Genomic DNA, 144,179 nt, shown 5'->3' with positions numbered 1-144,179 from the left:
TGCTTGATGCTTTCTCTAGAAAAGCTGATATTCAAAATCCTGTTTCAAAACATACGCATGAAATCTTTTGAGTGGATCATCTCCCAGAGGACTTTATTTTTTTAAATTGGCACTTTTGGAGGTTCATTTTTGACATGACGTGAGGTAAGGGACAAAGTCAGTAACTGGAAAATTGCTGTGGGGCAGAAGAAGCGCCTCTGTCCCAGACCCCTGTGTTAGCCGCAGGCTACTGGAGCTGTAAGACCCGTCAGTGGGGCTGGGTGAGCCCACACGTGCCCAAGGCGCTGCTATGAGCCACAGACTGATATCATCTTCCCATTAAGCTAATCACCTCACCCCATTCTTCAAGATTCTATCTTCTCCTCTGAAGGCTCTCACTACCCTACATGTTCTCAGGGAAGGAACTCCCAACATGGAAAAGGAGGTTGAAGTGACATTCAGAAGCACAGGGCAGGAATACACATGGTCATCATCAGGGAGGGAAAAGCCACCAGCATTCCTGAGCTTCAGTTCAAAGAGGGCTGCAGCTAGTGCTCAGTCATTCCAGCCTATCAGACTAAACTGTGTGAGGAGGTAATCAAAGTGGCAAGCGAACCAAAACTGTCTTTGGGGCTGATTCCTAATCTCACCGCCCACTCTCTCTTTTTTTTTTTTTTCCCATATTTCCTTTTAGATTCCCACAGAAGGACACCCCACTGAAGAAAATGTCAGCTTTCAGCATACGAAAACAGCCTCCTAACCAAAGCGGTAATGCCGACTTTCCTTCATCTTCTGTCCCCGGGGCACTTACAGAGGCCCGGCCTACCTCCTTTCCAAGCATTGCCACGCTCACTGCACAGCTCCCACACAGGGCACACCACCGCTCTCTGGCAGCAACAGGCTGGTTGTTGGATTCACAGTAGGACCTGCTTTAGACAAAAAGCTAGAGGTGTTGTACATAAGCTTTCTCTGGCAGAGATTTGGGCCGAAACACCGCAATGGGCAGTGTGGTATGGTGGAGCAGTGGAACCAGGTGGCAATGGTGCTTCCCTATGCTGAGTGTGAAACCCCACAGGAGCATGGGATAGTAATGAGGAGACAGTGCATCCATCACCCTCAGCACTGCCTCTTTAATTCGCTTATGGGGAGAAATGGAAGAAAATTAGAAGGGAGGGTGGGAAGAGAAAGGGTATTTAATCATTGCCAGATAGGATTATTCATTCCTCCAAGGGGACAAAACTTGAAGAGGGTTGGAGTTTGTGTTCTGTGCAGAGCAATGACCAGAGGCAAACTGGAAACATGATGAAATTTTCCGTTTCCCTCAAGCCCACAAAATTCTTCTCAACACTGAAAGGTTTTGAGGTACATGTTTACCTAGCTTGGGTAGGATGTGCCAGGCCTAAGTACACCAAAATGAGCTCAGCCAGAGCAGGGAGCAGCTTGGCTCTACCATGTTAAGGACATAAACTTTTTATTGCCAAAATAAGAAGGGGCTAAGCTCCATCTGCCTGTGCTCATGTGACCCGAACTGTTGTATCAGATCTATATTTAATTTTTTAATTGAAGTTTGGGAAGCAATTCATTAGAGCAGAAATGAGCGCTCTTCAGCAAATCCAAGGTGTCATGCATTAGCAAATTGCTTGTTATGTTTCTTGAAAACAAACAACAATGTATATTCCTTAGGTACTACCCTTATAGATGCTATTGGAGAAATCCCAATATTGTAAATGCAAGGTTTATTTTAATAGATGATATATACTGAGGACTTCTTGAATATATATAAATTCCTATTTTATGCTTGTGTCATTGAAGAGTTTTTCTTCAAGATTCAGAAGTTATGGCTTCTTAAACATTTGTCAGTTCTCTAGCAGCTCAGTCTTGGAAAGACCAAGTCCTATAGAGAGCTAGGTTGTTTGCAACGAGGCAAACATGAATTATGAGTCTAATCTTTTAATTCCTTCACTGTCCTTCTTTTATTTGGCAGTATGGATGTATCTACAGTGAATTGCAACAGATAAGAGCAGACACAGTTTGGGTTACAGTCAGATACATGTGTTTAGACTGGATTTTATCTGTGTGCTTGCAATGGTTTTCTTTCCTGAGAAAACTTTATTTTAAAAAATCAATCTTGGCCATTGTCACTTAAAATAAATGTTTTGGTGTTTTACTATGATTTGGTCTTCATTCTCTGTAGCTATTTGTTATTTCTCATGTTATCAGTACATCTTAAGTCCTTGGATTAAAAGCAAGAGCAGCGTTTTCCTATAAATCACAGCAGAAAGCCAAAACACAGCTCTGACAAATGACATAATACTGACTACATGTCTCTTCTGTGAAGTGTGGTCTCTCTATGCACAATCTTTATGGCAAATTGTTCTTACTAAACACCAGATAATAATGTCTTATTAAATCTGGTGGTGCTGAACAGCTTTTGCGTGGATAGTCAGAGAACGAGGACAAGAAAATGGATAAATCACAAAGGTTTCTAAAGGAAAACCTAGGGACTTAGTGTTCTTCATCAGTCAACCTCGTGTTGATTAATTGGACACTATTAACAAAGGTTTTGCATATTTAAATTTTCATCTTCTCTTGACTGGGAAAATTTGGGGCAAGTGTAACAGTTTAAAAAATTCGTTTCTATTTGGGTTCAACGTCCAGTCTTCCATTTTAAAGGGGAATGTTAAAATGGCACAACAACATTCCCCTTAACCAAAAACACACTAATGATATGAAAATTAGGTGGGAAGGAAAAGAACTGAGAATGCTGGACAATAGCCATTGAATATTTTCACTTGCTTCTGGGCCAAACCCCTTGTAAAGTTAAACCAGAGGAGATATACATCAGCACCTCTCCTATAAAAATAGGCTGAGAGGGTTGGGGTTGTTCAGCCTGGAGAAGAGAAGACTCCAGTTACACCTCATAACCTTAAAGCAGCCTTCCAGTACCTAAGGGTACTACAGGAAAGCTGAGGAGGAACTGTTTACAAGGGAGTGTAGTGATAGGACGAGGGCTAATGGCTTTAAGCTGAAAGAGTTGAGATTTAGATTAGGTATAAGGAAAAAGTCTTCACTGTGAGGGTGGTGAGGCACTGTAGCAGGTTGCCCAGTGAAGTTGTGGATGCCCCCTCCCTGGGAGTGTTGAAGGCCAGGTTGGATGGGGCTTTGGGCAACCTGGTCTAGGGGAAGGTTTCCCTGCCCATGGCAGGAGAGTTGGAATTAGATGATCTTTGAGGTCCATTTCAACCCAAATCACGATGTGATTCTGTGATTCTACGATTCTAATACACGGAATAATCTATATTCTCACAAATCAAGCGAACCTCATGTTGTTAGCTACTAAATATCAGCATTGTTGGGCAAAGACATTTTAGGTTGTTTCCATAAGAAAATAAGGCTTCTGTGGTGAATGTGCATGTCTGTCCATCCCTCCCAATAATATTTGAAACCATGCACCTATTTTAGTCTACATCTAATGTAAAGATGTAGACCTTAAAGTTATTGCTTTTATTAGAAGTTCATTTTCAAGACATGCTTCTCTGCATTTGCAGAAAATAAGAGCCCCTCTGTTGCAATTAAAGGCAGACAACAGGCTACTCATGATACTAATAAACGACGGACCCTTTTGCAAGATAACAGCTGGATAAAGAAGAGGCCTGAAGAGGAAAGGTAAGAAAGATATGAAATGCATTTATTCTGTCTTTAGTCTAGTATGCTATGTTCCTTTTCTGAGATAGATTACTTTTTCATGAATGGTATCAACCAAAGTTACATACATTTAATCAAATAGCTATCTTGATGAGGTATTGATTGCCTTTTGGAAGTATTAGTCTGCTGGACTAATACTCTGACTCTTTTCCATTGGGACTTTTGAGTGCTGAGCATCTCATGAGATGTCAGGTTTCTGCTCTAAAAAAACAATCCCATATTTTGTAAATATAGATTTTTGGAGTATAATCTGACTTTTTACAAGCATGAAGATTATAAATCTTGACAAGCCCTTTTAAGGACCTTAAGTCAGAATCAGTTGAAATTTAATGTAATGCAAGCTACTACTTGTATCAAAGTAGGAAGTCCACCTTGAGACCAGGCTTTTATTATTCAGTCCATGAACAGCATGCAGGATGAGATAATTCTTACTCCCAAGAGTGTAGAGTCATCTAATGCAGAATCTGTATCTGGTGTGGTTACAGTGGTAGTGGACAGTTGTGAAAACTGATTGAGGACAGAAATATTTTACCAATAAATGATTTTCTATTTATAATATCAAAATTTTAACTAACTATTGTTTTTCTTTTGCTTGAAGTGCTGATGAAAACTATGGAAGGGCTGTGCTTAATCAGTACAAATCCCAAGATAGCCTACACAGGTAGAGTATCTGAACACTTTTCTAATTATATTGCCAAAGAAAATCAAGTATCCTTTTACTATATCTTGTTTATAGCAAGAACTTGCTTTGTTTAATTTTAGCTTATAGATGTTTCCCCTGTAAATCTGACTTTGATGTTGATGCTTGTTAAGTCAATGATTGCAATAGATGCAGGGTTGAATCCACTGACATCCAGATGATCTGGAATACTGTATGATACCTAAATTCAAGACTTAAATTCTGTTTGACTGGTGATGAATTGTTTCATAAAAACAGCGACCAAAGTGGCGTTTCTGATCTTTTTTATAGCAATAGCACAAATGAAAAGGAAGATCAGAAAGCTGTACTTGGACGATACAGGTCTGATACTACCTTGGACAGGTAGGGCTTTTTTCTGTATGTCTTACATTTTGTGATTCTCAGGCAGGTAAGAGGTCTAAAAATGAAAGCATGAATGAAATTGCTGAGGTTTTAAAATTTTGTTATTTATTGTCTAAATAGAGAACTTTGAATTATTTCTGTATGAATTGTAAATGGGGCAATGAAAATGTGATTTGAGGAAAGGTTCTTTCAATATCTTGCTCTTCTTTTTCTGTATCATTTTCTGTGTATTCATGTCTTCAGTTGTCCCCATTTCCTCCTTTTTAAACTATAAATCAAAGTCCTGTCTCCAGTAGTTAAGTACAACATGGCAAACCCCTAGTTCTTTGCAAACCCCTGCTAATACTCCCTACCATGGTGGGTACAAATATCAGAACCATATGCTTATCATTCAGACGCTTAATTCGAATGTCCGCTTCAGCTTTGACCTATTTTAAGACATTACCCATATTGGAAGATTCTTTCTATATCACATCTTTAAAGTTCAGCCCCCACTAACATCTGGTATCTGCATCATATGAGTACCAGCATTTAAATGCACATTGTGGAAAAAGGTTGGATATCCAACTCATCTGGTTGGATACCAGCACTGTGTCATTATATTTTTTTTATGATCCTTATTTATTTTGTAAGAAACAATGAAAAATTATTACTCAAAATGTTCCTTCTCCATGATAGTTTGTAACAGAATAGGCTGCAGAGCTGTGTAATATCACCCCTTCCATCGATTATTCTACAGGTCACTGAACCCTCCTGTATGTGTTCACTCATCACGAGGAAGCCATTCCATAACTTCAATTTACCTTCAATTGCTCTTCTTTGCATCTCTTATATTTCCATATCAGTCTTTCTCATGTTGGGGTCCAAATCTCCATGCAGGTTTTTAAGAAGAGAGCACCCCTTTTATATATAGAAGAGTATAACAATGTGGTTCATTTCCTGTTCTTTACCTCGTACTTCATAATATTGAATTTGTTCTTTTGAGTGCTGCTGAGAATTGAGCTTTCATTTGCATAACATTATCAATACAACTCCAAGACCTCTTTCCTGAGTGATAATAGGTGGTTTAGAGATCAATTGTTTTTCTTGGCAGGCATTACTTTGTATCTAAGAAAAGTGAATGTCATCTGCCATTTTAGAAATCTGACGTGTTCGCAGATGACTTCTGAAAGCCTTACCAGTAGGCATTTGTTTTGACTACCAAGAGTTAGTGTCATTGGCAAGCAACATCATCTCACTTTCCTTCTTTTCAAGATAATTTGTGAACATATGGAAAAACATAGGTCTTGTTCAGATCCCTCTTTCCACTCTGAAAGATTATTTATTCCAAGTCTTTGTTTCCTACTTTGTAGCCAGTTATTTATGAATGAAAGGACCTCCTTAAAGCAAATTTCTATGAAGTTCTTTGGAAATTCAAGTAGAATATATCAACTATAGCAGTCATATCCACATGCTCATTGACTTCAAAGCAATTTTTAAGGCTAAATTTTCATGCTTAGAAGCCGTGATGACTAAACTAGAAGGCATAGGACAATTCCAGTTTCTACAGTGTCACTGAACAGCACTGTTCTTTTGCACTCTGTCTTTGCTTTATGTAGAGATATTAAGAAGCCTGAATTATTACAGGTTCTAAGCTGCCTTTGTGTTTTCATATCCACAAATATCTAACGTGACGAGTTCTGAATATGTAACAGATGACAGAGAATGCAAAGAAAGGATTGTAAGTGTGAACATACCTAGTGTGTCCATAGATGGAGTGAACAACGATCATTCTGTCTTGTAGTGGTCACAGTGAGGAAGCTGCAGTCAAGTTACTTGATTTTCTTCACTCATCACTGGTCTTCTGCAAACCGTGGAATATAGCCATTCCAGGATTAATTTGTGCACACCCATTGCCAGCAGGCACTTCTGTAAAGGATGATCATGTGTTCTGCATCTCCTCAAACTTGCAACCTAAGGCATAAAAGGGTGTGGTGACTTATATTCTATTAGCACTTTTTTGTAGCCTGCAGTCAAGTGTGGCACTTCCGCTTCCTCCGTGAAGGCTGTTCTCCACCATGTACAATTCCCTTATTTTCTTATAAATTGTTTCTGGCAAGTATAACTACAGAACAGAAATCTCCAAGCCTAAAACAGAGCAGTCTGCAGAACAACTACATTGGTCAGTTGCAGTTGTGAAAAAGAAGCATTCCTTTTATTTTTTCTTCCCTGTTCAAAAGAAAACAAGGGCAGAATTGAATATGAAGCATGTTCCTAGAATGCAGAATAAAGTGTAAGGGACTGCTCCTAGAAGACAGTTCCTGAGAAGAATTACTTAGGTATTGGACATGTCTCACAGCTGTTTACAGAATTATTTTAAGTCATGTTGTCTATATGGAAAATAAATTTTGTATAGCTAAGATGCTGTAAAATGGTAGCCTTCTACCCTGCAAAAGGCCTTTAAGAGTTACCTGTTTTCAAGGCAAGGATTAGAACATCTTTCCACAATTCCAGCCATTACTGTAATATTCTAAAAGACAAGTATTTAAAGCATCTGGATATATCTGGATGAATGTCTTTTCGATAGCTGGTCTTCAAAATGGCAAAATAGTCTATTTAAAAAAAAATATTTAAAAAATAAACTATTTGAGGAGTATAGGAGTAACTTTGAGTTCTTCACTGTATGTGTAAATATGACGGTGAAAACATATCTAAAAGCCATTTCAAGTACAACTTCTTGCTTCCTGGATACTGCCATATCCATGTTCAAAGGAGGTATCATTTGCTATGAAATTTGCCTAACCCAATACCTACAAAATTTGAACATCAGTTTCAGTATTACAGATCTGGGAGAGATGTTGCAGGTGGCTGCGTGCAATTGCACCATTGGCTGCAAGCATAAGGAAACACCACTCACTGTTGTTAACAGAAATCCAGAGCTTGATGGCAGCAGATGCACATATACCTGCACTGGAGTGTCCAAATACACACAGTAACTGAGACAAGAACTGCATTATGCACATGATCACAGACAGCCTACATATATAAAATAATATATTTAATTATATATATCACATATATTATATAGTATTGTATATAAATATATAACAATATGTATAATTATATATTTTAGATATAATGATATATAGTATATAATATATATATTTATCTATTGTTTCTATTAACAACTAAGTAACAACTAAATACCTATTTGACAAAAGGTGTGAGAGAGCTTAAAATTCAAATAGCAACCATGAAAATAGTGACCATTGCTATTTTTCCAAGTACTCAATGTTACTAAGTCCAGAACAGTTTCCAGGAAGAATTAATCCTAACCAAGTTCATAGCAATCAGATCTGAAGGGATGGGACTGAAGTAAAGAAGACACATCCATTGTCCGCTTTATTAATAATCTGACTCTCTGGAATGGTAGAAATGATGAGAAAATGAACTAAGAGCAAACCAGAAACCACTGCTAAATTGTGGTATGAACCTGTTTCTCACATCTTGAGCACCACATGTGGTATTTCACTTACGTGAAGAAACTACAGTAGAACCAGAAAAAAGGAAAATAAAAGAGGAAGGTGAGAAAGGATGATCAGAAGGATGGAATAGCTTTCATATGTGGCATGTCTGAAGAGACAAAGCTTCCTCAGCTTGGAGAAGGGTGATATAGGGATAGGAGGGAATATTTTCTGTTTGTTGCACTGTAAGAATGAAGTGATACTGTATGAAATGTTTAAGTAATTATTGAAAAAACCCAACCAAACAAAAAGAGAGCGAAAAAATGAAGAAAGAAAGAAAGAAAGAAAGAAAGAAAGAAAGAAAGAAAGAAAGAAAGAAAGAAAGAAAGAAAGAAAGAAAGAAAGAAAGAAAGAAAGAAGAAAGAAAGAAAGAAAGAAAGAAAGAAAGAAAGAAAGAAAGAAAGAAAGAAAGAAAGAAAGAAAAGAAAGAAAGAAAGAAAGAAAGAAAGAAAGAAAGAAAGAAAGAAAGAAAGGAAGGAAGGAAGGAAGGAAGGAAGGAAGGAAGGAAGGAAGGAAGGAAGGAAGGAAGGAAGGAAGGAAGGAAGGAAGGAAGGAAGGAAGGAAGGAAGGAAGGAAGGAAGGAAGGAAGGAAGGAAGGAAGGAAGGAAGGAAGGAAGGAAGGAAGGAAGGAAGGAAGGAAGGAAGGAAGGAAGGAAGAAAGAAAGAAAGAAAGAAAGAAAGAAAGAAAGAAAGAAAGAAAGAAAGAAAGAAAGAAAGAAAGAAAGAAAGAAAGAAAGAAAGAAAGAAAGAAAGAAAGAAAGAGAGAAAGAAAGAGAAAAAGAATATGTGTTTTTCCCTTAACATACGCATTAGTTACAGGACTCAGCACCACAGGATACTGTGGAGGCCAAATTGGTTCAGAAAAACATTAGATGAGTAAATGGATCATTGATCCAAATGTGTCTGTGGCAGACAGCATTCTGGGTGCAATCAGGGGACATTTTTTGACCACTGCTTATCAGAAGCTGAAAATGTGTACAAGAAGACATTAAGAACATACATATCTCTCTTCTTTCACTTTTTCCCAAAGCTTCTGCTATCTCTGGCAGCAGTGGAGTGGGATGCCAGGCCGGCTCTTTAAGTATTGTGCTGAATTTTGAAAAAAACTATGCAAACCATGATAGAAATGTGGGTTCATTGTCTCGTGGCGCATGAGAAGGCTGATGTTTGCGCCCGAGGTAACACTAGCAAGTTGAGCGAGACCTCTAGTGATCTCCCGAGTAACTGTAACTGCCGGTCACAGGCACAAGTTCCCCGTGGTACCAGACAGTTACTCACACAACTAAATTCAAGGTTTGAGAAAGGCACAGAGCCCTTGTCCGTGCAGACTGTGTCCCAGAGCTCCCTTAAAGGCTTTTCACTAAAGAGGACAGTATTCTGTGGCACATGGCTGAAGGCAGGATACAAAATGTTTTGTATGTAGAAGATTATAGCTCCAGGATTAATTGTTCTGTAACTACAGATTCAGTTTACAGATGAGAAAGCAATTTCTATGTGTAAATAAATTGCAGCTGTTTTAGACAAATATTTAAGATAACCCTCTCAACTTGGCATTTGTAATCTCTGTCAACATATATCACTTTTTATTTGAGCTTTTTGGAGTTCTTCTGTTCTTATTAAAGGATATTTCATATCTGGGAAGAAAGCTGAAATAAAATAAGTACTTAAACTATGATAGCTACATGGTGCTTTCTGTGAAAGTTTGGAAGTGTTTTAGCAATTTCATGGCTTAATAAAATCAATTTAAACACAAATACACTACCTTCTTCAATAGGTTTTATTCCTGTAGGTCACTACTATACTTTATCAGGGATTTTACAGCAGAGTATTTTCCAGTCACATTGATCTCTAAAGGATGTAAAGAAAATAAGACTATTGCATCTTTCAAGGGCTGATGAGGGAAATGGAAAGGGAACAGCTTTTGCACTGCTTGACTGAAAAACAGCTCTTGCTTTGTTGTATTCTGATCTAATTAAAATGGAGTTGTAATAAATTAACTGTTAATGGTAACGAGACTTGATACATTCTATCAATTACTGCTTGAACCTAAACTTGGAAAATTTTTTTTCAGTGAGCTACTTGGACTCTTCAGATAACACATTAGAATTTTGTTAATTCAGCTTCTTTTCTATACCTATTTTGAATCTGGGAAATTTGTTCACAGGTGACACTGGGGAATTTTTAATCTGTTTACAAGACAAAGTGATAGCTCATCTTTTAATTTTATTGAAAATATTTTTTAAAAAACCTCAAGTGTTTATTGTAAATATTTTCTGTGGTTTTGACAGAATTGCAGCCAGAAGTGATACTGATAAAATAAATCAGTCTCCAACACTGAATAACAAGCAAAGTGACAGGTATGAGTTTTGGAACCTACCATCTGAGTATTATGTATTGTAACTTACCATGTATCATGTATCATGCATTATCATCTAAATAATGTATATTATCATAACTTTTTATTATGTGTACATAGCAAGAATATATAGAGAAATAATTTCTGGCCTAGCATTGGGCTTTGTTTCACCACCCGACATCTGGAATTCAGTTGTTTATATCTAGGTTATCATACTCTTCTTATAGCCAGTGAGGAGAAAAAGGGTCTTTTGGAGGACAGCTGATGTGTCTCAGATATTTTCTTTAGTATAAGAGGAATTTTCCTTAAAAACACCGATTTCTCAACATTGATTAAAAGGGAGACCAGTTCAGATTACACATTTATACAACATAGAAATTGTTTCAGAAACACATAACTTGAAAAGCAAAAGAGAAAGAATAAGAGTATTTTGAAAACAGTTGTGTATGTGTTCTAAACCTTCTGCATGAATTAATTCTATCAAATACAATACAAATTTCTGAGGAGAGACTATATGAAAGAGCATCTAATTAAAGTTTTCAATGGACAATGCCGTTGAACATTGCCAATTGAAAACCTAAGTACCAAAACAGAAAAGTACTTTTCTGATGGACAGGATCACTGATTTTTCCAGTGGAAAGCTTTTCTTTTGTCAGAAGATGAGACTTTTGTTTAAAATAGGTTGAAACCAACTCTTAATTTAAAATGTTAGCACTACGTCTTTGACAGTTTTTTTAAAAAAGTTCTTATGATTCAGACATGGCCACTTTATATATGCAGCCTGACTACATAACACTGAACATTTATTTTCTGAGGAACTTACAGCTCTTACCTAACTGCAAGTTTTGTTTCAAAAATGAAAGTCAGAAGGGCTCAATCATCATACTTATAATTGTAAAGGGACCAATATAGACCTGTGTGCCTTCAACAGTGTCAGTAGTGTTCTACCAGTAAAAAATTACACTGAATATAGTTGCTACTGAAGAAAGAGCACAGCAGTTAAATAACATCTTGCAAAATATTGAGATCTCACTCTGAAGAGCAAATTAGTATCTCTGGCATTTGAAGTTCAAGTGAGGTCATTCTTTGAAATTATGATTTTGCACCATTATGTTGTAAATCACAGTAATGATGACACATGGAACATCATGTAAATTGGATTTTATGTTATCTTGTCCAGAGATAATATTTTAGTAGGCCTACCGTGTATTCTGAAGTGGGTCTTAAGTGAGACTTAATGGCATATACTTTTTCCTGTCCAAGAGCAATAAAATTGTTTGTAAAACTCTGTTCTTCATTTATTCTCATTACATTAAGAATTGCAGAGGAAAAGACAATAACTATTTGATAAACTTTATATGAAAAATCACTGGCTTGGAATTTATATAGTTAGAAGCATGAGCAATACCAGCTCATTTTACAGGCACATCAGAAATAAAGAGAGCACTGCCATAACTGAATAAGAAACATAACCTTGAAAGTATGAAAAATAAAGATACTATTATTTCAGTGCTTGGAGACTGAAGTGTAGGTATAGAAGTCAAGATATTAAGCAGTCAGAAATTACTCTGGATATCAAGTAAAGACACATCTGTTCTCTAAGCATCAGAATACCATTTACCAAAACCAGTTGTATCATTCTGATAGTGGAAATATGATTTTTTATAATAAGCTGGGAATTTTTTTTTAATTTAAAATTATTCACTTATTGAAGATTCATTAATTATTTACATGTATTTCCTTAACAGACAATCTTGGACTCCTAATGCATCATCCACAAACACTGCTGTGACTTCTCCAATCAAGAAAAAACGGTATCTATTACCATTACATGCTCTGACTTCTCAACAGGCTTCAACAATTTGTACTTCACATGCTCTGGCTTTTTCCATGGGACTACTGTGTCCAGAGGTTGCTTCCAGTTTTGTGAGCCTGGCAGCCATAGCAAAAGAGATGTTAACCCTGCTGCAGCCCCTAACTCAGCAAGAGTATGCCTGTTTTCAGTGTCGAAATTTAAAGCTCAGTGTAATTACTGCCAACAGGAATCTCTGATGCCAAACTTGACCCGGTGCTATTGCAGTACATATGAATCACACTCCCTTCTTTTGCATGACACACAGCTATCAGATAGCATTCTCTGGCCAAGAATAAAACTAGTAGGGCGTAGAACAAAGAATTGCATTTTAATTTAAAAAGTACTGCTGATGATAGCCATGTTTTTATACCTCCTTCACAGGCATAAATCCTGTCCATCTATGAATTTTGCTTCCGTATTTCATGCATAAAAACATTGTGATCAGTAGAACTATGGAAGCAGAAACTAAAATGTCTTCATTTTCTTCTTAACAGCTCTGCTTACTCAGTGGAAGTTTATAGTGTTTTCAGCCCACTAGTTCTTTTCAGGCTCTTTGAAGATCATAGAATCACAGAATGGTTTGAGTTGGAAGGGACCTCAGAGATCATCTAATTCATCTGGGACACCCTCCACTAGACCAGGTTACCCAAAGCCCCATTCAGGCCATCACTGAATTGCACTGTTTATGGTGCAGTTGGTTTTTCCTCACAAATAATTGCTGCATTGACAGTTTTATTGGGTAAAAAAATAATAGAAGAACTGAAAGTGCTTGTGATGTTATGTGACCTCTAACACCAGCCCTGAATGTGTTTCTTGGGTTGATACTTGAGACCCTTTCCTTTTTCCTGTCTGGTTGTCCTTCCCTTGATTTATTTCTACCATTCAGGTTGTAGCAAAGACCACCTACAGTCAGAGAACACATTTTTCACAATAATTAAAACTACTATATTATTTCCAATTCCATTCATGTATCTGGAAAAAAATTGTCTAAAAAGTATCTGTATGCCATATTTCAAAATGCTAATAATTTAAGAAAACTTCTGGTTAATTCTACAGTACTTCTAAGAGTCTAATATTAGTATGCTGTTCAGCTCCATAGCATTGAACTAATACTCAAGAATTAATATCTTAACGCTGACAGGCAATCTTGGATGCCTCCCCCAGTTTCGAGTAGTAAGACCACGACAGAAACAGTGGAAAACAAACAGTAAGTACTAATAATCATTAGTTATTTCCTAATTCTTGGCTAGAGCTGATTTTGAGAGTGAGCCAACAGGGCAATTCTTTGAGGGACTGAGGTAGAAGAGTTAGGTGGCATGGGCAGAGAAAGTTTCCCATTCCTAAATACTTGTTTGGCCTCTTAGCACCGTGATGCGCGGCATTGACTGAGGTCTGAGTATGTCAAGTGCCAGTGACTTGAGGTTATATAAATGCCCCTAGAATTCTTTCTACAATGCTTTCTTCATGTTTTTGTGTAGGAGTATTTCAGTTAACTCTCCACAAAACAAATCTCCTATAGAGAAACTAGCCATAATGACATCTGGTCTTACAACCAGAGGTAATCCTAGGCTGGTTTGGTTTTATCCTAGATGCTAAAGTTTATTTTCTTTTAAATCAATGTTTACTTGATATTTCTAGTATGTCAACTGGATAAATATATCTGGCTTCATTTCAATATCTCACTCCCATCACGGTAATTTTGAAAGCATAGGATAGAATGCATCCTCTGTACAGCATCTGCCCAACTTCCAACAAAATGCTGGGATTCCTGCGTCCTCCTCAAGACTAATTATCCAGTTATGCCTCCACTCTCATAGTCCAGAGAAGACTGAAATACAGACATATTCTTTATGAAACTTTCGTGACCTTTCCTGCATTGTCTAACAATGATGTCACCAAGGGCAGCTGGTTAAATAGGATGTCCATTAAATGATTAATTTGTTTATCTTTTAAAAGTGCTTTGAAGATGTGAAAGCTATTTCAAATTGTGTATATTACTATAACTAATAATAGTCACCAAAGCAAAGCCTTTTACTTGACTGTGACTTTCAGGAAATAAAATGCTCTGCATAGTAGATGCTAATAACCACAGTTTTATAAGGTCACAATCAGTCTTAATGACAGGTGGAGCAAAGACCTGTGTCTTTTCTTCAAATATGAGAATGGCTGATTGTTCTGCTATCCTCAGGGAGCTCCGCAGTCCTGGGTTTGTGGGTTGGGTGGGGTTTTTTTTGGAAGGGTTGATTATTATTTACTTACCTTTTATGAGACCTGATTCTAGCCTTTTACAGTGGAGCATGACATGTAAACTTCTGCAGTGCTTTGCCACAGTTCTGAGCTGATTAAGCATACTTTACAGAACACTTAAAAGAAATTGCAGTTGCAGCTAAGAATATATAAGCAGCTCACTGTAAGTGAGGGTTCTTTTGGTTGTGTGCTGAAAACAAAACACTATAGATCAGAGTGATTGACTGGGGAATGTTAATTGAAGAATGATTGTCTTAGCAACATAAAAAGAATATCATTAGAATTTAGATTTATGCTACTTGAGCTAGACACATTATGTTCCACATTAAGAAATAAAGCTACCATCTTGGAAGGAGTGAACAGTAAAATTAGTTGCTGTTTATCGATCTAAAATCTTGCAAAGTGCTTTGCTACTAGCATTTTCCTACTTTGTTTCTGAAATGTTTACCCTTTTCTTTCTCTAGGACCACTTCAGAAAATTCAGAGGCTCCAACAACGTATGTCTTGCTTACTTTGCTTCTTAATAGATTTAGAAATGCATCATGCATAAGCCCTGATTATTATTTTGCATTTATTTATAATACGAAGACTGTATAATTTACTTGGAATGGTTCCTCCATAATCAATGTCACAGGAGCACATGGAGACGACTTCCTTCCCTACAGAAATGTCATTGTTTTCACAGAGCTTAGAACATTTCATTGGATATTTATGCCAACTGAAAAACTAACTGTAACAGCATAAAAAATAAAACCAGCTTCAGTTTTAGTTCCACAGTTATATATGTTGCTAATGCAAATACTCCTTTATATTAAACTGCTGCTTCAAAGACAGAGTAGAAAAGAGAGCCTAAGCAAACTGAAGTAAAAGAAAGTGGTAAATTAAAAAGCTGCACACATGAAAAGGCTTGTAATAGACAACTTTAACATAAGATGAATTGACGTAAAGTACTCTATACTTATCTGAGTGTATGCAAAGGTTGCTTTAATTTTAGAAAATATATTTTTTAAAGTAATTCATTAATTAAATGTAATTTCAACATGGTCTAAATTAGGAAAAGATTACTTAACCAACCTGCACTCTGATGGCTTTTAATTAAGACAGCTACACAGCTTGTCATGGTTTAGTTGCCATCCTCATAGAAAGATTCTCTAAGTCATTTAACTCTTGTTTCCAAATGTGTCAGCCACCTTCTCTCTTTCCTTTAATGTCTTATAATTATAGTATTCCTCTAGTGACCAATCTGACCACGCAAAAAACATAAAAGCAGCGAAGTGTCATTGTTTACTTACTTTAAAAAAATCAGTACTTCACTAAATAAGCAAAAAAATCGTTATTAAATAAGTAAAATTTATTTAGTAGGTAGTGAAAAGGATTTAAAAGTTCCTTTGTTACTGAAATAATTTTGAAACTGTAAAGAAAATCCAATTTATTATTATACTTGTACTAGTGAAACGGCTGATCTTGGTATACTAATTTTTCAAAAGGCTCAATGGATGCAGTAACCTAATGAACTAAACTATGACATAACTCTTTATACATATTCTTTGTGTATATATATACATACATTAGTATATACTATGAGTTTATATATATTTAAAGAGAAAGCAGACTAAAGCTCCTCCAAGGAAATCCAAACTCACTGTGTCTGCACTTGTAAGAAATATAATATGTACAGTGATAACCCATTTAAATAATATAATGTGTTCCCAAATATCTCCTTGGTCATTCAGTATGTTCTCACCTTTCATACTACAGGGCTGCCTTTTCATCAGAACGGGTGACCTCTCAGAAATCAAAGACTGATGCGGATGATCGAGCTGCACCAAGGTAACATAAGCAGATGTAATCAAATCCATGTTTCGATAAACACTGAGAAATGTGGTTTAAAGTACTCAAGTTGTTTGATTTCCATATTTGATAACTCGTTTGGACGCATTATGTGGTAATGCAACCTTCATTTGTTCCTAATGATTGGCCCAGAAGTACAAGTTTACAGCATACAGACAGTTGCTGCAAATGATTGAAGCAGATTAACTGCAGTAGTACTGATTATAGCATATATTCTCTTTGGCCTTCAATAAAGTGTGGGAGAGAGGTAGTACCTACACACTACTATGTATATAAAAAGTCCCAACTTGTGCATCGCAGTGTTAATGTTTTAAATAGTAAATACCCCAACATATACCACTTAGAGTGACAAAATTAGTTTCTTTAAACAGATAGGTTTATTTTTGTGGTGGAAATTAGATGTCACTTGCAGTAATGTATCTTGGAAAGCATACAGAATACCATGAGAATTGTTGATGGAAAAGAGATAGATTTTTTTTTCCTTAACTGTAATTCCAGCAAATTTTAAGGTTCTCTATTAATGGAGATGTTATAGTCTTCAAAACAATCAGCAGTAACTGTTAGAAAAATAAAATTACTCTATGACCTTCATCAGAATAAAATGCCTGCATATGCAGTCAAAAAGTGAGTGAATTGGAACTAGATGTCTTGATATGCATCAAGAATTGTGGTAGCTCATATGGTAGCAGTTATTACCTGGAAATATGAAATGTTGCAGACAGTAAAATTAGTTTAAATTGGATAATTTTATCTAATCTGATTCATAAAGTACAGTTTTCTGAATGTCTGAAGCCACCATCTATATTAGTTTGACTCATGCCACCCTCCCCCAGAATGTAAAACCAGTACAAAATAATTAAGACCAGCATCCAAAAGATGTCTGGCTGTAATCCCTAGGAAAAGAAGCACTGCTTCAAGTGATATGTTTTCCTGCCAACAAATGTGGGAGATCTTGGAGAACTAAATACAGCCCTGCATTAACTTGGGAAGTGACAGTCATTCTTCACTCCTAAAGGCTTGTTAAGGTCTTCCTTAATCCCCACCCTCAATCAGTTCACATTCATCATCCCCCTGCGGCTCTCATTACAATATCAAGCTTCATATTCCCCTCCCATTGGCGGAGAGCTGGAGGAATATTTTACTGGTCCACAAGTTTCTATGGTAACACTGCACTCCTACAGCTATTTGTGACAGTATATAAACTATAAGTAGCCTGTAATCTTAGCGGGCAAAATTCAGCCCTCTCTAGTGCTGCTATAATTCCTTTACATTTGGCTGGTGCTTCAGATGTCACCCATCTGCTGCTGACGCGTCAGCTTCACAAAACTGCAGATTTTTGTTAAATTTAAGCTAAGCACAAATGCATTAAGCAGCTGTCAGCGATATGCCTTTTTTATACTAAAGATGTCATATAAATGCTACACTTTCTTTTTTTTTTTTTTTTTTTTGGCAAAGATTATTGTGCCACATAGGGGAAGTAAACAGCTACAGGAGAAGTATTTCTAGTGACACCGACATTTACTTGAATCACATTTTTTTCTTACGTCCTTAAATTTCCTTCATTTTTATTTAGAATTAAAAGATTTTTCAGGTCATGCTTTTTAAGTCATAGTTAATAGTTCATTTGTCTTTTGCTCAGTATTTGGATAGGGATGTTAAAGGAGTAATGAATTACTTTCAGTATAAAATACATGGGAAAAGGCAATAGGTTTTCTATCAAACTGTTCAACAATACAATCTTTTTTTTACCCAAAAAGGATGTCAGATACTGTTTCTTTTGGCTAAAAGTATAAGCTCCAGCATGTATGGTTCCATGCAAGGTCTAACACTGATTCTGTTAACGTAAAAAGCAATTTTTGCATTGTTTTCAAGCAGATAGATGTGGCATCCATCTTAAAACACAGAGTATACAGTAATAGGTATAGCATATCCGGAGGCATAAAGATACAGAGGTCCACCTTTCCGAGATGATTAATAGAATGGAACAGGCATCTCATTACTACCTAGAGCATCTATAGGTACCCTAGACAACATGGCTGGGATCCAGAAAAAGCAAAGATAGCCACTGTGTAATTTTAATAGGTCATCCTCAATCGGGTCTCCTGGTATTTTACAAATACAGCAGCATGTGAGCATTGGATACATTCAAAGACATGGCTTATTCAATGGGTCTTTTATTCATTACTTATCGAGTCCTTTTTGCATTTTATTTCTATTTTGGTGGAGATCCAAGATTCCCACCCTGCAGTTTTCCATTACAGAACTGTAGCAACCTTCAAACACAAGTGTTTAACAAACTGTCTAAGAGCCATGGTCTGTGGGCAACCCTGTTAAATTACCTCAAACAGCCTGAGACCGTTTATCACATTCATTAATGATTACAGTTAGGCAGCAAAAATGCTTTTATGTGGGGTTCACTTATATTTTCCTTTGCATATGATCTCTACAGAAAGGAACAGCATTAGGCACAATGGGGCACATTTACCAGAGCAGTAACAAAAGTACTGCTGTCAAAAGATACATTATAATCAAAAAGCCACTTTCCCAAGAGTTCAAAAATTGTGGAAGCAATGAATTGTCTTTTATTTTGCATAGATATATTAGAATTTGTGTTGAACATGCTTGAGGAGAAGCGTTTGAGGTGATAGACATGTGGGTTATATGAGGACTTTGAGATCTCACTCAGCTCTCACATCATCTGTAGTGAGGTTGCCTGCCACTAAGCAATGGCTGTTAGTCTGTAGGGGCACAGGGAATGCTGCAGAAACTTTTTACCATGTCTTTTTGGTATGCCATCAACAGCAGAGTTAGGTGAAATAAAAATGTTTCAGTTGTGCATTTATATGTATCTGGGTGAGAGAGGCAATTTCTAGGAAACTGAAACAAGGGACTAGAATATTTTTCTGACATAATTAAGCAGATACTATATTCTTGGCTCTTCAGCATTTTATTTTCTATATAGTACAGTACACTGAATGTCCATTCTGTACAGGGTTTTCTGATACCATATAGGGTAGTTCACTGTAAGTACTGCCAGATAAGAGCTAATTTAGACAATGCTTTGAGTATGTTCATATATGATCCTTCTTAATGACTTTCCTATTTGGCCTTAGAGGTGTTGCCAGTTTTCATCATAAAAGATGGTGAAAGAACAGCACATTAATTATCCATGCTTAAACTGCCTCTTGTAACAAGGATGTATTTTTCTTTGTGTATCAACATTTGGCAACTCTGAAGAGTGGAAAAAGTAAGATACAGGTTTATTTCAAATTATTTTAAAACTATGAGTAAACTGGTATTGAACTGTAATTTTCCAAACCAATTGAATTAAACCCATCATTACAGGTCTCCTAAATGAATATTTATTGATAAAGTGGCTTTTGTTCAAGAGCTGCAGAGGACACAAAGCCTAGAGAACACACAGGTGCATTTTGAGGCATTGGCCAACTTTGTGTTCCCATTACACCAAAAAGAGAAATCTGGTCTATGAAGAGAGACAGACCATTCCAAACAGCTGCTAGAAACATCCTAGAGAATTATCTTAGGTTGGGCTAAAGTTTAGATGACCAAAATTAGAAGGCATGACTCCCACACCAGGTATTCCTGTGAGACTTTTCCTCTGTGATGTCTTTATTATTTGCTTTCAGTTTTTTAGTGAGACTTTCAGGACACATCTTAAATGTTCTGGAGGACACTTGTATGATTGTTGGAAGCAAAACAAGGATATTAAACCAGAAGTCATGTAGGCATACCCATAATTCAGTAGTTGTAACTGCAGTCAGATCATGCTTTGAGTACAATGATTTTTTTTTTCCTTTTTGGTAAAGTTAATTGGCTTTACACTTCCTAATTGTTTTGATAGTACAAATTAATACAGTTATTTTTGATTATATGTTTTTGCATTTCAGCAGAAGGGACTTCCTAGTGACAGGGATCTTCTGCCTCCCAGTTCTGGCAGATTTGGCATTCGGTGGAATGCTGGTTTACAGCTTTTCTGAATGTTGATATAAATTATTTGCTGTTGCAGAGTTTATGTGAAGAGATCCAAGCCTGATATTCTTAACTGAAAAGTTAATACAGTGTTTACAGGGTCATACATATCTTCCAAGCAAAACTAAGTTGTCCCTTTTTCAGTGATTGTTCCCAGCCCAGCTCTATAAAGCATTCTGCTCAACAACTTCTCCCTCCGTATTTAACTGGAAAATCCTCTGGGCTAAGCATGACACCGGTTTTGGCACAGTATAAATTGGCTTTTACAGTTGACTGCAGACCTCTTCTGTTCCCTCATCCTTGGCTGTTATTGATGAAAAGTCTGAATGAGGGCTCCTGGCACTGATGGGTGAGCATAGCGGTGTGGAAGGAAATGCACCCTGCTTCAAAAGAAATCCCAGCCTTTTCTCAAAGGGCTTCTTTATTCATTCTCAATTACACACGACAAAGTCTGGTACAGGGACAGCAAAGTGGCCATGAATTGCAGATGAAAATTCAGCTGGACCCATGATATTAAGCTTTATCCAGAGAGATGCCTGGCTTATTTAATATACTCCAGTCCAACTGTTTTAGTTCAGATTTGGAAGGTCCAGTTTGGAATTGGCTGGTTTTGACTTCTATGTTGACTTGTAGGTCAAAAATGCCCTTATTTTTCTAATCCTGCTCAGGCCTTTTAGTCAGGAAACAGATGGAGATCTATTAAAAACACTGTGTATGACTCCTTCAATAGATCTGCCTCTGGATTGCTGATGATGATGATGACAGAGTGAGTCGATCTTAAACATCACTGAATATCCTCACTGTATGTCACTGATTAAAGACATTACAGCAAATCTTCTGAAATTTGCCTGGTCCTTCAGTTTTCTGGTCCATAAAACAACACATACAATATTGCTGCTTGGTATCATGTGAGCTGTTTGTGTATCAGTGAAGGGGCATGATGAAGTGCTAGGTAACAAGGCAAGAACAGCAACTGAGGAACATCTCGAAATGGGCTCAGCAAGACTTTCATGAGTTAAACAAGCATTCACTGAATGACTAGAGGGTTGTGGTTACATACTCTGCTACCTGATACTTGTTCAATAGCATGGCTGAGGGCTGTTTAAAATTTTGTTTCTCATTCTCTTTACCACACATGTCCAGGATCAAGCTCAATTTTGCCTCAATGTAGGGACAGCCAGAAAAATGTGATCAAAATTTTTAAAATCTATTTTTGTTGACTCTTACTCATTGCCTTCAGAATTTGCAGATACAATCAATAGAAAGGTTTTCATTGCTTTCACCAAGCAATTAATGACATCACTTAAAGTCTCTTGTAGGCATGGTTCACGTTTCCTGTTTCTAAGTCATTTGAAACTTTATCTAAATATTTTCAAGACAAAAAACCAACAACCCCACAAAACAAAAAATTATTAGCTGTGCTTGAATATCTGCATGGGATTAATTTGTGTCCTCCTTTTTGATGGTGATCTGACATGTCACCAGTTAAACCAGAATTGCAGAACTTATTAGAAATAAGTGATATTCCTAAATCATATCTTTATGAAAGTCAAAGCAAAATGTAGGCAACTCAATTTCTGTAAACTTTTAATATAGACCATAAAAGGGAGAAAAAACATACTTTGTGATTTACATCATATGTTCATTTTTATACCTTTAAAGATTATTTACTGAATATGTCTGTAGGTCTTCTGTATATTAAATCAAGAAAGGCATTAGATACCTAACATTAATAAAATGAGACAATGCTAAAGAGAATGGATCCAAATATCAAGGAACATTTGTTGATATTTATACAGGGTCAGAGATATTAAACTTTTGAAATTTAGCTAATTTCAGGAGACCTTGACACACGAGCCCTAAATAATTTCCCTTTTTATTTGTGTCTGAGAGACACAGGAGTCCAAGATACAGCAGAATAGGAGTGTCTGGTTAAACTAAGCCATAAATTCGGCACACAGCTTGCCTTGACAGCTTTTTTTAAAGCTACTTTACTTCTTTGCTAGCCTTTTATTCTGCTAGACTCTCATTAGTTGTCAAATTTCTAATCCTATTTTACACAAGCAGATAGAGGCAAAAAAGCAGACAGCAGCAACAAAATTCATGGTTAACAAGTTTATAGCATGAGGCCCACTGTGGCCCAGTAGCACATAGTTTTTTCTTCCCTTCAGAGTGGGGCTTTCTTGTAGATTAATAGTGCTATTTTAAGAATTTTTCTGCAAGGGGATGTTAAAGGCAGAATAGACTTTTTTCTGGAGATTGTCACTTAGAAAGGCAAAAGTAAATTAATCAATAGGATCGTCTTCCATACTTCAGTGATGATAACAAGCACACCTACATCTTAATCTAGGAGTCTTAATTTTTTAATTTTTAATAAATTTGCTATTTTTTTCAATATTTGATCCTCTTGTACACACGAGGATCCTCTTTGATCCTCTTTGTCTGACACAAAGTCCTCTGTACTGCTTTTCCAAGTATTTTTATGCAGAATAATAATAAAAAAATGTATTTGTTATCCTTATTTAGGTGCTCCTAAAAATTCCAGTCATGTTCCTGTGGCTGTATTAAAATATTTCATCTCTTTAATTTATGAGCATACTATACGTTCTCCTCCTGGCAGGCTGTCTGACCTACCTCATTCTCATCTATTTTGAAAAATACTCACCCCAGGCAAAATGTTCACAGTGATGCAATGGCCGTCTGTGAAAATGCTGTGCTTGGAGGTGGCATCCTTTGGAATGACCTATGAAAAATGTCAGCATCTATTACAAGCCACCCACCACATTTGAAAGATACTCTCCCAAGTTTATCTAACATGCTTTGTGTATGAGTTTTATGCTACTGCTTTCCATCATCATCTAGATTTTAAAAAACTGTTGGCAAATTGAAGAAGCATGAATTCAATTCAGAGAGCCTTGGACACTGAAATAGTTTATTTTTTCAAATGACAGTTATATCTGCAACTGGAAAGACTTTTCCATAAGTCTTTCACTGCACGTGATAGTCTGATATTCAAGGAGCTTCTTTAGTGCATGAACATATAGGTTAGTCTCTTCCCCACTATAATACTTGACATCTATTTTAGAAGTATTAGAAGGGTGTAAATTGCATTGCTGATTTTTAGCATGCTAAGAACTCTCAAATGAAACCTAAACTGAAATTCTGATTAGTCTCTGTATTGCATATCCACTCTAAGTTTTAGTGCCAAACTGAGTTATGTGGTGGTATCATCACTGGTACCTTCCATGTGGCATTTCTGAAGTAAGTGTAGCTTTGCTAACAATGAGAGAGGAAAAAAAAGACATCTGAAGTATGCCTGGAACCAAATCAGTTAAATTCTGACTTACCCACTGAGTCTTGCAGCTTGCCCTACTTTACATTTTATTCTTTCACAAATAACCGCTCTCAAACTTTAAGTTCAGCTGTTAATAACCTGAACTACACTTGAACCAGTAGCGTGAGGTTGTGGTTATCCTATGACCTCTCCTTTGCACCACCCAGCCACCTCAAGGCAAAGGACTTGGGAGACGTCAGCCCTGATTACTCACAGCAGTCGTGCCGAGCAGATGGTGAAAGCTCGAGGAGTGTTGCCAGTGCAATAAATTAATACCTGCTAAGGGTTATGTTTTACAGAAGTTGTGTTCCATAGGAGCCATAAAGCATAGCTGAACAGGTCAGTCAGCCTGTAGTTCTCGTGCTGAAATCTGCAGCTACAACTGTTTCTCTTCACTCACTAGGACTCCTCAGTGTTTGCATTCTATAAATCAGGCTGCTGGTTGTCAAGTAGCGTACATGCAGCCTAGACTTTTATTACTTTTGCTACTGTCCCTTTGGACAGCAAGGAGAATCTTCCTTGTGAGCCAGTCAGTGCACTGTGATACTCAAAGCACTGGAAATAATGTATGAGGAAGCAAAGAAAGTGCTGTTGGCTGCAAAGTCATGATGATTTAAAATCTTCAGAAGGGAAGTAACTCATCTATCCCTCGGCTCACACCAAGGATTAATATGGGCCAATAAACACCTTTCTAAAGGAAAGATTCTTAAATTATTGCAAGTTTGTAAATCTATTATTTTTTTTTTTACCAATTGCACAAAAGGCAGTAGGTCAAGGTTTAACTATTTTCACTTTCTTTTGTTGTTGTTTGAAAACTCTGTGCAAAGTGCATGGGGAAATTTAGAGTAAAGCAAGCCTGAAGGTACTTGGAAAGAGTATTAAAACACATGTGAAAAGTTAAAACATATTGTAGTTTAAAGCCAGAATCTTTCCTGATGATCTTGATGGACTTTCTCCTGTTGAGAGAAAAATCTTACTAAACGAGAACAAATGTGTAAGTGGTCTAACTTCCCAGTGCTCTGCAATCATTTTCAATAGTATTACTAATTCAATTGTGTAGCATTTGATATGAAAACACTAAAATATTTTAAGATGTCTTACAAAGATTAACACAGAAAGTTCTAATATTTGGGTCTTGTGGGAGCATATTTATCTCCTAAGCATTTGATTATTTTTATAAGAAGGTGGTTTCAATTTATTTATCTGATTCTGAAAGAAGAACCGCCAGGAATTATGAAAAAAATTTACATTTAATTTTTTTTTTAATTGAATATAGTATTTAAGATCTATACCACGACTATTAATTTTACATGTATCTGTTTTACTGAGCTAAGTCTCATAAAAAGCATATTGGAATTTGGTTCCCTGGTGCTAACATTCCTTTGAAAATCAGACATAGGAGCATACTGGCCTTCAGGGCACAGCATTGCTGCTGTCATAGCCTTTGTGTTGCCCCATGCTGTGCAAGTCAGCAGAAGTTAAGCAGAAAGGCTACTCACTGATAACCCTGCCGAACAAACTGCCTGTAACCCCATGATTGCAGCCAGAATGAACAGGAGTCCCAAACCTGCTTTCTGTGCTTTGGGTGAATATGCAACACAGAAGCCAACGTATAAATGTAAGGGTTGTACAGCCCATAAAGATTGTAATGCAGGCAACTGCAGTTGCAAAGCCTCCATAGGCTTACAGAAGATTTGAGATGCACATTTTAAATACTTCTAAGAACATAAAGGTATCACAGAATTGTAGGAATTGGAAGGGACCTCAAGAGATCATCGGGTCCAACCCCCCTGCCAAAGCAGCTCCCTAGGACATACCACTCAGATAGGCATCCAGACGGGTCTTGAATATCTCCAGAGATGGAGACTCCACACCCCCCTGGGCAGCCTGTGCCAGGGCTCTGTCACCCTCACTGAAAAAGTTCTTCCCCATGTTGGTGCAGAACTTCTTGTGCTTCAACTTACGGCCATTGCCCCTTGTCCTATCCCCACAGACCACTGAAATGAGGCTGGCCATTTCCCCTGTGTCTCACACTTACGATACTTATAAACATTAATCAGATCCTCTCTCAGTCTTCTTTTCTCAAGTCTGAGAGTACACATGAACAATAACATAGATTTTATTCAAGCCAGGCACAGGCAGACCTGGAAGTTTTTTCTAATAATAAAAACTGAAAAAAATATAAGTTAGCAAAGTAACTACTTGACGTCTTATTAGACTTACTAACTTCTAAGTGTTGCTCTTTCTGAGTACTGAGGAAGCATTTCGCTATCCAGTTCATAAAGGAAAGATGTTTTTGGATAACCACAAGACTCCAGCTTCTGGAGGAAAACTCTGTAAAGTGAAATCTGTAATATAAAGAGAATTTGCAAAAGTATATAATATGTAGATTTATCAATGACCGGTATGGTTATCTAGCTAAATGGCAGTAGAGTCTGCTTGCAGTGAACTGGTTTTGTTTCATTCCTAAATAAATGGTAGATCTTGATAATCTCATCAAAGAGAGACCCAAAGCTGACACACATGACCAAGAACAAACCTGTAAAGTCTGTCTTTATCTTTCACTGCCATGTTCATGACAGACCTGTTCAGAATGAAAGGTCAGTAATGAGATGTATGGAATATTGTTGACTATATTATAGAACAGGTCCTGCTATGTGGGGACTGTCATACCATCACAGACATCACCCTTTTGCCATTGCTTTCTTCTTAGGAGCCAATTTTTCAGGTGTTTTTGTAGTGAATGAAGGTTACTAGATGGTAAATTTTTAGGTAATTTTAGAGTTTGCCGTTGGAAAATACATTTTCACAGAAACACTTTTATAGAAATGTTAACACCAGCAAAATTCTTTGAAATGAAATAGTCAAAGTAAGATCCCATGTTCTGACTTGACAGTACTGAATGTTCCATTCACAGAGTATAAAAGACACTGACTTACATTTCTGGTTTTTATACTAATATACATTGTGTGTTTAATAAACACATTTTGAAAAAAGGAACTTAATTAATCAACACGATCTAATTCAAGAAGATTTTTTTTCCTGATATCAGATAATAATAAATCACCTCCTATCTCTTTTATGGAAGTTCAAGAATCAGTGTATATAACTAGTTCTCAGTAGCCCTTAGTTTAACCATGAAATTTCCTATGAGAAGGGAGAGTTTATCCTGGAAGGACCTGGTCTAGATAGCCTACTAAATAGATTAATGGACTTTTTTGCTGATTTAGCCAGAAAGACTTGCTCCATCGTTATTTTTTAGGTATGAAATTGTATCTGCACGTGTCAAGAATACTTGACTCTTCCTATTATCTGGTAAAGATTCTTCTTACAGAATGTGAGAGGTCAGGCACTCCTTGAAGTTGTTCATGATGCATGTTCAGTAGGAATTACCCTTTTTGACATAAGTATTAGATATAATTTGGTCCTGTTATTCCAGGAAGTGTGATTATGTGCATATGGGGGGCATATGGATTTGTCTATGAATAACTTTGAATCACTGAAATGATGTATGCCTTGAACTATTCACCAGTTTAATTTTGTCTTTAACAAGGAATGTGTCGATTAAAATTTCTCATTAAGTGAGTATTTAATTTGGCTAATTGACAGCCAGCTATACTGATTGTGATTTGATCTGTTTTTTGTTGTCTCTACAGGAACCAGGATCGTGATAACCTCATCAAAGCGAACCCAAGTTCTTTCACACGTGACAAGGAGTAAGTCTTTAAAGCTTCTCAGGCCCTGCTTTTTTTAAGGCAGTGAGTAGTTTATAACTATGAGAATGTCAGGAAAGGTAATGTTGCAAATTTGTAAAATGTTTATAAATTAGTAAGTAGAATTACTTATACAGAATGATCACTATAAAAATAGAAATTAATTAACTGGCATGTGCATTACCAGCTGAACAAGTAACATCTATTGCAAGCTTAGATATCTGGCTTATATGCTTCCTCAATAAAACTATAAAATAAATATTTTATTTTAGTTAGAGAAAGGGCATCAAACAAAACATTGCAGAACTCAGGGATGATGTGTTGCCCCAACTGGGTGTAACAAAGCATTTCAGTCAGCAAGGGCAGTGATCCATAAAGAACAGCATGAACTTAGATTTTGAACAGCACATGAGTTCAAGGTTTTTTAGTTCAAGGTGTTTTAGGCCAAGTTTCTTGTGGTCTGTGAGCATACAGACCGGCGGGAACTGCCAAGGTTCTGTGCTAGTAAGAGCTAAGTAGTATGTGTCACACCTAACACCAAAATTCTGCAGGCAGCTTGAAGAACAATGTTCTGTACAGCAGCAGCACATAAATGTTGGCAAAATGATCATCTGTTTTAAAGTAGACAATCTCACATAAATGCATACATACATATGTGTGCGCTCAGCACTAACCTGTAAATTGAGTATGATGTCTTTGGCAAATTTTAATTCACAGAGAATGTAATAGGATAGAGTCCAAGACTTTGAGATGCTACTGAATTTTAGGAGGAATCCAAAATTTTAAGACTAATAAGCCTATTATGGATTGAAGTGACTAAGTTATCAGTTTCACAGAGCCAACTCAGCCTTTTCCTTTTGCTCCCTTCTTCTAACTAAAGAGAATCAGGTATTTTTTACATTAGTTAAGAGTGCTTTTCATTGGTCATTCTATTCTCAATTCACTGAAACATTTCAAAATGGTTTTTAAAATATCCAGAGGAAAAACTATCCACGAATTTAACTGTATTTATGAAACTAAAAAAACCCCCAGTTTCCTTACATGTAAACTTTGTGAGTCTTTGGATGCTTACACTTTCTGTATAAATACAGACATAATTGGTGCTTTAACTGTTAACTATGATGACACATGAGGTAACTACTCCTATTACAGAAGCAAAAATATGTGGACATATTTCTAGGCGTCATGCTAAGAAGTACCTTAGCTTATATAAAAATGTTTTTATTTTTTCAAATTAATGATGCAAACAACAGTTAAGCTGCTTGAAGCTTGTAATTTAATCCTAAATTCTTTGAAAGTTCATGTTTCTCCATTATCTTTACTGGCAAGGAACGATCTTAAACTATGGCATTGACTAAACAAAGGTTTTTATTTTCATGGCACTACTAGATAGACAGTATTTTTTATTTAATTGTACAAAACTTTGTAGTGGAAAACTGTAAATATATTTTCTTATTACAATCAAAACCATATATTTTCAAATTCTGAACATAAACATAGCTAACAATTTACTTTTTTTCCTTTCAAGTGTGTGTATAAATATATTTTTATCTTACTACACTTTAACTTTTCCCAGATAGGATGAATATTTCAACAGTTGTATTTGCTTGTTATTTCAGAGGAAAAGACCTTGAGGATTTTACTGAAATAAATACTGCTGGTCAGAAAAATCAGAGGCAAGGCTGTCATAATCTTTCCCTTATATGCTAATGAAATGTTTATGGTTGATTTCATATTAGAATTAATAGGTTCTGTTCTGTAAAAGTCATTAGAGGAGTCAAAAGTAATATTTTTATTTGATTGCAACCACAGAATTTAAACTTTTTAAAAGTCCTCACTGAATATGTGCTAGTAAATAAAAATAATTCATTGTGAAAGAAATGCAGGTAGTACTTTATTTTATTGGAATTCTAAATTGTCAGTGGGTGACCATCAAAGTACTTTAAATTAATGAGAAATGCTCCATTGAACTTTGTCTTTTAAATACAAAAGAGGAGTATCATAAATAACTTTTTTAATTCTATTTTCTTAGTATGATTATTAATTTTCAAATGAGAAACAGCGTGACCTTTTTTAATCTTAAGCAATTTTTCAAATGTTAACATTATTATTTGTAATTATAGACCATTTGATATAAAATATGAATGTAAAATTATATAGATGACCTTCGAAGGTCCCTTCCAACCTAACACATTCTATGATTTGTTAATATATGAAATTTATTATATGATATCAGCTTTTTTGGAGCCTGTGATTTATGATTTACTAGTATAAATATGTCCAAGAGATTATATACAACTTCAGAAAGAGCAGTTGTAGGAGGCATGTGGGCTGGGTATGACAACAAAACAAGTAACACACTTTGTCAGCCATTTCCATAGCTCATGGTGCTGGTGCCTGGACTGAATGAAATTGTGTTATCAAGTTAAAATGACAGAGCCATAATCAGTCTAGACGATGCAGGCAGCCCCTTCACCGATAGCGTGGCAAGGCAATGCGACACAGCAGTCACAAATTGAAACAAGAGAGATGCAGACTCAATACAAGGAGGACTGTCCAGCGGTAGAGTAGGTTGCCTGCAGAGGTTGTGCCATCTCTGGCCTTGGAGGTTTTCTAGACCCAGCTAGAAAAACTCCTGAGGATCCTGGTCTGACCTCAGAGCTGGCCTCGCTTTGAGCAGGTCAAACTAGAGACCTCCCAAGGTCCCTATCTTCCAACTTGAATTATTCTAAAACGCCATAATGAACTTAGCATGTTTTGAGTAGTTTGCCATACTTTTGGAGTGTCACGCTGGAGAGAAACTGAAAAATACAGAGATTTGAATTGGCATTTTTTATTTCATAACTAACAAAACACTTATCATATGAAAAAATTGTCGTATGTACTCCATGTAGCCAGGAATCTTCCTTGTGAAATGCATTTTATTTTTTTCTTCAACATCATAACTCAAACCATTTAATATGTCTATATCGAATCAAATAATTTGATTAATACTGAGATCTTTCTCATTTTCACAGAGATGAGGACCTTGGTGATCACCATGAAGTAAAGCCTGCTGATAACCAAAGTAAAAAGCGGTGAGACTCAGTTCACAGTTCTCTATAAAATTTAAAGAGCTAACATCAAGAGTTACAGTTGTTTGGTAGCAGAAAATGTGAATTCCTAATAATAACTAAGCAGAATTACTTACTAACTTAAGTAAGATATCAATATTATTTCTAAAATGTGCCTGATTAGCCCAGCATAGGAATATGACTGTGTGTACTTTGATAAGCAATGACTCAAACCTATAATCTCTTGTAGTGGCAATGCCTGGTGACAAGATATTCATACGCATTTTTAGGCTTATCTGATTGTTCTGTGAAATATAAGTAAATGCAGTGATAGTTTAAAAGATTCACTATATTTGATGATTTGGAAAATCCAAGATCCATTTTGGCCAATTAAGGTGAAATTATCATCATGTTTTCAGGTACCACGCTTGATGGTATCTTTTTGAGTCTTCCATTTATTTGTGTAACTAAATGAAGAGAAAGACTTTAGATATCTGTATTCACAAGTACTTTCTGCTGGTATTTAACATAAAATATTTTTACCCTAGCAGTTGTATTTGACAGTCTGACCAGAGAAGCATATAGTGAATATGTACGGTGAATGAGTTTCTCTTTTATTTCTGAAATGGGGCCTGCCAGATTAGGAATGAAGCACAATAGAGGGTGCTGCTTCATGCAGCATGCTATGCATATAAAACAGTGACCAGCACTGAGCAAGGTTTGTTTAGCAAAGCTTCGGATCTTGGCAAGCTCACTGAAATAAATCAAGATGCAGCCCAAACATCCAGAGTTAAGGCTTATAACCATCCAGTTATTTTGGAATATAACCTCTGGCAGAACCAAAAAAAGAGCAGCCTTTGTTTGAGCTGCTTTGTAAAATCATCAAAAACCATTATCAGCACTTATTCCTTAAATCCTGTAATTTGCGTGACGAGGTTTATTTTTATGTTTGGTTGGATGTCATGTTTGAGGCAGGCAAAACTACAGGAGACAAGGTTTCTTTTGCTTTGAATCATAATCCTGTTTTCTGAAATCAGAGTCTATGTATCTGTTTAGGGCAGTCGTTTCTAACAAAACATTGCTGTTGTATATGAAAGAAAAAATTGTAACCAAACTATAGCAAGAACAACAATAAAACTTCATAGAATACTGCCAAGAACATGTAGAATCCTATCAACCACTGAGACATTCCTGAGCTGTTGAAAACCTCAGTGGGCACTTTGAGGATGCTAGAGTTCAATTAAGTATATATCTACCAGAATAAGCCAGAGATCAGTGGTTCCATTATGTTTTACAAGCAGAAGTTTAACAATAGTAAGAAAAAGATAAATTTCTTTTTCCTACTTTTACTAGCCCAAGCTTTTACATTTATGGCTATAACTGTAGCTGAAAGCTGTGTAGTTGAAAATGATTTCTAAAAAGCTCTTGTTTTCTTTTTGTGTTGTTTGTTGTTTGCTTTTTTAAAAGGCTAAATGAGCAAGTATATGCAAATCGTCCAAGGGCTCCAAATAATCTCTCAGAAACAAACTACTCCAGTGACAGTGAAAGAAAGACCAGGTACTGTGGACAATTAATTGAGAACTATGTGTAAAGTGTCATTTCTGGACAATATATATATATATATATACACATCTTTCTGCAAGAAATTTCAGTGATTTTTATAAACCTCACACTTGTCTCTGGTATCATGCCAGCCCCCTTCCAAATTCTGCTTCCAGGATCCCACAAAGCCCACAAAGCATAGCTCTAGTGCACAGACTGGGGATCACAAAACATACCCTGCATAGGTCTAGAGATGTAGCTGAGGCATTAAATTTATGATAGTGAAGCCAAAATTCTTATAGAATCAATAGAGGAAAGGCATTTCCTGCATGTTAGATGCACCATGCTCTCAGGGAGCTTCTCTTTCAGAGGCTGTAAGGAAAACGTGATGCTTTTCATTCAGGTGCCTTGTTAAGTTCCTAAAACTATGTGGGATGAATCTGAATCTATGATCTCCTATAACAATCACTGAAATTGTAACATGGGTTTCTGAATTTTTGACCAGAAGAAACTATTTTTAAAACCATTTATCTTGCAGTACAATTGCTCTAGCTGGATTCTGTCTCTACAAGCATATGTATGCCAAATCTGAGTGAAAAATGTCCTACAGCTAACAGGACTAACTAAACACCAGGTTATTTGGTAACAAGAAATCATCAAAATAAAGGAAACAACATATTTTTATTTACAGCCAAAATATATTTTCAAGAGATATGACAACAACAAAAAAGCCATATCATTCTGAAATGAAGGACCTTTTTGAATTAGAAAGATGTCTTATCAGTACAAACACACCCATCTATGTGGATTTAAGCACAGTCCTGTGGATTAAAGACAGTCCTATATGCAAGGTGTAGTATTGCTGTATGGTGGTCATGAATTGCCAGAGTCAAGGCTGATGACTTGGAAGGGAGAGGAGAAATCTTCTGAGCCTTCCCAATAGAGAAAATAGCAGTAGCAGTCTGGTACTTTATGGGAACTGTGGCTGATGTCCCAGTCCTTAAACTTAGGCACACTTGAGCCTTGGTGTGGGTATGACTGGGCACCAGGTCGTTGCTCTCTCATTTGCTTACATTTGCTGTAGGAGGCCTTGAAGGCCAAGCCCGTAAATTGGCTGATGATGAAAGAAAAGCTAAACAGTGTAACTGTTCAAGACTTTAAAAGAATATTCAACACAAAAATTAACCAGTATTTTGCAGACATGAAGCTTCTGAGGTATAATATTCTGATTATCTTTGAAAATTAAAATAGAGAACAATAGCATAAGAGTGTCAGGGAAAAGAATGTGCTTCAATATTCAGAGTTAACTTGCACTTAACAAAATGTGTGGCCCCTTATTTGGCGATATAATCCTGATTTAATTAATGAAAGCTTACTAAATTAATGGTCTTTGCAGGTTATCCTTTCAGGTTTTATGCAGTAGGTTCTACAGAGTACTTATTTTTAAGGAGTTTGCTGTATAAACGAGTCAGACCGTAGCAAGTGAAGGACTGAGTGATATGAACTGAAAGAAGGGACTCGATCAGACAGGCAGTTCTCAGGCTGCATTGTGGCTCTGTTTTAACTTTGTGCCTTGTCAAGCTGTCAGCCTATCCATTTATTTGAAAAGGTTCCGAGTTTCCTCACACTTTCAGTTGGCAAGACCAGAAACTGATGCTTAGGAAATGTTTTTGCTGTAGCTTCATAGTGGGTTTTTTTTTTCCTACACAGTACAGTTTGTTTTTCAAAATGTGGTTATATATATATGTGTGTGTGTGTGTATTTCAACCATAATACTCTAGCCAGTTATTAAAATCCAATTGACTTTTGTCCTCTACACTGGGATACTTGAGGACAGTACTTCTCTCTCTGCAACTTTCTATAAGATAAAGTATTATTTTCAGGCATGTTGCATTTAAATACCCGTATTACGTTGAATGCACAATGCACACTGATCTCAAGCCTGATTTAATTAGATCATTTGAAATGTCAGCCTGACTCAGCACTAGATTCTGCAGCCAAATACAATGAGTTGTATGGAAGACTGGGGAAAAAAAAAGCTTAACAACAAAAGCAAGCACAGGCAGGCCCATACTTAGCAGGCATAGAGAGGTGATATTCCTATGCCAGTTTTCACTATAGCAAGAAACTTTAGGTACTTGCACCATCAATATACTCCACACTTTAACATGGGTTGTGCACTTGTCTATCTTGTTCGGAGCAAATATATCCAGAAAAACAATTTCAAAAGGTGATCACTTAGGTTCAGTTTGCTTTCCTGCTTAGCAAGCTTACTTTCATCTTGCCAAAAACACAAATAGAGCACTGGGTGTTCATTTGAGAAGATAATCCCTGTGGTGAGCAAACCCAGGTTTGCTACATTACTACTAAATAACAAGCATATTGTTATGTTCTCTGTAACATTAATAAAACATCTATTATTTAAGCTTCTCATTAACTGCAATTTGAATACATTTCTGGTCTTGTATACAAATCAAATAAGACATAGAGACATTACAAAAGACAGGTAGAAAGGTGTATCTGGGGTGTGTAACAACTTACAGAATCAAGTTACCAGTCTGTTAAACTTTCTGGAAGCAAAATGTGCATGATTTTTAAAAAATGCTCCTAACAGTGCTAACAATTATTAAAGACTGATATAAAACAGGCAACAACTACTATACACCTTATAAATTTCTGGAGGAATAGGATAATTATACAGTTCTAAACATGTATGGCAAGAAGTGTTCTTCAGCTTTCAGATACATGTTCATGGCTTTCATGCAGACAAAACTGATGGTTAAGCAGCTAGAACAGGGACTGTTAAAAAAGGAAGCTTTAACTTCCCTGGTAGTTAAATTTGGTATATTCAGTTCCACTCTGCTGCAGGGAACAATACAGCTACTGTAGCAAACTCAAGTAACACATTGAACAGCCTGCATTATAAAGACCCTCACTCTGCTTCTAGGGACATGCTGTAATTTTGTTTGGCTTTTTGACAGCTCTTTGAGGGCTAATGAAATAAGGGGGGAAAAGGGAAAAAGAATGCAGAGTGTCACTATTTCCTGATACGTATCATTTAGGCTGGGATATCAGCACAGGTAATATCAGCATGTAGATTTTTCTCAATGGGAGGTTTAGATTAAATATTAGAAAAAAAAAATTCACTGAAAGAGTTGTCAGGGCCTGGAACAGGCTGCCCAGGGAGGCGGTTGAGTCACCTTCCCTGGATGTGTTTAAAAAAAGGGTAGATGAGGTACTTAGGGATATGGTTTAGCTTAGGGTGGGAATGGTTGGACTTGATGATCTTAAAAGTCTTTTCCATCCTCGTGATTCTGTGATTTCACTTTGCAGTGTTGAGGAATCATTCAGAAACAGCACAGAGTCGAAGAATGCTACATATTCTAATTTATACCTTTTTTATTTGCTATAGTTTGCTTGATGGTTGTGAAAATACAGAAACAGAACTCATCACCAAGCTTGATAATTTTTTTTATGAGTGTGTTACATTAGTTTAGCTTGCACAAAGTCTTCAGTGTAATGAAACCTTCAGAAATGAAAAGTACTGTTTAGTGATTGCTGTGCTCTCACTGCTTGACAGGAAATCATCGTACCGCACCTATGAGGAAAACATAACTGGAAATACTATCAAGACCGTTTATTCCACTTCTGATCGGTAGGTACACGTTAATAGCATTCTAGAGAATCACAGGGCAACGACATTTTGCATAAGCATCACAAGTGTTCAGACAAAGGAGAGCAGTGGAGGTCACCATTGGGCTTGTCAGGCAGCTTTTCATACAGCACTCCCTTTCAGTGGGACCCTGCCACCAAATCATTACCACAGTTCAGCTGCCTAATGCTACGGTAGGCTCGTCACTGCTGACATTTTAAAACAGCCCTAGAAACAATAGCCAGAGCCTTAAGTGATGGAGCTGGCTTTGTGATTCTGCAGGCTTCTACCTCGGGCAGCTGCTTACTCTGCAAGTTTTCCTTCCTCTGTGAGAAGGGTCTCTGTAATGACCAGCTCTGAGTACAGATGTGGAGGAACAGGTTCACGTGACAGTGCTGTTCAACACTCAATGTTTTCATGCCACTTTAAGATATTCCCAAATACAAGAAGGATGTTTGCTCAATCAGTAATGTGTTGCCTCAGGGGGAAAAAAAAAAAAGAACCTGCCCACTGTTTTCAGCTCAGATAATTTGGATGTTCCCATTACTTGGAAATACAGAATCAGAAAAAAATGTATCTTTTCCAATTAAGTATAAGGAGCTGTGGGAATGATTAAAAATTAGGTTAATGATTTTACCACCAAGTGGACGGGAGCAAGACCAGTTGATTTTGTAGTGCAAAACCCACACCAACAGTTGTATCTACAGAAATGACAGATTGATGTCACGTAGGAATGTAACAGGAGCTGAAAACATTTAAAAAAAAATATTGTTGTTATGAGTATCAGGGAGACTGCTCTATACATGTGCTCACTATAATTACCATGAAAGTAAAGTTTTTGTCTGCAGTGCAGGAAATTAAAAATGTGTTCGGGCACTTATGTGACTTAGAGAATTCTTTATCAGACTGATCAGTTGATGGCATTTTAAATTCAACTACCAATTTACTTTCACAATTAAAACATTAAAATCATTACACTCCACTTCATCCCCATTTAGTATATGTGCTCCCAGACATTCAGCATCTTAATGCAGTCTCATTACTGTTTGAAATTATTCAGGTAACTAGAGAAGACCGTTCTTTCTATCAAGGTATTTTTGCTACTTAACAATTATGCTCAGCAATTTGCCAGTCACAGGAGCATGTATATTATGCCTGTTAACTAGAATGGAGGGAATATACACATGACATTTTTCCATTTATGGCCATTGAACAGTATACAAATGTCTTTTCCCACGTACTGTGCTAAGCTTATCCTTGAGATTTCAGTGGTAGCTCTTTTTCTGACAGCTGATGTTATATTATATACACAGGAGTATAATTGGAAAAGATATATGTACATACTGCAGGAAGCCCTTGGGCATAGATGCCAAAATGATCTTAGATGCCTTGCAAATTTGCTGTCATTCAACTTGCTTCAAGGTAAGAAGGATTTACCTGCTTCCTTAGAAATGTGACATGAATGTAATACCTGCACTGTATTACACATATAGTAAGAGAATATTTAGGCCTTATGCCTTCTCCACCTGGGAGAAGGGGAAGGCTTGAAAACTGGAAGAGAAGATTCGTGTAGGACATACTAGCCTCTCTCTCTTGCTTCTATGCAATCTCTTTCTCTTCTCTTCATCCCCCCCTCTCCCTCTCCTTTCCCTCTCCCTGCCTGTCCTTCCTTCTCTTTTTTCTTCTGCCACAAGGAGGATAAAGGACGCAGTGAAACATATCCTGGATACCCTACACATTTATAAGCTGTCAGTTACACATGCTTCCAGTCTGAAATTGGGAATCATACCCTACTTACACTTTCCTCATATTTAATTTTTTTTTCTACTTTTTTTAGTGAAATTTTGTACATATTCTTGATTAAGTAACTTCTAAAATCATGTCTTGTGGAGAAGCCACATTCAAAGGTATCTGTAAGAGGTATTACAAATAAGGAATAGAGGTTTGACCCCGTTGGGGTCAAAGGCTTGTTTAAAATTAGGGTCCTATGGATAATTTACAGTGTAGGATAAAATGGTGTTTAAATTAGATATGTCTTTCTCTTTCATCCTATTATTAAAAATTATGTTAAAAGTCATTTTTCCTGTTTCCAATAAGAATGAGAGCACAGAAGAATAATTCTTTTGCTTCTCTTCTAGAGCCTAAGCCTGAACCTAAAATTCACAGTTAAACCTTTCTCAGGATACACCCACCAGTGCTCAGCACTGTAGTCTGTTTTCTCTCTGCCTCATTCGTCTTAATCCTGCTTGCATCTCTACACAGACTTTGTTGTTCTAACAAACAATACTCAGCAAAACCACCACATTAGCATAGCTTGTTTTTCTGCCCAGTTTGCATACCTTTTGCTTCTACTTCTGACAGCAGTTCTGCCACCTTGTTATTGCATGAAAAAAAAAGTTACATATGTTTTTGTTTCATATGGACTTTCTGAGCTCCGTGAGGACTAGAAATGCAGTTTCTTCCATCAAAATTACTGTGCAATACTTCCTCAATTCTATTGTTGCAAGTGAATATAAACTCTGGTTTGCTTTTATTCTTTTTGATGGATGAATCCATGTAAAGTGGAATGGGTTTTTTATGCAGTTAGGAGTATTATTAGCATGTTGGTATTGGCTGAATTATCTGTTAATTATTTAAGCTTATTTTTTAATATATACCCTTTTTCTACCTATTCCCAAGAGGGAACCTGTCTGCCCAGCAAAATTCAGCTTAAATTTTGCATAACTTTACATTTATGAAAGCACTGGCACAAAATTAAACAACTAATGTAAGCCTGTGGTTCATGCTTGTGGTTATGTATTTAGCTAAGTAGTGCAATTTCTCATCATTAATATTCATTTAGCTTCTTACAAATACCCTGTATCCATTAGAGATTTGCATGTAGCTCACAGCAGTATCAGGTCTTTGTTTCCTTGTAAAAGGTATATACCAAAGGTTGAGTGATGTGTAGTGGTTTTTTCTCTGTATAAAAATGCTAGCTAATCTTGGTGATCAAAGCTTTGAAAACATGCCCATTCTTTTGCTGATTTATACAAGGAAACCTAAAATGAGTGAATGGAGCAGTCTGTTTTCATAGTACCTTAAGAGTTTATGTAGAAAAGATATAGAAAAAACATATTTCTGTAAAACTTGGGAGGAAAAGCATTTCTCCAGTACTTTGACAAGTTATACTAATCAATACCGAGTGCTCAGTTTCAATTTCATAATAGCTTTAATGAACATTTGTAACATAAGACTAGATCCTTGATCAAATAATTCAGTGTCCCAAGTCCATGGTTCTAACATTACACCATTCTTTATTCATGTAGCTGCAAAGGGATGTTCTGGGTAAGATGGTTAATTTTTTAATTTTAATACAAATTTCCAGTCCAAACTGATCGGAATAGATGGCCATCATGTGAATTATGAAAAGACTTACAGTCCTTCTGGGATGGCTGGCAATTTCGTTAGAGAATTGCACTCTAAAAGTAATGCTGATTTTCACTTATCATAGAATCATAGAATGTGTTAGGTTGGAAGGGATCTTTAAAGGTCATTTAGTCCAACCCCCCTGCAGTAAGCAGGGACATCTCCACTAGATCAGGTCGCTCAGAGTCCCATCAAGCCTGACTGGGTATCTTCAGGGATGAGGGCTCCACTATGTCTCTGGGCGACCTGTTCCAGTGATCTACCACTCTCATAGTGAAGAAACTTTTCCTAATATCCAACCAAAACTTACCCTTTTCTAGTTTAAAACTATTGCCCCTCGTCCTACTGCTACATGCCCTCATGAACAGTTCTTCACCAGATTTCTTATAGGCACCTTTCAGGTATTGGAAGGCCACTATAAGGTCCCCCCAGAGCCTTCTCTTCTCCAAGCTGAACAAGCCCAACTCTCTCAGCCTGTCTTCACAGGAGAGGTTCTCTAGCCTCTATCAGTGGATAAAATATCCAAAGAAACCAGAATTCGCCATTCTTTTATTAGTTTACCAAAAGAAAAAAAAAAAACCAAAACAAACAAAACAGGTGATTCTGGTTTATAGTTTGAATTACTTTGTCCCTTGATCCACTGTAAGCTTTCCATGTGGCTTGGGAAGTCAACTTCTGTGTGTATCAGTGTATTTTCATATGTGAACTGTGGGAGTTGCTTCTCCATCTCAAATGTTAGCTTTTTGAGAAATCTGTGAAAGCAATGTCGAGACTGCAGTAACGAGAGACATATTTAATGGTTAACACAATGTATCATAAAACATTTTGCAGTAAGCAGGTTTAGATTCTTTAAGATCTACTTTGAATTGGATGATTAAATCTGACCAGGCTTTCTTTCCTCAGCAAAGAAACAAAAGGGTCTCAAAAGCATGATTCATCTTATTTTTAAATAAATTTCTAAGCTAAAATAGAGAAATTACCCTTTGGAAATGTCTGGGGAAGGGTAAGGTTGGTGAGTATAAAGAGAACGTGGAAAACCATTAGAGACAGATATTTGATTTTTAAATGTCTAAAGGTGAGATGTCTAATTTAATGTTAATGAAAACCACTCTTTCAAAAGAGTTCAGATTTGATGATACTGCAGTACTTACAACATCTATTCTGGTCTGGGGTTGCTTGTTCCCTAAAAGACAGCATGCTGGGAATGAGTTTTGTTTAAGTTTTTCTTGTTGTTTTTACATGTGTGCTGAAGTGTGAAGTTTGCAAAAGACCACTGGAAGATCTGAAAGCTGGAGACAGCATTTGGATTTACAGAAAAACTGTGCATTGTGAGCCTTGCTATTCCAAAGTTAAAGGTAAAATGCAAGATACATTATAGTGAACATAAGAAAAATAACGTAGAGAGCTTCATTTAAGTAACTTCAGTATATTACAACACAGATATCACTTCTGTTCATTTCTTTTCAAAGTATTTCATTAAGGCTGGGCTGCTTAGGTTGATAATCAAGCCCAGGTTCCAGATGCAGTAATTATCCCTTACCTGTGAGGGATGTTGTAGAGTCTTACCTGTGCAGTCAGTGGAGAAATGGCATCTGGCTCTGAGCATCACTAGAATGAACAGTAAGGCCATTGTGGAATTTCTGCAATGAATAAGCCAGGTTCCAGAGGTATCTTCACCTAATGCAGTTATTCTGACCAATAAAGAGAAGACACAAAAGAATCTATTAAATCATAATGAAAGGATTATCCTGTTATTACCACTCTTGCCTTTGTGAGGAGCAGAATGAGTGAACAAATGTGCAAGGCAGTGAAGAATGAAGCTTTTATTAATTTTTCTAGAAGCTGCTAGATTTTAAGCCTTCTCTGCTAACAGCAATGATTAATTCATAGTACTATAAACCAGCACCTGTATACCATAAAAAGGCAAATGGAAACCTAGGGGGAATGCTCTGATAAGCTGGTGTTCACCTAGGTATGTCTTTTGAGAAGAGATAATGCTAACTAAAATTGTATTAATTTATTTTGCTTTGTTAAAATACTTTGTGCTATTATGCCACTGCAAATGGGCAAAATTTGATGGGAAGAGTGTATTTTGCAATAAATCAGATTATAAAATTAATGATGCACTGCAACACCTATAAAACTGTAGAAAGACATAACAAGGATCTGTATAATAAGATTTATAAATTGACATATCCTATTTCAGCAAAAGATGGGACAGAGACTTCAGTAGATTTTCTAAAAAAATTCACTGATCTGAATTTTCCTTGTGTGACATTTATAGAATATTGATTTGCTTGGCATTTCTGATTAGTGTTTTCTCTCTTGCAGAAAAATGGATCTACTAATTTTGACATACAGAAAGCATGATAAAGAAGCTCCACTAATGTTTAGTTAAGTGTATTGGCCTGTTAATTCAAAACACTATGGAAAATTATTAATTTTTATTGCTAGGAACAAATACTGTAAATGCAGTCCTACTCCGTGGCTCCCAAAGGACTTAATTCCATGAGAATGTAGATGCCTTTTCATACACACATTCCAGGAAGCAAAAGAAGATATTGTTTTGTATATTCATCAGATCTGTGAAAATGCTAAACTGTATGTAAAGCTAAAGATAACTTATTGACATTTTCTCAACATTAGGACATACCTACACACATTTTGAGGGGACAGCACTCTCCTTACTGAAACCACATCTCAAGTATCAAGATCTATGACTGGGATTAAGCTAATCTTGGTCATTTAAAAGTCAGTTACTCAGTTTAAACTACTGTTTTCATATAGTGTGAGATGAGTCCACTCCGTACCTTTGAGGAGAGACATCAATCTCCAGGGAAACATTCCTCCCAAGCAACTTAAATGATGACTTGACGGTGGAACAAATCATTTTATGATTGGACTCGATGATCTCAAAGGTCTTTTCCAACCTAGTGATTCTGTGATGTTTGGAAAATGGATCTCTCTTACAGCAGAAGGATTCTAAATGAAAATGGTCAGAGGGTTTACATTAGAAGTATCTCACTCCATGTTTGTAATTCTGCAACTACTGTATTAGCATTTTTTAAGAAGTGCAGACTTAACACTTGCCATGAAATCCTGAAACACATACTTTGCGTGACATTATGTTGTATTTATCTTTCTTACTTTATTAAGCTGACTATCTGACCCTGGATGGATGGATTAATCTTGCCTAAATGTAAACACCTATAGTGTAGAGATCTACTTTTAAGTTACTTATCTTTTCTATCTTTACAGTCATATAGAGAAGTAGGTATTTTTAAGAAGTGGTTCAATTGGTCACACCACAAACATCCATTTTGCCACTGGGCTAACCATGCTCTGAATGAACGTCTCACTTTCGATGGTTAGCAAAGGAACCCCAAGTGAATATCTCACATTTCTAGACATCCACAACAGGCCAGATAAAAACCTTCCTTTAAGACTACAGGGAAAGCATTTTTTTTTCCTTTTGAATGGCGTATGTGTGTTAAAGCATAGAAACTGAAAGAAGAGTCCAGGCTTTGTTATGTTTCCACACCACTCAATAGTTACCTGCCTTATTTGCCTAAAATAATAAATAGTTCAGCAACATCCTGGACAAACAATAGTGCTGACTTCTAGCATCTGCCATGAGATGTTTTACATCATGGTTGCTCAGAATGGATTTTTCTCCCTTGCCTCTCAGCTGAAAAGGACTTCTTGGACACGATCATAGCAGAGCTAGCGTGCTCAGAGGCTGCTGGTCCTCAGCAAAAGCTTAGAAGGGTGGAAACTGCCAAAGCTGTAGCCTAATATTACGCTGTTAAATGGCTGTCCTAGCCAAAGTTTCTCCCCTTGCCTGCATGTTCAGTGGTGGAGACAGAACTTATGGATGCTTGTGTAAGTTAAACCATTGGGCCTGAAGCTGAATAATGATGTAATCTGTCTTGCCTGGCTTAAAGGATGTTCAGACTGATACGCAAAGAAGCCGTGAAACAGTAAATAGTTTGTTTTGTTATTTTTATTACAATTTCTTATGAGTTAGGGGCAGTAGCTTTAATAAACCTGTTATAAATATCTTTTCTGGTCTGTGTCTATTGCTATTGATGACATATTCAAGTTAAACTATACTCTATTACCCTGTGCTGCACCGGGAAACAATGACACTTGCACAACAGGTGGAGAAAATCAGTGATGAAGATTTAATGTTGGGGTCACAAATTTGGTCCTGTCCAGACAACAAGAGTTATTGTTAAGGATCAGTTCTGATGGAAGATAGAGATCTTAATTTAAGCCAACACGTGAGAATCCAAGATTTCCCAACACATGAGAATCCAAGACTTCCTGGTGTTTGAGGGGACGTGAGATTTTAGTTCGCTTCATTAGAGACCAGGAGCAAACCTTAGATCTGAGTATCTGCTACTTGAACACTCATTGACAGAGAAGTAGCAATAAGAAACAATAAATAATAATTCTGTGCTCATTAATTCATCCCCACTTAACAGCCCTGGTAATTTTGCCATGTGCTTTTTTGTTATTTTTTATTACATGTTATAAGTTTGCTCAAAAGAAACACCGGTTTTGTGGTGCTTGATATTTACCATATAAAAGCCTGGATGGCAGTACTCATTAAAAAAAAAATCATATTAACATTTCAATACCAATGTATCAAAACTTAATTGTTTTTTGTCCTCTTTGCATATCATTAGCATGTGGTGTTTTATTTCCCTTTGACTAGTGCTTCCATGAAACAATCCAAAGGAACAGTTTGCTGGCAGCTGTTTTAATGAACGCGTTCTTCAATAATGCATTAAATTAGACTGAAAAGCTGTATTGAGGGATGATGGACTAAATTATGTGGGGTTTTGTGATTCATCAGGCCCATTTTCTCGGTGTGTAATGGATACTTTATTTTACAAAGCTGGGGCATAGCTCTACAGGGGGGAGAATCAAGCAATGAGGGGAAAGGAGTGAAATAATGCATGTAATACATACTGATGCATTTAAATATGTAGATGGCTTCAAAGCTAGTGATATTTACAAGAACAAGGAATGTCAGAAGAACTGTTTTCCTGTACTAATATATTCTGTTGTATCCTGCGTAGGCTCCTACAGAACACTGAGTCTGAGCATCCCCTCCTTAGCAGTGAGAAACATCACTGTGAGTTTGACAAGACATGCTCTCTGGTACTTCGTAAAGCCTCCTTAGCTAGGTCAACATCAAAGGGGCATTGCTTCTAATTTGCAGGTCAGCTCCATTCCTTGTTCCTTAGTATGGAGATGCACATTGTGTTGGGATAGTTTTACGTGTTCAGTTTCTTTACTCAGAACATATACAGAACTCTCTCCACCTTCCTTGATAATTTAATGTAATCCTGTTGTTTAAAATGAAAAGTATCCACTTTCCTGGTTGGTTTTGCTTTCTGATCATACTTGCATGTTGCTCACTGTAGCTTCTCTGTTACACAAGGAGGTGGTTTTAACTTCCAGTCAAGTTGGTATCAGACTACCAGGGAGAAATGTAGCCTCCTTTTCTCCTTTCTGCTCCAACAAAACACATCATTTTTTTCACACCAGCATAATAGCAGACACCCTTCATTTCACAGAGACAAAGGATAAAGACATAATACTTAGGTAGGTTTGATATGCTGAAGTCTGAAATAGTTGACCAAAATAGCTCTGTTTAGCTGCCTAAGGAATACAGAATCACTGAGATGAGAAACTCCTATTTCCTTCTTTGACTTCAAAGGCCTGCTGCCATGCTATGCACTTTGCCTGTTCTGAGCAACCCAGCTCTAATCATCTGCAAGAGTAAAGCTGGGACTTAGAAACATTCTTTGCATTTCAGGGAGAAGAATCTGCAGACACGTTCAAAATGTTGTTCATCACACACTTCTAAAATCTGGCCTCCTAAAATTCCCCTGATAACTCCCACCCTGTAAAATCACAGAGATGGTGTTACCCTCTTTTCACAGATCACTGGCCCTAAAAGTGGGACAAGTTAAATTTCTCCCCCTGTATTCTTACGGAGTGGAGTAACAACAGATTCATCTAAAAGAGATGTCCCCACTAATATTTGTGCCACATTCCCCGACCTATGCAGGGTGGTTCCTTAGGGCTCACAGACCACGGGATAGCTGCTCTGCCTGCACATTCGCTGTCAACATGCCTACGGACTGCTCAGGAATGACCGCTGAACAGAAGACATAAAGACAGCCCAGGAAGCAAAGACCACATCCTAGGATTTCTCCATCTCAACTGAGCGGTCTAATTCCTAATTAAAAGCAGTCTGAAGGATTTTGTGTTCATCTCTGCAGATGCTGTGATCCTTTCTAGCCACATTAGAGGAGTTGTCTGCACTCAGATCTGTCTGGACCGACTAGGATGGTGAGGGACTGGTAGTTTGGGCCTTTTTCATCTGAGAGTAGTAGAACTGTCTTCCTAGGACGATCTCTTCTAAGCATTAGTGTTTTCTTTGCCCTTGTAGTCTCCGAGCTCTTTTGGACAGGGATTAAATCCCTCTGTCTGTGCAGTGTCCAGCAATAGCAGTGGCCTCTGGGTGGTACTGCTGTACCTGTCTAAGTGCCTCAAGAAAAAAAATCAGACTCCATCTCCTTTTTCAAGGAAGCTACTTGTAAATTCACTGTTTTCATGGAGTTTTTATAAATGTCAGTTATGAACTGACCACTACGGTCTCATAGCCTGTGCCAAGATTTAAAACTGATTGGTTTTGTCCTGTTAGAGTCAATATCTGAGCATAATCATGCCAAAAGCACTTGTCTGAGTCTTGGCATTGCTGTGCAGTCATCAGACATCTGTTTAGGGAGCTTAGACAGCTATTATCGTCAAAACAAAGGGCAGCCAACATTTAAAAACTACCTACTCAGGAGAAGATGAAAAAAAGGAAACAGAATAATTTCTGGAAAGAAAATGTTTTTCTGGCATTCAAGCCATTTTTTCTAGTAGTGGAAAAAATAGTGTTCGCATATCAAAATACCCAGAAGAAGCAGAAAAAGGAGAAAGGGTTAAGAAAAAGACAAAAGCATTATGCAAAGAAGCCAAGCAAGGACAGGTACAGTCAGTGATTTTGAAAACCAGGGATAGAAATTTTAAAAGTAGTAGTGTGCTATAAATAATGGTACCACTGAAATCAACAAACTTGACACTAAGATGGATATTCCAGAAAATGCTGGTCTAGCTTCATATCTTCTGGTTCCTCAAGTGAGTTTCCACCCATGTAACTTTAAAAAACAGCATCCCTCAAGTTCAAATCTTGGCATTAGGAATGGGAATCCAGCTAGACATACATGTAGCATGGTAATCTCAAACAGCCAAATATTTATAACACTAATATTTGGGAAAACCTACAAAAGTATACAATTGATAATGCATTTGAGCATTGCTTTTATCCTTTTAGCAAAGTAACATGTAAGTAAAAGTAAAGCCTTATGTAGTAAAATACCAGTTTCTTCACAACAAAATTCTCCATGGGAGCAAGCATACCAGTTTTGACATGAAAGATGGAGCAGGAAAGCAGAGAAGGAATAGTACTTTTTATGCCTCTTCCACTCCAGTTAGTGTGAGGCATCCCAGATGCTCAGTTTGAGGACAGCACGTGCTTTGAGAACTCCAGTTTCTGGTTTTTAACTCAGAGATTACCAGGACTGTTCAAAAATTCCCCAGCATTCTATTTCCAAATCAAGATCTCCTCAGGAGGAACATGGGTCCCCCAGGACAAGAGGGACATTGAGGTGCTACAACATGTCCAGAGAAGGTCAACAAAGTTGAAAAAAGGTCTGGACCACAAGTCATATAAGGAGCAGCTGAGGGAACTGGGGTTGTTAGATTGGAGTAGAGGAGGCTGAGAGGAGACCTTATCACTCTCTTCAGCCACCTAAAAGAAGGCTGTAGCTAGGGGGGTGTTGGCCTCTCAAGTCACAAGCAATAGGACAGGAGGAAGTGTCCTCAAGTTGCTCCAGGGGAGGTTTAGATTGGTTATTAAGAACACTGAAAGGGTTGTCGAGCACTGGAACAGGAAAACAGGCTACCCAGGGAAGTGGTTGTGTCACCATCCCTGGAGGTATTTAAAAGATGTGCAGCTGGGACACATAGGTACATGCTCTTGCAGCTCAGGAGGCCAATGGAATGCTGGGCTCCATCAGAAAAGGGGTGGCCAGCAGGGACAGGGAGGTGGTTATCCCTCTCAATGCTGCCCTCGTGAGGCCCCATCTGGAGGCCTGTGTCCAGATCTGGGGCCCCCAATACAAGAAAGTCACAGAACTGTGGAAGAGGGTTCAGAGGAGGGCCACAAAGATGATTAGAGGGCTGGAGTACCTCCCCTACAAAGAGAGGCTGGTGGAGCTGGGCTTGTTCAGCCTAGAGAAGGCTGCCGGGGGACCTCATTGCAGCCTTCCAGTACCCGAAGGGAGCAGAGAAACAGGAGGGGAATCAACTTTTTTGAAGGGTAGATAATGGCAGGACAAGGGGGATGGAGTGAAGCTAAAGGAGGGAAGGTTTAGATTAGGTATTAGGGGGAAGTTCTTTACAGAGAGAGTGGTGAGGTGCTGGAATGGACTGCGCAGAGCGGTGGTGGATGCCCTGTCCCTGGAGGTCTTCAAGGCCGGGTTGGATGTGGCCCTGGGCAACCTTGTGTAGATCCAGGCCTGGAGGTTGGTGGCTCTGCCTGTGGAGGGGGGTTGGAACTTTATGTTACTTGGGGTCCCTTCCAACCCAGACCATACTATGTTTTAGTGGTGGACTTTGCAGTGCGAGGTTAATGGTTGGATTTGATAGGTCTTAAAGGTCTTTCCAACCTTAAAGGTTCTATGATTTTATAAATTAAATTATTCTGATCAGCAGAATGGAGGTAGGAGGGACTTTGCTTCTCATAAAGAAATTGGAACAAGCACAAGGAAAAGATCTAGCTAAGAACATGCTCCTTTTGTAATATCACAATTCCTAAGTCCTTCATCAATCCAGTGAGTGCACTCAATAAATGCTACTGCTGTTGCTGTACCACGTTTCTTCTATTTCCAGACTGTCCCAGAAAAGGCTGATTACAGAGCAGCTCTCCTCAGAGTTGCATCTGACACTGCCCATATACCTGCAGCATGATCAAAAGGGACCTAGAGCCAGAAAGGCTGCTCAGTCCACCACTACCCTGGAGACCTGGCACAGCAGGAGGAATAATAAAGGTTTTTATGATGATCTAATAATCCGTTGGAAGAGAGATCTCAAGTCATCTGCAAGTTACATAGTATATGGGAGAGAAGGTCTGGAAAACAACTTTGTAGGTTTTCTACAAAGGTTTTTTTGTAGGTTAGGTTTTCTAACTGTACCTAAATTCCTCTCTAAGTATCTGCCATTGACTGGATCTTTTCATGACTGAGAGGGTTACAGATAGTGCAAGGGCAGGTTTTTCTTACCAGGCTCTTTTTTTTTTTTTTTTTTAGATCCCATCTTTGGGGAAAAAAGAAATCATAGAAATAAATTACATGGACATTTCTGCACATTCAGCAAAGATTTCTGCTTGATCAAACTGAACTTGGATGAAAGTTCAGGTACTTATTTTCTGAAACCATTCTCCCTCTGAAAAATTAACCCACCCACTTTGACACAAGAAAAAACTTCCAAGCAACTGCAAACTTTCCATGTTCTTTTGACATCCATTCAACCGTGGTCTCAATGCTGTTCAAATGCTTTCTCAAAAAACATATTTACTGCTGGACTGAGGGAATTTTGCACTATTTACTTTTTCCTGGATATATCACATAACCAATACTAAGCATATTTCGGTTTAGTTTTTTAACATGGTAATTTTTAAAGCACTTCACAATATCATAAAGCATTCAGCCTGTTGCCCTATACTTCCTAAAATTTTGCAAACTGTAAAAATCACTTTGTTATCCACATGATGGAGTTGGTAACACCAATAGCTATTTTTCTCCACTTTATTGCAAAGCTGCTGAATTTCTTGAAACTATATGCAGATAGACAAAATTAAATGTGACAGAAGATGAAAAGAAAGACTAGAATTTGTTGAACCCTCCAGTATATTAATGTCATCATGAAATAAGGCATTTTTCCTGTGTCCACAGCCACTGAAGACAAATCAAGCTGAAATCAGGATTCCTGGAAAAATGTTTGATGGATTTTTAGCCTCCTGGAGAGAAGCTGTACTTCTGTCATTATGACCTTCAGCATTTTACACTCAAGCAGCCTATCTGCTATTTCAAAACCTTTACTCTAACATGACCAGCTCATTTATTAACAATCTTGAACTCCTCATCTCCCCATCCACCTTCTTATTCATCAGTGCTAAGGTTCTGTGAACCAAATTATATTCTCCATACTGGAGGCAATGCAAATGTTCAAGCTTCCTTTGAAAGCATAATTAGTCTTTGTTCTCGATGAAGACTCATTAGAAGGAAACAACACATCCTAATTTGTAGAGTTCTGAAGGGAAGGTGTTAATGTATATGAAAGTCAGAGTGATTTGATGCAGAATTGATGATTCAAAATAAAATAATAACCTGTTCAATTAGAACTGTCGTGTATAGTTCTGTCTAGGTGGATCTATAGACTAGGAGTCCCTGCTCAGAATATCTTTGAATACCATAAACACTGTTTTTTCTGAAGCAACTGGGGCTCAGAGAACATGATGAAACGTTGGATTTGATCCTTATAGAAAATCCATTCCAATAGTGATTATAAGGTACTTCAATTTTGTATTAATTTAATAAGGAAAAAGCCAGAACGAATCATTGCAGTTAAAAAAAATAAAGAAAGAAATTGTATAAAAAGGAGAAAGCGAATTACCAGGAAAGTAGCAACAGCTAGGAAGCTCCAACATTTGCAAGAAACCCTGAGACTGAAGAATCTTTGGCTGTGATTCCAGGAAGATGTTTCACTACTCAAATATTTTAGAACAAAAGCATAAACCTGATGATAACAAATTGCTAGGACCAGGTATCTTCTATGCAAAAAATCCACAGCAGCTGAAACGTGACATTGTTGAACTCCTCACAGGCATTTACCCGACCAGTCAAAGCAGGCTTGTTGCCAAAACGAATTGGAAGCATCAGCAGGGACATCAGTCTTGAAAAAATACGAAAGCTGCTCTGGGGAACTACATTTCAGTTAGTGAGATTATTCTATCAAGCCAACTTGTACAAATTATAATAAATAACAGAATATAGAGACAGCTGGTTCTGTATGGTATGTCGGAGGAGAGTCCACACAGCTTTTTTTAAAGCAAGGGATGCTTATGAATACGTGTTTCTGAAGGAGCCAATGTGCTTTTGGTTAAGTTGATTTCTTTAACTGAGTATATTTGGATTTACAGTAATATTATTTTTTTTTTGGTCACAGCATTCCCCTTAACTGTGAGGACATAAGAAACCATGGAGTATTAACGGAAAGGAAACAATGGGTTAGAAAATTCAGTGCCCGTTATGGAGGGAGGCAGGAAACAATGGTGGGTTCAGCCTGACTTCTGTAGGGGCAAGGCTATATAAATTAAGGCTTGTCAGCTTGGAAGAGAAGTAACCGAGTTTTATAAAGTCATGAATGACAAAGGGAAGCTGAATAGAGAATGATTAATCATTCTGTCTTTCTCAGAAAACCAGAACTAAGGGACACCCAATTAAATTACTAGGCAGCAGATTTTGAAGTAGATAATAGGAAGTATTTTTTTCTTACAATTCATAATTAAATTGCAGTGCTAATTGCCACAGGGTGTTGTAGAGTCCTAATGCTTAAATGGTTTAGAAATGGGGCTCAGCAAATGTAATATTATTACACGTTGGTGGCTATAAAAAATAAACAGTCCAGATGTCTCGACTCAGTGACTTCTGAAAATGGAGAAGACCCCTCAACATTTGTCTTGTTTCTGAGGTATTTTCCTTACAAAGCTACTTTCAGCCCTTGTTAAAGACAGAATACTGGATTAGAGGGACTTCTGCTGGCATGGTAGTGGCTCTATTTTTATAAACCTACTTTCAGAGTCATTTTTCAGACTGGAACTACACCTTAAAATAATTTCACCAGACTCGGAGTTTACTGTCCGTGCTCTGACCTTATTGTATCGCATCTTTTGTTCAGCCCAGACTGGATTACTGCAATTAATTCTTTACTGGCTCGCCTGAAAGGCAGGTCCAGCCTCCAGCTATTGCAGCATAAAGCAACAGGCTTATTAACAGAGGGGAGCAGATGGGATTTGTAGAGTTCCTGGGTTTTTTTTCTTCTCTGCATTAGGAGTCTATTAGTAACTGTATTAACTCAGAAATTTCTGCTATAGCATACCATGTAAGTAGCATTCTATAGTAGATCTCCGCTGATTTAGGGCATATAATTTCTCAGGTCCAAGAACAACAGGTTTCATGGGCACGCTGGGATGTCTGAGGTTAGTGTTAAACAGAGTTTATCAATGCCTTAAAAAAAGGAATGGAACCATCAAGTCTTCATTGTGGTTTGTAAAGAGCTTATGAAGTTCTGGGTTGATCAAACCCATCATCTAGTGCTGGAATACTGAATGGAGCTCATTAGCAATTTATTAGCAATGCCAGTATTGGGAGGAAAATAATTTGTGTCTGAAATCCCAAACTATAAGATCAAATATTTTAATGACTAAGATGTCCAATGCACCTTTGAAGAAGACTAGCAGATCAGCATGAAGAACAGGAGACTGTGGTTTGGAGAACATGCACTGTATCTGCCAGCATCTCTTCGTGAAGCTACATTGTTTGTGAAATTACATCTACATGTAAAATAAAGCAACAAATGCAATGGAGTAAAATGGATTTTCACCCTTTATTAGATCAACCCACCCAGGAAATGCCTGGGAGAATGGCAGCGTCCCTCACACTGTGAGCACGGCAGCTGAAGCGTGAACAAGTTTAAGCTGTTTTCTACCGTACTGCTGGGTAGAAAATAGGCTCAAAGCAGTCCCACTCAAGGGACAGACAACCTTCTGGACCATTTTTGGGAGGACAAGATGTAAAGAGCCCACTCCTGCCTGTGACCGATTGGTCTGAACAGACTGGAAAAGCCTTTGTACCCATCCTAAGACACTATGCTCAGTCCTAAGTTTTTTTTCTCCCCAGGAGCTCAGCCCAAACAAGTGTCTGCACGCAACGTTCGCGTAGGCAGCACAAACAGTAGAAGGCAGGTTAAAATTTGCAACTACTTTTACTCAAAACTGAGGATAAGCATCTCCATAGTGACTCTTAAGATCCTGTGCCATGATGCTACACATAGTGAGCCTCCAAATGTGTCTCCAGATGTATCTCCAAGCCGGTGTCTGCATTAGGTTTTTTTAATTGACTGAATACCCTGACCACAGAGTTGTGTTCCTGTTCTGGCAACTGAAAAAAATCAGATGATACCTGTTTCTTGGCTTTTTGTTCGTCCACTAAGTAACTTTTCCTGCCCAAAGAGAAGAGAAAAAGCAATTCCTCCCTTTTCAATCCATTTCCAGTATTTCCCCTGCCTCATCACATCTCCCAGCACCGACACTATCATAAACTTCCTCCTGGCTTTTTTCATTGTATATTACCATTGTCTAATAAACTCTATATTGCATATGCTGCTAAATATCTTCCTTATCACTTTACAATCTTACCAGACTAGCATAGACATTTCTAAGAATTAAGGCTAGTACCATTATTAGGGATAATAACCTGCGATACATGCCTTTTGCCCAGGGCTAAACATGTAGAAACTCAATTCTTCCTTTACTTAGGGAAATAAAGATACAGCTATCTGTAGTAGTGAAAACTGGATTACATTATTCACTCTGGCGACGTACAGAATTGGGGCCAGGCAGTTTTTACACTCTCAGCATTTTTCCACTTTCTTCCTTCCTTCCAGAGAGACAGAGAAGACTGAAACAAAAGTTTCAGATTAAGCTCTATCTGGTTGCAATCTGGTACACTGGGGGCTATGTTCATTCTCTTCAGTGATACAAGTAATGTTATCTGGAAATCAATGCTTTGTGCTGTGCTGTATCTTCCTTCCCAGCCTTTCCTGTAGTATCAGTTGTTACTGTTTGCACTGTAAGAGTGCTTAAAAGACTCACAAACACCACTGATGTAGTGTAGATGGAAGTTTCCAGACTATAGAGAAAAGAGACAGGCTGGATGATTTCAAAGTTGACCTGTTCCCTGACCAGAGAATCAGAGACAGTGATGAAGCACTGGGAAGGCAGAGGTGGCTGTTACTCCTGCTACTCTGCCCAAAGCTGATGCTCCAGAATTGGGGAGTGACCGACTGACAGCTAATACTGGCAGCTGGCCGAGCATCTAACACGCTGCCTGGAGATTTGTCTCCTGTTTCATATCAGAACTTTCTAGGAGACTGCAGGACGGCAACGCAGGAGGGTATCCCCTGTAATTGTAGCTGGGGGAAATGCACCCAGGGAGGGTTGTGGGATGGCTGAGCTGCCTTGGGCAGCACTGAACCTCTGCTCACCTGCGGGGCTGGAGGAAGGGAAGAAAGCAATGGTTTCTACCAATAATGGGCAAAAAGGGACAACACAAAACCACCACCACAAGTGAATGTTATTTACCTCTCGCAAGCAAAGTCAAACGCTACAAACACATCTATGTACATGGATTGTATTTGAAAAAGCAATTTCAATACGAGGGCATCTTTGACCACAGGGATTCTCCTAAACAACGATGTAGTTTTTGGCTATACTTGGTTGAGCCTTCTTACTTCACCAGCAAAGCATGTTCAAAAATACACAGCTTTCCTCCCTGTGAATCAAAACTCCTAGAATCAGCACGTTTCAACCCCACAAAACGCCTGCTTTTGGCTGCAACCCTTCCTTTCAAGCCCAACAAAGCCTCCCATTTGCGATTCCCATTCCCATCACACATTCAATCTGCATAATTACAACCCTGACACCACCAGGCTCTAATTACACGGCTGACGAGAGGAGCGGCGTCCTGGGCCGGATCCAACCCGCGGGTGGGGTGAGGGGAAGGCACCTTTGTTTAAAGACCCTCACCGCAGCCAGACCCCCCCTCCCAGTCCTTGGGGCTACCTGCAGAGGTCCCCGCCGAGGCGGCCCCCCGCCGCCCTTCCTCTGGGCGGATGGCGGGGGAGCCAGGCGGCTCTTTGTTCCCGCCGAGTGCGTGTGCGCGGCGCTCCGGCTGCCGGAGTGGGAGGGGATCCCACCCGCGTCCTCCTCGCCGCTGACGGGAGGCGCAAGAGCAGCGGCGGAGCGGGGAGGGGGGTGGTGGGCAGCGCAGCACCGGGCCCCCAGCGCGGCGAGCGGCGCTCCCCTGCGCTCCCGCCTCCCCGCCGCCCGCGGGGGCCGGGCGCTGCCCTCCGGCGGCGCGGCGGAGCAGGTGCCGGCGGCGGCGGGCCGGCAGGCAGGATGGAGGCTGCCTTGCTGAAGCCGGCGATGATGGCGGAGGTGAAAGGGAGCGGCGCCGGCCCCTCCGTCAGCGCCGAGCTGGAGGTGAAGAAGCTGCAGGAGCTGGTGCGGAAGCTGGAGAAGCAAAACGAGCAGCTCCGGAGCCGCGCCGCTGCCGCCGCGGTGGCCGCCGGCCCGCCCAGCCCGCACCTGCTGCTGGCTCCGCCGCCGGCCCCCGGCGGGCTGCGACCCGCCAGCCCTCCCTGCGCGGCGGGCGGCGGCGGGGCCGCGTCGTGCATGCCCAGCCCGATGCCCACCCTGCTGTGTGCCGCCGCGCTGGGCCCGCCGGAGCCCCTCGCCTATTTCAAGCCGTCGCTCGGCCTGCCGGCGGCCGACGGCGGGGGGCAGGAAGTCGGCGGCGGCGGCGGTCCGGGGGCGGCGGCCACGGTGCTGGACGAGGTGGCGGTGTTGGACCTGGAGGATGGCTGCTGCGGACAGGACGAGGATACATGGTACATGCGGCTCGGCCCTGCCCTGCCCCGCCCCGGCTGTGCCCCCCCAGACCCAGGTGCTGGTGGCCCCGCGGCCCCTGGCCGGGCCGGGGGCGCCCGCAGCCCTCCGCGGCGCTCAGATGCCCTCCAGGCTTTGATTAGCACGAGCCCCCACATCCCCTTCGTCTCGTTCTGCTTAAACTTAAATCTATCTCTTTTTTTTTAAGGAATTATTTATATTTTTCTCCTAAAACGTGTTGTCACTGCGGTTATCCCTGCCGACGGAAGGGGCCCGTGTCCGGGATGGGGGTTCAGGTGGAGCTTTTACCACCCCCAGTCGCGCCCTCGGCAGGGTATTCGCGCTCCCTTTTCCCCTTGGAGGTAGATCGCCTCTCGCTAATTTCGGGTCTCAGCCTAGTTTCAGCCTCCTGTTTACATAAGGAATTAAACGTAGCGGAATTGTGCCGGGGAAAGCCTTTATCTGAGCAGCGCTGCCTCCCCGTCCTAAAATCTCTGCCCAATTGTCTCCCGTCTTCAGGGATTTGGGAGGGCTTTTGTCTTTTAGACATTGATCTAAATGGTTGTTTGTGTATCTTAAGCGCCCGTGTAGCTCCGAAAGGCACGGCTGGCTGCTAGTAAATTGAATAAAGCAGAAATGAATAGCGATTGAATAACGCAGAGAATAAAATCGACCTAGAGGAATGATTACGCTCACTTAAAAACAGATAGGGGGGGAAATTACAGGCTGAAGCTATAAATAAGTGAGCCTGGTGCTTCAAAACTTGCCTTGGCGATGTGGACGAACATCGTAGGGAGGATTCAAGCCCTGCTGGAATACCATGGAAATCATTGGCTGTGTAATCATGTAAAACATAATTGATGCTCAGTTGTTTTAGATGTTAAATGTATTTCATAAAATATATATTACTGTTTTAAAATAGCTGAAGTATCTGTCAAAGCTTCAGTGCGGTTTTTGTGTGCTTAAATCGAGCTGAATTTACGTCAGCTGAGCATAAAATACAGGATAATGCAGCTGAGGTGCATTTAAGCATCCTTATTCTAGGTAGCAGAGGAAGGGTTTGAAAATTAATCTGAACATTAGAAATGTTTCTTGAATGTTGTTTGTGTCTACTTTGTGATGTAAATAATACCATGCTGCAGTTTTGGAAAATTGCTTTTGATTATCATCAGCAAATTGTATGAGAATTTTTGTCAGTGTTGTTTCATTGTCAGTGCAGGGCTGTTTTGGAGGTGTCAGTCCAGCCTTGAGTCAAATTTTGCCTTCATCTTAACTTTCTTTCACATGAAGAATTACAGAATTTGTTTGATCCTGTCCTGTTAAACTGTTTTCCCTGTTTATGCTTCAGGGCAGTACAAAGACTGGGTTATTTTATGTGCCTCAGTAGTGTTTCCTATTTGATTTACCCTCTGGAAGCAATCCTAAATGCATTTTGGGGGGCCAGAATTTACCTTCAAGTCCCACCCCTATGTGTCCACAGGAAGAATTTTGTGACAGGGATTTATTAACAGATTTATTCCACTACAAGTGAGTTGTTTTAGCTGTTGAGCGTTTTTAGTTCAAGGCTAAACCTCCATCGTTGTCCATGAAAGGTCAGCTGTGTGATGCTTCAGGATTTTTGCTAATGTCAGTCTTGAAAGCAAGCTGCTCTCCAGAAAGCAAAAGACCAGTGTGTATCCTGGTTGTCGATGAGTAATCTTAGGCCTATAAATACCTCCAGTGGGGTGGTTTTGGTGCAGTTACACACACCAAAGGAAAAAAAAAAAGCATCTTTGCAGACAAACCTCTTTTTACTGTTCAGCTTTTTACACAAAAAACATCTGATCACTGAGAATCCATCAGTCAGATGTGCTGCTTTTGAAGCACTTCTGCAGGTTAACAGGAAAGCTGAAAGCTTTCTTCCTTTCTTTTTTTCTTTTGGAGTTTCTCAGTATCGCTTCTTAAATGTGTAGCTGGTCACCACAGGGAGCCAGGAGGAATGAGCTCTCTCCTCAGAGAGTTGATCTCTGCTAGCGCTGCCAGGAGAGACAGCAGTCGCAGCAAGGGCTTGTGAGCTGGACAGAGCCTGCCTATTGACTTCACTGGGGAGAAACCAAACTCTTGAGCAGACCTTGGAGAGCAAACAGTTGGGCAGCTGCTCAGCCAAAACCCTGAAGGTGCAAGGCAGCTACCTGTTAGCAATCCCTTGAGGAGCCCTGTCTTATTTTGTTTTAGGGCTTTTTTTTGTTCTTGCCTTCTGCACCCTGCCGTGTGCGAGGCAGGATTCCTTTGTACTACTTGGAGTGTTTCGCTGGTGCCTGACAACGCACCTCTGCCTGTCTGCAGCCCCGTCAATCAGATGTGGACAGGCCAAGGAGCGGTGAGCCATCTCCGGTGGCCAAGAATAGTTCCCTGCCCGGGAGATCTGCACTCTCCCAGGTTAACCAGAGTCTGCTTGTGTCTGCTAATCCCTAAGGACGCAACAGCAACAACACAGAGCCCAGCTTCAAGACTTTTTCCATGAAATCTGCTTTGATACTTGACTTCTGAATGTGCTTGACTGCCTGAGAATAACATACACGCCAGCTTTTCCTGCAGATTTCTTTTTTTCTTCTGGAATTTAATATTGAAATTGGACTTGCATTGTTTCCCAGCACAAGTTTTCTAATCCTTAAAAATCTGACTTGTGTGACATTTGGTTCACCATGGGGAAGATCCTGTCTAAGAAAATCAAATTATAGTCAACACTCTGACACCTATATTAAATTCCTATAGGTAGGAACGGAATAGGTAACAGTGAAATTGTGGTTTAAATGTAAAAATCATATATACTGAAATTATCTAATGTCCAGTACAGGTAAATATGAAGGGGAAAACGGACAGCTGCTTTGGTGTGTGTACAGCACTTAATTAACTCAGAGTTTGGGGAGGGTTAAAATTCAGACTGTGGTAATGATGGGACATAAGATTTTTATTAAAAGTCTAGAACTCTGATTTGACATGTCAAACCTGTAGAGTTCATGTTTTGCCACCTACTTTTCTGAGGAGGGAAGAAAAAGGTTAATGTAAACTCTTCTACTTCATAATACCACTTATTAGAATATTGTATTGTGGGGCTTTGCACTCTTATAAATTCTTTGTGAGCAGGAAATTTAGAGTACAGAAGTAAACTTCTGAGTATTGCATACCTTCCTGATACTTGTGTGTGTTTTGGTTAAGGTTGTATGTCTTGCCTACCAAGACACTCACTCCTCAAGAGAAATCACTGAGCCCTCTGCAGTGGTGCAGGCGTGTTCTGGATCATCCAAGCCCTGAGATAGAGGCTGCAAAACGTTCCCTATGCTTTAGATTGGAACAAGGTAACTTTTATTATTTTTTTAAATTTATTTACTACTTAGTAGCCATTTTTGGTCTGACATTTCACTTGTGTTTGGTGTTTATCCACAATTTAGCAAGCTTTGCAAATGGCAGATGTGTGGTTTGTTCCTGTGTACACAAGTCTTCCTCCACTACATAAATGCTGAAATTGTTTGAATATTTTTTCTGATCATGGATTTTTAAGTAATCTCCTTCGTTACCCTTTTCTTCCCCTGCATAACTTGTGGTTTTTAAACTTGGCAGTTTTCATCCATTGCTTAAAATAGTGGACCTTCTGGCAAGAAAACCTTGATGCTTACTTTACTGTTGGTATCTCTGTTGAAATGCGTGTTGTTTTTGTGGCTTTTTTTGTAAAGCCAAAATTATCCCAGTGCTATAAATTTTTAAAGACATTATTTGTCCACACCTAATGTAGTGTCAGGACTTTGCTAAGTACAGGACGGACCAAGAAGAGCTGTATCTTGACTGCTAGCACTGCTTTTGTGGGTTCTTAGTAGTCTCAAGTGCTGGGATCAATCTGATGGCTGTTCGGTGCCAACTGAACTTGTAGAGTTATATCTCCATGTGTTGAATTCTGCTCTAAATAAACAATCAGATGGCATTTATTCTTACCTCTTTTTTTTACCATCTAGGGTGCACTTAAGGTTGTAGGAAATATTGAAAATGATTGAGGTGGGATATTTTCTTAAGGTTTATAAGTTAGCAGGAAAGAAGCAGCAAATAAACAATGTAGGAAGATGACAGTAGAAGGAAATAAAGCTAATTACAGTATGAGCATATGGCTGCATTAGCTAGCTACAGCCATCATTAAAAGAGATTGAGTGTGTTCCTGTATGCTTTGGAGGATATGGGTAGCTGTGGATTAGTCTTATCCAAAACCAGGTATTTAACCGAATCCGTGTCTGAAGACATCTGTCTCCTTGCGTTGACTATAAAAGATCCTACAGTGATTATTGTCTTAGCAGTACATAGCTGAGCTTGTTTACCTAAAGTTAAGGGGACTGAACTGAGGTTTCTATGTTGGTAATGGTCTCACCTGCCTTTAGGGTGGAATTGAGCTTGCAATTTGGACACCTGACTTCAGGCCTGCTTGACATGTCCATGCTTTGTCCATAGAGTCAGGAACCTGGGGAGTAGCTTGGGTGATGAGGTCTAAGTGTTGGCCTTGGGATGAAGTCAGTGGCTCTCTTGAGTCCACTGACAGTAAAGGGTGTTTGGCACTCACCTACAGTCTAGTCAATGTGAAGGTATGCCTGTGTGGTATAGGGCATCTTAGTCTGGAGCTGAATTCCGATATAGAGACTCAATTTAGATTGCCCCACACAGGCATCTGGTGCCATTTGAGGTGACCTCACTTGTGCCAGCTGACTTCCAGCTTCCACTGAGGGTGGATACAGCCCTTCCATAAGTCCTGTGCCTTATGTGCCATTCCTTTGATGCTACCATGGTCTTCCAAGGACCTTTCACATGGGCCAGTGCATCTAGATATGGCTAACTGAATGAAGTTCATAGTGTGAATGCAGAAAGAAGTAAGCAGAGTGTGTGACCCTTACAAGGTATTATTTGCATTTGATAGGCAATAAAGACATTAAAAAGCCAAATCTACTGTTTCAGATTTAAATAGCTCTGTCTATCAATTCAGTCTCTCTCTGTGCTGAAGTCACAGAGAGTGACATATGCCATGGAGAGTTATGTTGACAATGAGTTGCTTTGAACTGTATGTTCTGCTCGTGGTGATGAGTTCATGAATTTCATAGGCTTTATAGAAAGTTTCTGAGAAATTCTATTCCATACATACTGCTCCCATAATGAGCTTTATATCCAAGGAGGGAATGGACTCATGTTTCCACTGCAGCGAATCTATGCTAAAATTGGTTAGACTCAATTAACTTGCGTATTTCTAAAAGCTCTATTTTTATCACCCATACCTGTACAAATAATATATAATAGGCAAAGGTCATATTTCTTACCCTGTCAATGGTAAGAAGGAATGCCTTTCAGTAGAAGTTTGGTTTTGTACAAGTTGGTTTCACAATGTTTTTTTTCCTCAGTTTTGAAACCAGATGTGAGATTTTTGTAAGAACTCAATAATGCTGTTTTAAAATACTTTCAAAGCTTCCTTAATGTGACTTTCCTGGGTTTTGTTTTGCAATCCCCTCTTGGTAAATATACACAAGTAAATAGGTGCATGTAATTTTGAAAGGACTCAGTAAGAAGGGTGTTCTTCTTGTCTGGTAATAAGGTTGAACAGTGTTTTCCTGTCTTTAGCCATATGTTATGAAAGGGCATTTTTAGAGGGCTTTCGAAATCTAGTCGTGGTTTTTCTGATTTGCAGTGAATCAGTGGTAACACTGATGTAGATGAGAAATACTAGATGTGTAGTCAAAAAACATTTAGAATGTATCAATCTGTGACTTCTGAAATGGCTTATAAGTAGAATTTGCTTAGTGATTTTTGTCCATGGTGCATTAGCCAAAAATTAATCCAGTTTAAATTGTCATAGCACTTTAGGCACTGTAGTGTGCACAGAAATAAAAAGCAGTAAAAATTGATTTTTGTCTGCAAAGTCAGCATATCTGAGTGAGTGCATGCAGAGGGGAGAGCTGTGAGCCAAAAGTAGTTAACATTTTTGTCAGGCTGTTTTTGTGTGTTTTAACTATATACTGTTCTCTTTTATGACTCTTTTTTTCTTCAGTCTGGGCTCATTTATTCCTGCTCATGTAATTTTTCTTACTACATGGTACCCTTATTTTGATAAAAGTATTCATTAGGATAGCTTAGAGCAAGACAACACGATTGTCCTGGTTCTGGCCAGGCCAGAGTCAACCTTCCCAAGCACCCAGCCCAGGTGAGCTGAGTCAGCCCAGGTTATTTACCACACCTGACAGCACTTACCTGTAAAAAGGGGCTGGCTGGGGAGGGGTGCTCCTGGGTACCTCCAGAGCAGTTTGAGTGTGGCTGGAGTGTAAGGTTGGTCCTTGCATTGTGGAGCACACTGTGTTATCACCAGGTATGAATGTAATTTGTGATGGGCTGTTATTGTTCCCCTTGCACAGTGCTTTTGTCAGTAAACTGTCCTTATCCCAACCCACAGAGGCTCTGTTTCGCTCTCTTCCCAGAGTCAGCAAACCTCTGGTGCTCAGCCTGTGGCTGGGGCTGAACCACCACAATGATACAGTGGCTACTGTCTTTCAGGCTGGAGAGTCACTCTAATGGTTGCTAGCTTCCTTCTCACCTTGTGCTCACCAGCCTGTTTCTTTTCCAGTGAAAAATGCCTGGTTTAAGGATTTCATTGTGGAAGCAATGTTTCATCTTGGCATAAATCTTTAAGGTTAGAAGCAAAGTGTTGGTCTGCAGAAGGTGGTTCTTCTGTGAACCACTGTGAGAACTTGGACAAGCTCCATGCTGTTTCTGAAGTCTACCAACTAAGTATATAAGTTCTGTCTTGTCTAATGAACTAGGTTTATTACAAGCCCGCTTTCTGTGGATTAGGCATGCTAGCTTTAAGGAGGATGAGAGTTAAATGTAACCTTCTAAGATAAGATCTTTGCTTGGAATTGTTCCTGTTTTCCATGAGCAATTCTATTGTTGAGGTAAAATCTGGTTTGTGGTTTGGTTTTGGTTTGGTTTGTTGGATTTTTTCATTTTTGTTTTTTTTTACTCTGTGACATACCTGGATCACTTTCTTTTACTCCCCCATCATCTTTTGTTTGAAACCTTCCTGGTTTGGTTTGTTTACAGCAGGTCTCAATCTACTGTAGGGTCAGTTTCCTCTCCCTTTGGTTTTTAATCTTGTGGTCTATTTCATTTCTTTAGATTCATTCAGATCAACAGGGCCCGCATCACAGTCTTAACAGTATGACAGATTATTATGTATTTTCTTGGGAGTACTTGGAGATGTTGGGACACACTAGTTTTAAGTTCAGCAAACAGAGAGATGGGCTGTGTAAACTGCCTTGCTCATGCAGATAAGTATGACTCCCCTGAAATCAATGGTATGTTGATTGAAATGCTGGCTGAAGATACCTTATATAGCTTCACTTCTGTAGAATGCTGTGGAGCAGGCGGGTGGATAAACTGAGGAGTTAAGAGGATTAGAGAGGAGTCATTCTGTAGGAGCTCAGCTTTTATGCAGGGCTTGGAGAATACCTCATCCAATTCAGCTTTCCAGACAGAAAACTCCCCGTTTTTGGAGAATATGAAGTATTGGCTAGATTCAGAGCTTGACTTGGATGAGTTTCACTCAGAAACACTGCTCCAGATGTTTAAGAAGAGCGGGTATCAGAAATCTGTAGGTTTTGCAATTGGCAGCAGTAATTTGTAGTTTTAAGATTAAACTCTGCTTCATTTCTTAAAATGAGCAATGTGCTTCAGGATGTCGTCTGTGGATGACAGGTGATGTTGTGAAACAGATCCATTATAGTTTCTCTTCAATTGCTTGTGACTTCACAAAATCTAAGAATCTCATCAGTGAAACACTAGCTTTTATTGTGCTGAATCCCAGTGTCACATGTCAGTTAAGTTTGATGTCCAAACTTTTAACATATCATAGAATCATGGAATGGTCTGGAAGGGACCCCAAGGATCATAGAGTTCCAAACACCCCTCCACAGGCAGAGCCACCAACCTCCAGGCCTGGATCTACACACGGTTGCCCAGGGCCCCATCCAACCTGGCCTTGAACACCTCTAGGGACGGGGCATCCACCACCTCTCTGGGCAGCCCGTCCCAGCACCTCACCACTCTCTCTGTAAAAAACTGCCCCCTAATATCTAATATAAACCTTCCCTCCTTTAGCTTTAGCCCATTCCCCCTTGTCCTGCCATTGTCTACCCTTTTAAAATGTTGATTCCCCTCCTGTTTGTATGTTCCCTTCAGGTACTGGAAGGCTGCAATGGGGTCCCCCCGCAGCCTTCTCTTCCCCAAGCTGAGCAAGCTCCGCTCCCTCAGCCTCTCGTCATAGAGGAGGTGCTCCAGCCCTCTAATCATCTTTGTGGCCTCCTCTGAACCCTCTCCAACAGTTCCACATCTTTCTTGTATTGGGGGCCCCCAGATCTGGACACAGTACTCCAGATGGGGCCTCACGAGGGGAGAGTAGAGAGGGACAATCACCTCCCTGTCCCTGCTGGCCACTCCTCTTCTGATGGAGCCCAGAATACCATTGGCCTTGCGAGCTGCAAGAGCACACTGCTGGCTCATGTTAAGTTTCTCATCCACCGGAACCCCCAGGTCCTTCTCACTAAGCTCTTCTCCCAGTCTGTATATATATCTGAGATTCCTCCAGCCCAAGTGCAAGACCTTACTCTTTGTTGTGTTGAACCTCATTAGGTTCACCCAGGCCCACCTTTCCAGCCTGTCAAGATCCCTCTGGATGGCTTCCTTTCCTTCTATTGTGTCAACCACACCACTCAGCTTGGTGTCGTCCACAAACTTGCTGAGGGTGCACTCAATTCCATCATCGATGTCATTGATAAAGATGTTAAAGAGCACCGGTCCAAAGACAGACCCCTGGGGGACACCGCTTGTTACTAGCCTCCACCTGAGCATAGAGCCATTAACTATGACCTTTTGTCTGCGTCCCTTTAACCAGTTTCTTATCCACTGAATGGTCCACCCATCAAATCTACATCCCTACAATTTAGAGATAAGGATGTGATGGGGGACTGTGTCAAAGGTCTTTCACGAGTCCAGGTAGATGACATTGGTCACCTTCCCATTATGCGCTGATGCTGTTGCTTCATCACAAAAGGTTACCAGATTGGTAATATATGCAGAAGAAAAGCTTGAGGGGGGGGGGGTTGTGGGATGTGAGGGAGACAGATAGTTTGACAGTACTGTATTCTTTTTACCTGTTAAAAAAAAAAAATCTTATAGGTGGTAGGGCCCCAGGCAGACGTTGTGTTTACCTGGATGTGAAATTCGATACTTAGAGGCCCAATTTGCTTCCTTCTTCCCAAGGATTCATGGTGAAGTCTGGAGTCTTTATGATATCAAAGACATTTCATCAACTAAGATTTGCTGTCATAGGGAACTTTGACAGTATAGCCTGTTAACAGCAGAAGCAAACGGAAGATGCTGTAAGTGGATGAAAGCTTTTATTTTCTGTGCTTGAGCTGCATCCGGTGCTGCACCCAGTGCAGGGTGGGATTTTTTATTAATATCATTCTAAAATAGGTTTAACTTTATTTGCTGTCCATTGATGCATCAGAGATGTATGCTGTAGCACTCAGGATTAATAAGATTTAATACAGCTTTCTCATCCTTGTTTTTCATATGTAATGGAGATTAAAGTTTTATGTCGGCTGCGTTGGGAGTAGCAAATGATAACGTGCTGAAGCTTGCAGATTGGATTGTTGTTTTCTTCGTAAATAATACAATTTCTAAAGCTCTAGAAGGAAGGAAAGAAGTGGCACAGCTGACTTGGTTTATTTTTGTGTGTGTTTCTGATAATAAAAGGTGATGGCCAACTGTAACTCCTATCAGCATCTGAGCACCTTTCAGGGACCATGACATCTCAGAGGACAAGGGTGCATAGCTGTCTTCTCCCTGCCTACAAGCTTAGTGCTCTGCACCCACAAATACGTGCACAGGAGTTACTTTCTGTTAGATTTCATTTATTGGATGTAACCTCTTGTTACAGCCACATAATTCTGAGCAGTTGTTAGAGGGTTTGCAAATGCTGGTATCCCTGGGTTTTCCAGCACGTTTGCTGAGGATGATTTCTATATTTGGTTTTGATATTCTACTTGGGAAGCACGAGCTTGCATTTCAGAGTATTTCTCTCCGCCACTGGAACATTTCGACTCTGCAAGTACACTTGAAGATAGGAGTGTTTGGATGAGAACACTTAGGGCAACAACTGCATAGAAGATCAGACACTTCACTCAGCGTTAATTTCAGATATCCTTTGCCTTTTTAACATGAGTTTTAGATGTGACTTCTACTTGTTATTAAATTATTATATGCACACTGTGTAATAATTTTATTTCCTATTTGAAAATTGATTGTTGTGCAGTTCATAATTAATACTTTCTTAGAAATGATTCCTAGCTGTCTTTTGTAATTCCAAGGAGTAGCTGTTGGTAGGGAGGTGGTGTTAGATCTTGTGTCAGTTGAGAAGATACCTGTCCCATTTTAGAATGTAAGTGTTCTATTAATCCGTGCTGGCTACTGAGCTGGGATTACTAGCCTACCACAAGTGGTTAAACAGCTATAAACACTGTCAAGTTTTACACGAGGATTTCAGTAGGTTTATGTAAAATAAGAATTATTTATGCTTGCAATACAGGCTCAAAGTCTATAAGGTAGCGTTTGTCTAAGAGCAGTAGTAGTAGCATCAACCCTGATAGTAAACAATAAAAATAAAGGCACAGTTAGTATAATCCGTCTGAGTACTGATCACAGGTTTTGTCTCCAAAGTGAGCAACTGTTTTCATGGATACAAATTAAAAACAAACTTAGGTTTTTTATTAATAGACCTGGAGACAGTTGAAAGCATACTTTCTGAAGAGATTTTTCTATGGAAAAGAGGATCACTTCAAAATGGGGTTGTTCTGGAAACTGCTATTTCATTTTTGCTTCTGATGGCCTGTGCGTTTTGCTCACTGTTTGCTGGTCCCTACATCATTGTTACAGCTTTTGTCTTACATTCTGACTTTCTTTCACTGCCTGTTCTTGATGTCTGTGGAAGGAAGGTGGGAATAACATTTTAGCATGTAGATGAGCCTCCTGTGTGGTATATGGAGGTAGCACTGAGTTTTTACTAAAGTGATGTTTATTTCTGTGTTTTCACTTTCAGGGAGCACTTTGGTTCTCTCTTTCATAGTGCTGTGTCTTTTGGGAAGTTTTTAAGACTGTTTTATGCTGTGGCCCCTGAGGATCTTTTGATTGGTTACTTCTGGGATATAGCCCACAGTCCTGTAAATATGCCAACCAGTCTTTCTCTGTGGCATCTGACCTCACTAAAAAAGTTGGCTATCCGCATTTACTTTACCAAATACTCCATATCCAGTGTGTGTATCTTCCTATTCTGTAGAAATATTTCCACCAGTAATATTTTTTTTTGCCTAGGGATCATGTAATAATTCTTGTACCAAAATTAAACTTTCTTGACTCTACTTGATAGTGAAATGTAGTTAGTAATCTCAAATTTGAGTACTTGTGAGGCACAGGCATTGACAGATTTGCTCATCTTTGTTGCAAGACAGAGGAGAACTTAGTACAAAGATATGCAGGAGTTTTTAAAAATCAATTTTCCTAATTTTATTTCTAAGATGAGTTATATTTGTAAAAATTATAATTAAATAAGGTGTTTTCTTACAGAATATTCACTTGGGGGGGTCACAAAGCCATTCTTAAAGTCTTTGAAGGTGCCTTGATCAAACACTGTAATTGAATGCTTAATTAAAAGCTTCACAGTTCTGAGAAGACTGAGGGAGAAGAGTAGTGCAACTCTGCCTGCAGAACTAAAAATCGCTTTTCTCAGCTAAAAAAGCTGAAGCCTAGGTAAATCTTGTTTTGAAAGGTATTTGCAGCAATTTAAAGACTACGTTTTTACTAATTCTAAGGAATCCTAATAAAGTAAGCAGAAAAATACACTTCAATATGTTCTTGAATATTTTATGATATAGGCATTTGGCTAAGATGTTATGGGAAACTGGTATGGGGTAGCAATTGATTTTAAAATTACATTGAGCTGATAGCTTAGACATTATTTCTTTATTCACTGTTTTATTATTTTATTTTGCTGTGTTGCTGTAATTAAAAAATCATGTAGACTAAGGTCCAAGAGGTGTACTGGATCACATTGTGTGGTGGAATCTGGTCCCTGTTACCACTTCTACAATGTAAAGTACCTGCAAGCTGAGGTGAGGCTGTACCCACCTTGTCATACCAGAGAAAATTATGCAATAACATCACTTTGGGATAGCTTTTTCTTGAAGGCAGAAGCATGGAAGTACAGCTTACGGCAGAGCATACTCAGCTCTGTGCCCCTCAGCTGCAGAGGGGCATTGCAAATGCATTCTGACTTGGAACAAGTAAATTTTGGCACCTTTTGAAAAGGAGGCCAGCTGCTTTTGTACTCCCTTGTCTTTATTATGTAGCACAGTTTGGTTTATCTTGCTTGTTGATCTTAATTTAGGGCGAGATGACTTGTGCCTTGAAGTGCACATTTCTAAAGTGGTTGCACATCGTGTTAATGGTGACAGACCTTGGTGAAGGTGTCCTTATGTAGTCAGGTAAGTTCCACTGTAACCCTACCAGTCAATTGCAAATTCTTAAGACTTAGAGTTATTTGCCACTTGATGTATTTGTGGGTTTTGGCTTAAGTCAATTCTTTTTCTTCATAACATGTCTTAAACCCTTGTAAGGGTGCAGGGAAGGATTTTGTGACCTGTAGTGTGTGGGTGATAGCAACTTAGTCATCTGTTGTGTTGATGCCTGCAGATAGAGAGTACTGGGCTCAGCATCCCAACATGTTAAGGTCCTTTCTTCCTAGAAGTCCACTGTGTCCTTTAAGTAGCTCTGCAAAACACTAGCAAATCTTCTTGATGTTCTTTGTTCCTCCTTCCCAACCCTTAGGAAAGGCAAGGGAATGATATGTAGGCCAGCATGAAATAGGCTGGATGGAGTGGTGGAGATAGTCACTGCTTCAGCCTGTTCCTCTGTGGTCTCACGAGTCTTATGTTTTTGTCACTTCTGCTCCACGTGCTGCAGTCACGTAGCCAGCATTAGAAGTGCCTCATGGCTGTTCCTTAATGTCTTTTGAAATGCTGGGTGTGAAGTACTTCACTGTAACTACAAGTGGATCTTTATTTAAAAATGAAAATAAATATCAGCTTGTAAGTAGGCACGTATGTTCTTGTTGTGTTGGACTTAGCCCAAAAAAGATTTTGTTATTTTTGGCCTATGTGGGTGCTGATAAGTCTGAGATATTTACTTGGAAAAAACGAAATGAGGTTTCTGTAGAGGCTTGAAGAATCATCTCAAACTTTGTTCTAAGCCCGTTTCTGTTTGCCGTGGACATGAGAGGTTCAGGTGGTGGAAATGCTTAAATGATACTTTAGAGTGCTTTTTGTCCTCAATAATAAGTGGGCAGAAGGATCTTGCAGAAGCATAATAATTGTATTGATGGTGCTTCTGTAACTTGTGTGCTTTGACTTGAGCTATTCTCGTGCTTTCCTTGTTGTGCTGTGCCCTTGGGTGATGTCACACTCCTCCCCTCTCTGCCAGGTCATACATGTGTTATCTACATTGCCCCTTTGTTAAATCTTGTACGGTTCCTACTGCAGCCCAGGTACCTATGGGGAGGTACTCTTCTCAGGATGTCTGAAATCATCCCACAGTAGCTTAAATTTAGGAATGTGTTGTGGGTTACTGCCAGGACAAATCAGTCTTTTTCTAGGGAGTGTGAAGAGCCTAGTCTTTTTAGGCTAAAAATTATCATTGCAGAAGCCCTGATGCCCTTGACGGTAATGATAATGGTATGTGTATCCAACATCTCTGTCACTTTACTCTTAGTTGATGTTCAACCTTAATTCTACATGAAGATATCTATTCTGAATATGGGATTATATTGGATGGTTACTTAATTTCTCTATCATAACTTTTCTTCTAGACTTTGATTATTCCCCCCATTTGACCTTTTAAAAGTATGAAAAAAAAATTTAAAGGAGTTTGGGTTTTTTTTTCCTTTGAAGGGTTTTGTCTGTTTTCTCTGCTTTCAGTAATGATTTTAACACTTTCTCTTAATAAGCACATGACAGTGGCACCTGCTATATTTATCCAAAAAGCCACAGGGGTCCTGGAGGGTAGTGCTGCTTTTGACCTCATTTTTTCAGCCTTTTAGCTTTTCCAGTCTGATTGAATATATTGTGCAAAGTAAAAGGAGTGTGGAGTCCTGGAACAGGCTGTCAGTCAGAACCCGTAGACAGCTCCCTTGCAAAACTGTCCTGCTAGAGGTTTAACCTGTGAGTAAAGGATGGCAGGTGGGTATAGTTGTAGGGGAAGCTGTAAATATGTTTATGGGTATTTCTTCAGTGTGGGGGAAATTTGGAACTAATCAGTAAGGTTAGGAAGAAAAGGGTTAATGTTTGCACTAATCTTTTTCACGTTATGATAAATGATCAAGGAAGTTGTATCCCAGAAGACACACATATTTGGAATCTACCAGATATGTAATAATTATCCTGCACCGTTAAGAAAAAGGTGGGAAATTGTCCTTCTGTGAGCCTGTCATTTACAGAACAGGTTCCATACCTGTTATGTTTACGTCTGCAGATGGTAATACACAAAAAAAATAAATGTATGTGACCAGAAACTTTAAATTTAGGAAATGTAATTAGCTATATTTTTTCTTGCAGCCACCTGTTCTCCTTAGCAAAAAAAAAAAATGTATTTGATTTAGATTGTTACTAATGTATCTGGTTAGCAGTATAGTACATGCCTACATAGGAGAACTGTCATATATCATGTATAGCAAGTAGAAATTAAGTTCTCTTTTTATTAACTGTAGCAAAACCTAAGCTACCTCCTCAGTAATGTACTAACAACTAGCTAACAGTGCTTTTTGGTTTTCCTCTAGTCCTATGAATAGAGTATGTCCTGTTGAGGTTTAGGTTGAGCATTAGGAAGAGGTTCTTCACTGAGAAGATGGTCGGGCATTGGCACAGGCTCCCCAGGGAAGTGGTCACAGCACCCAGCTTGACTGAGGTCAAGAAGTGTCTGGGCAATGCCCCCAGCAACATGCTCTGACTTGGCTGGCCCTGTGTGGAGCCAGGAGCTGGACTCCATGATCCTTACGGGTCCCTTCCAACTGGAGATGTTCCATGATCCTATGAGTAGGATGTCTTTAGTAGAAGAGCGTGAGAGCACCTGGTGTAGTAGCTGAGCTCTGATCTGCAAGGGGGTTGCACTAATACCTGTTTGTTAAATCAAGGAGAGAAGAGTTAAGTGGCCTTCCTTCTCATCCTCCAGGAATCCTCTAAGCATGGACTCGCAGAGTGAAAGTACTAAGGTACCCTGCATCTCTGTTTAGTTAATGGCAGCTGAGCCCTTCTTGAAATCTATATAAAGAAATCTGGTTTATTCCTTTAAGAAATAATTTCAACATGTTTTTAAAAAGAAAATTTTGTTTATGCTGTAGTTCAATGTCTGCCCTAATAATCATATATTTGTGAAGGGATTTAGTGAATGTGATTTTATTATTTGATTTTTTTTCTTCTGGAATGGCACTTTCTACTGTTGTCTCCTCCAGTCTTTTATTCAGCTCCTGAGACCAAAGTTGCAGAAAGGGCAGCCTGTCCAGCTGAGTTCTGTGGGGCTGCTGTGGTTGCAGTGACTCAGCTCTGGCACTGTGAATGCACAGGAAGATAAAAACAAGGGCACTGATGGTCTTAGACCTTGCAGTACAAAGACTGAAGAGATCACAAAGGACCTGTTGTTCTCGAAGGGATGAAAACAGCACTTTGAAGAGTGGACACACTGCTATCATTGGGGTTTTAAAACTGCTTTTGGCTGATTAAACTGGAGATGTCCAACATACAGTTGCAAGAGATTAGTGAGATTTTTATCTCTGCACAAAGAAACCCTATTAGGTTAACTGCTTTTGAAAACAGGCCTCCTTCTTAGGCTGAAGTTAAAATACATGACACCTGTACTTGTTTTGCTATGTAGAAAGTAGTTTACTGGAAAGCTTCTCATATTCTTAGTAGCCTTGAAGGATATGTTTGTATACAGAGCATACCCAGGCACACAGAAGAACTCGCCCCTTGATGTGCTATCAGAACATAAGTAGACTGTAAGAGTTGATCTTGTCATATAACCCATCATAAACAGCCTAGCTCAAATATATCCACACACAGTCATGAAATGCTGTCTGGGGGATACACATCTCTCTATCTGTGGCTTGGATCTAACTTGAATGGATGTCATGACTCCTTGTATTTCAACTTTCAGGTCACATCTCCTGTAGTTAGCATACATGCATCTGTTTCTGTGTGTTAAGCATGCTGTAAGTGCTTTCAGGATGAGGTTTATAAAAAGAGGAGAGTTAAATTTGAACACTGAAAACTGGCTGAGCTGAATACAGACCACAAAGTGTATTAAAGATGGAGGAGGTGCTGCATTTTGCAAAACATTCTTCCACCATCTCTTCCCTCGTCTGGCTAAAATTCAGTTTGGTTTCTGTACCATAGCTTTTGCAAGGGTTTTCAGTCATTCAACAAAATGAATTTCCAGCCTTCACTTAAGCTGTGATAAACTGAAGGGGCAGACACGGATCTCTTTTTGGTGAGCAGCAATATACCTGAGGGAACAGTATGAAACTGCAACAGGGGAGGCTTAGGTTGGATGTTAGGAAGAGGCTCTTTACTGAGAGGGGGGACCAGGCACTGGCACATGCTACCCAGGAAAGTGGTCACAGCACCCAGCTTGACTGAGTTCAGGAAATGTCAGCCCCATGCTCTGACTTGGCTGGTACTGTGTGGAACCAGGAGTTGGACTTGATACTTACGGGTCCCTTCCAACTCTGGATATTCTAGGATTTTAGGAGTCTGAGTTCTGTGACAGCAGGCCTTTCACTGCTGTAAAATTACCTGAGGCAAGAATCAAATGAAGTGTCTCCAATCTTATAGTAGGAGTAGAGGTAACTAAATAAATACAATTTTTAAAATGGTGTTGTGTTATAATCCTTGATAATCCTTTGTAATTACATTGCATGTACCAGATAGAAGTAGTAGAAAACTTAGAGTAGTAAAAATGTAGTAGGAAAAACTTGTTAATCCAAAACATATTGAAATAATTGAAATTTTTTTAATTTACTTGTGGCTTGACCATTGTCTTTTGTAGCTTCTTAAGGTGTTTCACCTACTAATAGTATGCTTTTGGGGATAAATGCCAAATAACTTTGAGAGAATTCTTCTGCTTTATATTTGTTAAATATGATCAGCTGAGATTTACTATTGTTGTTATTTATTTCCACATAACACCTCAGCGTTCCTCTGAATGCGCATTACAGGGCTATATGTGGTATTCTTGCCATTGTACAAGTCTTGGGAAGGTCAGGTCTGTACTGGAGACTTAAATGTAGTTTTGTTCATCAAGAATGTGAAAAGATGTGAATGTGTCCTGCTTTGGCAGAAGTTCACAGAATCACAGAATTGTAGGGGTTGGAAGGGACCTTGAGAGATCATCGGGTCCAACCCCCCTGCCAAAGCAGCTCCCTAGGACATATCGCACAGGGAGGCGTCCAGACGGGTCTTGAATATCTCCAGAGATGGAGACTCCACCACCTCCCTGGGCAGCCTGTCCCAGGGCTCTGTCACCCTCACTGTGAAAAAGTTCTTCCACATGTTGGTGCGGAACTTCCTGTGCTCCAACTTGCAGCCATTGCCCCTTGTCCTGTCCCCACAGAGCACTGAAAAGAGGCTGGGTATTTCCCTTGTGTCCCACACTTAAGATACCTATAAACATTGATCAGATCACCCCTTAGTGTTCTTTCAAGGCTGAACAGCCCCAGTTCATTCAGCCTTTCCTAATGGGGAAGATGCTCTTGGCCCTTTATCATCTTTGTAGCTCTCTACTGGACTCTTTCCAAGAGAACCCTGTCTTTTTTTTTTTTTTTTTTATACCGGGGAGCCAAGAACTGGATACAGTACACTAGAAGTTCCTGAGAGAGATACATATGTGTATGTGTATATATAATTGTTGACCATTGGCATAAAGAACAATTTCCCTTGGTGGTATAAGAGCCATTACTACTTCTACTGTATTATATTGGCAAAATATCCCTGCACTCACCTGATTTACATGGTCTCTAATTCAAGATGATACCCAAAAAAGATAACTCTAAGCATTAGTTCAAGAAGTAATCTGACAGAGAGCTGTCCAAAAATGAATTTGCTTACCACCTTTTTCTGCAACTGGAAATGAATTGTCACTGCCCCATGTGACTTGTACACAGGTGGATGTGTCAGCTGTGTGAGCAGGGGACATGAAACTGCTTCTCCTTTCCCTTAGATGTTGAGGCAAATGCCACCCATAAGGCACAGAGCTGGGTGTCTGGGGAAGAGGAGGACCTGTAAGAAGAGCCACATACCCAGTATGTGTACCAGATGGATTACTAGCTTGAAAGCCTGCTCCTGAATAATAGATAACCATGTCCAAAGGAGTGGCAAGCCAGATTTCTCTTATGTCAGCTTTACCACCAGATACTTTTTAGGATGATGAAGTGCTTACTTAAGTGCACAGATTTACGATCATGGACCCACATTACGAGCAAAGCAACCCCCCCTCCCCAATATGCATTATTAAGCTGATATATGATGCTAGGTTTCTCTCTTCATTGATCCAGAATCTTGGCTAGTGAGGCTGGTGATGAGTTAGAGGGCTCAGCATGTCACAGGGGATGCAGATGTGCCCGGGAAGGTTTGTAGAGCTGCAGCTCCCCAGCTCCTTTCTGTAAAGAGGATTGCACAGTCTATTGAAATAAAAACTCTGGGAACTGCTTGCGCTCTCAAGGTAAAATAACCAGTCCTTGTGTGTTGGTATTGGGACAGCTAGTGCTGTTGCTGGGGTACAGGGAATTTCTGTCTCCTGTCTTGGTTAAGGCAGTTGAGTTAGCATTTTTGTTTAAGATCTCGACTAGATTATGGGCCTGGCTGTGGACTTTAAACTTTCTTTGCTTCTTTAAAGCAGACCTGAAACTTGGTGACATAATGACACATTTTATACAGAAATAGGCAATGTTACCTGTGTATGTTCTGGTCAGAGCTGTATAGCAGTATGTAACCTCTGCACTGGAACAGCATGTGAAATACACACTGTGAACCACCTGATTTCAGGTGGGGTTGCCATGGCTATCTCTTCCCACCTCCACAAGCATGTGTCACTGATCCCATTACGGTCAAAGGCACCTCTCTGAGAGGTGATGGTGGATTTGAGTCAGAGAAAACAGATTTAGGTTCTCTTTCTGTGTGTGATGATGCCATGCTTCACAGAACTGTGATTATTAACACACTAGTTACCAAGCTGCTAGTCACCAGCACTTTACTGTGCCAGAGCTGCATCCTGGGCAAGTATCTTTGAGGATGCTGCAAGTGAATTATGGAGGCTGCAGAGGTGATTTCTGTAGCTCTGTATTCCTTGCTGCAGCTTAACTGCAGGCATTTCCATGACTCCTTCAGACCTAGAGAGAATGTGCCATGCTGCTCTGCAGAGCAAATATCCACTGGATTGAAGTGGTATGAGTTACGTGGCAGACAGAGGTGGTCAAGGCTCACCAAGCAGCAGGCAGTGGAGAGCCGTTCCAAGACACACACTGTATGTTTACTATTTCTCAGACCTGGGAGATGCTTCAGAGACAGCATTTAAAGAAAAAGACAAAAGGATATTTTTCAGTTCAAAACTTAGCTGGTTATACTATTTCTGGAGTATTGGGATAAGCAGAGATTTACATCAATGCTGAGTGATTGCAAAACATGCTTTTCACAGTACTCTCTGGGATTTTGCTGTATCACACTGACACTGAAATATCAACAAAGCCATTACTAAAGTTAATGAACTCAGGAAGGAAAGGAAGGTTGAGATGACTTTCACAATGCTTATGCAATGAGTATGATGTCTCTGACTTTGCTTATGATGATGTTACTGAATATGAATGTTTCTTCCACAATGGTAACATTAAAGTGCACATAATCAATGGTAGACCAGTGAACTACATCACAAATCATGCCAACCAAAATGCTTTGCCTTTGGATTAGCAATGTTAAGCAGGTAGTGAGTACAATGTGATTGATGCTGATCTGTGTGATAACTTTGGACTCAGCTGTGCTTAAATGTAGTGCTTTGCTGTGCTGTAGACTGCAATAGCAATATCTGCGTGAAGGTGTCTGTTTCACATTAGAGGAGTGAAGCCACCACTCATAAATTAGGGCAGTGTGGAGCTTTCTGCAAGGTTATTTGCACTGAGACCAGATGGCTTATACCCACCAGCCAGGGTGCAGCTAGCTGCTTGTGAGGCTATGCTGATTGTAGAAGATTGATTCATTTCTTGCCACAGCCCTGCCTTTCTCTAGGTAGATGTGCTAGGTTCCTCAGAGCTTCTTCAGGGCTCTTGGACATTGCTCTGCTGTATGGTTATAAACAACACTTAAAGTCTGTTGTGGATCCACCAGACTTGGCATAAGATCTTAAATTGCTGTGGTTCAGTCTTGGTTTCATCCCTTCACACAGGAGTGTAACCTGCTTTCTCTTTAGCAGGGATGTATGTCATCGTCTAAATTCGTTTGTGCCTAGAGGAATTGCTGCCCCTTTCAGATCTGTGAGCTGATTAGATGGGGACTTCCTTGTTCATCTCTGTTTGTAAGTGCTGGGTGAGCTTAACCACAGACCTCACGTTACAGCCAGAACAGGCTGAGGCAGGAGGTCTATCCAGTTGGCGTGCAAAAGTTGGAAGGTGATATTTCTGTGGCCTTATGTGCATTGTCTGCACATCCTGGTGATAGGTCTTTCTTTAGCCTTTGAGTGACCTTGTAAGGTGGTTACCTTTTTGTTCCCTGTTTCATTATTAATTGTTTTAAAATGCCATGGAAGTGCTGAGGTTTTTGCTCTGTGCTCTGTATGTAAGTAAACAATTAGTGTCACGCTTCAAGTTCACCTTGCCTGCCTTCAGACAAATTGTGGAGACTGTTCTCTGATGAGTATTTCTTTAGGAGGTTGTGGTGGCTTTGGCAGCCCCACCCTCCAGCTGCTGTTTTCTGCTTCTCCCTCTCTCCTATAAATGCCCTGGTACAGCCAGGCTCCAGCAGACTAGTAAAGGGGACTGAGGAACTCATTCTTAGGTAAAAAAATAAATTAACAAAATGGTCTTTTTAATGCAGGTCAGATAATTGATCTGATTTAGCATGAATTCTTGCAAGGATGGTTGTATTTGCTGGTACGGTGTACCAGTACAACTGAGAGGATGTTGCAGGGAGGACTGGGGGATTTTTTTTTACAGAGAGAGTGGTGAGGTGCTGGAACAGGCTGACCAGGGAGGTGGTGGATGCCCCATCCCTGGAGGTGTTCAAGTCCAGTTTGGATGAGGTCCTGGGCAGCCTTGTGTAGCTCCAGGCCTGGAGGTTGGTGTCCCTGCCTGTGGCAGGGGGGTGGGAGCGCTATGATCCTGGGGGTCCCTTCCAACCCAGACTATTCTATGATTCTATGATGCAAGCATTGCAGTGTGCTAGTGCTGTGAAAGACTCATCTTTTTCCATTGCATAGAAACAGGGAAAAATGAATGTGGCCTCTGAAATCTGTTTTTAAGCTCTGTTTATTGTTCTCTGTAATGAATGCTGTCAGAGGGAGTTTGGTTTGAATGTATGCAGAGATCTGTATCCGAGCCAGTGACACTGGGCTGCCTTTGTAGGCAGCGCAAACAGGCACAGCTCGCATCCTTTTGAAGTGGAGGTGAGGTAAATTGTGCCCCATCCTTTTTCTTTGGAGTATGTTGTATATTGCATCCCCTGGTGACTCTCAATCATCCGTGTCTAAACATAGGAGTGTCTTTATTGTGTCTGTACACAGGTTCCTGCTTCCAAATGTGCTATAAATAGGTACTAGAAGAAAGAATACAGACAAATAGCATCCATGCCTCACCGACACCCTCCCAGATGTATTTCCAATTCATAGACTGACTGACCAAATGTAAACTCAGATTGAAATGGTATTTACTAATCTTTGGATTCTTCTTCTGTGAATTTCTGTAGTCTCTCCATGTAAATTTTTGTATTCACAGTGCCCTTTGGTAAGAATTCCTTGGTTTGGAAGGGTCCTAGTTCTTTATATGAAGGCTCACAAAATTAACAGGGGCAAATCCTCTCCATAATAAATGAAATGCTAGCAGTTTGGCAGAAGGATCTGGGGCTATGTATTCTGTTTCAGGTTACCTCGTGCAGTAGTAATACAGGAGAGAGAATCTTCTGCTCAGAAGGATGTATCTTATGTCAAATTTCAAGCTAGCTGAAATGTGAGTGTAAGCTCGTGGGGTCTGGTTAAGAATCTACCAGATGGAATAAAAATACATTAGAGTGGCAGATCTATTTGCTGAGTATGGGAGATCAGGGAAGGCAACATGCCTAGGACTTAATACTTTGCCTTTTTTGAGAAATTGGACTTGCTGGTGAACAAAGTTTGGCTGTTACCTCTTCTCTGAAAAGCTACTTTTGGATTTCTGCATGCAGGGGGTGGGTTCTGCACGCAGACAAAAAGCAAACGCTGAGACAGGTATATGTTACGAAGCCTCTGTGCTTGTCTGTCTCTGTAGCTGTTTGATTAAAAGTTTTCATTAAAATAAAGAGGCAAGTTAAAAAACAAACCAAACTGAAACATAAAACCCCAAAAACATAAATCCCAACCCTCCAAAGCATAAGGTGCAGTGTCCTTATTTTTTTTGTAGTTTTATAGAAGGTAGCTCGTACCTCTCGATGCCATTTCCTTTCTGGTCTTTTGAATGTCAGAAAATCACTTTTATGACAAAGTTGGGTCAGAGAATGGTGACTAGAGGCCTCTGCCCTTTAGCACACTGCAGTGTGGTCATTTTTTCTGGTGTGTGATGTGCCTGAAGACAGTTTACAGGTCACCCTTCCACTGAGTTACGTTGAAGTAGAGTAGTTGTGCATCTCTCTCCCTGCTCACGCTGATCGGTCATCATTGGCACAGCTGGAATATGTCAAAGTGAATCATTCCTGAATCTTGCTTGGATTTAAATTTTTGGCACCAATTGCTGCATGCCAAACACTGCTGCTGATTGCATTGCTTTGCTGTGCTAGCTGAAAGTCCTAGAAACTACTACAATTTGGATAGGCTTTCTGATTGTACCTTTAAAAGAGGCCTGTGGGCTTTTTTGCTGGGGCAGCTCTTGAGGTATATTAGTTTTTGCAATTCTATATATTTTGACAGTTGTATACCAATACATACTAACTGAACTGTTTTCTCATTCTACACTAATATTAGATCCTTTTATATAATTTTTCTAAAAGGACTTGCTTTATGTGAATGGCTTTAATATGAAAGAGGACAGACGTAGATTAGATATAAGGAAGAGATTCTTCCCTGTGAGGGTTGTGATGCACTGCCTGGAGAAGCTGTGGACATCCCCTCCCTGGCAGTGCTCAAGGCCAGGTAGGATGGTGCCCTGGGCAACCTGGTGTAATGGAGGATATCCCTGCCCACAGCAGGGGGTTAGGGCTATTGAGGTCCTTTCCAACCGAAACCGTGCTGTGATTCTATGAATTGAGAAACACTTATTCAGGTACTCCCAATCCTCAACATACTCTTAAAACTAACATTATTTTGGGGTTTCCCTAGGCACAGGGGAAAGTGGGTAATCTTTGATAATTTTCTCAGTTTCTCCTAATTTGTTACTCTGTCCAAACTGTAATGCCCATTGTTTTAATTGGATATTTGAAGCAGAGCTTGTTTGCTATTTATTAAAGCAGTACAATTTAGTTTTTGGTCTATGTGGCAATTCTGTATATGGACTCTTAAAACCATTGTGAAAACTTACGAATGTTGTAGAGGAAATTACATTCTTGCAGAAGATAATCAAGTGAAGGCATTCATTGCTGTATAGTTTCTCACTAGCTGAACTATGTTAAGAGCTTGAGAAACTGTAGGTTTTTGTGTTGGAGACCAAAGAAAGATGTTGGTGTCTGTCTGTTCAGATGTTGTCTATGGAGGTTCAAGGGTAAGGATGTGTGCTGGGTTGTATTTTGGAGACCACTATTGACAGATTTCTGAAAGGAGTCTCCTTGTGCAGTCAACACTTCATGGATTTCTCTCTGTTATGTTGCAGCTGGAAGAGAGGGGATGCTTTGTCTTTCTTGATCAAGAAATCAAGGGACAGAAACAGCCAACAAGCTCCAAGAGCATTTTGTGACCTGGATATGGCAGTGCAGGGAAATTATTTCAGGCAGTAACAGATTCAATGTGACTGAAAGTGTCCATTAAACATATGAAATGTAACTGTGCTGATGGCAAAATTTCTACTGTTACCTGGATGGCTGAGGGAACTGCTGTGGTTAGGAAACAGCGTGTGCTGGAACTAGCTCTTGAGATGACCACAGCTGACGGCAGTGGGAGGCTGGAATGGGGAGTGTGCAGCTTGAATAGTTGAGACATTCACTGTACAATAGGGTTGAGTGAGATGGGAGTATGTACGTGCTCCAGACTAGCTTCCAGTTTTACAGGTACAGCTCAGTGCTCTTACAGTTACTAGAGCTGAAAACACTGCTGTCTTTGGCCCTGAACTTGTAATCTTGTAACTAATAAAAATGCAAAATTTTTAAGAAACTAAGTTTTTAGAACTTCTAATTGCAAAGAAAAGCTTTAGAGCACTGGGTTCAAATAAACTCTGGTAGATGTTATAGTCCTCTTTTGATCACAGGAGCTGAATGCCTCACCCTGTGGAGCAGACCTGAGCATATCGTACATACTTCTGAGGTCCGTGTGCTTGAGAGCTAGTGATGTACTTGAAAGGCAATATCTACTTAGGATCTGCTTTGAAGACTTAGCTACCTGCAGATCTGTTCTGATGTGGTGGCACCACAGTTTTGGTTTCACACCTCTCTCTTACCTCAGACTGCTTCAGGTTCTTAGAGCAGTGCTGGGGTTTCCAGGGACCTAAATAAATCTCTTCAGACTGGTGAGCAAGAGTCCACATTTCCTGCTGCTTGAGCAACTGTCCCAACAATCACACTGTCCCACGTGCAGTGGGACAACTTCCCACTCCCCTTCCTCCGGCTATCTTTTCAAACGTGTCAGCCACTTGTGTGTTCCCAGATGTGTGTGTAACTGCAGGAGGAGTTTTCAGACCTTGAATTGTGGTTTTATAGGGACTGAAATCAAAGATTAAATCACAGAATCGTGGGGGTTGGAAGGGACCTCAAGAGATCATCGGGTCCAACCCCCAAAATCCTTGTCTTTGGGAGGGAGACAGTAGATATGCCTCCCAGAGGTGATATCTCTTAGCTGGTTTAGCTCATCTATGTTAAGGAAAGGGTTTTGAATTGCTTCCTAATACTTGAATTTCTCTGCTTGTTACAGAATAGTTTGGGTCTATACAAAGGACTGTGTTGTACTCCTCTGAGAGAGTTCTTTTCTTCTAAGCATGGCTTCTGTGCAACTGTGCATGTTCAGAACGCACCAGGGAAGTGGTTTGGGTTTCCTGCTCCGAGGAAAGTATGTCAGGAGCAAAGTGCTGCGTGATCAAAACTTGCAGTTACTAGGTTGACAGCACTGTAAATATTCCTCCAGCTGCTGGCTGAGAAGAGTGGTTTTGTTCGTGCTGTGTAATTAGTACCCGCGTTTGAGTATCTGCATATGTGCAATTTAATTTCTTTTTAGCTTGAGCATCCGAGTATTTTTGACACTGGCCTGGAGGCCTGTATAAAACTTAAGCTGGTTGAGTGCATGAACAAGCTAGGTAGCACCTCAGATATAGTTTAGTGTGATTAGTCAATAGTAAACACAGTTATTTATTAATTTATTCGTTTCTGTCTTTATAGCTGAGAATATTTTTTTCAATTTGTGTTGCTTAGAGTGAAAGCAAGTTACCTGTGTCAAACTGAGTCCACTGAGCTTCATAATGGAGATATTGAAAATTTAAGGTGTTTTAAAATGTGAATGCACTTTTGGGTTCTTGGAAACCCTGAAATTCTTAGTTAATATAATGTCCTAGGTATAGCTGATTCAGAGACAGAGACAGGGCCTGTATTAATCTGTCTCTGTTTACATCCGTGTAACCCCATGAAATTAAAACAACTTAATGAGAATCTGTGCTTTTCATACCTCATGTTCCAGTTTATGATTGTTCTCATTAATTTGAATAGAAAATTTTGTCTTCACTCACAAAAACTGGCTTATGTATATGTAGAAATTGTGTACCTTATGCAGCTTAAATGAGAAATTGCTCTTAGTAAATGGATTGTGCTGGTTTTGCAGGGTGTTTGTTACTTTAGAGTCACACAATTCTGTAGATGTTTACTTGTTAAGGTTTTCTTGTGGAATTCTCCATCAGTTCTTATCAAAAGTTGATTTTTCAGAGTGGTCAGTGTGCTGATTATTCACAGGAGTCACTTCATGTAGTTGCTCGTATTTTCTGTGTGAGTTACTGTTGGTTTAATGTTTTCATTGCTCCTAGGAAGTTATAAAAATAAGGTCTTAATTAGTTTGTAAATCTTTGGTTATGCTAACAAGTAAAGTGATGAACAGGCTTCCTTGTTGCTGATTTTGTTTTTTAAAGGAAAAGATTTCTTTGATTATGTAGTCATCTTGACAGATCCCTTTTTTAAAATGTTATGCTGTACCTTGTGTTAACATAGTATGTTATCAGCAGTCTAGTTACTAAGAATTGATCAAAACCAAGGAAATCATACCAGAAAAGTTAGATTGGAAGTGCCCAACTGCAGATTTTGACTGGAACAATATTTGCTTCTTGTATTGGAGATTATTAGTACTTTTGTTGATGTGAAAGGCCAAGAGTTTCAGGCTTCAAGAAGTCAAATTCAGACTTTTTTTTATGCATTTCACTCTGACCTCAGTAAATCAAATGGATTCTTTGGCTTCTTTTCTCTTAGTAGTTCTTTAGATGCCCCTGCTTCCCTTTGCATGGGTAGTAGCTTTCAGTGCGTCTTCGGCATAAGGTACTCAGAGCAGGATTATTCATTTTTCTATTCAACTGCAAGCATCAGAAACTTACTTCGTGTTTGTAACAGTACCTGGGTTTTCTATTTCATCTGTGGACCTTGGAAAAAACCCCACAAATATTGTAAAATTCAGAGCTTAACATCTGGGCTTTTATGTCTAAAATGAAGGTCTTAATATTGTCTCATTCTCTGGAAACAGCCTACTGGGAACCAGTAATGAAGAGCAAACCCATGCATGCCTTAGGGGTGTTTTACCATTACTAACCAGAACAATCTCACAATTGGTGTGGAGCAAAATAACTATCCTAAAATGACTATCCAGTGTGCAGTGTTGAGATTTTACAAATATTACATCAATTTATATGTTTGCCTAGATCTCTGTAGCATTTGCTTGCATTTTTATGGTTTGGGCATTAGCACAAGGCTTCAGTAAAGTCTAATTTTGCTGTGTCTGTTGATACTGCAGAAATACTCAGTATGGGGACCTACAAGAAAGATGGGAGAGGGACTGTTCATTGGGAGTGCAATGATAGGGCAAGGGGAAATGGCTTTAAACTAAAAGAGGGGAGATTTGGATTAGAGATTAGGAAAAAATTCTTCCCTGTGAGGGTGCTGGAGCAGTGGAGCAGGTTGCCCAAAGAGGAGGTGGCTGCCCCCTCCCTGTCAGTGTTCAAGGCCATGTTGGATGGGGTTTTGAAGAGTGTCCCTGCCTGTGGCAGGGGTTTTGGAACTAGATGGTCTTTTTTTTTTCCCTCTCAACCCAAAGCATTCCGTGATTCTATGATTCTTTGATATTTCTATCTAAAACATAATAAAAACATTTTTGCATATTTGATCCTAAACAGTGGAGTTAACTGTGTGCCTAAAAATGTCAATCCTTCACTGACCTTTAAATACGGTGAAGTTTTATTTTAGGCTCAGTTGCAAAAATTCTAGAAATTGGGGGTATTTTAAATTGGTAATGTAGCACGTAGAGAGATTAGTGACATAGATTTTCTTGGCTTCTTTGTCCAGCTTTCCTTGAGAACACATTCTATTTGAAAGAGGGGCTTGGAATCTGGTTTGCCATAAATACTAGTTATATTCTTGGTGTGGGTTCTTGCTTTCATAGTCACGATAACTGTTGCTTTGTGCTCAGTGGGCTGGCTCACAGCAGTTATTGTGGAGAGTAATGAATGATGTTTGTTTGTGCTGTACGGTTGACCACATCTGGGGGTGAAAACACGCTGGCACCTAATTAGCCTGGCAAATGATCAGGCTGCTACAAAACAGGATCTTGTGTTGGACAGAAAAATAAAATCACAAGGAACTGTCATGCCTTGCTCCTTACTGATGGTTTCTAGTCGAGGTGACAAATATTAGCAGTGAATATGATACTGAGATCTACTGTCATGTGCATTTCTTTTAAGTGAATGCCACTCCTGGGGTAGTTGGTTGACTGTGGACTGAATATGAGCCAGCAGTATGCCCAGGTAGGCCAATGGCATCCTGGCTTGTATCAGAAATAGTATAGCCGGTAGGTCTAGGGAGGTGATTGTGCCCCTGTACTCGGCATTGGTGAAGCAGCATCTCGAGTGCTGTGTCCAGCACTGGGCTCCTCACAATAAGGACATTGAGGTCCTTGGGTGAGTCCAGAGAAGGGCAACCAGGCTGGTGAAGGGGCTGGAGGGCAAATCATATGACGAGTGGCTGAGGGAGTTGGGGATGTTTAGTCTGGAGCAGAAGAGGCTGAAGGGAGACCTTATCACCTCTCTACAACTACCTGAAGGGAGGTTGTAGAGAGGGGGGTGATGGTCTCTTCAGCCAGGTGACATGAGATAGGACAAGGGGAAATGGCACAAAGCTGTGCCAGGGCACAGGGTCAGATTAGATATCAGGAAAAAATTTTTTACTGAAAGAGTTGTCAGGGCCTGGAACAGGCTGCCCAGGGAGGGGGTTGAGTCACCTTCCCTGGATGTGTTTAAAAGATGGGTAGATGAGGTACTTAGGGATATGGTTTTGCATAGGACAGGAACGGTTGGACTCAAGGATCTTAAAGGTCTTTTCCAACCTTGTAATTCTGTGAATTTTGCGGTCATTAACTCCTTGTGACTTAATCTCGTCCCCATCTGTGTTTATTCCTGCTCTGTGGAGTAGAATCCATCTATGTTTGCTCTCCTTTTTTGTCATGGAGCAGTTGCATACTAGGCTTCAGAACTGATCACGTGAATGTTAAGGACAAATAGCCCTGCCTGGAAGTCTGTGTCATGTTGTTTGGCATCAAGTAATTTGAGAAGTTTGTTGATGCTGCTCCTAGTTAAGATCTTTAGATTTCTTTAAGCTTGAACAAACTAGACTATTGAAAAATTAGGGAATTGCAATGATTCTGCAATGAGGGGAAAGCAAAGACCACGATTGGAATTTTTATGTCTTTGTACTCTGTAGTTTAGCTCCCACCCACAGTGACCAAGACTTGCAGCTACTCTCCTTGCCCAGCAGACTGCTTTGTGCCTGTGCTGGAACCAAGCTTTGTTCCAAGCTTAGTAGCACAAATGTAGTAGGGAAGAGTAGAAAAGACTGGTAATTACTCCCAATCCCAGAAGTACCTTTGAGTGGGACAAAGCATAATGAACAGGGAGGAAAACAGCATCTTTTCAACTGATTGCAAACTGATTGCATACATGCCCCTGTTGTTCCCGTGGTTGCTTGGTGTTCATGGGAAGAATATAGTTCGTATCTCCTGCTAAATCATTTTGTGGACAGTGAGGAGAGGACCTTGATATTATTTGAACATCACAAGTCCAAATAACACAGCAAATTTGTGGTATTAATTAGCCATGTGATGCAGAATAGCTTTGGAAAATTTTTGGTCCCTTCTAGTTTTGAAAAGCAGTTTGTGGCATCTGATACAGCAAAATGCACCTGCTAAGCATCAAGGTTATTCCTAAGCTACGTATAGGTATGTCCTTAACTCCCTGCTTTGCATCACTGCATATAATATCTGTCAGAATGACAAATAAACATGGTGATAATAACATTTGGTTTTCATGTGTATCTGTATGAGTTCTGTGAATTTATTTTTTATGTGTTCTACTTAAAACAACTTTATTATGTATTTTCTGAAGAGTCTGTGGATATTGTTTATGTTAGCTTCTGAATGCATGCTAAAAAAGTAGGCAAACCAAAGGGCAGTTGGATGAGCTAAGAAAAATGTAAATTAAATAAGCCTTTAGCTTTTTTGTCTACTCTGAGCTCTCTGTGGTGTTGCTGAGCAGACTAGATGCCTTGCAAGTTTGTTGTAAGCAATATGTAGAAAAAGAGGTGCCTTGTTCTATTATTTGGTTGATGCTCAAATAACAGTGAAACAAATGTCATGCTTAAGTAATCAATAATTTGATTCTGTAAAAAAAGAAGGAAAAATAGCCTTAAAGCTTGCTATGGGATTACAGTTGGTTTTAGTTCTTGATTGTTGTTAAGCTTTTCAGTTTTGTGTCCCTAAACTCTCATAACTGATTAATTTAACTGCTAATTCAGTTGTGTGCTGATTGATTGCCGTGAACAAATCCTTGAAGAGCACTGCAGATTTCTTCTGTGTTTCTTTATTAACTGTAGTGGGTTTTACTTCTGTTATTTTGTGTGTTGGCACGCAGTGGTGTGTGTAATAAATGTATATACCTAAATGGTGTATGCATAGCAAACGATAAACACCACATACTTGCCAGAAGACCTTTTGGAGCACGCTTTCAGATGCAGAAGGCTGTGCTGATCCTCTGTTTTCCTCCTGAACTTAGACCATTGTTTTCCTTTTGCCAAAAGTAAACAATGTATAATGACTGGATTGAAATGAGATTGCTTTGTCACTCTAACAGCAGCATTCTGTTTATAACTGTAAACCTTTTTTTCCCCACCCCCACCTCCTCCCTCGCATCCTTAACAGCTAGCCGATGGCGGAACCTCTTCTCCACACCTGTCTCCTTGGCTTTTCCCTATAGCCCTGTTGCAAGACTCACCCCGTATACCAATGGCTTTAATAGTCCCAGCTTCTCTAAAACCTCCAGTAAAGCAATACTAACACCTGAACGGACAGGTAATGCTTCTCTTTTTATTGATTTACAGTGCTTACAAAGTTGCTTGATTTAATCTCACCTTGCTAGCATTTAACAATAATACACTGTTCACATGATGGTATATATACTCTCATCTCAGTGTGGGGGTTTCTTTTTTAAATCACCTAAAATTTGTCTGTTAACTAGTAGTGTGGGTTACCTTCTGTGCTACACAGCATGTTACAGGAAATTCATGCTAGTAAACAGAACCTGTTTGTCAATAATGGTTTATCTGACTGTCAGTTTAAACAGTTCCCAGCTTTACCTGCCCTTTACTGCTTGTTTCTACCCCACCATGCCCCTTCCTTATGTCCACAGAAACATTTGTGCAGCTGTGTAATGAAGTTGCAGGGAGAACTTAACCTTTTACAAAAATAGTGAGCAGAATCAAGCTGGCATTGTTGCTGCTGTTCAAGTTGTATTTCTTGTCACTGATTGTCAGGGGACACAGGGGTTTCAGGAAGAGTACAAACTTTCAGTGGGCTGCAAATTACAAAGAATTGCATTTTTCCTTCTTTGCTACAGGTATAGGGAGTCAATTTATGTCTGTGATTCCTGCTACAGTGCAGTGGCAATGGAGAAAATAATCTGGGAAAGAGGCATTAACATATTCTTGTTGGTGGGAGCAGGTGTGGTCTATGGATGTTAGCATCGCTGTCACACTGATCTGTACACAGTTTTACTTAAAACACTTGGAATCAGCACAGAGAGCCCTGTAAGGGATGTGGGCACCATGGTGGAGATCCAGCTCCAGACTGAGCACCTCGTGTAGGTGTTTGTGTGAGATGTCTGAGCTCCCCTATTCAATGGAATGTAGGCTAGTCCCTTAATCATTGAATCATAGAATAGTCTGGGTTGGAAGGAACCCCAAGGATCACAGAGCTCCAACCCCCTTGCCATAGGCAGGGACACCAACCTCTAGGCCTGGATTTACACAAGGTTGCCCAGGGCCACATCCAACCTGGCCTTGAACACCTCCTGGGACAGAACATCCACCACCTCTCTGAGCAGCCTGTTCCAGCACCTCACCACTCTCTCTGTAAAGAACTTCCCCCAGTATCTAATCTAAACCTTCCCTCCTTTAGCTTCAATCCATTCCCCCTTGTCCTGCCGTTGTCTACCCTTTTAAAATGTTGATTCCCCTCCTGTTTGTATGCTCCCTTCAGGTACTGGAAGGATGCAATGAGGTGCCCTCACAGCCTTCTCCAGGCTGAAAAAGCCCAGCTCCCCCAGCCTCACTTTGTAGAGGAGGTGTTCCAGCCCTCTAATCATCTTTGTGGCCCTCCTCTGAACCCTCTTCCACAGTTCCATGTCTTTCCTGTATTGGGGCCCCCAGACCTGGACACAGAACTCCAGATTGGGCTTCATGAGGGCAGAGTAGAGAGGGACAATCACCTCCCTGTCCCTGCTGGCCACCCCTCTTCTGATGAAGACATCTCATCCTTTTTGAGATATCCTCAGGTATCTTGTCTAGCTTCCCACTGCTACTCCATAAGGGCACAGCTGTTGCAGTGGTCCTCAAGGTTTTGCAGAGGTAGTAACTTGCAAATTTAAAAAAGCAAACACATTTACTCCTTACATTCCTTCCAAAGCAAAGTAATCCCCTGCGTGTCCTTTTCTGTTGGAGGTATTATTCGAGAACAGCTGAACTGAGGGTGAATTTTATATGGCTACTGTGAGCAGTGCTAGAGGATACAAACACGTCTCTGGTACAAACACAGACGATGAGCCAGCATCACAGCAGTTCTAGCCCCACAGGCTGTGGGCCTGTGGCAGTCCAGAGATCATTAGAAAGTGATTTACTGTTTTATTTGAATGCTTTTGCTTTAAAGTTGGGCAGCAATGAACTTGTACATCTAATTCAAATTTAGTTTATATTTTACTTTCATGCAGGGAAAAAAGTAGAATCCAGAGCCCTCTCCAGATAGTAGCTCAGTGGAGGAGGCAGCGCTTTCTCTGCTACTGCATAATGTTAATTCCTAATTGTTATAATCATTGATTTATCTGATGATCGTAGACATGAAAAAAACCCCAGTAATAATGAGATAAATGGCTCTGATGTGGGCTCTGAGTGCTGAGCAGAAGTTGGTGACAAACACACACACGTTTGATTTTCACAACAGAACAGGGAGAACCACAGTCCCATAAGAAGGATTCAAATGCAGATCTGTTTAGCCTACAGTTACTAATCTGAGCTGTATCAGAGCTGCACTGGATAAATTATTCATTGCCTGGGCTTTGGGAACAAGCAGAGGAATTCATGATCTGTTACTACACTTACTACATCTCCCAAGCATCAAACCCCTCTGCCAATTGTGCCTGGATTGCTCTACACTTCTGAATTTTTTTCTGTTGTACAGAACATACTTTAAGATACTGTAACTTGAAGGGAAGATAGCTGTGAATGAAAGGCAGCCAGGGGCATTCACAGATTAAAGGTTATGTTTTCTTACATAGGTTACATTTCCAGGAGCTCACCTTTGAGCCCGCAGTCATCAATAGACAGCGAATTGAGCACCTCGGAGCTAGAGGATGATTCCATCTCCATGGGGTACAAGCTGCAGGACCTCACTGATGTTCAGATCATGGCTCGTCTACAAGAGGAGAGTAAGTGGCCTTTTTTCATTTTTTCAAAACAGCCTGAGGAAGATTTCCCATAATAGTCCAAACTGCTCCAGTCTGGTCTCAGTCAAGCATTTCTTAAATGGGGTCACCTCTTGTGTGGCAGGTGGAAATGCTGCAAGGAGAAGGTGTGTGTGTGCTGTTGGGTTCAGTTTAATGATATCGGATCTTTCAAAACTTGATGCTTATGTACTTCTGAATCTGAACTGGTAGCATCACACCTGTTGAATGCTTTTAGATTTAGGAGATTTATGAAGTCTAAACACATTGATTAAAATTATTTTGTTTCAGGGGCGGGGGGAAGAATCCAGGGCATTTTTAATTTATAGATTTTTATCAGAAAGGTAAAATAAGCAGCTGCCATGGAATACTTTGCCTCTGCTTTGTTTTTTCTTGATTGTCAGATGAATTTTGAAACTAATTCCCCTTTAATTCCTAAATTGGGGCATTTAATTTTAACACTTTGGTTTGAGAATAGTGATTAAGCACAACTTTGAGCCCCAAAACTTGCTTGACTTATAGTTTACTTTGATAGTAATTCTTGGAAAACATCTTTTCATAAATTGTAAAATCATAGAATGTATTGGGTTGGAAGAGACTTGTTAAGGTCATCTAGTCCAACCTCCCTGTAGTAAGCAGGGACATTTTCGCTATGTCAGGGTGCTCAGAGCCCCATCAAGCCTGACCTTGAATGTCTCTGGTGATGGGGTCTCCACCACCTCTCTGGGAAACTTGTTCCACTGATTTACCACCCTCATATTGAAGAAGGTTTTTTCCTAATAACCAACCTAAATCTACCCTTTTCTAGTGTATAACTATTACCCCTCATCCTATTGCTACATGCCCTCGCGAACAGTTCTTGCCCGGCTTCCTTATAGGCACCTTTCAGGTATTGAAAGGCTGCTGTAAGTTCCCCTGGAGCCTTCCCTTCTCAGAGCTATACAAGCCCAACTCTGTCAGCCTGTCTTCACAGGAGAGGTGCTCCAGTCCTTTTTTGTGGCCCTCCTCTGGACGCACTCCAACAGGTTCATATCCTTCTTGTGTTGAGGGCTCCAAAGCTGGATGCTGTATTCCAGGTGAGGTCTCACCAGACCAGAGTAGGGGGGCAGAATCATCTCTGAATCTGCTGCCCACACTTCTGATGGAGCCCAGGGTGCGGTTGGCCTCAGAAGGCCAGAGGCTGCAGATGCACATTGGTGGCTCATGTCCAGCTTAGAAGTCACTCAGGCAGTAAGTGCGGTATTTTTCTCACTTCCTAGTAACACCAAATGAGACATCAAGGAGGAAATGGTGAGATAATAAACAAGAGAAATTCAGAGATAATGACTGAAGGAAAATGCAGAGTAATCAGGGACTAAATGAAATAAAACATGTGAAGAAAAAATCAGAGCTGTGATCTGGCTGCAGCAGCCAGACCAGAAATGTTGGTGTGATTACTGGTCAGCAGTTGAACTAACTGAGCATCCAGTAGCACTTGTCATGTTCAGCATAGAAATTAGCAAGTGTGAGACTTTCTAAGGTAGCTGAATTCTCAGGTGGCAAACATGTGTGGTCACAGCTCACAAAATTTTTGCTATTATGTGAAATTCATAATAATTTCTTCAAAAATTATGACCAACAAAGATACAAAGGGTTGAATTATTTCACTGACAGCTGCACTCATCTCCTTGAGAGTGAGGTTTATAAAAGACTTCATGTACTTAGCTCCTTGGAAGAAAAAAAGTGTTTTTCATTAATCTAGGTCAGGTATAATGATTATTTCTCATTCTTGTAGTAGTAGCTGCAACAATGTTTAAGCATATGATGGTTGTTGTCCACTTGATCCCGTGGACAGTGATAGTATTGGACGTGCATGCTGGCACATGCTTTTCACGGCCACAAATAGTAACTACTACTCAAGTCGGGGGAAAAGCGTATTAAGACGTTTCCATTATGAAGCAGACATCTGTCAAAGCTGAGGGCTTTTTGTGAATCTCAGAAATTTTTACCCACAGCTATTGGCAGAGTTACTTGGCTCCTGGAAACGCAATTGCTGCTGTGCAGCTGGGAAAAGGAGGGGCATGTACAAGGGATGTGGATGTTTTCCTCTTATTTGACCTGGAGCAAACGTGCTCTTTTGGGGCTGTGGTAATAGTGGAATGGTTTTCAAAACCTGGTGTTCTGCAAAGGGGTGGCAGGATGTGTACCTGTCTAAAACACAGCTGTGTTACCACTAAGCCTTGTCTGTGAGACCAGGTGCTGGCAGAAACTTATTCTGGCTCTGGGATGTTAGAGAGCCAGAGTATTTACATGGGTTATAAATTTAGGAAATCACATTGCCTGCATTTTCACTGTATGAACATAAAGGTTTAATAGCAGTAACTTGGAAAACTAGAGTGAGTGTTAATTCCTCTATTTGAAAGTATTTAAAAGCTTAATACACATGTAGTCTTTATATTGGCAGAGAAATAGGTGCCTCCTTTAGGCAGCTCACGTTACATTGAGAGGCACCTCTGACATCTCACAGGTACTGTGTTTTGGAGATGCCTGTATTCTTAATTTTTTTTTATTTAAAAAGGATCTCAAGGGAAATAATTCAGGCTTAGATGCATGAAAGGTAGACACCAAAAGTTGGATCAGATGAATCTTACCTTCAGCCTGGCAACGCTGTAAATCCAATTCCTGCTGTAAAATGATGCCTGCTTACACACTTAGTTTTCAGGATTGTAATGCATGTTAAGAGTTAAATCGCTTAGCAGAAGCCAAATCATCCTCCTCTTGGAATTTACAGGCCTCAGGCAAGATTATGCTTCGACTTCAGCATCTGTGTCAAGGCACAGTTCGAGTGTGTCTCTGCAAGCAGGGAAGAAAGGGACGTGCGGTGACCAGGAGTACGACCGCTACAGTCTTGAGGACGAGGAAGAGTTTGACCACCTCCCGCCTCCGCAGCCGCGGCTCACTCGCTGCTCCCCCTTCCAGAGAGGGATTCCTCACTCACAGACTTTCTCCAGTATCCGGGACTGCAGGAGAAGCCCTACCTCCCCGCACTTCCCTTCAAATAGTTATCAGCAGCCCTACTACTCTCCTCAAGCCCAAACTCCAGAGCAGCAACCAAATAGGATTAATGGAGGTGGGTTGCATGCTTGGCTGAGAAGTGGACTTTTCTCTCTGCAGAGTGCCAGTGGTGGTTTAAAGATCAAGTTGTGTCAAAGTGCGTTGAGCATATGAGAGCTCGCTCGGTCCGTGAATTGTGAGAAGCCTTTTAAGCTTGTGTAAATGCTTGAGGTGTGGTATTGTTAAATAATTTGCTACAAAATGTAATCTGTGACCTGGGCATGACAGTTGTTGAATTAGTCTGTTTTGAAGTGCTGCAAGGATGACCGCAAGTGAAGAAAGAAGAAGCAGGAAATAAAAGCATCTTTTAGCAGGCTGATAGTTGGTTACCTCTGATCGGGCTTTCAAGCTTGACCTGTGCATGCCCATCCTGGATACAGTAAGGTGCAAAGTAGGGTGTTCAGATTTTCATTCCCTTTCTTATTCCTGACTTTGCTGTTAATGTAGCTATGCTCTGAATCTGCAGTGAGTGTTAATGGCTGGGGCTGACAGTTGGCTGCTGTTCCAGGTCTGGTTGAGCAGGGCAGACTGTTAAAGCAGTGGGAGATTGTCACACTCAGACTATACCAAGCATTGCTGCTTGTTGCATTTCAGATGCATTCCAGAGTCTGTGCAAGATTTGTCTCTCAGTACATACTTAAGACTTAAGTTTCCATCTGTTGTTGCTGTTACCTCTCATTGCTTGTTATGATTGCAGTTTTCCTCCTCCTGCTGCATCTTACTTCCCTATTCCTTCAGTTTTTTCCCCAAGATAATTGAAAAGAATTTTCAGTTAGGGTCTTGTTTCTGACATTACAGGTTACAGCTCACCCTTGGGCAAGAAAATAAATGTGTTGTTCAAAACAGCTGGTATTTATAGAGTGCTACAGGTATGCATGTTGCTTTCCTGACAAATAAGACATGACAGGTTGGTGCCAAAAGCACTTGCATTCAAAGTAAGACATGGCATGGAGGTGTATTAACCAAGTGGCAGTATAGAAAGAAGACTGTGGTTAACAGAGGGTAGAGTGTTTGCTGGTACAGCATATGTGCCATATTAATTTCAGTGTGATTTTTTTTTTTCTTGCTGGTGAGGTACAAGAACGGGATGGCATTGATGGGCTTACAGAAATGTTGGGATGATAGAAGGGAAGGTTGGGGGCATTTTTGATTCATCAGCAAGGGCAGGATGTGGTGCTGCAGTCTTTTTATATGGTCCCCAAATGCTTTTTCAGTTTTTCTTTTTTCTTGTACCATGTTAATGGAGCTTAAGCATTGAATTCCCACGTGGAAACTTCAAGAAATAATTACAAGGCACTAAAAATACTTGACTCCTATTTTATTAAATATAAAGTATATAAATGTAAAAGGCCACCCATTTTACAACCTGGTTGCCTTTTCTCTCAAGAACTTTGTGTTTCATAAATCTGTTTGGCGTCACTCAGAAGATGGACACATGCAACTTCAGTTACCTGTTTGCTGGGTTGGCAGACTGTCCTATAATAGCCATTATGACTATATTTAGAGGGGAATTATCTCTTTGACTTCTAAAACCTTTGCCCTCAGACTCATGCAGCACTGATCCACGTAAGTGGCAAATACTGATGGTGAGAATACATTTTACTTTGGCTGTGTTCTATTTGGACAAAAAGGAGTCAAGTGTTCACTATACTGAGTGTGTCTGAGCAGCATTACGATGTCTTCTCATCGGCACTCATCCTGGCAACAACTTCATTGTCTTTCAGGAACTTCTACACATCGAGATTGAGGTAGACTGCAGAATTAGGATTTGTCTGAAACCCAGTATGATGAACAGTGTGTTTCCACACTGTTAGAGTTATTCAAGGCAAATGAGAAAGAGGAGTATGGTAGAGGGTCTAAACTGTTTATGGTGTCTAGTATATGGGGAAAGCATGATCCATATTTAATCAGAATCATACGTGCTGCAGGCTGTGCTGCTCTGAGTTGTTCCAACAGGCTTCCCAAATATCTCTCTTCTCTTCCTCCAAAGACATCACTTGTGTTTTTGTATGTGCAGCCAAAACTCTGGCCACTGGTTCATCTGTTAATTCACAGAGCTCTCCGTAAAAGAAGAGTAAGTGCCAAGTAGATGCTGAATTTTAGCACTCAGTCTGGGGATAAAAAGCAGTGTTTGTCTTTGACACAATATCTCCCCCAAATCAGTCTATTTTCTTTAAGGCAAGTACAAGTTTTTGCCTTTAAGAATAAATGATATGAAGGATGCTGTCCTACCTGCTTTTAGGGAAGTTTGTTATGGAATGCTAGTTGAGGTACGTACAGCACAGGTAAATCCAGAGGAAGAAATATGCTGAAGGTGTGATAAACATGGAAAACCTCAATAGTTCTTTGAAGAGTGTAGAGCTGGTTGCGTGATGAAGAGCACCTCCATTTAGATGCTGAGATATGGGTACCCACATACTGCCTAATTCAGCAGCCCACATGAGAAGCACTGAGTGCTGCATGAGGTGCTCTGATGCACCCCACTTGGCTTCACCATTGCTGTGTGTCTGCTGTTCCGATGCTGTAGACAACCTCGGGTCTCTCAAATGTCACAAAATACCACGTACATAGGCACTGGCTTGTACACTGTCAAGTCTCTCACTGTAGCCAGTGGCTTGGTGGCTGTTCATCCAAGGGTTGAGTTCTAGGCAGCAGAGAGATTGATGTTTCTGTGCCCTGTTAATCTTCTGCCTGCGCTGGGGTGAGAATCCTCTCACGTATACTTTCTAGCTGAGTTTGCTAAAATCCACTGGCAAGAACAAGGTCTGGTCTCTCTCTTAACTGAAAGACTTGGGTTTACTTCTTAATCTTTATTTGTATTTTTATAGGCTTGATGTCTCTGTATCAACTGATGGTTCCACAGACCTTTAACTAGACCTTGGTGTGTTTGGGATGTTGTAAATGCTGTTACCATAACAAATGTAATACAGATAACTGAACTGAGGTTTTCAAAGATGAGGAAGAGAAATTAATCCCTTCAAATGAAGTTGTAATTGAGTCTACAGGTTTGTTAAGGATTTCAGAACAAACTGAATATTTATGTAGTATAGAACATAATATTTAAAATAGAAAAGCAAAGATTGTTTTATTTTTCCCCCCAACTTATTTGTGCATAAAATACAGGTAAGGGAGAGACGAATTTGCAGTGTTTGGGTGAAAGATTTAAGTATGTGTAAGAAACTGCTAACATAGCTTAAACAGTGATAAAGATTTCTGAGACACTAATAATTATGATTCATTGTATCACATTCCTTAATGATAGTGTGCCTTTGGTGAGGCTTGTGAGTCTTTTTGTTCAGGCAAAACAGAAAATCACAATGAATGAATGTTTTTAAGACACTTCACTGTAGAGTCAACTGAAGCTCTCCTTGTAAGGAGAGCCACACTGGATGTGAGGGATCCTGGCAGAGAGAAGATGATATTGAGCAAGAACTCCTGCAGAACTCCCAGTCTGGCAGCTCACCAAGAACACATCTCTTCTGGGACAGCTTTGCTCTAAGGGCAAGGTCTCTTTGCATGCTGTGTGGACATTAATCTTCGGCTGGTGATAGTATTAGGTCAGGGAAGAGAAAAAACCAAAGCAGTAGTGAAACTGAGGTGGCCAGCAGTGGTGCTGGGGCCAGAAGGCAGGTGCTGTCTGTTCTGGTGTCCTGCCAGAAAGAAGCTGGGCCACTGATCCTGGGTTCACTTCAGAGAAGAAAAAGCATCAGTGGAAGATAGAAAAAATCAGAACTGAAGCATCTGTGTAAGAGGCAAACTGCTGTCTTCACTGTAATTTGTGGGATGTTAGATAAAATAAGGGATGTCTTTGCCTGGTTTTGGACCTCTTTCTCACCAGCAGTGAATAGAGTATGACCTGTGCTGTGGGGTGACTTGTTCACATTCATTTTCAGAGGGCAGAGAACCCTGTATTACACAATTCCCATTTTCTTTCCAGCACTGTAGGTAACAGGCAATTCAGCGTGGATGCCACAGGGCAGGGGAACTGTAAACGTGCAGTGGGCGATTTGTGGTGTATCATTCTGCTGCAGGTATTTGAAACAAGGGGTGTGTGTGCCACCTAAGAACACTCATGAAGTGACAAGCATGTGTGTATATGCCTGAATATTCTTAGGAGGAGAACAACAACTGATTAACTCCTTTGCATGATGTATCCTTGCGTTTTCTTCACACTTTCACATATCTCAGTAATAGAACATCTTTAGATGGTGCTATTGCATCTCAAAGAAGGCTGGGAAAGTCGAAGATTCGTCTGTGATGCTTTATATGGCTGCACCCTGCTTAAACATCATACTTGTTTTGGCCTAGATTATAGTTGAGACTTAGCAAGGGGTCACAATAACTTTGGGTGCTGTAGAAGGTGCAGGTCCTTTGGAGCTCCCTGCTGGAGTCAGTATTCACATCTTCCAAACAGAATGAACTGTAAGCAACCAGTGATTTTTTTAGGCTTGCCACTGAACCGCTTCTCCAGAAGAGAGAGCAGAAACTGTAGCAAACTTAAGCATTCATCGTAAACAGAACTATTTTGGGAAAATTGCTTCTCACCTGAGAATGTCTCAGTGCTACTCCTCCTCTCTGTTAATTTTCTCACCAATCTTAGGAGAGCATAGAACTCTAGAAGCAGAAAGTTTGCTACAAGCAGCTTGGGAAAATATTTTTGTTGTCTTCTCATGTATTTCCAGGAAGTTTCTATCTAGCTACGTCTCAGCGTGACTGAAATGTTAAAATCACATAACTCCTACTCTCTGCTTCTCTATATCAAGCTCACAAGAGCCAGCATTTCATCTACAAGCAAAATGTCTTTAAGACTATCCACTGTTCTTAGGAGAGGGGCAGGTGACAGAGTAAACTTCAAGGAAGAGATGAAAGAGGATGCATCATCCAAGAAGATGAAAGCTGCAATATGCCATCAAGACAAACCTTTCTGGGATTTCCCTGAACAAAAACTGACCTGATATTTTCATTGCTTTTCAGGGCCACTTATCTCAGCAGACACAAGGACCCATCAAAGAAGTAATACAGATACTTGATGGATGGAGAATTTGCAGGTGCAGCAGGAATCTGCTGCCCGAGGACTGAATGAACCAGCAGCAGAGCAGACTGCTGGAGCGAGAAGGGACTAATGAACAGGAGGCAAAAGACGTGGCCACCCATGGAGGAAGTCCAAGCTACTGATTCTCCCACTGTTGTAACTGCATCCATTGGACAGTTCAAGGCACAGATCATACTTGTGGTGGCTGATGCAGTCCCTAAGTGGAAAAGCAGAGAGAGTCCAAGGAATTCTGCTTATATAGTGTGATATGTGGATAGCATTAGACAGAGAGATATTTTATCCTGTGCCATCTTCCCTACCATCACCCTGCTGCTCAAACCTTTCTTTTTTTTTATTGGTCATGTACTGTAATGTTGACCTAGGATTTTAAAGGGTAGGCTAGGACTCCAACATTGCCAGTAGCTATGGACGTCCCATATTGATGAATTTTCTGCCACTGTGGGCCAAGAAGGCTTGTATCATAGGAGGGCAGTTCCCTTTCCAGTTTGCAAAATCATGAGTATTCCAGAAATAAGGATATATAGTAGCTATATAGATACCATTGTTTACGTCCCCAGTGTCAGTGATGAGTCACTGAAGCATAACACCTCCAGCTCTTGGATGAAGGATTACCCTTAAACTGGTTCTTTATTCAGATTTGGCTGTACAACTGTTTCTGGAAACTCAAATGGTGCATTTCCATTTCATGCAATGAGCTCATCCCTGTATTATCTCTTAGACCTACTGTTTGATTTGAAAAGTATGAAAATGTAGTATATTTAATTGATGGAATGTTAAACTGTTTCCTAGACAGCAGTGGTTTTCTTCATCAGTCTGTTTGTGGTAGTTGAAAGTCAACCTTAGTTGAGGAGGAAGAGAAGAAGGTCTCATTACAGGACTAGAGTGCATGATGCAGTGTCAAGGCAGGTAGGCTCTAGTAATTGACAGTTGGGACATGAGGATATTAGAAATACTGAACCTTCAAAGTACTGGAATGTTTTTGATTATTTGCAGGATTCTGTACAAGCTGTTAGGAGGGCTGGTCATAAAAAAGCAGCTGGAGTTGTAACCTCACTGTGACTCAGATCAATGGAGTTCCATAGGCCTCCCATATATTGAAGTTACTGTTAGTGACTACTAATACATTGTATAGATAGAACTGTACTGTCACTTCTTATTCTTCATCAGTTGTTAGCAGCTTTAAGGATTAGAAGAGGTCAGGATGGTGCTAAATAGGGTATATATTTGCGTGGACCGATAAAGAGAGACTTCCACCGAAGTCAATGCATTGTTTCTGTGGGTGGAACTTTCCCTGTATGAGCTAAGTGATTGACCCAAAACAGCAACTGCAAGCTGTGTGGCATGTTGTTCCTGTGTGCATATCCAAACCATCAATCTTGAAATGCCCTGCTTGCCACTGGAGAGAGCAGTCATGGCTGCCTATTGGAAGACGAGCATAGCTCTGCTTTCTGTTGTAGTGGAGGAACTAGAGGCAGATACCTACCAGGTGCTGGAACCTACAGCAGGGGCAGGAGCTGGTGACCTCCATGCTGAGCACAGTACCAGAAGAAATGCAGCCACCTCAGCAGAGCACAGTGCTTGTACTCCTTGAACTTAGCCAAGGGGCCAGCATCAGTGGTGTTGTCAGTGACAGTTTAAGGAATGACCTGTGATTTCCCCACAGCAGTGCTTTACTGGAGTCTGTCACGTCACAGGAGGCCATTCAGACCAGGTCAATCAGCATGTGCCTTTCTGCCCTCCTCCAGTCTGTTCTGATTATACAGAGTCGAGTCATCTCCCTTTGGCCCCGCAGCAGAAGAGACCAACAGAGCTTCACCATAGATTACCTGATGCTGTTGTGGTTGGGAAGTTTTCTCAAGACATCAGACTTGGTTTCATCTTCTCTCTCCAAATCAATTAGCGTTGAGTGGAGTTGCAGACATTTTCTGACCTCTTAGACACTTGTCTTAGCTGCGGAACCTGCCCCAAAACATTTGGGGCACTTGCAGCTTTCTTTTTGGCCCTACAGTCCTGTTCTGAAAATTCCCACCAAATCAAGCAACGGAAGTGGTGTAGAGAGGAAGAACCACCAGCTTTGAAAATCCTGATGTCAGCCCAGGGTTCCGTGCAGCTGAAGAGCACCAAGACTTAGCAGGTTTTGTCTGTGGCCACATGCAGAAACTTGATGTGTTAATAAGGTTGGGTACCGACGGGAATTTTTTAGCATCTCATTGGTGCCTGAAAACAAGGCTTTAGTCACTTAGGATGCATTCATCTCACCTGTCTTTAGACATCCACTGTGTAGATACTTGTGTCTGACAAATCACTGCAGCCTTGCTTTGTATTTACTGCAAAGAAGCAGGCACATTTAGGGCATGATTCATCTGACCTACTTTGCACATTTCTGTGAAACTCATCCTTATTATGATGCTTAAGTGTTTAAATCCTTGTGATACCGAAAATGTACTGCCTGATGGTGTCTTTAACATTATTTGTGAACAATCCTGCTATTACAGTAGTCAGAAGGGTTCAATTAGTAGCGTGGCAGTAATATATTTGTATTCTTCCTGCAGAGCAAGACCTTTTTCTTTGTGCTGCAGTTGTTTCAGTTTTGATTTCCTACAGGGGCTGCTTGCATTTGTTGGGAGTTCTGACGTGACTTTGGGTGTTGTCTCCTCTTGCTTCAGATAAACTTCGAAGAAGCATGCCTAACCTCGCTCGGATGCCAAGTACCCCCACCATTAACAGCAGCCCTGGCTTTGCTAGTTCTCCAGTCACTGTGAGGAACAGCCAAAGCTTTGACTCCAATTTGCATGGAGCCAGCAATGGGATTTCAAGGATGCAGTCCAGCAGTAAGTACCCGTGTTCTTTGGCTGCGTGCTAAGAATTGATAGAGCGGTTAAAGTCCATGCCCCAGTCACTGATTCTCTGCTTTATAAAAATTTAATGCAGACTCTGTTGCTTTTGCACCAGATTTAAACACAGATCAGGATTTTTAAAGTTTTTATTTTGGAAAGGAAGTTCTGCCAATCTTGCTGTGCAATATTAAGAGTTCCATCACCTTTTTTTTTTTTTTAATTTATTTTGCACCAACTTCAAAATTTTAATAATAATTAGTAGTATTACAGAAGCATCAATAACCATTCCTATAAGGTTACATTTTTCGTTTTGGTACTAGAATTGAAAACTGCTCTTGGTAATTTATTCATTGTTGGTATTACAGTACACTGGATAAATATTATCTTAAAATACTTGACCTCTGCCCTGCTGAAGTTGAGCCACTTTCTTCCAAGCAGATGTGGTAAACAGAGTATTATATCCTCAAGTATAACATACTTGTTGAGTGAGGGAGTTAATGACTCTATAATTAGTTTGATTTAGGTGACTTTAATTGGGGTGTGTGTGGAGGGAGTATTGATCTAATAGATGTTGAATTATTAATGTAGAATGTGAATGTGAGAGATCAAGATTCAAACCCATCTTTTCTGCCACAGTAGTTGAGGTGCTCGGAGAGGAAACTGAAAAAGTGGGATTTGATTTAACACAGGCAGGAGAAAGGATTGAACTTATACCTGCCATATCCTGTGAAGTTTTGGAGGGAGAAGTTGGCAAAATGTTTTTCTGTGGGTGTTTTCTTTTAAATTTGAGCAAAGTTTACAGACACTTCAAAACTATTAAATTGCTTAAATCTTAATTTTATGAAAATAATTTAAGTTTCATACTTAAATATTAATATTTAGTGCTTAAATATTAGTAGCTGATAATGAAATAAAATACTGTTTATTAAATATCTGTTATAAGAGTTTCATATCAACATATTGCCAATATTATTTGATTGAAACACACGTCTGTATTTTCTCCTGTGTCTGTAAGTGGATTTAAGATGCCTTTGTGCAGTATGTTACTTTACATGCTTCAGGCTTTTTGACAGTTCGCTTGTGCTGTGTGGATGCTGTAGCAGGTGTGTCTGATGAACGCCAGAGGGCAGGGTTGTGTAGAAAATCAATACAGAAAGCTTTCGGAACCCACAGCATCGGTTTTTAAATGATAGCTTACATCAGGCTCGGGATATGCTGTTAGGTTCAAGACCTATTTATAGCCTTTTAATTGGCTTTATACATAAAGATTAGACTTCTGTGATGTTTTATAATGCTTTAATGCAGTGTTCCTTAAGCAAGATGTGGTTCTTGCAAACAATCTTACAAAAATCTGGAAGATCTAACAGTAATCAATTTATAAGTTTGTTGATTTCCTCTGTTTAAAGCTCTAATTCCATAGGTGGGATTACATTGCTTGTAATGGTTAAGGAGACCTCTTTGAGGGGAGACAGATGGATGAATATGGGGTGGGATTTTGGTTGAGGATGAGGATGGAACAGCCTAGTTTAGTTCCTTTCAGTGTTACTGGGTACAGTAGTGACTCAAGCAGTTTGCAATTAGTGAGTAAATTGAATAATTATGTGTGTTTTCCCTGTTCAGATCTATCTAAAAATGTCCTCATCTGTTGCATACTGACCTTGCTACTACCTTTTCTACAACTCTTTGCAGTTCCATCACCAGGACAACTTCAACATCGAGTTCACAGTGTGGGACATTTTCCAGTGTCTGTCAGACAGCCTCTCAAAGCTACTGCCTACGTAAGCCCGACCGTTCAAGGTGGTGGTAGTAGTAGTAGTACAAGTAGTAGCAGTATTCCAGTGTCCAACAACTTGCAGTTATATTCTAACACTGGTATCCCAATGCCAAACAAGACTGCCAGCCAAGGGATTGTAGGGCGCAGTGCTCTTCCAAGACCATCGCTGGCCATCAATGGGAGTGGCATACCCAGAAGTAAAATTGCACAGCCCGTTCGAAGGTAAGAGTTAAACAGGGCTCCTCCTTCCCTGTGCATGTGGCTTTGACTGAGATTGTAGCTTTGGGTGGGTGGGTTTTATTTTCTCCTGGACATGAAGCTGGGCTATAAAAGGCAGACTTTCTGGCTCCCGGTGTTGAGTCACAGACTCATAGAATGATCAGTGTTGGAAGTGACCTCTGAAGATCATCTAGTCTAACCCCCTTGCCAAAGCAGAATCACCTAGAGCAGGTTGTACTGGATTGTGTCCAGACAGGCTTTGGGTGTCTCCAGAGGAGACTCCACAGCCTCTCTAGTCAGCCTGTTCCTGTGCTCTGTAACCTTCAAAGTGAAGGTTTTTTTCTCATGTTCAGGTGGAACTTCTTGTGTTCTAGTTTGGGCCTGTTGCCCTTTATCCTGTCCCTGAGCACCTCTGAAAAGAGTCTGGGCCCATCCACTTGACAGCCACCCTTTAGATATTTATTAAGCATTTAAACATCCCCTCTCAGTCTTCTCCAGACTAAACATACACAGCTCTCAGCCTTTCCTCATACGAGAGATACTCCGGTGCCCTAATCATCTTTGTAGCCCTCCCTGTCTTTCTTGACCTGGGAAGCCCAGAACTGGACAGAGTAAAGTCGCTGAATGGGTGAAATTTATCCTGCTCTGGCAGGGGGGTTGGACTAGATGATCTCTCGAGGTCCCTTCCAACCCTTAATGTTCTTTGATTGTGAGATGTACAATGCCTGCTAGTAGTTGTTAGTAAACTTTGATAAATGATAGAACGTAGTCACATATAAATAAGAAAGGATGTATCAGTAAGGAACCAAAAGAAATGGAAATCTCCTATCATTGGCATATGTGACTTGCCTTCTTCCAGACTTGTGCCAACTGCTATTTCAAGGTCTCAGGATGAGCAAATTATAGAGTACCCAAATAGAAAGGGTTGCATCCCTGATGTTGTAAAAGGCAGTAGGCTGTAAAAATGCACCTTGTGACATTATAGCATTGTGAGGAGGGAAATAGCCCAGATAGTACAGTCTAGGGTCAAAACAGCATCTTTTCAGTTCCAGCTGGGAGGCAATATACAAACAGGGATCCTGAAGTATCACGTCCTTACAATGAGCTTTACTGTTGGGCAGATGCATTTTTGCTTTTTTTTTTGTAAGAGAATTTTGTTTCAGAGTAATTTTTTCAGGGCACTTAAGGAAAGAGACTTTTAATCACCTCATCATAGCTAGGACCTAAACTTGTAGCTGTATGTTCTGTGACTAATAGTCAATGGTGTTTTTCAAAAAGAAACTTCTATCAATTTGTGGCAACTCTTCCAACTACTTCTCATGGCATGCATCCCTCCTCTTGTGAGGGGCCGCTGCATGACCACCCTGGCTTTCTGTTGGATGAACTGTCACTGTTCAGGTCTCACCATTTTTAGGGTTTTCACTTTTTCTATCTAGTTCCATAACAAGTTCAATTGCTTCCACTCTCTCTTTGGTTGAGTTACTTGGGGATTACACTGATGTGACTGACAACAGATTTTGACCAACTGCGGTGAAACTTTGATAAAGAGCTGTCAGGTTTCTTCTTTGAGGATGACTGTACCATGAGATTTCTATTATAACCTCCTTTGCTCTCTGCTGGAACTCTCCCTGTTAGAGTTCTTTAGAGTAGGGAATTTTCTTTCTTTTTTTTGTTTTTCCTTTCCTCAATTTCATGTTTTCCTGCAAAGCTCTTAAATCTTTCATAGCAACAATGTGTGGGAAATGCAGAGACTTTGTGGGCAGAGAAGGCCAGTCTCTTGCTATTTTTTTTAACTTTGCATGCAAAAGAAAATATTAAAGACAGCGAAATTAAGAAGTTTCAGTGAGAGGGTGAGACACTGTACTCTTAACACTTGTTTTTATTCAGATCAGTAACAAAGTTATTTATAATCCAGAAGGTGTGGGCTGCTGTCTTCTGACCTTCAGGTGTACCTCAGCAGCATCATATGTTGCCATAGAGCCAAGCCAATGATCCTTGAAGATAGATGGTCTTTGCACCGTGGGAATGTCAAGTTTATAGGACTCTTAAAAGCACAGGCAGATTGGAGCTCAGCTTAAGGTCCTCATTTCATGTTATTTATTCGTGTAGAAAATAAGGGCAGTTCCAGGTCATACAGAATTTTCTTGGGAAGAATTCAGCCATCAGTGCCAGATTTTCTCACTGTTGTGTTTTTGTCACTGTGGTTATTTCTAAGGAGTGATATTTCTCATTATTGGTTTCAGAGTGTAACTTAGTATACTGAAAATTAAAGTGGTTTTAGTCATAACTTGATGAAAAGAGAAAAGATCTTTTGTAGTTTGTTGTGTTTCGGGATTTTTTTTTAATTAATCAATGCCTTCTCAGGGAGAAGTGCACATTCAGAGCAAAGCTGTGTCTTCATGCCTGTGGACACACTGTTAAGTAGCTAAGTTATTGGTATTTTAGAGACTTGAAATAAGTTACTAGGCACTTTATAGATGATGTGTGTTAGGGAACATCATTGTTTACTGTGTAAGATTTACTGCATGTGAGGTAATGGATTTGATAATTTGTAAAGTAAAATTATAATAGCCAAGCTAATCAACTTGGCTAAATATTAACTGCTTTTCTCCACACCACCAGATTCCTGCATCCAGAAGTGCTGTAAGGAAATTTTAACAGTACAGTCCATGTCTGTTTAGTCTTACAAGTGAGGCAGCACTATTTTTGTTGTTCCCGTTGAATAGATTCATGTAATGTCTGGTTCTTTCCAATTCCACACTCTGGGCTTCTTGCAGACCTACCTTCTCACCTCCCATCCTCTAGTCCTCCACTTTCTATCCTTGCCTGGGAGCATAGTGTGAGGAGTGGCCCTTAGGGCAAGATGAACCAAGGGAACCAAGTGGGACAGCTGGCCTGCCCCACAGTACCCAACCAAGAGCAGCATCAATGGTGACTAGGGTCAGCCAACAGTCCTGGTCTCCAGACAGGTCTACAGTGATCATAGAATCATAGAATGTATTGGGTCGGAAGGGACCTTTTAAAGGTCATCTAGTCCAACCCCCCCTGCAGTAAGTGGGGATACCTTCACTAGATCAGGTTGCTAAGTGCCCCATGAGGAGGTGCTGAGGCAGCCTCTTGTCCCAGTGATGAGGCAGGTACCAGCCAAAGCCAGGAAGTCAACCAGCCTGTCAGAGTCTGCATCATCCAAGGTACCAGGCATGGCATAATGTAAGCATAGCTCCAGAGTCAATGTGGGATACTTGTGTGTTCCTGCTGCCTTGCACTGGAACCAGTTGCTGCAGTCTGACTGATGATGGGAAAGTAGAAAAGGACTACAGATGCTCCAGAGCTCTGTTATCTTGAGCCATGTGGCATCATGCTGTGACAGCCTGTGCTTGTTTGAAATTATTTTCAACTCTGGCACATTTTCCTGTTTGCTGCCCTGTAGCAGATTGAGCTCTGGATGCACAGCAGTATTCTTACAGCTCTCTTCAGCCTAGTTAATTTTTCTTTGCTTTTCTCCTCTTTATTATTTCATGAAGATTTGTTAAATATACTTTTATTTTTAATTGAGGGGTGTGTGTGTGTGTGAGAGAATTAAAAGCAGCAGTTGCAAAAGAGGCAGAGGCAGGTAATGTTTTGTGCCACAAGTAACTAGTTTTATATCAAAGTCATACTGCAACAAAACAGAACTGCATAAAGGCAGCTTGGCTGATCTTAAATTTAAACATCTTTTTTACTTAGGTGCCACTTTTTTTTTTTTTTTGCTACTGCAAAGGCAGTTGTGTAGCAGAGAGATGAGAAGCAGCTCTGGTGACTGTTTAACTTAGTGACTCTGCCTGCTTTACAATGTGCCTCTGCCTTCTTCCAGGCAAGGCTATTTGGAAGGGAGAGGAGGTATCAAGAACTCAACAGCAGTTATAGCTTAAGGAGAAGCAGAGAAGTGAGAGAACAAGACGTAAGACCTGTTTTTCTAAGAAAGTGTTTCATAGAATTGGTACACTCTATTTTCAGCAAATTGTGGTGTAAGTAAAAGACAGGTGTGACAAATCAGAGGTGGAGTGCCTTGTCATGAGCTGACAGTCAGATGAAATCAGGTGGCTGATTTTCCTTTTATTAATCTCATTTTAAACAGTTATCTTGATACCACCTGGGGTTTAGAAGGTGGTCAGCAAGTGGGTTTTGCTAAGTCCTCATTCATTAGTGAGAGACGCAAATAAGAGGTATTGAAGCAGATCTTAGTAGAGTGCTGAAATTCTGTGGTGCTTGGTGTATACTGTTTGTCTGCAGTGCTGTTTTCTGACAAGCATGCTGAGCACAGCAGCTTTTTGGAGAGTATTTCTCTGCTGTCCATCTGTATTGGAACATGTCTGGAACATGTAGTGACAAAACCAGGCTCTTATCGCCCTTAGCCCTGAAGAACCAAATTCTCACATCTAGGGGGGTCTCGTGCATCATGACAATTATTCACCAAATTCCTTTTTACAAACATTTTACCCTGTTAAGACCTGTAACAGAGTCTTATTAGAGAGAGCCTTAATTTCACCATAGACATTTAGATTCGCATTACCAGGAATACACCGGAGTGATGTCACCGAGCAGTCCGCAAAGCCGGTGCCGCTGCAGCAGTAAACGATGCTTGTTACCTTGATTTTTCACATGAAATATGACTTCCTTTGTCATCTCTTGTCATTCATTTGCTACAGTTTTCTTCAGCCTCCGAAGCCCCTTTCGTCGCTCAGCACGATGCGGGATGGGAACTGGAGAGATGGCTGCTATTAACGAAGGATGCCCATCTGCCCATCAACAGTGGAAAAGAAATCATGAGGATTTCATTACCCAGCTGGCTGGGTAACAATGATTTGGGAAAGGAGGGTCACACAGTATTATTCCCCCCCACCCCCACCAGGGATTTTAATATGTAACCACCCATAATGCAGTGTCATTTTTTTAAAAAATGAACATCAAGTACTAATTTACTGCACTTAATAGTTACCTGAACAGCTGCCTTGTTATCAGCCTAACAATGGCAGCGTTGGCTTTTGGAACTGAAGGAAGTATTACATATGTGCAAAGTACCAGAATATTTCCTTGGAAGGAACTGGGAGATCAAGTTTTTCAGGCAGCTTTGCTGTACTGAAATTCTAAAGTAATTTATTTGGTGTAAAGGCATCACACATTTTACTTTGAATTTGGGGGGACTCAACGTATGTGCTTGAATTTTTTTCTAGTGTTTCCAGTACATTTTATTTTGTATACTTAAGTTCGTTTAAACTTGCCTGAACCTTGAACAACAGAGAGATAATTTAACTTTTCTGTGCCATAAATAATATTTTTGGGGTAATGTACTTTTTTAGGGCTAGGAACATATCTTGATGAAATCGTACCATTGGCAATACAAAGCAGTATATTTTATGTTGCAGAAGCACAAAAAAAAAAGAGTAGCATTCACTGGAAATTGCCATCCAGCTGGGTCAGCATGGTTTTTGTTGGGTCTTTCACCATTTGTTCAGTTGTTAATTTATTGTCATAGTGGTTTGTATTTAAAAAGGCAGCATAAGTCACATTGCACTTAAAAAGGTACAGTGATCTCTTAAAACTACAGTTGGTTTTCAATACTTTATTACAAAGAATAAAATTGTAATGTTTTATTAACAGTTGCTTATGGAAAATGAGTTTTAATGTGAATAAATCTTTTTGATAGATCTTTTACAAAATCCAGTTGCACTAATCAATGCTTTCTTATAATGGCACATGACTTAATATTTGATTACAACTGTGTATACTGCTGTTTTGGAATGTTTGAGAAATAAAGAATCTATTTCAGCAATAATGCTGTTCTGAGTATGCAATGTAAACACTGTCAGAATTTAGCAGCTGACATCTGCTTAACCTTCTGAAGGTTTTATTACTTAGCATTTAGATTATGCTAAATTTTTGCAATAACTGCGTTTATCTGAAATTTTTTTTAAATACATTTGTGTTATGAAGCCATAATATGCATAGGAGGCATTTGTATTATTTTTAAATCAATCTCATAATCTTAACCTTTTATTTTTCCAAATTTAATGTTTGGATTCTGCAAGTGCAAATGTGACTTGCTGTGGGAAACAGATTGTGTACTGAGTGGGTCTTTCACCGGTGGCTCTGAATATGCTCAAGGACCTGCTTTTCTTTGAAAAAGATGTCAAATTAAAAAAAAATTACTTATCTTTTTAATCCAGTTAAAGCTATTAAAAAAAAAAAGCCAGAACTGTTGAAGAGGGTATCAACAAGAATTCCAGCAGGGAAATGATCTCTGCATAGGTGAGTATTTCAGCAGAAGCGTGCCAAAAGCACTTTGTTCATAAGAAACTTTCCTTGGAATAAATTACTCCTGGTTAAAGCATTTGTCCATTTGTGGACAATCTCTGTTGTCTTGCATGGTTTGTTTTGCTTGCAGACTGATTGTGGCAGGGGTGCAGAGCCAGCTCAGGGGGTGCTTTGCTATTTGCCTATTACAGGGACCGCTGCAGAACCTCCCAAATTAACAAGCTCTCCTGGCTTCCAATGCTCTTCATAAAAGATGGTTGGAGACCAGTGGCAATGATTATTTCTTCTGCTTACTGTTGGTGGGACCAGCTCTGGACTGGGTTGGGCTGCCTCTTTGCTTTGTTCCCTTGTGCAGGGATTTTTATCCTTGTTCCTCTGTTATCTGGGACACCACAGCCCTACTTTAATCTGAATTTTTGGAATAGGTTGCAGCTGTTGGAGGTGATGCTGAATCGTACACAGGAGGGCAGTATGTACTTTGACAGTGCATTCCCTTTGGTAGCTAAAGCGGTTGGAGTCTGTTTGAACCCAGTGCTTTCATTTGTTCCCAGAGTTGTTTGGGTATGATGACAACATGTTAGAGGGAGGTGCCCAGATGTTTGTGATTTGCATTTTTAAATTTCACACTATAAAACGTGCTATGAACTGGAGAGTCAAGCATTTTGGTTATAATGACTTCTGTGAGAGGATAGAGATGGTTTTCCCTTTCTAATTTTCCTATTCCTTTGTGATAACACTCTTTCATCACATCAGGATTTGGTAACCTTAAAGTGTTTCTGTCATATTGGATACCATCAAACTTTAGGAGGAGACCCAAGGTGTGAGCAGCTTGATCTCTTTTCTATAGTCCAAGAGTCAACTGAATCACTCATTTCAACCATGGGTGGTGTTACTGTTGCTGTTTGCCTGTAGCTGGGGGAAGGTGGCTGTCTCCCCCAAGACAGCATCAACAAAACAGATGCTACTGCACAGTGCTTTGTGTCACATACTTTGCCACAGTCTCACTGGGAGCAAAATGTGGAATATGCAACACAAGACCACTTCTGTCATGATATTGTGGAAATCAGAATCTCCTCCAGGGCAATAGGAAATAGCAAGGCCACACAGTCATCTTTAAAAATACTCAAACTTATTTTTCACAACCAAAGCTACATTTCTAAGTATAGGAGAGCATTTGAGAACCCTCTGCCCCTGTTTTGGTGGCTGTCTTTTGGCCCATGATTGCAAATCCCCCTCTGTATCCTTGTTGCTGCATTCCAAAAACTATGTACCTCTTGTCCAGCTGTAGCTTTGGGCTCAGCAGTGGAACTGATGGCTTGAATCATGAAAACCTTTTTCTCTTGTGTTGTTTTTCCCTTCCCATTTTTGTCACTGGGGATAAAACCTCCACATTTCCAGTCGTTCAGCCCCATAATTTGGGCACTCTTTTGACTTTTTTTACAACCTAATATCCTGGTTAAGTCAGAAGTCCTGCATTCTGTGCATAATAAATTGGAGATGTATGTTTCCTTTTTCATCCCTACAGGCAATGCATTCATCCATGACCTCCTCACCTGAAGTCATCTTTGGCTTTGTAGTGTCTTCAGCATGTGTGATTTTTATCTGAGAGATAACAAAGGAAGAGAATAATAGTAGAAACAACAATGCAAGTGATGCACAAATGTAATTTTTTCCCATGTGCAAAAGCGGAAAAAAAAACCCCATCTGATGCCCAGTCTGTCTCCAAGCAGTGAATCCCCCTCCTGGCTGGCTTCCCCAGTTATATCTGGAACATATGGTGAGGAATATCCCTTTGACCAGTCTGGGTCAGCTCCCCTGGCTGTGCTCTCCCAACTGCTTGTGCACCTGGCAGGGCATGAGAAGCTGAAAAGTCTATACTTGATGTAGTCCTTGACTTAATGTTGACACTGTAACTACCCAGCAACAACTAAAACCATCAGAGTGTTATTAACCTTATTCCCATATTAAATCCAAAGCACAGCACTACACCAGCAACTAGATACATAATTAACTCTTATCCAAGACCAGGACCATTCAGTATTGAACTTACCTATCTAAGTCTGTGATACCAAGGATGGTGTTAAAAGCAAAGCCCCTCCTAGCTCCTTTCCATGTTTTCCCTACTGTGGAGGGAATCCCCCATAAACAAAACAGACTCCACTTGTATTCAGCCTCAAATCCTTCCTGAAAGAATTTTTTCCCTTGGTGCACTAAAATCAATAGCAGGGCTGCAGTTAAACAGCCAGTGTCTTCTGACTGCTCTTGAGCCTGTCATTTCCTCCTTTCCCTGATTAGTTTGTTGCACTATACCCAGTTCACAATTTGTTGGAGACATGGACTCTTGTCTTTTCTCTTTGTGTTTGTACTCCAGGAAGCCCAGTAGGATCTCAGGCATGACATTACAATGCCTGCCTGCAAACAAACATACTAAAAAATAGCATCTTCATATGGAAAACACTGTGTAAGCATATGAAAGGTGGGGGAGGCTTCAGAATTAAAAGAAAATTGGGAAAAGCACGCTCTTAAAAAACAGATTTGTGGTGTTTAATCCTCAGGCCTGCTTTCTGAATACAAAAGGAAATGACTAAGCCTGGATGACTTTCCCTGTCACTGTTGTGATGAAAAGGGTATATCCTGTCCAGTCTGGTCTAATTTTCTTGTTGCTAGCCAATCAGAGTCATGTTTCATTTGCAATACCCCCTGCAGCCCATCTGCTGAGCCATCTTTTTTCATCTACACACCCAAATCCTGCTCTCCCCAGATTCCCCACCTTTCTTGTGACAGCTGTTGGTGGATACATATGGTCTTGTGGCTGGTGTGGTTCCTGATCATCCACCTGCAGATCCCCCCCAAGCTGTTCTGCTCGCCCACCAGGCCAGGGAGCGGGTTCTTGGTGCATCTTCTGTCTCCATCACTGGGACTTTGAGCTGTTGCCAGGCAAGGTAAGCAATTGTATTGAATCTGAATTAATAACAATGGAAGGCAAGTTCAAAGCATTAAGATACGCTAATAGGTCTGGGAGAGCTGTAATTAATGCCAGAGTTGGTGATCCCTCAGCAGGGTCACACCTGATCATTCTGTGATCTGACCAGACTGCCCAAGTGCAATTCAAGGGGATGGCTTTGACCTAAAGAGGCCCAAGAGATTATCTTTCTACATGTGTACTTAAGCAACGCCTTTTACCAAGTATCTTATGGAAGGAAGGAAATGAGAGATTAGATAGGTTCATTCTTGAAACCTCATTCTTCTTTTGTATAAGCCAAGCATTTATGTGGTTTTGGCATTACAGAACCCTTACCCATAAACAAACAAGCCACAACAACAACAAGAAGATACCAGGAGGCCTTTTATTCTTAAATGCTAATTTTGGCATCATTCTTCCAGCATATTTTTAGCTGCGTTGCTGAAGGCATGGCAACGCTGAGCAGTTCATGTGCTTGTGCAGCACTCATTGCAGTAGCGTATTTTAAGCTCCCATTAAGAGGAGTGGAGAGAGCAGGAAGGTCAGGAGTTTAGAAGTCTTGGTATGAAACCTATTGCAACTGCCATTTTCTGAACTCTAGCCCTGTATGTGTTTAATACGTCAGTATGATACATTTTTGCAGATCCCAGCGCTTCTTGGTCATGATGAGCTCACACGTCTCCCCAGTCTGTTTAAGAGCATGTGTAAATACATGCTAATTTCTTTACAAATCTCCTATGCTACATGGGAGGTTTTAATAATTTGGGCATAGTAAGTGGGAGGAGTGGGTACTTTGACCATAGTACTGGGACAGGCTGGATTAGTGGCCTGAAGCCAATTATATGAGGTTTAACAAAGCCAAGTGCCAGTTCCTGCACTTCGGTCATAAAAACACTGTGCAACACTACAGGCTTGGGGCAGAGTGACTGAAAGCTGCCTGGAAGAAAAGGATTTGGGGGTATTGGTTGACTGCTGGCTGAACACGAGCCAGCAGTGTGCCCAGGTGGCCAAGAAGTCCAACAGCGTCCTGGCCTGTATCAAGAATAGTGTGGCCAGCAGGAGTAGGGAAGCGATTGTGCCCCTGTACTTGGCCACTAGTGAGACCACCCCTTGAGTACTGTGTTCAGTTTTGGGGCCCTCACTACAAGAAGGATGTTGAGATGCTTCAGCGTGTCCAGAGAAGGGCTACAAGGCTGGTGAAGGGTTTGGAGCACAAGTCTTATGAGGAGCAGCTGAAGGAACTGGGATTGTTTAGCTTGGAGAAGAGAAGGCTGAGGATAACTTCCTACAACTACCTGAGAGGAGATTGTAGTGAGGTGGGTGTTGGTCTCTTCTCCCAAGTAACACAATAGGATGAGAGGAAATGGTCTCAAGTTGCATAAGGGGAAGTTTAGATTGGATATTGGGAAAAATTTCTTCACGCAAAGAAATGGAACTGGAACTGGCTGCCCAGAGAGGTGGTGGAATCACTATCCCTGGAGGTGGTCAAAAAATGTGTAAATGTGGCACTCCAGCACATGGTTTAGCTGACACGATGGTATTGGACAGATGGTTGGACTTCATGATCTTAGAGGTATTTTCCAACCTTAAAGATTCTATGATTACCTGAAAACTGCTGCACAGTTTCTGTACTAGAATTAACTCTATTTTGCCAGGGAAAGCCTGTCCTTAGTCATTTGGGTAGAAGTACGTGCTTGTGCCTTTCTCATCTTGCACAGTGAGCACTATAGTACCCAGGTTTGCCTTTTTGAGTGGGCCCCTGACTTTAGCACCTTTCATTCCTCATTAAAAGAAGCTGGACTAGTACAGTGATGTTTATGACTACAAACAGATAATTAAGAATATGAATTTATTTTTTTTTCTGAGATTGATAGGACAATGAACACAGTGACCCAGATCTGGAGAGGTGAATGGTGTATTCTTTTTTTTTAAGGATGTGCTAAACACTTTTAATTGAGCAGAGTACGGCATGATAGCAGGCATAGATGTAAAAAATCAAGTGGTTTTGGGTTTTTGCTGGTTCATGTGAGAAATGGAAAGACATAGTTTGGGCTCACTGAATCATGTCAAGTTTGAACAGTCAACAGTGGTTGAACTTCAGACTTTCCATACAGAAATATTTAAAAATTTAAACTCTTGAAAATCTATCTTGAGCTGTTGGAGCTGGAGAGAAGCCCAGTATCTAACATACATGTGTACAATTCCCAGATCCAGCTATCAAAATTGTATGCAACAGGTTTTTCTTAGACAAGAGATAACATTCACAGAACATAAAGTGCCTTTTACTTGGAAGAACAATGGACAAGCACACAAAATGAAGGTAACTCTGTCACTGGCATTGCTCCCTCATTAGCTATTTGGTGATGCACTATTGGATTCAGCACTTCTAACATCAAAGGCTTGGATGTCTGAAACTGATAGAGCCATCCTAGTTGTTCTTGTGGCGGGACAGACAAAAAACCCTCACGCCTTCTGTGCACAGAGTAGATTTGGCCACGCAGTGTGGAACTGCAGTGCAGATTCATTGCTCTCCATCATCCCTGTTGCTTCCCTGGGAGAGCAGCACAGAGCCTGCTGCACATGTAGTGCCTGGATGCAAAGCCATCGCTATCGGCTACCCTCTGCAGGCATACCAAAGAGCAGACCATTCCTTTGTTCGCTAAGGTGAACTATACAAAAGGGGCTAATTGCTGGGATAGACTCCATCTAGATGATGATATTCAAATGTGTTGCTTATGTTCCATGAGCATAGCCAAAAAATAATGTTTTGCCTTTTCAGACATGATCTTTCTGCCATTCCTGTGCTCCAGGACATGATCTTTCTGCTATTCCATGAGCTCTTTCCCTGTGCTCATTCATTCAGTATTACAGTTTTCTATTGTGATGACTCTGTATGTTAAAAGGATGAAAATATTTCTTCTTTGTTTCTGTTTGCTTCATGTACTCCTTGCCCCTGAGATTTCAGTTGTTCCCCTAGAAAAACAAAATATTATTCCTTTGTCCTTGTGGCCAGACCTATAGAAAGAATGAGCCTGAAGCCAAATTCCCAAACTGAGCTTCAGCAATCCAGCCAAACTTCCTATTTTGCAGTCTGCACGCAGATGTTACTGAACAAGGTATATTGTCTGTATCCAAGACTGAGCTTTTCAATAGTAGAAGCAGCAGAAAACATGAGGTAGATGTCAACTATGATACACTTAAACTGGACTACTTGGAATTTTTTGGGTTGTTTTTCCTTTGTTGATTTTTTTTTTCTTTCAATAATAGAAAATAAAACTATACTGGTATGTTTCTACCACTTTGTTTTTCAGCCTTCCCTATAGGAGGTTACAATAACTTCCACTGATCTGCATCTGCAACCCAGAAGGCCAACCACATCCTGGGCTGCATGAAAAGAATTGTGGCCAGCAGATCGAGGGAGGTGATTCTGCCGCTCTTCTCTGCTCTGGTGAGACCTCACCTGGAATATTATGTCCAGCTTTGGAGTCCTCAACACAAGAAGGACATGGACCTGTTGGAGTGTGTCCAGAGGAGGGCCACAAAAATGATCAGAGAGCTGGAGCACCTCTCCTATGAAGACAGGCTGAGGGAGTTGGGCTTGTTCAGTTTGAGAAGAGAAGGCTCCAGGGGGATCTTATAGTGGCCTTCCAGTACCTGCAAGGTGCCTATAAGAAAGCTGGTGAAGAACTATTCATGAGGGCATGTAGCAATAAGATGAGGGGTAATGGTTTTAAACTAGAAAAGGGTAAGTTTAGGTTGGATATTAGGAAAAACTTCTTCACTGTGAGGATGGCAGATCACTGGAACAGGTCGCCCAAAGAGGTAGTGGAGCCCCCATCTCTGGAGACATTCAAGGTCAGGCTTGATGGAGCTCTGAGCAACCTGAGCTAGTGGAGATGTCCCTGCTTACTGCAGGGGGAATTGGACTAGATGACCTTTAAAGGTCCCTTCCAACCTAACACATTCTATGATTCTTTTTACTATCTGATTATGAATTTCACTAAGATGTTTAATTAATTTTTAGCAAAATTCTTAATGACTACTGACCTGTTTGGGAGACTTATGCTGGTTCTCAAACTAATATATCCCAATGCTGGAATCAAGGTATAACCCATTTTCTTTCCATAGCATTGACGATATCCCATTCAGTTCCTCTAAAAATCTAAATAATTAAAGTGAAAGCTTAAGAACTCTGAAGAAAAATCCATTTAGAAAAAAAATATGTAATTATTTTTCTTTAAGCCAAAGAAAATAATTATAATGTGTTTTGATTTAATTCATGTTTTTCTAGGCATTCACTGACTGCATGGAATTATGCAACTCTGGTTATGTATACAAATACATCAGGAAGGATTTTTCTATATATGAGAGATGGGGAAAAAAGTGTCAGACAAAACATTTTTGCTGTATCAATGGCTTGCTATTCACTGGCTGAGAAGTCACATTAAATAACCTATGCTTGTCTCCCAAAGAAGAAACACTTTCAGCACCTGATCCTTTCAATCCATGTGAAATACCACTGATGATGTAAAACGGGCCCCATCCCACTTAATTTACAGATGCAGCCACTTGGGTGGGCGCAGATGGGCTCGAGTCCTTTCACGTATGCTCTCATCTGGTTGATGTAAGTGAAGCCTGATGGTTATGCCACATGTTAGTGGATTTTATCTTGTTTCTCAAGATATCTTTCTTACTTTAGATAGTCTCCCGCAGATGGACCTCTGCGGTTGGGTTGAAGAAGACCACGCATCTGCCTTACCTAGATCAGTACTATCAGCCGGGTAGCTCATATCTGACAACAAAGCTGTGGCTTATCCAGCCCTATGGTTTGTAATCAAACTCCTAAGTGATGCTCTTTGAAGAAGAGCCAAGTGGAATTATGCAGAGTCTTACAATACGAGCATGTTTTTCTGAAGCGCTTGACTATTTGCTGCTCCCATCGCATCCAGTGGAATAGCACCTCTGAAACTAGATGCTGGGCAAATTTTATCTTCCTGGTACTCTCTTACCTCGTTTAAAGTGAGATTTCACAGGGTAAAACCTTTTAAAGTCTATTTCAGAAATGAGTTTATACAGTGGCATTGAGTGAAAATGGCTTGGGCTAAAATTCACTGTCTGGACAGTGAACTTTGGATGTCCTGTGTTTTTGTGGGATTCCAATCTCCGTGGACAGAACATTCCATTAAAAATAATGTTTCAGATTGTTTTGCATTGTCAATGATATGTTTTCCAAAGGAAACAGAAAGAAAAGCGCTATTTGACAAGCTATTCCAGACAATTGGAATGATCATTTTCCCTGGCACCCAGTTGCTTTATATGGAATTCAGTGTAAATGCAAATATTCATTAAGAAGTCCCAGGTATTTGTAAAAGCCCCAGTTAACTATATAACTCAGCACACAGCACAAACTACATCCAAGGGCTCCCTCGTAGTAAATCTTGCCAGTACTCCTGAGAAAAGGCTCTCCACCTCCATACAGACTAAACCAACGTTAGGAAATTCATGTCTTGTTTCTAAATATAAATCATAGGTGCTTGTCGAATTTACATAAGCACAAGTGCACTTCCAAGAAAGAAATGGAGATGTGGAAATCTTGGAGTGTTTCAGCAGCGTTTCAGAACATAAACTGCTGAAAAGAGCTTTGTTTCCTTCTGCATCATTTTGTAGCCTCACTCAATATCCTGTCTACTTTATATCCTCACTGTGAACAATATATGATAAGATGAAAGGCAGTTTACGTAAAAGCAGGCCATCTCCTTGAACAGAACCTATAAAGTGCGTCTCCTGTATATTCCTTTAATCCTTTGTGAAGCAGTAAACTGCTGTTTTACCCTCCATTTTGAAACTGTCTTAGCTCCACCGAGCAGATAAGTTTGTTGTGAAATAGCTTGCCTTCTTCCCTCCCCAATCCCCCCACCCCCCTTTCCTCTGGGAGAAGCAAAAATCCAGGAGGACAAACTGCTTCATGGCCTGTTGACAAACTCCCCAAGCAGTGAATATTTAAGGCATTTTATAAAAACCTTAGTACTGGTAGAAAACCCACCTCACATGCATGGACCTGGGTAATGGAATTAATTGTTTGTGCTGCTGTAATGTCTGTGGGCTGGTGGCAAGTTGGATTTCAGGTAATAAAATCAAAAGCCTTTGTCTGAGGCATCTGGCAGCCTATGGGGAGGACATTGCTTGAGCTCTGTTTGTGCACCTTGCATGAATAAAGGTGTTCCAGCTGCAAGAGAACCACAGAACCTGAGACAGGACCCAAATAGAACAGTAAACTGGAAATAATAGAATCATAGAATGGTCTGGGTTGGAAGGGACCCCAAGGATCATAGAGCTCCAACCCTGCTGCCACAGGCAGGGCCACCAACCTCCAGGCCTGGATCTGCACAAGGTTGCCCAGGGCCCCATCCAACCTGGCCTTAAACACATCCTGGGGTGGGGCATCTACCACCTCTCTGGGAAGCCTGTTTCAGAAATCAGAAAGCCTGGGCTGCCTTCCCCAAACGTTTTCTGTGGGGCTGATCCCGTTTTATGTTCTTTTCTAATTGAGTCTTGGCTTAAGCAGTCCCTGCTTTAACAAACTCTGCATGTAGTCAGAGCGCTTAGTGTAACATGGTTATTGTTTAGGTTTTGCAGGAAATGTAGCAAGGCAAATAATCATTTCTGCTGCTGTTGAATGCAGGTAACTAGCAATGAAGTGATGGAATACTAGAAACTTCTCATTTTAAAACAAATTCCCGTGCAGAGAGATGGGATTATTTTGTGTTATCAGTGTATTTAGTTATCGAGCAATGGCTCTGCAGCAAGTTCAGGTACCCCTTAGGAAATGGCTACAAACAGCTTGTTACACTCTGCAGGCTGATGAAGGTTTTGTATCTTCATGTCACGGAACAAAATAGGATGAGCGCAAGAGGAAGGAAAGGGGACAAAGAGAATCAAGGAAGCTTTCATAGCAGGTACTCTACGTGCACCAACAGCCTGCATTTTCATCATCAACTTCAAACCCCAGCACAAGAAAGGGTGTTTAAAACAACCCTTCTGTTTGTTCTCTCCCCCTTCCAGTCCCTTTATGTTTTTGTGTTGTTGGGTTAAGTGCATGTTTCTGAGAAGAAATGGCTTTTTGATGTTCTGTAGCAACTTCAAAAAGCCAAAGTAGTTCTGTATAGGGAGAAAAGTAAAAAATTTCCCTATCACTTCCCTGAAGAGTGAGAACCAGTATGGATGGGGCAGGAACTTGATTTTCCTTTTTTTTTTTTTAACCTCACAAACTGTATTTTGGGCTGACTTAGCTTTTCCACTTTTATTTTAGAATCTAGTAGGAAAGTGACAGCTGTGAGCCAATTTATTGGTCCTATGCTGTTTCCTCTGAGCTGTAAACAGCTATTTTAAAAGATCTCTAGAGACCTTAAATGCACCATAAATGATCATAGTATCATAGAATAATTAAGGTTGGAAAATACCTCCAAGATCATCTAGCCTAACCATCCCCCTACCACCTACATTACTTCACTAAACCATGTCCCTACGTACCTCATTCAACTTTTCCTTAAACATCCCGAGGGACAGTGACTCCACCACCTCCTTGGGCAACCTGTTCCAATGCCTGACCACTCTTTCTGAGAAGAAATTTCTCCTAATTTCTAACCTGAACTTCCCCTGGCACAACTTGCAGCCATTTCCTCTTGTCCTGTCGCTAATGGCTGTAAGCTGGAGCATAGGAAGTTCCGCACCAACATGCGGAAGAACTTTTTCACAGTGAGGGTGACGGAGCAGTGGAATAGGCTGCCCAGGGAGGTGGTTGAGTCTCCTTCTCTGGAGATATTCAAGTCTCGTCTGGATGCCTATCTGTGTAATATGAGATAGGGAGCCTGCTTCGGCAGGGGGGTTGGACCCGATGATCTCTTGAGGTCCCTTCCAACCCCTAAGATTCTGTGATTCTGTGCTTATTTGCGAGGAGAGGCTGACCCCAGCTCACCACAACCTCCTTTCAGGTAGTTGCAGAGAGCAGTAAGATCTCCCTTGAGCCTCCTCTTCCACAGATTAAACAGTCCCAGTTCCCTCAGCCCCTCCTTGTAAGCCTTGTGTTCCAGACCCTTTGCCAGCTTTGTTGCCCTTATCTGGACACACTCCAGTCTTTCTTGGAGTGAGGGGCTCAAATCTGATATCTCATCCTTATTGTACACATTGATTCTTATCTGAAGGAGAGTGGACTGTTCCAGGTGTTCCAGAGTCAAGATGATACAGGTATGTGCAGTGAGACAATTGTGGTTCATCCATGTTTATTATTATATTACATTATCTTAAGGTGGATCACAAGTGTAATAGTGAGCCAGAGCATCTGGTCTCAGACACCTTATGTTCTGATGGTATATCCTGGCAATCTGTGCACTTTCCATCACAAACTGAATAACATTTCAGGTCCTTTTTCCAAGGACTATAAACAAAATTACCACTCTGTTTTCTGGTGTTCAGTGTTGTTGCTGCAGAGTCAGGCCGTGTTGACCACCTGCTGTGCACATGGCATCGATAAGGAGCTAAAACTGGATCAAATCAAGATCAAGTCCTTTCCTTGAAAAGCTTAAGAGTCTGCAAAGCAAAGAAAGAAATCTACATAATGCTAAACAAAACAAACCATGTGTAGGTTTCAAAGGCAGTTCTGATAGGTTTTAGATTGTATGTACTTGAAAGGGAAATGTATCTGGCAACTTTCTTTGCCATCCTCTTTTTCTGGATTTACCACGGAAGCTGGCCTTGAAGCATTAGTTCTGAGACCTGGGACTGTGAGAGTCAGTGACCAGACAATTGTGGTCATCCCTGAGCTGCCATAGACCCCTTGCAAGGGGAAGAAAGAGCTGAAGTGATGGCATCTACCGTCACCTGAAAAACAGCAAAGGAAAAGGAATATAGTGCTGTTATTTCGTGTTTTAAAATCTTGTCATATGTGTTTTTGCTAACGTGTGAGCTTCTGTCCTGTCTGGGTTCTTAAGCAGAGCCTCAAAGCAGTTCCAACCAGGAAGCTTCTGTTCTTCATCTAAATTTGCATCAGCAGAGACTGCATGAGCAAAGATTAAGTCTAAACCTGGTGAAAACCCATAAAAGAGAAACCCTCCTTGAAGGAGTGTAGGGTAGATCTGGTAGTGGTGGTGGTTGTTTATGCGATGCAAAATGTAATGCCCCCCTTTGCCATCTCTATCCCCCTATGAGGTAGCCCAAACTACTGAGTAAAAGAAGGAAGCATCCTAATTGCTGAAAGAGAGAGTAACATCTCGGATGAATGCTCCCATTAGGGCTAGCTAATTAAAAAATTCTAATTAAATCCTTCCCTTTTCTAGATTGTAGGTGCTTAAATTAAGGCTGCAACAGGGATGATTCTGCTCGCTTGGGATTCACAACCACAAATCCTCTAATGAGGTTTGACACCCACATATGTTCTTTCAAGCTATGTTTATACTGCTAATTAAAAAGGGGCCATGAGCCAATCCCTGACCTTAAAGCCAAATGGCGCAGACTGGCTCATGGTTACACAGCTATGGAGTAGCTTCATCTGGAATAAGATTTATCTTGGAGAGATTTATTTGAAGCAGCCCAAAAGGGAGCAAGGATGTGAGCTAGCATTTAAATATCGTGGACAGGCTGTGTGCTTGCTGCTTAACCTAAATTTCAGTGTCTCTTATTTAGTCCTATTTAGACTGAGAGGAGGCCTCATCGCTCTCTACAACTGCCTATAAGGTGGTTGTAGTGAGGTGGAGGTCGGTCTCTTCTCCCTGGTAGCTAGTAACAGGACAAGGGAAAGTGGTCTGAAATTGCATCAGGGGAAGTTTAGTTTGGACATTAGGAAAAATTTCTTCACTGAAAAGGTTGTTAGATATTGTAACAGGCTGCCCAGGGAGGTGGTTGAGTCACCATCCCTGGAGGTGTTTAAAAGAAGAGTAGATGTTGCACTTGGTGACATGGTCTAGTGTTGGACCTTGTAGAGCTGGACAGATGGTTAGATTCACTGATCTTCAAGGTCTTTTCCAACCATAACCATTCTATGATTCTATTTTTTTAAATACCTACTAAGATAGCAACCCTCTATACAGCTATTGATGGCTGCAATGGTTCGTGAAGAAGTGGTAGGCCTGGATTCTGGAATGTCACAACTCATGTCCCAAAGGAGTGCCAGTGCCTCAACCTCTCCTATTAAAGTGCAAAGTAAAGACTAATGGAAACTTTGGGCCAGAGAGAGAATACAAGGTGCTGCATAACTCAATATTAGTGGTTAAGTGAAAAGAAACACTGCATTGGTTTGATTTGTTTGTTTTTTCCTGGGACTGTTTCTGTGCTTTAGACTAAACAGTTTTTAAATATAGTAATTGCCATGTAGTTTAAATACCTATAGTTCTTAAATACGGCAATTGCCACGTAGTTCAAATACCTACAGCTCCTTTTGTTGGTTCTATCTCTTAAAAAAAGTAAGAATAGTCTTGGAAAAATCACCGACTGTGTAAAGCATATAACAAATGTAGGTACAAGATATACAGGCTGTGTGTAGTATCACAGTAAGGATCATGTTCTGCAGGGAGATCTGAAAAGCATCTGTTGTATTAGCCCTTTTTGATTGCTACTTTCCTGGAAGCGGCTGCAGCTGTTGGAGGTACTCAACATAGTAAACCTTTATACAGATGTTACTCACTAACATCAGCAGACAGAACCCGTGGTTTCTGTCTGGTGTTTTTTGGTGTGGGTTTTATTTTTCTGGACAAAGCTTACACAAGAGTTGTAATTATTATTTCAAAACGTGACCAGAAGAAGGAAGATCATGGAAGGGAAAATGAGCAGCTTTAGTAGGTTTAAACCCAAGTATTAATTGCCTTGGTGTTCTGTTGCTGTACTTAAAGCCGTATGCCAAATGAACATTTTCCCTTCTATTGCTCTGGGAATGAGAACTGGAATGTAATAGCCAAGGGCAAATACATTAATCCACAAATATTTTGCAAATACTTCTAAAAAGTACTTCCTTAAAAAGGTTTTTCTCCATTTTCAGAGGCCTTCAGTGTGCATTGGTTTTGATGAGTTTCCAGAAAAAATATGTCTGCTGTTTCTTTATCCTGGAAGATACCAGGGAACATTGTACTACCTGAAATAAATGCAGAGCCCTGCTCTGTATCCAAACCAGGCCTAATATAATCACACTACCTCTAGTCACCAGTTTGTCCTCCAACATGATCCCAAGTTCTCTCTTTTGAACAGAACTGTGTGTCAGCCAAATACTAATTAGAAGTCTCAAAAGCCAGAAGAATAATGGAGCTGAACAAGGTTTTCTTTTTGTTCTCCATGGTCCTGACACCATGAGTAGCAGGCACTATTAGGACATTGGAAACTGTTTCTAAAAACCAGAAGTTTCATGACTGGAAGCACATAGAATGAATGTTGCAGCTTAAAAATGGTATGTTGTGCAGTATCATTCCTCGATTTTTAGGGAATTTCTGTTAGAATAAAATAGACAGAAGCCATGCCTACATTGCCCATTATCTTAGAGCCTCCAGTGTCTGGGATATCATTCATAACCAGCTCAGTCTTTACCTGGGCAGGATTTTACATACCACACCACTGAATGACAATTACAGAGAAGGACATAACTGACAGAAGAGTCCTCTTGTTCACCTGACAGCTTTCCAGATGGGTTTAGGCTTATTTAAAGCATGAATATTGCTCTAATTTTGTTCATTTGGTTTGGTTTCCTTTGCTTTAATGACTCCATGTTGATTAAAATCTTTCCTGTTTGCTGCAAGTTTACTCGCTTAACTCACCATTGACCTTTGTGTTTAGCTGAATCTCTGGGAAGTCATCTAATCATGATCTGAAGTACTTAGAAGAGAGAGAAAGGTATAAGAATACTTCCCTGATACAAGTTTTCTTTTACTAATAGCCCTTCCCACTGGCAAAAACATGTAACTTGCTTCTCACTGCAGCACCATCTTGATCATTTAGGAAAAAACAGTTCAAGGATTTTTGTATGTCATATCAGTAATAAAGAGAAGTTAATAAAAATCCTCAGGCTTTTCAAGAAAGATAGGAAGCAAAAGTTTGTAAATTGACCATGCATGTCACTCACTAGAAAGGAGAAGAAAACAGGTGCCCTGCTCAGTACATTTCACTAGATTTTCTCATTGGTAAGAGCTGGTAAACTAGGAGAATTATGAGTTGCTCTGAGTTTATCATATGGCATGTCTTAGCATCATCAAACATTCTTTGCAGTATTAAACTTCCGTAGTTCAAATCATTTTATCAGATGCACGCAAAGTAGATTTGCCAGGAACACGGGAAACTACCCTGAGGATATGTTTTTGAACATTCATTCAAGATGTATTTTGAATGCTGTTTCAGCTTTCCTTCTCAGATATTGGCAGAAACATCATCGCTTTTGCTGCAGATGAGCGAGGCTCTTTAATTGCTCCACATGCCAGAGCAAGGAACACCCTGAAAATACAGATGCAAAAATAGTTTAGAGACCTTGTACTCTATGGAATGGACATTGAATAGGTCAAGGGACATGAAGTTTTGAAGCCTAAGAATTGGCGTCTACCTGTCTGTTTCTTTCAATAACTGCAGTTGGAACCTGACTACAAAAGCTCTTAAAAAACACCGGTATTGCACCTGTTCAGGAAAGCATAAAAATAGGTGTTTAATATTAAGTACAATGCATTTTTCATTGAGAAGCGTTTAATAGCTTCTCTGGATGGGCTGCTCCAAATCTGGGCCAAACCAAAGAGCTCATGCATTATTTTCCAGTTCTCAAATGTTTTAAGAATGCTAATTCTTAGAAACTGAGAACTGTGTCTTTTATTGAGATACATCCACTTCGTTTGACAGACTTAATGAAGCCGCTGTTCTGAGGCTTGCTGTAGTGTTGTGTGGCTGGGTTCTGGTGGAGAAGGGGAGCTGCAGGGGTGGCTTCTGCAAGAAACAGCCAGAAGCTCTCTGCAGGCCCAACAGAGCAAACACCAGCGGGCTCAAGGCTGGAGTTGTTGACCAAAGCCAGCCCATCAGCAGAAAAAACCCACAAGCAGCTGCCTTTTGCCACCAGAGAAGGTAGTGAGTAGATGTAAGGAGCTGTGCAGACACCAAGGCCAGTGAAGGGGGTGGGGGGAGGCAGTGCCCCAGGTGCCAGAGAGAAAGATGCCCCTACAGCCCGTGGACAAACCCGTGGTGGAGCGGGTGTCCCCACAGCCCATGGAAAAGGCCAAGGCCCCACCTGCAGCCTGTGGAGAGGCCCCACGCTGGAGCAGGTGGAGACATACAGAAGATGCTGTGACCCGTGTTGGAGCAAGCCCCTGCCAGCACTTGCAGCCCATGGAGAGAGAGAGACACAGAGATGACAGAGAGGTCCATGCTGGAGCAGGTTTGCTGGGCGGGGGTGGGGGCGGAGCATGGTGGGGAGGATTGTGACCGTGTGGAGGACCAGACTGGAGCTGTCTGGGCTTGAGAGACTGGGAGACATTCTATGATGCTATGACTGCCCCCCATAGAAGTAACCCATGCTGGGGTAGCTGATGAAGATCTGAAGCACTGTGGGAAAGGATTCACATTGGAGACATTCATAGAGGACTGTCTCCTGTGGGTGGGACCCCATGCTGGAGCAGGGGAAAAGTGTGAGGAATGACCCCCTGCCTAAGAAGGAAAATAACTTGGAAACCCCCATTCCCCTATTCCCTGCCTCTCCCTGTGCCACAATGGGGGAAGAAGGGAGAGGAATCATGAATGAAGTCTGCTGAGAAGGGAGGGGTGGGAGAAGGTGCTTTAAGATCTTGTCATGCTTCTCATTACCCGACTCTGGTGTCTCTCATTAGAGTTTTCTTTCCTTCATTCTGTGTTGAGTCTGTTTTGCACATGACGCTGATTGCAGAATAATCTCTTTCTGTCCTTATCTCGACTCCTAAGCCTCTCAGTATATATTTTCTCCCCTGTCCAGCTGAAAAGGGGAGTGATAGAGCGGCTTTGGTGGGTGTCTGGCCTCCAGCCAGGCCCAAACCACCTCAGAGTTTCTTAGTAGTCCTAAAAAGTAATGAATTGTCTAAGATGGAATTGGGACTCTGCATTAAGATATCTCATTTTCTATGTTTTCCAGTCCCAGACAACGAAATATCCATGCTGTGAGAGAGCCTCAGCCTGCTTTATTCACAGTGATTAGTTAAGCTTTTTAGCAGCCATTCAAGGAGCAACAGTGGTGGTTCTTGCCATTTTACAAAACAGATCGGAGGTACAGATGGTAATGGCCAAGTCTCATGCAAGTCCCATGACTTTCGGGCTTGTGCCAAATGCTCTGCCGTCTGGAAAAGCTGTATTCAGATCAGAGGTTGCCATCAAAAAAAAAACAAGTCACATGGTGTCTACCTGTGAGCCTCTATGTAAATCAGAAACCAATGCTCCAGAAAGGCTTGGCTGCCTCTGGCATGGATGCTATACTAGCATGTGGGTTTTTTTTCAGCACTGGAAATAATTGTAGAGCATTTTTCTACCAGTCCTAATTTTTCTTTTACAAATATCAGTTTGCTTGATCACACGCTGACTTCATTTTTATCTATGAAAATGAATTTTTGAGCAGAAGTGCTGAAACAGTGTGTAACTTCATTACTTTAATATGAAAAAGGATGCCACGGGGAACTCCTGTGGCTTCTGTGTTTGTGGATGCACATGGCTGTAAATCTTCGTTCCACTTGGTGGCTAGAGTCACATTTATACAAGCTACATCCTCATAGTCATGCAAAGCTGAGGTGGGCTGTAGCACCTCCATTTTTTTTTTGTCTCGCACAAGCTCTGCAATATATGCTAGGGAAAAAATGCATCCCTGTGCATGTACAACCCAGCACAGCTCAGCCTGTTCAGCTCCTAGTTACTGTTAATGAGCACAAAAATTTAAAAAATAATTAAAAGAAACCAACCAAGCAACAACAAAACAAATGGGGATGTGTGTACTGCTATCTAAAATACTTTAATATCTTCCCCCTTTCCTGAAGGAAATACAAATATATAAAAAGGTAAGTTCTGAAACCACCAGAAGTGGAAACAATGTTTTAAAATTTTTTTTTACTCGAGTGCCAAGAGGTTTCAGCTTATCTTTTTATACCAGTGTGAGCTATAGAAACTAGCTTACAAAACCATTATAGACTAAAAAAAAAAAAAATCTATATACTCTGCATGTATGCAGAGGTCACCTACAGCCTTGTTCGTTTTATGGAACCTGTTTCTAAGAAAAATCTTTTAGACCGAAAGCAGATTATTGTTTTTTGAAAGGGGGCTGGGGGGAGGGGAAACATGGCATAAATTATTTCTTTTCAGTACCAGAATCTGACTATTCAGTAAATTGCAATCTCGGATTTTAAGTGCATTTTGAAAAAAAGTACGAGACTTTGCGATTTATCTTTTCACAACTCGAGGGGAAAGCTCCCTCCCTTCCTTTCACACCAGCTATTCTTGACCACTAAATTGTCTTCCTGCTTCCTCCCTCTTAGATTTCATGTTTAAAGCTGCAGAAAGTTAAGATAAACAAAGAGTTGTCACACCAACGTATCAGTAATATCGCAAAGCTTTGTGATTTGGAGTTTTTTGGTGGGCTTGGGGGGATTTTTTTTGTTGGTTGTTTTTTTTTTTTAACTAGGACTACTAGTGCTGCACAGGATAATTGTGTTTTTTAAAATATAAGCAGTTGTCTGTGGGTGTTTCAATTAGAATTGATTTGCTCATAGCAGATCTTTACAGTCTTACTCTTTGATGGCTGTCATCATTTACAGTCAGACAAGTTATGTGTGACTCAAATTTCATTACCTTTTAATAACTTATATTTCTGCAGCCTTCAAATAATCAAAAAACTTTATACATAAATTATATATATACTTTATATTATATATATGTACCTATGTATGCTACCACAGAAGGGTGAGCAATCTGTTGTTGGCAAAGTATAAAAGAAAAAAGGCCTAGTTTTATGATCCCTGTCCCAGTATCTCAAATGTCCACTCAGAATAAACAGGAACTTTTAAAGCTTTGTGCATGACACACACTCCCCAGAGCACTGGTAAACCACAACACTATTTTTTTTAATTATTTTTCTTTTTTGCCCAGAGGATGGGAGGGAGAATAAAGCCTCACAAGTTTGAAAGTTTTGATTCTGATATAATAGGGTACTTTACCACCTTACACTTAAAATATGTATCTCCTTTTTCTTTGGGTAAGTAAACTCCTAGTGTAGGGAAAATAAAAGCTGTAGGGTTTGTAGGGTTGTGGTATTCCCCCAACTTTAGTGGTTCTGCAAAAGATGAGATTTACCTCAATGTATAGCTTCAGATCTTTCATATTCAGTGAGATAAATCACATTTCCTTCAGGGCAGGGAGTAGCTCGACAAACATCTGAACATATTGTTCCCAAAAGGATATATACCCAGATGGTACCAAATTGGATATAATGAAGCACATTTAGTCCTGAGCAGTAACACCCAAAGTATATCTTCTATGGCACCTAACAAATGCTTCTCAATAAAGAATGTCACCAAGGGACACCCAAAACTGTGGTGTGTGGTTCCTTATTTCCAGTTTCAGGAGTACTCCTATTGAAACTACAGGATAAATGACTTGCTTTGGTTTGGGGTTTTTTTTAGTCTTTAATAATTAAGATTGTCTGCCCTCCTGTCACTGAAATGTTTTAGAGGGTGTTTACTATGTTAAAGAGAGGGTTTTTTTGGGTTTGGCTTGTTGTTTTTTTTTAATTACAGCTGTACCTTTCCCATTTACTGGCTATCACAGTTTTTCAGTGACTCTAGCATTGTTTGGGTAGAAGTTCTCTTGCATCTTTTCATTTTTGCTTCATTGCAAAACACTCTGCTAGTGCATTCAGTGCACTTTCTTCCCTTTCTTTGAGAAATACATCAACTTAGAAAATGCCTTATGCATTCCTCTTTTCTTCTTAATCCCACTTTTCTTTCTCTGTGTCTTTGTGCAGGTGACTTAGATACGGAGCATCTGAGAATGACCAGAGCTCTCTGGGTCTTCCAAAGCTTGAGAGAAGCTGAAGCATGGAGCAGCACCATAGAGTGCAGGTGCCTGTGTCAGATTTGTGCTTCTCTTTCCCAAACTCTGGTTCCATTGCTACCCCATGCAGTGGGGCTGCTTCCCCTATCTTACTTCCTTTGTCCCCTTTTTTCAGCACACTGCCTGAATAATTTAATGCAAAACCTGTCACCAACAATTCGAAAACTCATGTAACATTTCATGTCCCTGTGCTCATGATGCTGCTTATTACCTCCCTTCCTGACAAGCATTTATCTGTACTGACTGCTGATTTTCATGTTGAAGAAATCTGTACTCAGGTGTGATCCTTAATTCTGGTATGGTTGGGTGTGTTGCTTGTTGGTTGAGGAAGACAACCCGATCAGTTTGAAAATGTTCTGTACACCAAATGATTGTGTACTATTAATTTGGCTTGTTAGGAGGTTGGTTTAATCTCATTTGCCCGTGAAAGACTATAAAGTAATAGTAATTTGTTGTGGAAATGTTTTGGACTTTTTTTGTCTCAGGTCTCATCTGATACCCAGAAAATCAAAGCAAGTACTGTGGTTTTGAGGGGATTGCCAATTCATTTCAGTTTGGAGCACTGGTTTTAGCACAGCAATCTTTGGAGGGGGAGGTTTGTTTGGGTTTGGTTTGGTTTGTTTTTTGGGGATTTTGGTTTTTGTTTTTTGGGGGTTTTGTTGTTGTTGTTGTTATTGTTGTTGGGCTGTGGAACTGGAAAGTCTTCTCGGTGATACACTGAAAAGACAGCCTGGGAAACAAGAGCTAGAGCAAAACACAGCCACTTGGTCTGCTGCATAGGGATCCTGGCTCACCAGAGTGCACTTGAGAATCTGGGGCATCTTTTGGATGGCCTGCTGCCTGCTCTGGTTGGGCACTGTTCAAAGTGCTTGAACATTTTCTGGGTGGATACAGGCCCTGTGTTTGTAATAGAAACTTGAAGGAGTCAGAGGACCTACAGTACTATGATGAACTATTTGCTTTTACGTCACTGTAATGAAATCCTTTCTGCATTTGCAATCTCTTCTGTACACATTGCAAACCACCGTTGGATGTGAGTAGCCCAGAGTTTACGAGACAGACACAGGAAGATGGGAAATTCATTGGTGGAGATAACTTGGTGCGTATTGTCGTTGCTTCCACGTCTTACAAGGTTTGTTGAGTAATATTTGGTTTTATTAAAGTATTTTATATCAAACAGTGGCTGAATTATACAAAGCAAGCTCAAAAGCCAACAGAAGCAGTTGGCCAAATTTAGATTTAAAACCAAAAGAGTAGTGTCATTGTTTAACCCCAGCTGGCAGCGAAGCACCACACAGCCGCTCACTCACACCCTTCACAGTAGCGTGGGGGAAGAGAATCAGAAGAGTAAAAGTGAGGAAACCCGTGGGTTGAGATACAGACAGTTTAATAGGTAAAGCAAAAGCCATGTGTGCATGGCAGGGCAAGACAAGGAATTAATTCTCCACTTTCCATGGGCAGGTGGGTGTTCAGCCATCCCCAGGCCAGCAGAGCACCATCATGTGTAATGGCTACTTGGGAAGACAGACGTCATCACTCCAAATGTCCCCTCCCTTCCTTCTTCTTCCCCCAGCTTTGTATGCTGGTGTCGTATGGTATGGGGTATCCCTTTAGTCAGTTGGGGTCAGTTGTCCCAGCTGTGTCCCCTCCCAGCTCGTTGTGCACCCCCAGCCCACTCACTGGTGGGGTGAGAAACAGAAAAGACCTTGGCTCTGTGTAAGCACTGCTCAGATAAAACATCCCTGTGTTAACAACACTGATTTCAGCACAAATCCAAACCACAGTTCCATACTAGGTACTGTGGAGAAAATGAACTCTATCCCAGCCAAAACTAGCACAGGTAGAAAGGAAACCCCTTCCAGCTTTGAGAAGGTAGCTTTTTTGTACATGCCTAATGCAGTGAGCAAACTGTAACAGCACTGAATAACCTAGACCCTGAGTTTAAACACAGCAAAGGTTTTCATGTGTAGTTCTTAGCCCGTCCAGTTAGCTAGACAAGGTATAAATCACTGCTTCAGCAATTTTGACCTAAATCTGTCAAGACTGTCAGCTTGCTGGTGGAAATGCAAACTAGTTTTAGCAGTCACCAGCACTAAAATGTGAACTGTGCTAGGGCACAAACTGTCTAGTCAATGTGAGAAGGCTTTTCTAGCAGCATACCCTGCTGCATTAAAAGGAAATTTGCTTGTGGGATATGGTTTGATTACAAAAGGGGCCTTTCTCTTTTGTTTGGTTTTGTAATGTTTGCCTACTCTACATGTCTGCTCTTCCATTGCTTTCATGTCTTCCCAGTCAGGCCCCAGTAAAAGTCTAAAACATTGCAAACAAGTAATAAACCAAGAAAGGCAGTTTGAGTATCTGATTTATTAATCTAAGGGGAAAGAAAAAACTGGCAATTGGATCAACAGATGGGGAACAACCATTTCGTACACACCACTTGCTCCTGCTGGGTCTGCTGCCTTCCCCACTCCTTCAGTGTCATTTCAGGTGGGTTGATGCTTCTGTCATCTGTTACAGTTTCTGAAATATAAAAAAATATTTATTCCAAAAATATAATTTCTAATGGTAGGATTTTTTAAAGCTATATTTAGTCATCTGAAAGTTAGGTATCTCATCCAAACTAGTCACATGGGATTTCTTTATCTTCAGTGTAGAAAGAAAAGTTTCTTTTTGGAGCAATTTTTCTCTTTTACTGAGACCTTTGTTCAGATCAGCTTCCCTGTGTGCATGTGTCAGGGTCTCTCTGCATTAAAACAGAGAATACTTAGGTAACTAGATAAGTCTTTGGGGAGAGAGGTATCCTGCCCCCAATGTAAGAAGATGTATCTGTCATTTCCTAGGGCTTCTGGGACTGTTGCAAAAGCTTTCAAGATTCCTGCTGGCGGAACATAAGTTTCAATATTAAGTGAATTAAAAGACTCTTTTGTTGTCAAAATTAAGGTACATTTCACCCAAATGCCGCTTTTCTGTTCCCACTGACAACTGGTTTATACATTTAAAGTGATTTGATGTTGTTTGATTGCCTGTGGGCAGCTTTGGAAAGACTTGAATTACACTGGAAGATAAACTTTCTCTGTCGTCTTTGTACACACACTCATATGTAATATTCATATATTACAGCTTGTGTGTATATATATATATATACACACACACTCTTCTTGTAGAGTAAACATTTTATGTCTGAAGGACTAAAATTGCTATATTACTCTAAACAGATTAAAGCATCTATGATGGACCATAGCTAATCAATAGCCACTGGAATTTGTGCAGAAATAAGGGGATGATAGGCAACATGATAGGCACCCATCATGCTAATTAAGTAGCAGTAAGACATTTGTCCTCAGGTCTTTTAATTTCATCATGTTCTTTTTGAATGTTCTGCCAGATTATGATTCTTGTCCTTAAATGTGAATTTGTCATCACTTGCTGCTGTTCTTCTTCACTACATAAGTACGCTCGTCCATAGTTTCTGCTCACAAATTGCTTACTTCTGACTCCTAGAGTTCTGTGTACCACTTTTCCCCCAGCATTTAAAGTCACTCACACTTCCTATGTTCCTAAACAGATATAAATGGGATACTCCTTATGTTTGTGTGTAGTGGCTTTACAAACTATGTGCAAGAAGCAGTACTCAACAGGTAACAGAGAAGAAAATCAGGTTGTCTGTCTTTTGGCCTTATTACAAAAAATGTTTTCTAAGAATTGAGTTTTCATTTTTGCCAGAATTCAATACTCACAAAATGTAAATTATCCATTTTAGAATTCCATAAGGAGAGCCAGAAAGTAAAGAGGTCTACATTTTGTATTGAATTTAATAATACTCTTAGGGAATTATGCAAGATTTCATTTTCTGGCTTTTAGAGAGAGAGGGGTTTTTCCTCAAGATTTTAAGGCCTTACCTCCAAATTCAAGGCTTGACATTAATCACAGTAGCTACCTCAGCCTGGCAGTAGTACAATTGCTTTGGTTTTACTATAATATATACAAAATAAAGGTGCACCCACAAGAGCTTTCTGGCATTAACTTGACCATCTTATTTTATGTTAAAATTATCTCTTTTTTTTCTTGGATTTATTCCCGTGGAAGTCAGGTACCTAATGACAGTGTTTAAAATATGAATGCCACCTCCTTACATAGTCAATATATCCAGAAGGTAATTATTCTGAAAAACATACTTGTCTCCACTGACTACAGAAAAGCAGCGGCATATACATTTCTGCTTCAGTTTCCTCACATAGGTATTAATAACTAGGGGTGATGAATCTTGGCTCTATCATTGTGCATTCTGATTTTAAGTTAGGTGACACATTCTGACAAAGAGCTGGGTTTAATGCAGACAAAGCATGTCTGCATAGAAAGTGTAATGGAAAGTGTAGCTCTGAAAACTTGGACAATTCAAAGCAACCAACAGCAGGTAAGACTTGGGAAAGAGACATCTTGCAGAAATACTTTACATTATCCATGAAGTTGCTACAGATTAAAAAGCTGTTGATTAAAGGACTTGGAGGGGGGGAAGAAAGAATTATTTTTAGGAAGTATGGCCCTTGAGATTTGACTTGGAGTACTGAAAAGCAATAGTTTTCCAGCATGGTAGAAAAAATGAGTGCTCAGTGATTTTTACAGAAGAGACAGTGCTGGAATTTTAAGTCTTCTCAAGAAGACTGACTATAGAAAATGGAAAGTATTGGCACTTAGTTTAAAGCAAATTCAAAAACCTTAATCTGAAAAAAGTGTCAGGATATAAAAGGAAGGTCCAACACCAACTTTCCCGGGGATTAACACAAGGTGTTAGTTATGAGATGAAAGACTGATTTTTGCTATGATTTTTTAAGCTGTGATTTTTACTGTGAAAACCACATTTTTCCATCCCTTTTACCTTGGTTCACATGGTGTTTTTCAATAAGGTGGGAAGCTTTTAGCTACCTTCAGGCTATACAAACATACATGATTTCCCCATCCAATATAACACACCACAAAACCCGTCTTGTTAAGAACCAATTTTTACATGGCTGTATAAGTTCCTTGCTACATTTCTGTTTTGAAATTCCTTATGGCTGGTGTCGTTTCTTGCTTCTTGGTGGTTTTGGAGCTTTTATTTTGAATATGTTTTAACATTCATTCCCCAGAGGTCCTCTGAAATGCATACTTTTTGTTGTTAGACTTGGGGGTTTGGAAACTGCAGTCTTCCCTGGCCCAAGACAGAGTTCCTTGGGGTGAGGTTATATCTGGAGACTACTTGCACCAGTCATCCTATAAGGCCAAGGAAAACATGAAAGGCAAACAGCAATACAGGGGCTTTTGTGTGAGTAGGTAATCTATGACTACTGACAGATGGAAACACTGAAACGTAGCTGGAAATTGTAAGCTTGGTCTTAAGAACAGTTCTCTCTTTCCAGGACAAGAGGCACAGGTAGGAAATGACATTGGTGCTTTACTTGTTTTCCTTTCAAGGAGATGCACATGATGCACCTTCAAGACAAGGTATCTGTCTCTGCACAAAGACTGGGGTGAACTTTACTTACCCAGCCCCACTTTAGGATTTTTCAAATGGGAGAGCTGCTGTTGTGTCACCACACAAATCGTCTGCTGCAGGATTCTTCTGCTCAGTTTCTCAGTTATGCTTTCTCTATACTCAGTTGAGAGAAGCAGGCACCTGGGATACTGTTCATCTCATCTGAAGGTTGACACGTAGAAGCCATTTAGTTGTCTAAACTGTTGCCATAGGGTGTCTTGAACCATTCTCATGAGACAGGTAGATGAAGCACAGGACTTGTGGGAGGCCTGTGCCCTTCCCTCATGGAAGGCAGGAGGCTCAGAATGACACCCTCCAGTATTTAATCTATTGGATGGAGACTGAAATTCTCAAGTTTTCACCACTTAAGCCATTTAAGAGTGTGAGGTAGTACCGGACTGTAGATGCCTGAATGTAGTGCTTGCAAATGAACTTCATGTCTAAGCTCCCATGATAATAAAAGCATGTTTAATTACTACTGTTGGTGGTGTCTGGAGAGCCAGGATGTAATCTAACAGAACTTTTTCAGGAGACAAGATTGATTATAATCGGTTTCGATCTGAATTGTGGAAGCCAAATTCTTCTATTAGCAGGCACACAAAGGACTGTTTCAGTGTTTAGTCTCCTTTGAGGGACTAATATTTATTATGAAAGCTTTTCAGATCTGCATAGAGATGCCAGACCAGGGCTTTGCATTGAAGTAATTGATCTATCACCAGTTAGATGAACTTGAATATGCTAATTCTAAACAGCAGTGACTTTGGGTTTGTTTAGGCCGTAAAGCCTTTTTGTCATGCTCACTTTATTCTCATTTGTTTGAATTGCAAGTGGTAGGTTCTAATCAGAACATGTTTATATGTTTTAGGATGTTTATATTAGGCCATGCCTCAAGCAGCTCTGCAGGACAGAGATACTCCGTACATCGGTTTATTTTTACTGCTAGTCAGATGGTATTCTGTGACATGACAGTACACCTCCTATTGCCAAAATGTTGTAGAAAGGTAATGCCTGAAGGCATACAAAAAATGTTATTTAAAAAAATCTCCAGATTGTGTTTGTAAGAGAGTTTTACATTAGGAAAAATATTTTTTTGTCACAAAGGGCAAGTAATAACATCTGTAAGAAGTATGACCAGCATACTAGAGGGTTTTGGGTTGGCTGGTTGGTTTTGTTTGGAGTTTTTTATAAATGGCTATGTTCCTGTGTCGATAAGAAAATACCACAAGATGCAAATTTTCAGCTGACCATTCATGTAATATAATACTTCTAGCAACTTTTAGTCCATAAATGTGTTCTGCCACAGGCCAGAAGCCCTTTGGATGCACTGTAGTACCTGGAGCATTTTTGAAATCTGCACTGAAGCAAAAGAGCACAAGTATAGCACAGGCTTTGAGGTGGTAACTCCTTTGGCTGAATAGTTATTCTCAAACAGAGATTATCTGGAAAACAAAAAAACCCAACCCATCCATCAGAAGGCTATCTGGAAGACAAACGCAATGGGAGCATCACAAGCCAGCTCTGGGCAGGATGGCTGGCAGTCTTGAGATCCCTAATCATGAAACCGTTCCAAAGACCTGTCAGTGACATCCCTGCTAACACCTAGACTAGGGAACTTTTGTGTCAGTGTCAACTTCTGCAGAGAAACTTGCAAGAGATTCCTTGGGCCTTTGCTCTTTGTTCTGTGAACGGTGCAGCACACTATACACAGAGGAGAAACTATGGTGTAATGTTGTGGTCAGGCAGCTTCTATTTAAAAGCCATGTACTAGGATCTCTGCATAGGTAATAGCTTGGAATAACAAAGCTTTCCGAGGAGAAATCCAAAGCAGCTAGCAGAGCTACATCCTTTATTCTGTCCTAATTTAAGAGACTTCAGCTGCTTTCGTGAGCTGCATTACTGCAGGTATTTGAAGTTGTCATTGGTGACTGAAAGTGGTAGGTGCTCAGCACCTTTCCATATTTCTTGGACAGACTCTGATCTCTCTTGCATTCATAACACTTGAGACTTCCCTGGTGGATTTGCTCGGGTTTTTGGTTAACACCTCAAGTGTGGCACTTAGCTATGCTCTCTCTGCTGTCTTTGCTTTTCTGTCCTGCAGCACAAAATGAAACCACATGACTCAAAACACTGCTCAGTTTCCCTGGCAGATAATGAGACCTAATACCCACTTGTTTCTGAACCTCCTCCAAAAAGGGTCCAGGGACCAACCTCCAGGCATGATTTAGACAAGGTAACCCAGGGACACATCCAACCTGGCCTTGAACACCTCCAGGGATGGTGCATCCAGCACTTCTCTGAGCAGCCTGTTCCAGCACCTCACCATGAAAACTTTTCGCCTCCAGAGCTATAGATACCTAGATAATGCAAGGGCTGATTTTTTCCCCACTCCTATAGATCAGCAGCTTTCAGTATGTCACAATCTATGTGAGAAAGAATGAAGAAAAGAAGAGAATGAGGAAGGGCGGGATGGGAGGCAAAGAAGCAGAAACAATATACAGCTCCTTCCCTAAGGTACACAGCTACTAATTTGAGTCCTTCTCTTTCTAGCAAGAGATTTAGAGCTCTGGCTATTTGTTTCTTACTTCTGGTTATATCTCACCCACTGTTGGGCCATCCAGGTGCCAAGTCTGGGGGTCTATCGTATCTCCCAGTTAAGGATGAAGGTTTGGGAGGCCTTCTACCAGAGTTGCAGTTACATAATGGTTTTGTTTGTGTGATTTTTTTAGATAAATGCACAACATGAAAAGAACGTAAAACATATTAAAGCGTGTGCATTGGTTCATTCCTTCAGCTTCCCCTCTTTTCATTCTATGCCACCAAGGGGGCAAAATCAAAGAGACCTTCTATGCATACAGAGCTCTTAGAAAGGCTGATCTTTTCTCACCCTCCTGACCAAAACACTTAAAACATCAGCCCTTAAACAACATGTACAGCTCTTACTTCCAAATATTTGTAATCAATCTACTACTTAAACTGGTAATCATATGCTGAGGTTAACAACTGTTTTCAACTAGTCTCTGAGACACCTTTCACTGGCACATCTCTCTTGAAACATCAAAACTGCTAGTTAATGGGAAATTGTATGCGATTGTTTTTATAGCATCAAGAACCTGTGATTTAGCTGTCTTATCTGTTGTAGCAACTTCCTAATCATGACTATCTCAAAGAAAAAAAAAGTCAAGCTGAATGACTCTTACTTCTTCTCCTGAAACAGGAGATATCAATATCTGTCTATTGATGCTAATCTCATAAGCATGTGGGACAACTGTATCAGAGTCCATTTGCCATTTGAGGTTTACAGGGCTGGGTCTAGCAACAGTATGAATAGGAAAAGGTCACAAATCGGGGAAATTTAGTCAATTTTCAGATGTTTAGAGTGCATGAATGAGACACTTTTAATTGGACTTTGTACTTCCTCCATCTCCTTTTTTTTCCTGATCATTAATTTCCATCATGTGCATGCATGGTGCTTCAAGACAAGGGATTGTGGAGAACTCCATTGCCATGAGATTCTATTGCCTATAGCTGTATTTATATTTCCACAAAAATCTGACATCTACGTATATCATCAATTAAAGCATTCTCCCTATCTACTAAAACAAATACCTATAGGTGGCAAACTGTGTTTAGTTGTCATATTCTGTTATTTAATTGTAATAAACATTTTCAAAGTCATTGTTGATTTATAACTAAGGGCATACTGACAGTAACTTGTCTATACACAAACTTCACAAAATATGGCTTTCTTAGTAAACTTAGTCTGGAGAAAAAGTGCATTTATTTTCTTGGCCAATCTAAACAAATTCAAGCCTATTTTGCTTCAGGGGAACAATTTTTACTGTGCCACCAATCAGGGCTCTTTTGCTTGACTTGGCTTGTTCTTCTGGCATATACAACAGATCTTGAAAGTTTCCTCAATATGTCTGTTCCGCTGAGCCAATATAAAGCATTTCTCATCCTCTTCTTCAGTTTTTCAATCCTTAAATGACCTGTATGGTCTTTTTTATAAAAGCAAGAGTACAAGAATTACCTTTTTTTCTGTCCTTAAACCAAAATTTCATCTGGGTCTGAAAGTGAATCTTGGACTGGCTGGTGGGGCAAACTTTTGATACTTTCTCTCTTTATTTTTAGAAGTCTCATCCTTAGCTAGTGTTCATCCATTTTGGTCATACTCTGCATAGGCCATTGTTGCTTGAAGTTCCTTGCCAAACTGGATAACTTTCCAAACCAAAAGTATGTCTAAGGAATCAGTAGGGCTATGTCTAGATGACCAAGACTAGACACCCACCTAGGGCTAATGTGACAAAGATACACAGCTTTCCATCTTCACATTGAAATGAAAGCTAGGAGTGAGGCCTGAACAGAAGTTATTTTACTTAAACACATTATGATGTAAACATCTGGGAGTACATCACTGCCCATCCAGATAGTAAATTGGACAGAGTTTAGATGTCTTCTTTCATTTGCCTGTTGTCCATACAGATTTGCCATTTGCTCTCACAGTTTTAGTCCTATGCATCGAGTTGTCCACATACCTATTTCCTCTCAGAACTCCACTGAAAAGATTTAAGCATCAAATATAGCCAATAATAACAGAACTTCTGCTTGCTATTACTACATTCTTTGCTGTGCTAATATGTTCTTAATTTCCTCTATATCTTGTCTGTCTTGTGTATGTATTTTCTGAGTTCTGTGGTCCTGAGACCTTTCCTTCAGATATCCCAGTGCTAGGACCTACAACTGTGTGAATCAGGAGGACCATCACACCCTGATCCTGCAGAGAATTGCTTATCAGTGAGGAGATTCATGAATGCCATGACCATGTGCTTGTCTGCTTCTTCTAGGACCCTCACCACCGTGGTTACCACCCTCTGGAGGCTACTCCTGTGCGATGTTGTACAGCTGGGTCCTGTCATGCCTGGAGATGCTGAGACACAAACCTGTCTCTTGGATTCTGGCACCTTTGTATAGGACTTGGCCTGAGCACATGGGATCATGGACATATTGGATAGTTACTTCTCCGTCCAAGTTGTTGTACATATTTTGGAAATACTGAAGCTTCCCTCAAATTCCAGATTCTTTCTTTGGCCTCAGATGATGTTTTCTGAATTTGACCTGGTGAAACCATGAGTGTTGATCTCCTCTTGACCCCAACTGGCACTTCTTTAAATGCTTTTTAGCTCCATTCCATTCAGCAATGCACAGAAACAAGACAGCTGCCTCACAATCTAACACAGGAATGTTTTGTAGCATGTTGCCAAGGCTAAGGCATGTTGTTTTGGTCTATAGCATGAGAATCAGGAAGGGCACTCAAGGCCATGAAGCCTGAGGCTGAAGAAGCCAGATCTGCCAGGATTTATTTTTATATTTTATATAGGAACGAAACCCTGGCATGCACTGTTTGCCAGTTCAAGCTTGCAGGTTTTTTTCACAGGGGAGCTGTTTAGGCTCCTGGCTTTCCAACACCACCCCACAATGGGATTTTGGGTGATAAATAACATGTATGTACCCAGAAAGATCACAGGCCCAAGACCTGACTGTGAAACATGGGACATAGATGTGACACTGTTTGGAATTCTGCAGTGGGTAGGACTCCTCTATTCAGCACACTTCTAAAAGGCACAAAACCCACAGATGCTGTCCCAAAATTATCTGAGATAAGAGCTAATAGAGGGGAATGAAAAGATGTGGAAATAGAACACAACTATGAGACTGTATTATCCAGAAGAACAAACACACGCCCTTATAATGTAAAAGACCAAGGAAAATTTCCTAGTATTGGACTCAGAGAGTACACAGAGAGCATCCTGTGTGAGACAGTCATGCAGAGACATTTTTGGAAGAAGATAAGTGAGCATTTCAAGCTGCTATCAGTGCAGACACATTAGCCAATGCATTAAAAAAATTGAGAACCTAATCTGCAGGGGCATGATCTGACCCAGCAGAAAAAGAGCACGTCACATGAAAAAGTAATAGTAACAAGATATGTCAGTGATAAATACAAGGGAATAGAGAAAAACTGAGCTGTGAAGGACCAAGAAATTAAGTGTTTGTGTTTATGCCATGAAAAAGGAACATTAAAATAATATTTAAAGGGGCTTGGAGAACACAGAAAAATACTTCCCTGACTTCAAGTGGTTAACTTCAACATTTAGTGAGTATTAGTCCAGAATACCCCAGCTCCATTTATAAGGGCAATTGGTACAGTGAATTGCTGTCAAAATATAGCATCTAATACCAAAAGGGTTAACTTATCTGCTTAAACCAACAAACAAATCATTCTACAAGAAGCTCTTTCAACTACTGTTTTTTTGGAGTGACTCCCAATAATATTAATGGCATTAGTTCTTTCAACATGAGCCTTTTGTAAGGGCTCCCAATAAAGTTAATGACACAAAGCTCTTTCAACTAGTGTCTTTGGAATGTGTCTCTGTAATATTAATGTCATTCCCTCAACTCATTCATCATTGTAACATCTTAGTAATTACACATTCATTTTCCTATATATTGAACTAACTTTCTTTGTAACAAAGAAACATTTTAGGCAATTAAACAGCATTTTGATCTAAATTATATTCAGTATTAATATATGCAATGTTTGCAGTCAAGCACAGAGAAGTGGCTTAGTAAAACAAAGGTTTCACTAAACTGGAAATACCAAAATTTTCAGAGGTGGTGTATGCTTTGATGAGCGTTTCTATTATAGCATGAGTTCAGGTATGCAGAATGTAATGCAAAGAAGACTTGTTTCATAATTTACCCAGAAGAGTTGTCAAGCTAATTGATGTAACAAAATGGTCTGTGGCTACATGGAAAAGAGTTGTAAAAAGACAATTTATCTTTTAACGTTTATAAAGTGCCTATCTCTGACATGCCCACGTTGTTATGAGGTGTAGTTGCTCTTCAATGAATTTTTTCATGCTACAGTGGAATTGAGTCTTTTGTACTCATCTAGACTGAGTTGGATCTGTGTGTTTCTGTGGACAATAGTAACTTGCCTTTTTACTCTCTCTGTGTAAACTACAGCTGCTGAGACAGACTGTCTATCTGGATCAAACTTAGGATTTTAATGAAATACCACTAACAGACCCAAGTTAGGTTGCTCCTAACGATATCCTGCCCCTTTTTTCTATTTTTCTTTTTTCCTTTATTCTTTTTTCCTTTATTTTTTTAATCTTCTTTTTTTTTTCTTTTTTCCTGTGTCCGTCTTCTGGTTTCTTAGGCTAGAAAATGCCAGATGCTCTGAAATTTGAAACAAATGCAAAGCAAGGCACATGGATGCAAATACACATCCAGACTCTGTGCCATGTTTTTGTTGTCTCATTTGTTTATCCTTCCTTCTCACATAATTGCTGGTCTCAAGGAAAAAAAAAAGAAATACTTGTTGAGAATCCTGATCAGAAATCAAATAGCAGCTGTAAGTGGCTTCTAAATAGTGATCAAGAGATAAACATCTTTTCTATCAAATTTATGAACTGTCAGAGGCTTCTCCTTCTTCGTGCTAAGGGCCTGAAGGTTTTGTGGAAGTGCTGATGCCTTCTCTGTTCTCTTCTAGAACCTCAACTAAAGACAGCTTCTCCTGTCATGTTGCAAAACAGTCTTGCCTCTGCAAATTTCACTTGATTGAATTTATAGCCAGTCAACATAAACTTTTAACTGTGGATTTGGGTATTGAGAAAGAAATAAAACAAACAAACACAGGGAAAACACTTTCCCACCCTTTACTCCAGACTTAAAGTTAGTCAAGACAGCTCTCAATCCTTTCAGTGACGCAATGGGTGGCACAGGAGGTTGGGGTGAGTGTATAGTGGCTTCTTTCTGCTGCTCCTGGTTCTTGCTGTTTTTCTCTGCTCTAGCGTGGGTTCCTTCACAGTCTGTAGTTCCTTCAAGGACACACCTGTTCCAGCATGGGCTTATTCATGGGATGCAGTCTTCTGGCAAGTAGTGTCTCCTTCAGGCGTCCATCTCCATCTGTGTCTCCCACAATGGCCCTTTCTGCATGCTTCCTCCTGCATTTTAGTGTACCTTCAAATGTCTTTTGTGTCTCCTGAAGTGCCTCCCTTTGGGCCTTCAGTCCCCAGCAGCTATTGTCCTTTCTTATGTATGTCTGAGCAGAGGCATGGTGTGCTCCTCTGACCAACTGAGTTTTTGGCACAGGTTGGGTTGGTTGGTGGGGGGTTGGAACTGGCTGGGATTGCATAGCATGGTTCATGGCATCTTCCCACACAGGTCACTCCTGCAGCTCTCTGCTACATAAATCTTGCCAGTTATTGTCATTGTACCTTCCCAGGATGGATTTTGGGTTAGCTTTGCTGTTGCACACACACACTTTTTCTTGGTGAAGAAATTCCCTGATCACACAGACCACAGACGTGCCTGTAGGCACTGGAGACAGCTGAAGTGGAATCAACAAATACCCAGAGATAGGACTTACCTGTGAATGGAGCTCTTATGTTGTATGCATGTGTACTTTATAGCCACCTTCTTTTGTCTTCTTCTTCAGAGTCTCTCATATTCTGGGATCCTGTGGTTGCAAGAAAAGTGGGGAGCAAAAATTTCCCACCTCCTTGTACTGTCTGCTTGGGACACAAGAGAACATTTGTATGCAGTGCTGAGACTGATGGAGAGAAAAACTGATCTCCACCGTTTGATAGGTTTGTGTACCCAGGGGGAAGAGGCTTTCGACTAACACATCTTGGTGAACTCTACTTACAGTTAAGTGATTTGTCCAGCTTAGAATTTAATGTTTTGTATATCAGACAGACATCAGTGGCAAATAAAGGAAGGAAAAAATATACACAAACAAGAAATGCATTATTCACCAAAAATAGAATAGCACTGTAGGGAACACACCTATAAAATGGTCTCTGATTGGCCCCGATGAAACGTTCAACATTTCTGTGGTGCTGATGAGCTTTGTTTCCATCAGCCAGGGTTAAAACTGAAATGCTTAAATTAAATTACATTGTTCATAGCTCATTCAGGAACAGATACTCTGCAATACCTCCCATATACCTAATAAGTGGTTTGTCCTTAAAACATGCAAACTTTTAAGCAGCAAATACCAGACCCTTCTGTGCTCTGGACAGGTATCACTTCACTACCTCAGATGGAGCACTTTAGAGCAGCTGAGCATTAGACTCCTTTTCTTCATGTCCTCTGTTTGAGGGAATACAGACTTGATGATCTGATTTGCAGTTGGTGATCAAGATTTAAGTTTTATAGATCACATGTAATTCAGTGGTGTGGACTTCTGAATAAGATATTTTATTAGTAGGAAGGGTTGGGTTGTTTAGGAACATGGAAAACACATGTAGGGCTTTTAAACTTGAGGTCATTGGTTTGAGCTTGGTCCAGCCTGATAAGAAACCAAACCCATTAAGTCTGTATGTTCTCATGCAAGCCTTCCAAACAAGCATTTCCTAAAGTATTAGAGGGAGGTCATTGCTGTTATTTTCCCCTCTTTTTCCTGCTTTCCATTCTGAGTTCAGACTTGAACACGCTGCCTGCGATGCTGATCTGCTTCTGGTTTTAGAAGAAAAGCAGCAGGATTTCTGATGAGATTTTTTCTTCCATAGAAAGAATGTTTGTGCTTCCTACATACATATTGTATATGAAAACTACGATTGAGCAGTGGAAATTGCTATGGTATTTAAATGGAGTTTCAGCTAGACATTGTTAACTGTGAACAGCTTTTTACCCAGGCCTTATGCTGTGGATTTATTTCATATAGACTCAGGCACTTAGTCAAATCACATAATTTAAGGGTGGGTTTCTCTAAACTCTATCATCCTGGAAGAGAGAAAAGCACCAGCGTGCCTGAGGTTCTTACATGTACCACCTTCTCTGCAATAGCAATGCATTCCTGCAACTTTGCTTAATGCATTTTGAGAACAGGTATAATTTGGGATGATGCTCAGGTACAGGAAAGCACTGCACCTGAACATCATCCCGAATCAGGATGTTCCCACTGGTATTTGAGATGTATTCAGCTGGGTTTAGGTTGAGTTTTGATGCCAAGTTTCAAAAGAGAATATAAGTATGCCTACAATCCACAGCTGACAGGTCTTGAGATCATCTAATTCTATTAGGCAGTACAGTACTCCCTGAACAATAAAAATGGAGGATCCCACATAACCCCAGATGTTTCCCACTCTAGACCTGTGGGAACTTGAACTCCTGCAATTTCCTCTGATTGGGACTGATTTACAGCAATCAGACTGGTTAACACATGCAGAGAGCGCTAGTTTCACTTGGAAGCACATGAAGAAAAAGGTGGTGTCACTGCCTGAAGACTATTTGAGGCTGAAGAGGTTGAGACATTTGGGTCCCTTGCTCCAGACTCTACTGCCAGCTTCTTACACTGCAGGAAAACTCCTCTCCCATCAGTATGCAATCCTGGGTTAGACACCTGTGCAGGGATGAACCGATACTGTGAGTTTCTTACTAGCTACAGACTCATTGCTCAGGGTGTCACAGATTGTCTAAGAACCCTACGTAGTGAATGATGCTACGGAGGCAACCGGCCTTCTCTTTT

General features: G+C 40.2%; 1 protein-coding gene across 2 annotated transcripts; it reads left to right on the top strand.

The window, feature by feature from the left end:
- Positions 1-54,594: 54,594 nt before the first annotated feature.
- Positions 54,595-106,571, top strand: SLAIN1 (SLAIN motif family member 1; the record flags this gene model as incomplete). Of its 2 annotated transcripts, XM_084272406.1 has the most annotated exons (8): positions 54,595-55,085; positions 58,282-58,421; positions 86,041-86,190; positions 88,667-88,816; positions 91,602-91,940; positions 99,644-99,808; positions 101,504-101,810; positions 106,496-106,571. In XM_084272406.1, 8 exons carry the CDS (start codon positions 54,595-54,597, stop codon positions 106,569-106,571), a joined length of 1,818 nt encoding a protein of 605 aa, XP_084128532.1. The 2 variants fall into 2 exon arrangements, with proteins under 2 accessions (XP_084128532.1, XP_084128533.1); XM_084272407.1 differs by lacking the exons at positions 54,595-55,085; positions 58,282-58,421; positions 86,041-86,190; positions 91,602-91,940 and having other exon boundaries at positions 88,756-88,816.
- Positions 106,572-144,179: the final 37,608 nt, after the last annotated feature.

Source organism: Gallinula chloropus (genome assembly GCF_964237585.1).
Source record: "Gallinula chloropus genome assembly, chromosome: 1".
In the NCBI taxonomy this organism is placed as follows: domain Eukaryota; kingdom Metazoa; phylum Chordata; class Aves; order Gruiformes; family Rallidae; genus Gallinula; species Gallinula chloropus.
The sequence above is the reverse complement of the archived record's forward strand: the minus strand, read 5'-3'. Positions and strand labels throughout refer to the sequence as shown.